At 39.4% G+C, this 144,179-nt stretch overlaps 3 protein-coding genes across 8 annotated transcripts; 2 read left to right on the forward strand and 1 right to left on the reverse strand.

The window, feature by feature from the left end:
- Positions 1-3,697: 3,697 nt before the first annotated feature.
- On the reverse strand, positions 3,698-31,280 carry LOC137138852 (spectrin beta chain, non-erythrocytic 1). Of its 5 annotated transcripts, none has more exons than XM_067525565.1 (34): positions 30,626-31,280; positions 30,181-30,270; positions 28,769-28,912; positions 25,875-26,021; positions 25,162-25,353; positions 24,423-24,506; positions 24,067-24,185; positions 23,852-23,966; positions 23,688-23,765; positions 23,470-23,585; positions 21,889-22,051; positions 17,930-18,066; positions 17,732-17,828; positions 17,079-17,228; positions 16,680-16,829; positions 15,965-16,221; positions 14,827-14,962; positions 14,129-14,323; positions 13,554-13,706; positions 12,465-12,682; positions 11,968-12,154; positions 11,708-11,863; positions 11,057-11,428; positions 10,699-10,818; positions 7,272-9,230; positions 6,421-6,555; positions 6,250-6,324; positions 6,070-6,156; positions 5,884-5,975; positions 5,710-5,795; positions 5,574-5,631; positions 5,226-5,443; positions 4,623-4,775; positions 3,698-4,508 (listed from the first exon to the last, which is right to left on the reverse strand). In XM_067525565.1, the coding sequence occupies exons 1-34, from the start codon at positions 31,115-31,117 to the stop codon at positions 4,249-4,251; spliced, it is 7,191 nt and encodes a 2,396-aa protein (XP_067381666.1). In that variant the 5' UTR covers positions 31,118-31,280; the 3' UTR covers positions 3,698-4,248. The 5 variants fall into 5 exon arrangements, with proteins under 5 accessions (XP_067381666.1, XP_067381667.1, XP_067381665.1 ...); XM_067525566.1 differs by having other exon boundaries at positions 21,889-22,006; positions 24,423-24,509; XM_067525564.1 differs by having other exon boundaries at positions 24,423-24,509.
- A 12,473-nt stretch (positions 31,281-43,753) lies between these two features.
- klhdc3 (kelch domain containing 3) lies at positions 43,754-70,152 on the forward strand. Of its 2 annotated transcripts, none has more exons than XM_067525571.1 (11): positions 43,754-43,892; positions 45,613-45,853; positions 47,418-47,594; positions 47,858-47,973; positions 48,061-48,132; positions 49,506-49,719; positions 50,209-50,295; positions 51,923-52,031; positions 63,524-63,597; positions 64,335-64,413; positions 66,896-70,152. In XM_067525571.1, the coding sequence occupies exons 2-11, from the start codon at positions 45,700-45,702 to the stop codon at positions 66,960-66,962; spliced, it is 1,149 nt and encodes a 382-aa protein (XP_067381672.1). In that variant the 5' UTR covers positions 43,754-43,892; positions 45,613-45,699; the 3' UTR covers positions 66,963-70,152. The 2 variants fall into 2 exon arrangements, with proteins under 2 accessions (XP_067381672.1, XP_067381673.1); XM_067525572.1 differs by having other exon boundaries at positions 43,809-43,892; positions 45,580-45,853.
- Positions 70,153-72,189: 2,037 nt separating this feature from the next.
- Positions 72,190-79,215, forward strand: npas4l (neuronal PAS domain protein 4 like). The gene is made up of 10 exons (XM_067525570.1): positions 72,190-73,158; positions 73,285-73,405; positions 75,093-75,256; positions 75,453-75,598; positions 75,725-75,824; positions 76,115-76,379; positions 76,465-76,574; positions 76,794-76,929; positions 77,042-78,306; positions 78,397-79,215. Exons 2-10 carry the CDS (start codon positions 73,305-73,307, stop codon positions 78,423-78,425), a joined length of 2,316 nt encoding a protein of 771 aa, XP_067381671.1. The 5' UTR covers positions 72,190-73,158; positions 73,285-73,304; the 3' UTR covers positions 78,426-79,215.
- The last annotated feature ends 64,964 nt before the right edge of the window (positions 79,216-144,179 follow it).

The raw sequence follows: 144,179 nt of genomic DNA on the forward strand, positions 1-144,179 counted from the left end.
CTCTGAATTGGCTCCAAAGCTGGTAAAGCAATGACCTTTTTTTTTTTCTTTCTTTTTTGGAAATAACATGTAAATATGACAATACACACAGACTTAACTGGCAGTTAGAGTCGATGGTATGGTTCATGGTAAAGCATGCTAAGCAGTATTACCGAGGAGGCTGGCTCTCCTGTTTGGACGCTGGTCCGGAGCACCCTGCTGAAGGTAGCAGATGTATTATGTAAGAGTGGCTAAGACCTTGCCAGTTTTACCAAGTAACAGCTGTGTCTGGATACATTTAGTGTGTTATGATGTAATTACACAGTATAGTCCATATTGTGATATTATGGACAAATGGATCTTTCACAACAGCAAATCCCAGGCAGGAGTGATTCTGCAGGTGCCAGACAGTATGGGAAAGGTTGTGTAGTTGCACAACTCGATCTTGAAAATGTGCTTTATTTATTTTCAGCATATGCTCAAACTGTCAGATTTTGCGTGAACACCATGTGGTGGGATTTTACCAACAAACCAGCAATATTTAGCTCAAATAAATGGATAGTAATTACCAGCTACTGTAGAACTAATAAATACACAATTACAATAACTAAAAGTAATGAATAACCAGTAATACATCACTATGGTATTTAATTTTAATTAAATTAAAATGTAAGGAATTTTTTTCTTCCACAGAAGAGAAACACTGTTCAAACTTCTACACATATTTTATTTTATTTTTTTAGTACTTTTATTCATCCTCATGCTTGCTATTTTACATCCTAAATATTACACAAAACTGTTGTGCTACTGTAACAATTGGATATTCTTTTCGGTACTTAAATGTATTTATGCGTCCAATATGGGAGGAGTGTTATATGAAAGGCCATACAGAATAGCTTAAATGGATATGAAGTGAATAAATATCCATATCGTAGAGGTGCATTCGCACCATATCTGGGGGGCAGATGTCTGTATGATACCCTTCACACTTTATCCCTCCACAAATGGAGGACACAGAAATGCAAGAAGCTTAACAACAATCCAGGACAAAGAGGGGCTTTCTGGTTAGAGGGAGGGGAGTGGGTGGAAGGGACTTTGATGAGGAAATTTATACTTTGTTGTACCAGCCCCAGAGGCACAGTACAGCTGGATGTGTGTGTGTGTGTGTGTTTGGGAAGGGGGATATTAGAATATATTGTCAGAGAAGCTGTTTGCCAAAGTGCCAAACACAACTGGTGAAAATCTGACATATCCTGACACATATTGTTCAAAGACCAAGTACAAGACACACAAAAGCCTGCTCCAGTCTTCCCAAAGCTGCACAATGTTTTATTATTTTTCCCCTTGATGATTGTATGATTTATTAATGTACAGCTAAAGCTTTTTAGCATCTGTAATGTCAAATTTCTCAGTGCCAAAGCCGACACATGGCAAGTGCTTAGCAATAATCAAGGTCACATCCCAGCATGAGACACAGTTTTGACCACCAGGCTTTGCACGGCCAACAAAGTATCACAGCCATACGTTGGGATTTCAAATATATTCCCATTTAAGCTATAAGTAAGTTATTATTTAGCTCATTGTGCTAACGGGCATAACTAATGTCTTGGTCTTAACAGGTGGACAATTAATGTCAGGTGGGATCCGATGGCTAAGGAAATGAAGCCATTTGATCTGGGTTCCTAACCACTATTCCACACGTCTGCCCACCACTGCTGATTCCTAAACCATTCTTCCCATTACATCACTTACAGGGGCTCCCCGGGCTGCTAAAGGCAGACAGTGTTGTGTTTCAAAGGCTGTGTCAGGGCCACTAGCACGCCCCACTGGAGGCCTACCATTTAAGGCTTCAAAGCTTGAAGACGCATGGGAATGAAAATAAAAGAGGAAACTCTGCAATGATTTCCACAATTCACAATCCAGTTCCTTTGCTAATTTAAAAACGAATGCTATATATTCTTTCCCAAATACACTAACACAACATAAATCCAGACTTTTTATCCAGTGGCTTTACTGTGATACCACAGGGAAACCACTAACACATTCTCTGTAGAAATCAGGGATGTGTAAAGAGTTGTGCATCCTTCCAGACGCACAAGGACCATTTTTTATCCACAGCAAGGGAGGGGTTAAGGCCTGAGGACATCCTTCTCCTGTTACACTACCTTGATGGTTCCTTGTGATCTCCAGACCTCCTCAAATGACTGTGGTAACCCGTGTGAGTCACTCTTTATTTGGACACGTAAACTGTGGACTTTACCTAACCTCTGGGAGGACATGTCACGTTGGCTGTTATTAGTGGTTTCAGAGAGGAAATGCAACAACCTAAGTGTGGAGAAGTGCGTGGGTGCTGTGTTTTGTTGTACACGTATCTTTTTCGCCACATAATCCCACACTCAGAAAGAAATACTCCTTGCGTTTACACTCATGCCGAGTGAGTGCATCACTACCTCTGCAGGGGAGGGTTGAAACCCCCCACAGCTGTGAAAGAAGCTGTGGGAGCTGTCAGCAGATGATGTGGAGGTCAGAGGGCACAGAAAGAACACACGGTGATCAATCGATTGGCCAGTGCTGCGTCCCTCAGGGCCGCAAAGGATGTGGCTGTCATTCCTAACTTGACAGAGAGGAAAAACACACAAAAACTGTCTTTATTGTGGAGGGAAAACCCCAAATGTTTGTAGTCCATGCATATCAAGAAAATAGATCCCATGTGTGCAAGCGGCAACTTTGGGTCATATCCTGTATGTCACTGCGGATCATTCATTTATAGGCTATTGCAGTGGCACATGAACATGACTTATATGGAGATTTTGTATATAAGCAGAACAAATGTAGGGTGTATTTTACAGTACAGGGGTTGAGTCATGCAGCATTCAGCTCTATAGACTTTTGGTAATGATTCACAGATTGCTGGGTTGCCATGATTAATGTCTCTGCTGGAGGATTTTGACAAATTTGCACCGCAAACACATGAAGTTCTCAAACTATTTCCATTTCATACGCTACCGTAGCAGCTGTGTGCATGTGTGCATGCATACATACATGCCAAGACCACACTGCGACTTTTGGCAGTGATCTGTCAGTGGAAAGGTTGCGTATTGGTTGTGCCAACACACAGTGCTCCTTCATGATGTCAATTCATTTACAATATATAGAGTGCTTTGTGTGGTGGTTAATGGAAGAAAGGCATGTTTTTCACAGCAGGTACATAGTGTCAGTGGATGTCTGTTGTTTTCTGTGCTACATGCTGTTCTTATTATTCTTTCTTTTGCTAGTTATTGTTATGTTTAAAATCATTTTAAAGAAATCTACAGTACATCCACCTTCTGAGCCTCTTTAATGTTTGTAGAAACGAATCTGTCCCTCAGACATATTGTCGGGAATCAGTATGAATATTTTGTAATGCTAAACAGTAACATATGACTCGTTATGCAGCCATAATGTCTGCAGAGAATGCTTAGTTCTTCAGCATAAATGCAATGTTGATTATGGATTTGTCTGAATTGTCTCCTTGAATGGTGGCAGGTTTTTAATATGCAAAAATAGGGCTAATGATGTGAAGATTTTCTGAGCCTGGCCTGGCCTTTAATCTCTCTATTCATCTAATCCCTCTTCTTTGCAAAGGCCCCCAGTAATAACAGCAACGCTTGAATAACAGACATTTTCACCACAATTGTAAGAAAATGAATCATTGATGAGTCATATTTGAGCAAATCAGTGGTTTTTAACATTTATTATGAATAGCCTTTGCTACAATTGGTATTAAAAAATCGTTCGTGTCAAACAAGTTTGAGCAGTATCAAACTGCTGCTTTTTGTTTTGGCTTTATGATCTGCCACAATAAGGATTGTAAGTTGTGGTCTGTAAATGGACATTTTGCTGCGTAAACTGACTGTTAACCCAGTAACACAACAATCAAAACCAAAGAAGTACAAAAGATATACAAAATAACACTGGCAGAAAATTGTGTTTTTCAATTCTTTTTTTTTTTCAAAACTACACCTAGGAATGGCACACGCACACAGTATTGTCTTTAACACAGTAAGTAAAGAAAAGCAATATAAACACTCATGAAAAGGACCTATTAAAAGGACTTTTCAGCCCTGTTAGTGATTTATATAAAACACCTCAAAAATAAAATCTTGGGAGGTCCTCTGATCATAAATATAGTCAGTAGTAGGAGATTTTTTTTCTTGTTTTGTTTTATATGCGCACTGCACATTAGTCGATATTAAATCCTTTATTAGTAAAATCTTTATTTAAAAAAAGTCAGAGGTCCCTTTTGCCAAAGAACTTTTGGAAAACAGACTTGTTGGGTGGCCGTGGCAGGCTGGTGTACTTCCTCACAACAGGGTCCGGCTGGGTGTCCTGCTGCCAGCCAGCCATGGCCAGCAGAGGAGGCTCAGAGCTTCTGCTTACAGACGAGCTGTCCGATGTCTTGTCTCCAACCACCAAAGTCACACAGTAGTTGGAGCCTCTTTCCAGGCCTCCAGATGTTTGCAAAACAGGCTTGATTCTCTGGTAAGTTGCTGAGAGCAATAGAGAATAGAGACCTCACAAATGCTACTAGGACACTAACAAACCAAAACAGATGCCGATGATTCACAGACTCACATCACTTAGTGTAATATCTGAAAACTAACCTGATGTGAAGGAGTGGGAGCGACGCTGGTTGCTGAGCCAGTCCTGACTGCTGGATGTTGGGGAGTGAGGGGAGGATGCGGTATTGTCTTTTGGTGCCTCACACAATCTGTGAGCCATTGTCCACTTTAAACTGCCTCCATCATCATTACCACCTAGTTAGGGAAAGAGAATATTAAAACCAGAAATAAACAACAGAAAAGCTGAGCAGCAAAAAAGTGAAACTTTACAGCAATAACAGAAGGGAGCAGCCTCTGTGGACTTCAGTGATGCTTCTATTGTGTAACATACAGTAAGACAATACCTTAGCTCCCCCTAGTGGTACATACTACACCTGTAACAGTTACACACTCATTTAAAAATTAGACCTCTTGTCATTTGCAGTCTGAAACAATACACAACTTAATCCTTACTGAACTAAAGAAAATCAATAACTTTCACCTGAGGGTGCATCTTCTAACCAAGGATGACACAATGATGCTGTTTAGTAGCCAGCAATGGAGGGTGGTGCCTCCATTGCTTCAGCTAAATTTGAATGCTGAGCAGATGCCCGTTCAGCCATCTCAGGCAAATACAACTTGTGTCAACACAGCAGAAAGCCATACCACAGCAGCCTCCGTCTGACAACGAGACGGTGGACTGGTCATCCAAACTCCTTAGGTGACTCTGTGACATGTGGTTGAACTCTCTGTTGAGGACAACGATTTCTTTGGTGTGGGCAGAGGCCGGCGGTTTGCGCCTGGGGAACGTGGAGGTGACATCATGTTGGGAGGAGCAGTGGCATTTGGTCAGACCGTGACAAGCAGAGCAGAGGGAGGCCGTTCTGGAAGAAGAGAGGGAGAGTTTTTTTTTTTTTTTTTTTTTTTAACATTGTTAAAAGAATCAGGAGCATTTCTCAGGAGCATCAACTGTGAAAATCCAAATTTGGAGGTAGATAAATCATCATTTCTTACAAGGAAATGGGGAGATGTTGATCCACTGCGACACTTGACATTAAGGACATGCTCTGACCTTTTAGGAAAACACAATTCATCAGTGCAATTTCAACTCTGTACTGGCATAAATGAGCTTTCGAATAATCATATTTACCTGTGTTTGCTTGTATTTTCATAACCCATTTTTTCATCATAAAGTGTGAGGAGGCATTGAGCAGATATTCAGACCCATCATGGAGCCTAAAGGACAGAAAACAATTATTGAAATCTCCAGATGTCACAGGGATGAAACATACAACTTACAATCTTACTATTAATAAAGTCTTACTGTAGTCGAAAGCAGTGGGGTTTCTTGGTATACTCTGGCGCAGGTGAACACTCAGCTCCAATGAGACTCAGCGGCAGACCACATGCAGAACTCTGCAGCACAGCACATGTTGATGATGACTGACTTCATATGATCCACTTCAGTTATTTAGCATATCTGTTCTGTTTCCTGTACTTTTCTGCTTACCCTCAGTGTATCCTTTCTATCATGGTAGAAGCACAAGGTGTGTCTATGTAGGATGGCGTAGTAGGAGCCCCAGCCTCTGGAAGATGCCTGTAAAAATAAGATAAGAGACTCTGCTATATGTGGGCTTTACATTTGCTGACCATGCAAGCTGACTTAAACATGGAAAGCAGCCTTTCTTACTTTCTTTCCTCCCAGCTGTAGTTTGTGCTTCCTCTCAAGTGTTCCTTCCATAGACTGCACCTCAGGCATTTTACTCTAAGGGGGTTTGAATGACCAATAACATTTAGACAAAAAGAAAACCCATTCCTCTCTGTGGTTAATTAGAACAGCCATGTTTGAAGTCAGTCTCACCAAGCTGAAACAGCGCCCTCCAGTGGCCATTAGCTCGTGCTGCCTGTCCAAAGTGTCCATGCTTTGCAAGGTCTCACTTTGCTGACAGGATCCATCTGAACCCATGTGAATGGACAGCAGACTCATTGACTGGTCCTTTTCAGAAAAAGACAATTTTACAGTCATGAAAAAAATATAAATTGTTCTTTCTGTTTTTTTAGTCTTTAATTTTGACACACAACAAGAAATAAAGCTGCCGACCCCAATCAAGTTTACAGGTAATGTTTTACAATATGCATTCATCATGTATGAAGTAGCTACTGGCAGGATTATTAATTGTGAGTAAACAGTGTTATTGAACAGTGTTAAAGTGTCACTTCACCCACATTTACATTTTCTCACTAACCTCTAGAAATGAAGATTTTTTTTTACTTTTATTTACTGTGAATTTAAAATGTTATAAAGCAAATTAATCAAATGTGAAGGGTTCCTGTGGGGATATTTGGAAATACATTTTATAGTTGTCAAATATATACAATTGGTTTTAATTTGATTTTTTATCTTTTAGAACAATAAAGCTGTATCCTCCTTATTCCTTTGCCTTCCCTTAGGAACAGTTTACAGTGAGATGTGTGGATTTTCCAGGATTTATCTAGAGAGCATGTTTATTTAAATGTGATGCTGTGAGCACCGCCAGGAAAAAAATCTTTTTATCTCCATTGTACTTTGGTGGAAACAGAAATAATAAATTAAATTAAATTAAAACAACCTGCAGGCTGTGAGTTTGTAATTTGGGTGATCTGACCCCTTTAAGGGAAGGGAAAAGTTTCTCACAGGTGTAGACATCACAGTATATCAAACGCTGACCTCACCTTTATGCAACCTGTGTGCTCCTCCACCTCCTTCCCCACCTTTGCCTCCACCCCCTCCTCCTCATCTTCTCTGTATTGATAAATGTATCTCTGATTGTCGCCTACGGTCGGCAGCTTCACTGGATCCGATGCTGTCTCGTTCACCTTCACTGAAGTCTTACTGTCTTGTTCCTTGTTGGAAAATGCTGCCCATGACCTCCTGTCTCCTATAGACAGTGGAGGTATGTGACCTTTAGGACTCTGCTCCTTATCGTAACCCAGCAAGCTCTGAATGTAGGACGGTAGTCTGAATTCTGCTACGAGGAGGTTGGGTGCAGATGCTGTGATCAGGTTCCTGTAGAGCACAGATGGTGTCTTTGGTGAGGGGGAGTGAGAATGAGGGTCTGTGGTTTGGTCTGAAGGTTCAGGCTCTTCCTTGCTTGGCTCATACATAATGTCTGAGCAAATGCTCTGTCTGTAGTTTGTAGACTGATTCCAAATGTCCTCCAGTTCTTCTTCTTCCTCCTCAAACTGCTGGTGGTTGAGGTGGACAGACTCTGTTACTTGCTCACCCAGGTCTGCAGACAGATCTGAGCATGTTCCACTGTCTTCTCCTGTTTTAGTGGAGTCTATACTTCCCACTTCAAGGGACATCAACCTTCCAACGACTCCCTTAGGGCGCTGGATATCTGGACACTGTGCGTCAGTGCAAACCTTGATGCTGCTTGAAGTGGAGATCCCAGAGTCTGTGGAGTCTTGACGAACACTCGCATTCACTGCTGACTTTAAATTAACTACCACGTGGGACAATTGGCTCAGGCACTGATGTCCAGCAATCTCTCCATGTACACAATGCGATTTTGCACCTCTATAATATTGGTGTCCATTTAGATCTCGAATTCGTGTGTGCACACTAGGGCACTCGTGTTTATGTGCAGTGCTGCTTTGGGCTTGGTTCACATAAACTGCAGGCTGGCATGTCCTGTGCCTTTCTACTGCACTTTTTTTAACCTCGGATGACGTTTTGTTCCACTCCTGCTCTACATTTCCGTGCAGAGTAAACTGGGTTTTAGATAGATCATTACTAGTTACAATTTGATCCCCATGTTCTTCCAAGGAAAGAGGAGGTGGTGGCTGGAAACTCTTGTTCACATGTGGGAGATGTTTTGCTGCAACTGTTATAGCCTGTGTTTCAGCAGAGCTGATATCTGCAAAATTGTGTGCGACAGCAGGAGTGGGTCGAGTCTGTTTGAAAGAGCTCAGGGCTGTGTTTCTCTGAGAGTGGGGGTCTGGATCAGTCCCTGTGCCTTTTTTGGACTCACGGGGAGCAATGGTAATGATGTCCTGAATGCTGGGGATGAGGGTCATGTCCTTAGGTAGGTCAAAGCTCAGCACAGAGCCCAAAGAGAGGAATCTGCAGTGGCTTCTCACCTGACTTGTTGAAGGTAGAGAGGATGGCCCCTGGGATATAGCATATGGAGTAATGGTGTATTCTCCTGAACACTCTGTATCAACATCCCTTATGAGGGGATTCTTCATATTGGCTACAGCTTCTACTCCATCACCCCTGCCTGGGCTAATTGGTGAACTCTTCTTCCTCCTTCCTTCCTTCAGCGGCCAAGTACGTGTGTCATATGTAGCTGCCTCACAGGCATAACGTGGCATCGTCTCTGTTTGTTCATCGACTCCCACGATCTTCTGGATAGTGTGTCTGCGAGCATCTTGTTTCCTCTTTCTCTTTTTGCTCATTCTCTTAAGGCTGCTAAAGATGGAGCTGCTGCTGTTCCCTGTCAATGGCTGGAAGGTTACGTTGGTTGTCTGAGGTGCAGGCAGGGAGGACGTTGGTGAGGAGGAAGAGGACAGCAGGAAAGTAGGTGAGGCTGAGGCTGCAGAGCGTATGATTTGGCGGGGCAGGGTGATACTCTCATACACAGGGGTCACAGCCAAGTTGTTATCCTTGACATGCAAGTAGGTACTTACCTATTAAAAAGAGAGGAAAGGGAATTAGGCATGTAAGTGTGAGCTTCTATTTCACTGAAGCTGTAATGCATTATCACGAATGGTTAGCTCCAGTCAGAGTATTGCGTGCTGCAGACCTTCTGCAAGAACAAGAGCTCTCTCATGTGTTACAGATAACATGAGAGCAAAAAGTAAGACAATAAGCAACTTTTCAGAGACAACCAACTGTTTTTTTTTTTCCACATCCGCCACATCCAAGAAAACAGTGGATTTAGGAATGTATGAGCCTCACACACATATGCAAATTATAAAAAAACACAAAAGGCAAATAATGAGATGAAAGGACAAAAGAACATGGACATGACTGCACTTGCTGGACTTAATCAAAATCATGTGTGGCTGTACATGCCGTCATAGCCAGCTGTAATGGTTTGACCTTTCAACTCTGTGACTAATCTCTTGTTTCTGTGGAACCCCCAGACTATAAATCATTGTGTGCAGTCTAGGGGCCCTTCTTTAAAAGTTCAGCACCAGTTCTCTGTCTAATGACTGTGCCTGTATTGGTGCACTTCTGCTCGGAGCCATTTTGGAGCACAAGTTTCATAGGAAGCGAGGGTGAGGTCACTTATTTTACACAATTGTGGTACAAGCATGGAAAGCCAAAGCCTGGGCTTATGTGACTGAAAGAGAAGAGAAAGTCTCTGTCAACAGTCCCAGCAAACAGAAGAGTCTGTGTGCTTGTCCTACTCATTAGCTTCATTCTGTCTCAGTCATCAGTGCTTTCTAGTTTTAACTGCTGGCTTATTGAACAGGTTGAGGTCCAACAAAAAGTTGAAATGTCTGAGGGGAGCTGGGTTGTGAACACACATTTTCACTGTTTGATTTTCTTTTGGGAATCTAAAATTCACATTCATATACACAGATTTTCAGTGCTGTTGGCCAAGTTATCATACATTTAGTTATTTGTATTAAACAGGCAACTAATATATACATACAATATTTTTCTTCCAGGTCGGATTTTGTTCACTTTTTGTGAAGATTAGATCCCTACATTATATTCGTTGTGTTTATATTTTTACAAATAGACACCTCTCTGTTCCCAATACATGAAATATCGTGACGCAATGTACATCATAGAAAAATTGAATTTGGATTTGCATTAATGACTGGGGTTGGGTAGGAAATTGTGAGTTCTGACAGTAAATTAATTTGTTGTCATTTCTCACTTTTCTAGTGTTAACTGTAAACTTTCCAACCACAGTGTCATTGGAGATGGTGTGAGTACAAATATGGTAGCACTTTGGCATGACTTATTTCCCTTTACTCATGGCTAACAGGCAGGGCATCAACATGGGGATGCTGCAGACAGACTGTGCCTTGTTATAAAGGTTAGTAGAGCATGCTGCCCCTTGAAAACATACCCACAGCATGCATCCCCAGCACACTTCGAGACGCAGCATGCGATGCCAGTTCACACTGCACGATTTACCTCAGTTGCACTCTGCTGATAAATCTTTCTCTTTCTCTTTAAACTACCCAAAGTATTTTCCAAAAGCCCTTGGCAGCACCTCCAAAAGTTTTTATAGGCAGAAGATTGAGGCACAGTGGGCTAAGGGAGAAAAAGGGGGAAAAAAAGGAAGATGAAGAGCAAAGGAGAGTGAGGAATGAACAGCAGCAGATAGTCAAAGAGGGAGGTCCCATGCAGCATCATTACACAGAATGAAAGGTACTACATTGTCCTTGTGTAGCAGCAATGGAATCTGTGATTTATTTTAGAGCTTTTGGGAAAGAGGTTTATGTAGTTAGGTATAGTGCCAGCAGTGTGAAGTAATGAGTGTGATTCTCACCCTGTGGACAGGCTCAGAGGTCTCCTCCACTACCTCATCTGTCCTAGCAGGTGGGTCAAGCACCTGAATCTGGTGGCCCCCTTTGTTGCCAAAGCTAAGGATGAGGTTGACAGTGTCCCCGAGAGCAGGACTGTTGGGCTCTTTCAGGACCACAACAGAGGGTTTTGGAGACTCTGGGGAAGAAACCTCACCACCTGGTGGTCCGATACTGTTCATGATCTCATACCCATCCTCCGGCTGCTGCTCCTGCTGTTGATCAGCTTGTCTGGGCAGCAGAGATGAGAGCTGGCTGGCTCCTGCTTCCGTTAATTTGACTTTGGCGCTGACTGGGGACTGATGGTACTGATAGGCCTCCTGCTCAGGAGATGAACTCTATGTGGGAAGCCATGGAAGGAAAGATGAAAAAATATTCACACATGGCCGCAACCATCCTGCATGTTAACCTATGTGTTCTCTACTCTTCAACAAAAACCAATTGATTTTGCTCTGGATGATTGCAACCATAATTGAGTTTTGTGTTTCTAATGATTATACCAATTATTATAATTTAATGTTTTGTTTGTTTATTTCATGCAGAAATAAAACAAACGATATTTAGTATTTTCCTCTGCTACTGTCTGCATGGTGCTTGTTGCCTCTCTGCTCATTCACCTCTGTTAATGAGGAGCACATTGTGGCCTCAGAATAAATATTGTCTTGCGAAGGCTCCAGTCTGCTCTTCTTGTGATGCCACTGTAGTTTCTGAGCCCTCCAGTGCACCAAGATCCACCCAAGCATACTCCTCAGCTCCTCCATGCGCTCTCTTACCTGAAGGACATTACTCAATGTTTGTAAATGCAAAAAATAAATAAAAAATCCATGAAATATTTAATTCAATAGTAAGACATTTTGAATGGTGTAACCTTGCTTACCATCTGCGTGAGGTGGTGGTGTTCTTCGTCAAAAAGGTTCCTTCCTTTTGCAGCCAGCTCATCAAACTCCTCAAACTTTTGCTCAATCTGCATGTCCATCTCGGTAGCCAGTGGCTTCTGGCCATCTTTTCCAAGATACAAGGCGGTGTCAGAAAAGATGCATGACCTGGTGTCTTCTGTCCATGAGCTACTCAGTGGAGTGGGGGTGGGGTAAGAGGTATAAAACCAGACAAGGAACAGGGCTGTGAGACAAGCCATATGTTTGAAAAATATGAGAATGACCAGACTCTCCCTGATAAGACAAACATTCATCTCCTTGTCACACAACCTTTTCTGCACATCTTAAATTAGACATTTCACTGGGGACCTGTTCTTGACAATGAGAACATCTTGTTCTTTCCCTGAAAAGATATTGTAATGGGAAATAGTCTCACGAGGAAGATTACGGAAAAATGTTGACTCAGACGGGGGCCACAACATCCCCGGTCCTTGCTTACATCATTGCGAGGTAACTCCTGAAGAAATCCTGGAGATGCACAAACTCTCGCAGACGTAATTTGTTCTCCGTCACAGTCTTTCCCAGCTCGGTCCAAGCCTGCAGCGTAGCCTGGATCTTTGCCCCGAATAGATGCACCCTCTCTGGGCACAGCTCCTCCAACCGAGAAACCTGGTTCTCCATCTCTTTTAACTCCTCGCTAATGGCCCAATAGTCAGTCTGGGGAGAATCACAGTAAATATCAATCATCTCCTATCAAACCTGCTAAACCTGCTCAGACCGTCTGTACTAGTTGTGTCTCAATATAACTATGACCTCATCCCCATAGCATTATGCATATTATTCCGCTAGATATGTGGACCATATGTAGATCATATGGTCCACATATAGGCTGCCACACTATAACAAGCTTGCATGCTTTTTCCTCCTTTTGACGAGGCAGTAATTAATAGTGTCGAGGGTTCTCTGGGAGTAATACTTCATAATTTTTCTGAGCTACAGTAAGCCTGAAGAACACTGAGTTGCGGATGTTTGGCTGCTGACGGCACAGTTATTTCAGTTTAGGAGATTAGGTCATTTCTGCTCTTCAGTGGTATCAAGTCCACACAGCTGTGTGTGTGATAAACCTAACACTGCCCAAAAATGACTCACACAGAACTTTACCATGCCCAGCCTCACATCTCCATCCCTGTGATCCCCAGATGCACATACACACCTCACCAGATTTACTCACAAACACACACACACACACACACAATATGAGAGCCAACAGAACAGTGACTCACACAAGCATAAATAAATATCCTGTGTGAATAATAAACTTTTGCACGCTCTTTGTGTGTATGTGTATGTGATTGCACAGGGCTGTTTATATAATAGATGAAACACAGCACAAACTGGGGTGGGCTGGCCTTTTTGGAAGATGTGAGAAAATCTGGCACAACAGGAAACAGACTGTGGAACAATGTGTTAGAGGTGAATGTGAGAAAGAGAGGGTCAGTGCAATGGAATACTGGACCATATTAGCACAAGTGAATCATTTTAAATGTTTACACCATAATCACAACATGTGGCGGCACCTTCTTCTCACCTCCAGGTGGTCCTGTTTCTCCTGCAGAGCTTCTACGCCGCAGCGGTCTGGCTTACACTGGATGGCCATGTCTTTCTCCTCCTCTTGGATATCAAGGCTGAGCTCCTTGCTGCAGCACAAGCACTCCTCCACGCGCACTGCCAGGCTGGCATGCTGGGAAGGCACAAAGTCACAAAGAGTACTCATAGGATGGGATTAAATAATTATACTTCACTGTACACTATTGGTTTTCCAATGAGAGCCACATTGGAAATTAGTGTTTAAAATGGTGTCATGGAGCTACTTCTGGGCGTATGTGTACTTTTTTTTAAACTAAGAATAAATCAAATTAACACAATAACACTTGTGAAGAGGTGCGCTGGCTCATTTGCAGCATAGCCATAGACCAAGAAAACCAGATGTTGCTTTATTAGTTTGTGCATTTGCAACAAAAGTGAAGGGACTAAAACCATTTAGAAAACCATCCAAGATTACTACCTACCTCATAAAATAAAACAACGGCTCCCCATCACAGACACTATATAGAGTTAAACTACACTATAAAGTTCAAAATAAGCTGACTCCCAACTCCTTACCTCACTCAGCAGCTCCTGGATGGCCTGATCGTGGCTCTGCGATCGGCCCCTTTCTCTAACTGTGTCGTTCAGCATCTCCACAGCCTCTCGTAGCTCCTCCACAGGGTCCCCCATGCTTTCTATCATTGGCTCACCAACACTGCTGTCTTGGAGTTCCAGCAATGTAGGAGCTGAGGAAATCTCACTGTCGAGAGGCTGTTAGGTGCAATTAGAGAGGGCTGCTATTGATTTGTGTAGTACTCAAATTGTAGTTGAGCCAATATTATAAAAAGCACATGTCCTCACAAATGTGGAACTTATTCATGCAGACAGTTTAGATTTTTGTATTCAGTTTTTATTCATATTCGTATATTTCCAATGTCACAGGGAAAGTGAAACAAAATTTTCTCGTGAAGAATTAAACAGCAGCATTGTGACTGTTGCTGTAACATGCACTGAGTTTTTTTGAGAATAATGTCTCTAGTAGAAATTAGACCCATGGAAACCATTGCGATCTGGTAGTTAGAATATTGTTTCTAGAAAGGCACACTGCTTTTGAAGATTTGATTTGGATTTTTTTATGCTCTGAGCATCATGGTAGAAAGGTAAAAATTAAGGTAGAAATCACTGACATGATCTCAAAGTTATGTGTATTGTTACACAAATTATGGTTTTATTATATTTTGGGCAATTACACTCTCTTGTAAGACATTTCTCACCTGGCCAAGGCTGTACTGACTACCACTGATGTCCTGGCTCTCTTCCAACTCCACACGCTCCAGGAACTCGGCCAGCATTCGTGTGTCCTGCAGCTCAGAGCTCTGCTGGGTCAGGGCACATTGAACACGATGGTACCTGGGAAGAACGCACCAGCAGGAATGCTGTGATAGCCAGCCACACCTTAACTCTAATCCACATCCACAAATACAGTACAAGTCTACATCCTTCAGCTGAACCACATTACAGAGACTGCGAGCATCATGTCACCGTGCTTGAGCACTGTTTATGTATTCATACATCCTGTGTCACATAAACATGTCCTGTATTCAGAGCTTGAAGGTGGCCTGACCTTGCAGAGTTTATATTTGAGATGGTCAGCCTGAGCAGCTTGCATGGGTGTTTTTTCTGGAGTAAATGAGCCTTAAGTTGAGTGTGTATAATGTTAAGTAATGATATCATCCCAACTGTCTTACAGCTGCTGAGGGAGAGCCTCTACCTGCATCAATGGTCCCTCAGACCGCACAAGTGCCCATCCCTGCCCCATCTAACACCCCCACCCTGGAAACACTTAAACTGAGCTTTTTCCGTTTCATTATTTTCTTTGGTCAGCTCTGTGTCATTTACAGGGTCTGAACTTGTGTTTATGGACATAGGTATGTCCAGTCAACCAGCCAAAATCCCAAGGTTTTTCCTGAGAGTCCATGGCAACAGTCTGTCTTCGAGGGCCGACCGGAGAAAAATCTGCCATCTTGCAAACATGGAATGGGTGACTTTGACACTCACTGACAAGCTGTGGGTGAAATACTTGTCAGGACTGTGTTTAAGAACTTGCTAAGTGCAGCATCAATCACAAATGAGTAAACTGTTCTACATCTGAGATCTATTGATATATGTTTTTGTGGTTTATGGGCTGAAAACTGTCTTAAACAAGAAAAGGGAATTTTATGAATAAAGTCTTCCATGTTGGATGAAACACACGACAAACCTTTGACCTCTTGGAAAAGCTGACAAAATTCTTAACTTAGTTTCCTGACCACAATGACAAGTGAAACTTCAAGACTGATTGTTCAGACGCAAGGGTCTTCCAGGAAGACAGGCATCCCCTGGCTATTACCTCTCTTTCTCTCAATAACTTACTTTCTTTCCACCTCCTCCATGCGTGCTGCTAGACCGCTCGTGTGTAGGTGACTGTGGTGGAGGAGGCGGTCCACTTCCTGTCTCAGAGCACTGAGCTCCAGGCCGCGTGCTGCCACTTCTTTCTCCAGCTGACAGCTCTCCTGCTCAGCCATGCTCATTGTCTCAGGATCACCGGCTAGTGCAGATTCTTTCATGGAAAGCTCCACGGACGCCAGCCAGGCCTCCAGGCTGCTCAGGGCCTGAAGTACTTTTACAACCTGTACAGCAGAAAAAAACAAAAGGCTTAAATTATAGTTTTTTTATTTGTGTTTTTTTATTCGAATGTGATTTAGTGCATGCAACCAGAAAACAACCAGGGGTAGAATTTAAAGAAGACAATAATAGGTATAGGTCTTTTGTAATAAGAGACTCATGCTTTCCAATAAAAAAAGCCATTAATTAAGGTGGATTTGCAGCTTCTTTCCATCCCATAATTGAGTTGTGTGAAAATTGTATCCCTCAGATTAGCCTTCATAGAGTGTTACATATGCTGCCAGTTAAGGTGGATATGCGTAAAGTTCAGGCTCTAGGCCAGAATAATGCTTCTCATAATAGGAAGGCTGATCCAAAATCATCCATCATAACTATAAATTCCCCCTGGAACTTCTGAGGTAAGTACCTTGCCTCAGTATGATTTAAGATGAGTGCCTGTTGTGATATATCTCATGAAGTTTACCCTAAAACCCAGCTCCTCTGAGGCCTGAAGAAACACAGCATTCCTCTGGTGCCTCCTCCGCAGCTCTTCCCACAGGACCTCCAGCTGGCCGAGGAACTCCTCGATCTTGGCGCTGCCTGGGTGCTGTGCACGGACGAGCCCGCGACCCTCCTGAGGAGAGGTTGTAAAACCTATGACATCATGTGACGACCAGGGACTGGGATTGATGTTTTAAAAATACAAACCTAATCTTAAGCATTGGGTAATTAAAGCTGTCTCATACATATCATATGTCTCATATGTCAATACACAAAACGGGGCTGTCAAGGCATCTAATTCACAAAACATTGGGAATATTTTCATTTAAAGCATTCATCTAGTGCTATGACATTGTAGAAGTGGCGCTATGCCTTGACCTACCCTTTTGACCACCTCTATCCTGGCTCTGTTGGTTACAATTTCTTGTTCAAGAGCATGTTGACATCTCCTAGCTGCCTCCAGCCCATCAAAGCTGGCTATTGAACACACTTGTGTGGCCATGGACACATTGTTTTTTAGCCAGGACAAAGTCTGAAATGGAGGGAAGAGAAAAGGGGGAAGTGAAAAAAAGGATCATCTGGTTGCAGAACAATGACATGACATCTAGCTGCCAAGAACAACAGCGAGTAGGACCTAACTGATGTCCAATCCCGAGCTTTTAATGTAGCCAGCATTTAATAATTTAATAAAAAAAACTCAAAAAAACAAACAACACTACTTCTACTAAAAACGAGAAAAGAATAGCACACCAGTTAGTAGGGTCACATTTGAACACAGGGCTACTCAGTCCTGTGTTTAAATGTGACATAATGTCTGTGGCTGGTTACAAGAAATGGTTTAGTAATTAATGAGAACAACTGCAAAGCTGACTGGACAATTCAATTCAAAGTAATTAATTCTGAGGTTAAATTAACAGATTTTGACACAAGATGGACCATTGTCCTGTCAAGATACTGTATCTTCCGTAAAGACATTCAAAAGGTGATTTCTGGTGTAATGGGAATTCCAAGTGTGCCTAGCAGGGGTCAAGCTACCTTGTCAGCAGACACAGTGAACTTCTGAAGTTGGATGTGAAGCTGTGGGTGGCCCCGCTGGGCGGTGGTAAGCTTGGACTCGGTTCTGGGCTTTTTGCTGCAAAGAAAACACAGACATGTGACTCCAATTATGACTTACATAAAGACCTCTCATTATGTAAGTCACAGAAGGAGAGAGAAGCCAGACTGAAATGTCACCTTTCCTCCTTCAATTGATGTCTGACGATGACATCATCTGCACAGGCAGAGCTGTCTCCCGTGGGTGAAGAGGTGTGGTTTACTGATTGCTGCTCCTGAGTTTGGCTGCTTAGTGTACTTCTGCATCTAACAGTACTCTGTGGACAAAGGAGTAAAAGTCTGTGTGTCTGTAAAAATCAAAAAGATCAGCAACATGACATGTGAGTAATGTTTAACTTTTTCTGTCTGCCACAATGAATAAATGTTGACTGGATGTATAAACATCTCAGATGGAGAACTTAGTGCTGTGAGCAGTCACTAGACAATGAGGCGTTGATGTAGCTCACTGTTAACGTGAAGTGTTCCAAGGTGGCTAGCGGCTGGACAGCATGGACAGCTGCCCGGTGTTTAGTATAATCCCTCCTGTAGATGACGCAGTGCATACTTTCATACAAAGGCTGGCTATTCACAGAGAAAAATCCCAGACTACGCTAAAGATACACTTTTCTGTTTGATGGCATCCAAGTTTGCATTAAAACTACTAAAGGTAAATTCAAACTGCTCTATGAATAAACTCATTAAGGCCAAAATAAAAAAATAGCAACACGTGCTGCAACGCTCTGTTGAATGAAAATAGCAACTGCAATTGGAAATATACAAAAAATACACAGCACTGGCAGCAGCTATATGCATCTATCTCCATACCTATGCTGCAGAGCATCGTGTGATCTGACACCTGTCACTCTTGAGGAAAAATCCGACTGAGAGCCCACAGTACCAAGACCACTTCACACCTCCACAGCTCATTTCCCCAGAGCCTAGCAAACGTCAACAGGGAAACAAAAAAACTGTAACACACTCTACACAGCTTCTTTTTCCGCTGTCCATACATCCTTGCAGTCAGCCTCAGGTACTGTCCACACTGACTCTGTTTTAGCAAGGTCAGGGTTGGAGCTATAGACCTTGTATATGTGCAGAAATATATTTGAGATGTCAACAGCCACTAAGCCACTTTTACAGTCACCTGAGTATCCATTAACCATCATCTTTAAAAGTTGGCCAAAGGAATCTGCAGCTGGGTTTCCAATGAAATCTACATGTATCTAGACTATTACAGAAACTTGTGGGATTTCCTGATAGTCAGTCTCTTACCAGCTGCAGTCCACAGCAAAAGAAGGTCGAAAACTCCACTGCAACAGCATCCAGCAAAACAAATACAGGAAAGTGTGTATGTAGAACCATTACATATAAAAATGTTGTTGGCATGTAACTTACGCTCTTTGTATTGGTTTGTTACACTTTGCAACCAAGGAAAATACACTTGTTAATTCAGTAAAACGTTGCCAACGTTTCTCTGTCTAAGTACATGAATCATGCTGACCCTGATGGTTAATTGTTCTATATAACATAATGTCTTTTTCATATATCTGTAAAAGTAATGCTAGCAGAAAAAGGTGTCTTCAACAATCAGCGAGGCAAATGTGCTTTTCTTGTGAAAACAATCTGAATCGCTGAATTTACACCACAGCCAAAAAGCACAAAAGAGACATTAATAATGGTGTTTTATTGAGCAGAATTAATTTAACCCTGCTATTTTCTGACTGGGCTTATAGAAAAAGTGAGTCAGAGGGCTAGAGAAATGTGTCGCCTCCCAAATTATGCGAGTGATGTAGTAAAATAAAGGGTCTAACATCATTTACTAACATGCCAGTCATTTTATAGGCAAGGCTGAGTTTCACTAAGGCACATTATTGGCACATTAATGTGTTAAAGCTAAAAAACGAATACTCTTTTGCTTCGTTTGAGCTGATAACATTTGCCGACTTCTACTCCCCAGATATGTTTGTCGATCCTTCAGCCTTCGCTGTAGAGCCCACTGTAAACATATCCCGTGGTGCACTCAATGTCCCACTCCCCATAAGCAAACAAATTATGTCAGCAACTGTAAAAATAGACATTTAATGATTTGCTTTGTCATATTCCCTGGTATTCAGAGGCCTCGTCCCATCCTGTCCTATTTTAGCATATGTCTCCTTCTTTGGATACTGTTGATTCTTATCTGTTTTCTACTGATCTTCTCTTCCCTCGTGTGTCCTTCTGCAATGTGCTACGAAGATGATGTCAGCTAAGAGCTATTACTTTGCACCAAACCCATCTGGTCTGCAGCCTCAGCATCTGGCTACAATTACCCAGAGAAACAGACGATAGCCATGTTTACCCCAAGAAACAAGAGGCCATACTACTGCTAACACAGACTGTGATTTTGAGATTATTTTATATGTACTCATACAAATACAGACACTAAAACCTATGCAGCTACCTTTCGGTATCATGACAAAAAAATGTGCGTATGTCTGCAGATTGACTTGAGGTGCTGCCCACCAGCACATGTGTAGATGTCTTCCAACCAGCCTACAGACCTGTGCAGCTGCATCTTGCACCCTTAAAACAGTATAATCAATTCAGTGCAGGAGCTGAAGCTGGAGTTAAAACCCTGGGAAAGTATGTGACAAATTACTTTAAGTGTTCATCTTGTGGATGTCCCTGGCATTGTGTTTGGCCTTTGGGCTTCATGGTTTTGTTTGCAGTGTCTTATTAATCCCTCCATAAAAAGTAACAAGTGTGGCTCCCACACTTTCAGTCACCACTAAGTGCAGTGAAAGCACTCAGAATGACCATGCCATTGAACTGATCTCTTCTTGAGAGAAACAACTTATCAGTGGTTGGTGGTTTGATGGATGGCACAGGTGGAGAGGCCTAAGGGCCAGAAAGAGCCTGAAAACACCAGCAAGGAAATAAATGGAACCAGAAACATATGGAGAATGGAAATAGTGTTTTTTCTTCTTAAGCATCTGGGCACTTTTTTAATGGGCAATATGAGGCCACAGGCTCAGGAGGGACTTCATAATACTCGGGGTCATCAAGAGGAGTGGAGCTTTGTATTATGGGATACATGTACCTCTGGGCTGAACACATACAGTACCTGTTAAGCTACTGTACATTCACTTACAAATTGTAAAGAGATTTAATTTAACATACCACACAGTTAAGTGTCTCAATATCTCCACTTTCAAGAAACCCCAGCACCATTTTATGGTTGGTTTATGGACAGTCGGCTTACTTTAGAGCACTCACATGTTCAATAAAGTGCTGGTAGGTCTCCAAGATTTCAAATGCTGAGTCAGAGCAATGCTCTGTGGATTATCCACTCAACCTGGGCAAACCCATAGACCATCTACTAATATACTATTAATCAGATGAGTGTGTTCGGTTGTTAGTGTGGTTGAAAGCCAAGATGTTATTTTACCAGAAAGTGAAATTTTCGGTCAGAGGGAAACGCTTATTTGCTCTGGCCCACCTTTCAACCATGCTGTGTAGTCATGGCTTGACATTTTTCATGGAAACTTATGGGATTCTTTCGCCAGAGTAAATAACACATAAAAGCTCTTCCTGTGACTCCTACATTGCAATGTTCATAACATTTGCAGGCAGGTGTTCATGTCAGGAGATAGAAGAGCCAAACAGCGAAACAGAGCAAATCATTATATCAGTACATAGTATCGTTATTTTAGTTTCAACAGCATTGCTCTTTGGAGTTTTAGAGCCAAGCTGATATTTGACTGAACTATCTTACAACAGGAACATCAGGTGATGGTATTAAATTAAACTAACTAACTGGAGGGATGCCAATAGCTAAACCCAAACCATGGCATGTTCAGTGCCAAGACTAGAAACCACGGCTCTCCAACACATCTCTCAGACTACAAAAATACTGTTATTTAGGAAAGACCTGTTTAAACTTTAAATCAGGCATTTTCCAAACCAAAGGACAAAGTGCGTCACTTTCTGCAGCCACAGATGCTGTAGCACTGGAAGAAGTTGAGCTCATCTTTCACCAGCTCTGATGCTGTTGTTCTGTCCCAGCCCAGAGCCACAGTGTGGTTACTCCAGTAATAGAATGAAATACCAATGCTGCTTACCACACAGCCTTTTAGACGGTTCTGCTCCTCCTTCACCTCCTTTCCCATGATTCTTTGTGTCTCTGTTCCCACATTGTCTCGGGGCTCTCGAGTCAGTGTCATGGGGTCAGCCTCTTCCCTGGTGAAAGTGGAACCAGTGGGAGAGAGTTTGGTCCTGTCACTTCTGCAGAGTGAGCAGAGCAGGGGGTTATTGAAGTGCTGACAGCTGGGCCATGATGAACTCCAATTATGGCTCTGAAGTTTTCTACCAGTGTTTGTGTTATCTGGTTTAAATAGCTTTGAAATACAGCTGATAAGACAGATGAGATGATGTAATATTTGGATCTAAAGATAGTCTGCAGACATGAGAGGCTCTTTTTTGGAATTTTTGGAAAGCACGCAGTGTTGGAGATTGATGCCAGAGCTGTGGACCTGAGCTACATCTGACCATATTTAATATTAAGAACACACACATCTTTGTTGCTCAGGTAGACTATAAATATTCTAAAATTACCCACTGGCCAGGCCAAACACTTTGATCTAATTCAAGATAACATAAACACTAGTGGACAGACTGGTATGAAATTGGCATGAATATTATTGGCTCACTAAGCAAATGCATCCTAATGATTTAAATTGTTTTAAATTATAATTCAAATAGTTATAATCTTCATTTTTATAACAGATTTCAAAACAAATTACAACATTTTATGACCCCCTGGTCTTTTTTCCATCTACCTGGCAAGTGCCTTCAAATTCAATGATAGTTTCCAAAAGACTACCCACTAAAATATATTTTGGACATTATTTCACAGAATGCCACTTTGCACTGTGCATGCTGTGGGGATGAAAATAATCCCAGTAACTCACAGTAAACCACAGTGCACAATCCATGCGTCATTTCTAGCTCCTGGTTCAATGCCACACTTGTACAGTGACATACAGTACTTGTTAAATAGTACACATCTCTTCAGTCACTACGGTGATGTATAAGTCTGGATTCTTACTGGAGGCTATTAAAGTAACAATAACCTGGCAAATAAAATGGCAAAATATGCTTGTAAATGAGTTTTATCTATGTTTGAGCAGATTATGTAAGGTGACGACATGGCCTCAAGAGTAAGAAGAGAATGAACCATGTTGCCAACTTGACTCTGTATGCCAAGACATTATTCACTTAGTACAGTAAGCAAACACATTGTCATATTCTAAAGCAGTGAACAAAATGGAATATTATAAACAGAAAAGTAGGTGGTGAGTGATGCTCCATGTGTTAGTCGTTCTCCAGACATCCCCAAAGGCCGCTCCTTCACTCTGCTTATAATTTGTCACTGATTCAAACCCAAATTAAACATGGCTAATCAAGAGTTAGAGAAAATTCTTTATACAAAGCTCATTATTTTTGGAGAACTTGTTCGAGGCTTGGCTAGTGCATCGTTCTAATGTAGTGTACGAGTAGAGTAATAACCGAAAAACACCCCTTCGGTTCAGTGGAAAACTGAGACCAATTACCGAGTGTAATGATGCATGTATTTACATGCCCCCCAAAGTTGTAGTAGTAGCAGTAGTTGTAGTAGTAGTATCCTTGGCCTGCTGTCCTACCTGAAAACCTTCTGAAGAAGCGCCCAGCAGTCCTTCACCTCACTCTGCTTCTGTGTGACACTGGCAGCCAGGGCAGGATGGATATTAGACAGCTGGGACACACTCACATCTAGCATCTACCACACACAGGCCTGTAGGTTAGGTAGAGAAGGCTTCTGCAACACAATTTCACAATCAGACCAAGGTGGTGCTGCTTTATTTGAAAAGATGTTTCCTACCATGATTTGACTAGCAATGTCACGGATTTCTCTGTCTCCAAAGCTGCCCAGCTCTTTGGATGCCGATATGCTTTCCCTCTGAAAGATGAGATGTGTGTCAGAGTGTGATGTGTGAACCTTAACAGTGGGTAGAGAACAAACAAAAATCTGCCCAAGAATTGTACCATTTTGTTTATAGCAGACAGGGTATTATCAGCCTGCTGGTAGAATGAAGACACTTCTAGTGCCACCTGAAGATTTTTATGGTAGTTTTTCAGATGAGACTGGACCTTCAGCCAACTACATGGACAAGAGATAAAGGTACAAACAAGTTCAGTTTATTTTTAAAATGAAGCTATTTCAACATATGTTGCAGGTCAACTTAAAGGACAAAAAGTACATTTTATTGATGTGCTTCCTCCTGCTGGAGATGTTTCTGCCATCTATCTTCCCCTGTTTCTCCAGTTTAAGGGCCAAGTGGTTGATCTCCTCATGGAGGTTTCTGTATAGCTGCTCATCCTGCCGGGAAACAGAGGAACACAATCCAACTATGACCTCAGCTGTCTTTACCATGCACCCTGGGAGACAAATTACAGTCAGCCGTAGACAAATGACAAGGGACTGGCAAAATTGTAATATAAACCATTAGCATATGGGAATGTGTATATTTTAGCCTCAAGATTGTTGTTTAGTATTCATGTTTTTATTAGTGCTCTGTAAATTATTAGTTCTTCTTGTTCCTTTTACAACACTCACCTGTTTCAGATCTAAAATCTTCCTGGTCAGCTGCATTTTGTCAACATTTTCCCCTAGGACATTCACCAGAGACTGCTCCTCTTCCTGCTGGTGCACATACATGTGAAAGTCAGTGTTTATAGCCCCCATTTGTTAGGAACCCAACAATTATTTCTTTTCAGAGGCACCAGGATTAAACCACATTATCCCGGCTACCGAGGAAGATGCTAAACAGAAGTAGCTGTCAGCATTAGGAAGGGAACTTTGAACTTGATACTTTTACACAGAGGAAACGATGAGAGGAAGTAAATGGATAATACATCTCCTGTAGGGATGGATGTTTTATAGACTTCATAAGCAACATTCTCCATTACATTCCCACAGGCTCATTATCAATCATTAGCTCACTTGTGCCAGACATGGACTTGAACATGAGCTGAAAATGCTCTAGATGATTGCTTTTTGATAATGACAGGCAGATGTTTTGCACAAGTGAATATACAAAAATAAGAGATGTCCTCAGCGCTTAGCTACTCTCCTGTATGCGCAAGTCTGGATTTCTGTGGCAATTATATTGTTGTTAGAGCTATCTGTCCACTCATCTTTGCCTCTGGGAAAACAGTTTTCAATGTTTTTGTAGAAAAGTTAAATTGACTCTGACAACTTTTTTATTTCGATTCTGCACACGGTAAAAAAAGAAACAAGAAACATCAACAAGGTTACATAGATAGTTCTCAGTTAACACAACACTTTTTTTCACCTTTTCTTTGATCCACGCCTCCAGCTTGTCCACTTTTTTGTTGAACTCCTGCAGGTTCTTAGCTCCACCCAGGGCCCTTGTCTGATTTGCAGCCGTTTGTTTCAAGGTCTGCCACTGGTCTCTGAGCTGGCTAAGCTGCTTCTTCACCACATCAGACGTGGGGTTCAGCTTGCAGATCAATTGCTCACCCATCTTTTGAAAAAGAAAAATTAGTAAAAATATTGTTATTTTGCAGAGTAGCACAGACAAAGCAGCCAGACTAACTTAGAACAGTGGTAGAGTATATTTGACACCTGCAGTCTGTCAGAGTCATTGCTTATGTGCCAGCTGGCTCAACAGAATTTGGAAAACTGCCATCATCTCTTGGATCTACCTTCCAAAACTCTGCTTCTGCCCTTCCTGGCCTGACTGAGTGTCAGGGGAAGTTAATTATCACAAACATTTGCTCCTGAGGATGAAAGTATAAACAGACTCGACAGGGCCGTCACAAACATTACGGGTCTGATTTTTTCCTCTGGTGTACGAGACCATTTTGTTATGTGTTATGTGACCTGACAGACACTTTTACTACCAACTATATGAATAATGGTTCCATTCAGATCTCAATAACCAGGTAAAAAACTTTAAACAGTCATCTCATTTTGGATGTGGGCCTGTCCTGGTAACATATTAGTATTTTGATTGTGTTTGTTTGTGCTGATTAATTTTGTTACCTGGTTGAGTTGAATTAATGTGTTCTCAAAGTCTTTAAGGTCTCTCTGAAGCGTCTGTGATGCTTCCTCCCAGTCCTGCAGGGGGCAGCGCTGAATAGTACAGCCATCCCTCAGATCTTGCAGCTTGCCTTTGATCCATGCCTCTGCCTGCATCACAAACACAGAAAAATGTTTAAGATGGCTCTTTGAAATGTACACAGCACAGTTTGTGTGCTTAAAGGGCTGATCGATGATATATCTGTTTTATTTTAACATGTAATGTCAGAACCCATCAGCTTCATAGGCCTGATGTAATATGATGTAGCTGGACTTGCCTAAGGGAGCATGAACTTTTTATGAATGCTTTTCAAATCCACTGGGTCATTTATATAAGGATGTAAAATACCAAGTGCACTTTAGAGAAATGCATGGCTTCCTTATATTTCATTCTGTGATAAAATCTGAAGTGAAATTATGCCATAATTTGCATGTAAAAACACCTATGAATGTATGAATAATATAACACATTGCACATTTTTTTAATTAAATGTATATTCTTTCTTTTATGCACATCTGTGTTTTGCGACAATATACACTGGGAAACGTGGGAGTCACAGTCTCCTTTCTGCTGATGGCTAACCAGCCACATTTTCTACCATGATCTAAGTATTAGTAAGTAATATTTAGGCTCGGACACATCAAGAACAGCCCTTTGTTCCCCAGTGTCATGTTATGCTGAGCAGAACTTTCTCTTGGCAAGTGCCTGAAATCCATTGCATAAGGCTTTGTCTTGCAGAGCTGCCTTTTCTGGCAACACTTGTATGGAGTGAGAACTGCAGATCAGGAAGCCAAAGTCAGAAAGTGCAGTAAAGTACATGTTTGTTGTTTCTGTGAAGAATCCAGTGTGGGAAGTCAGTGACCCACCCAAGTCAAAATAATTGAGTGGATTAATAAATCAACTCAGGTTCTTTGACTTTTCCGAGTGATCCTTAGTGAGTCATGGAGCAGATAAAATCAGCAGAACTTCACTTTTCACTATTGTGCCTTTGTGTAGAATGTCAAATAATAATGAAGCATACAAGTAAGTCGTAATAACATTACATCACAGAATTATCTTCCAAGGAATTTAGTGTAGGGTTAAATAATAAGACTCTTCTCTAAGCCCTCTTTGCAATCAATAACACATCCAGGACACACATGACACTGCCACTAAACAACTCTTTGCTTGAGTTTAAAATCTGATGTCACTTCTCCTCAGAGAGGCAGTTCATTAACTTTACGAGGCCCTCGGGGCAACAGAGGTATTTCTGGGCTGAACAGAAGGAAAAGAGCTTGACAAAACAGGCCAGCCCCTATCTGCTCATTCTGACTCCCATGGCATTATAATGACCTCATACAGGAAGTCTATGATTCTCTTGTTTCCTCCTGTCCGTTCTGCACAACAATGGCCTGTTTATTGAAATGTACAGTTGGGCTTTAGTCTAACCACAAACATTAAAAAAGTTCATGCATGCAGTTCAGTCTATATAACAGTGATGTCTTCTCTGAAAATTCTTTGGCCACATAGGAAAACACCACTGCGGTCAACACAGAACAAAAATAAAAATAAACTCCACGTTAAAACTGCAAGCACTAACTTTTAGTTTTTTTAATTTTTACAACCAACAAAGAAAGCCAATATGAGCGTGTTTACTGAAAAGCAAGCAACTGCGTCTGCCCATCTCTACTTGTGTAAAGTTTTTACAAACAAGTAAAAAAATTTAAGGCTCTCTAGTAATGAAACTTGTCCCTGAAAAGCCTTTAGGAGTGGGAGTTTCTATCATGGAAATGAGATGGTGAAAGCCGAGATGTTTTGCAGAGCGGCCTTGGAGACAGATGGCTCTCAACGAAGCTGTGCTTCTCTATGTGGTGAGCTGCTTTACTCACCAAGCTTGAAACATTAGGGGTCTTTAAAAGTCTGTCCCTGGAAACCTCACTTCCATTTAAATAGCAACATAATACTGTAATAACACATTTTTTTTATCACGAATAGCAGTCAACCAAATCCCTGTAAAACAAGCAGGTCCCCAGGTACCAAAACCTCTGTGTATTTAAAGTCCACTTTCAAATAAAGTTCAAACACAAATGACAGTTTCCTCTAAAAGCAACAGAAATGAAAGCTCCACTTCAGAGCGAAGGGGCTGCTTAGCTTGTTAACATTAACAACGTGCTACAGAGCTGTTTTCAATACATACGTACATCGTATGTTTCCTTCTACTGACACATCCGAAATTAATTTCTTATTTACTGGAAGTAAACGACCTATCACTTTTGATGATTTCTCAACAGTGGTCTGATGACAAAGGCAACTGCAGGACAAAATGTCCCTCAGCCGAACCCTGAGAGCTAAAATGAGAAAAGTCCTTGTAGGCCGGGGTGGATGCAGTGATGAGATAACACTACCAGTTGTGCTGCTTGGCTGAGTCTCTCTGGGCCATAGGCGTGAAGAGATGGAGCCAAACAATGATTTCATCCCTAAATAATTGCTTCACTTGTGGCGGTTTCCCCTCCCTCTCTTCCCTCAGTCGAACACAGCTCATACAGTTCTCAGGACAAAATAAGAACCAGTACATATTTTGTTCTCCTTCAAGGGTCATGCAACAGACAGTCCTCTGATTTTATCCAAGCAGCATAACTTGTTGTTTTGGAAATAAACTTCCACCAGCCTCCTTTTATTTAACATTTGTGGATCAGATTAGAGAATATTGTAAAGAATATTTTAAAATGATGTATGACATCCCCAAAAGCAAAATATGCATAATCTGCGGTATACCATAACCATAAGTGGGAGTGCACCACTAGCTTTTCTGGAACAGGGATTCAAACTCCACACAGGATGTACTGGATTTATTTTTAGTAAGCGTGTTTCATTTTACCTGCAGTGCTTCCTTATTGAAAAGCGAGTTACGCTGAGTGAAGTAATCCGTCTGGGCTGAAACGGCTGCTGATGCTTCATTCTGTGTGTGTAGATGACTTTCTTTCCTTGGAAGCTCTTTATTCTGTGTTTCAGGCAGTGAAATCTGTGTACACACAACAAAGAATATTATATACGGTGTCATTTTTTACAATATTTGGTAAAACACCAAGCTGATGCTGGGTTCTGATAGAGCTTACTGTACAGTGTAAGGTTCTAAAGCTACGATCACGGATGATGTTCAAATGTCTGAGTGGATTACACTGTTTTCAATGAAGCAGAGACATTACAAACATGTTTCAGACTGGCCCCGAGGTCCCTTTCGACAAAAACATACTGTCAGCACTTTGCGATGTGAGATGAACACGACTGGCACAACTGCACATATGGACAAGCATTCCTGCTGCTCTCCAGTCAGGAAACATCTGGGCACATGAAGGAAGCAGGAACGGACAGGTCCCCGGCTGTCTGACGTATTCTACTGTCAGCCTCACATGTAAACATATCACTTTTAAAGGACTTTGGTAAATCATGTTCTTTACTTCCTACCTGAACAGGTAAAGACACCACCATCTTTTGACGTGTCATGATTCTAATGCATTTTCGGCCATTTTCATGGATAATATTTACGGTACGAGTGGGTGAAAGCAAAGTATTGTTGTGGTTACAGCGTATGAGCTGATGTGAATGATGACTGTAGTTTTTGTCCTAATAGGGGAAATAATGTTAATGCTGCGTCATTATGTTATTATAAGCAGCTTCTAAGGACTTCACCGAGCCTTTTTCTTTTGTTAACATCTTCCCTGACCTCATGTTTTCCAGTGAGCCCTGCCTCTGCAGGGTCTGCTGTAACGCAGCACCTCATCCACAAAACACACTGATGAACAGACCAAATCCAACAGCCCAGTAACTTTCAACAATGTCCTACAATATACCTATACCATGTCTTTTTCTGTGGACTGTTAATAAATTAAAAACAAACAAAGGGAAACAACAAGTTATTTGTGAGGCGTTCTAAGACACGTTGCTCCCATAACTCATTTTCCACTCCTGCGTAACTATGTTCCAAATGTTTAATATAAAAAACCGTTTAAGTTTGGCGAACAGACCACATGACTTCACTTCCTAAACTCCAAGAGATTCATCAAGTCCAGTGCTGGCTACATAGATCACACTGCCTCACAACAACAAAAAAACAAAAAAAAACCAAGAAACTAAGTTAACAGCACAATAGCAAAAAATTATTCTAGGCTTAATTTGATTGTATTTATACACAAAGCATCAAATTAATGACAAGAGGCTTTTTTCTACCAACATTTAGTTACCTATTTGTCACTTTTAACTTCCTAGTTAACTAGTTTTGCTTCAACTTACCTGTTGGACAGATCTCTCTCCATTCAATTTCATTGTTGTGTGTCTGTTTGCAGGATGTAATTCATCACTGGTGTTTTTTCTGAGCAAAACCTAAAACATGTATAAAAAAAATGAGCAACCGGTGCTATAGATAAGTCACAAATGAAGCTGGACAGGACGGCTAATTCTCTGTGTAATTAGCAAAGTGTAATTCGCAATTTCTAGAGCATCCCAAAGTCTACTTTTAGTGCTGACTTTGAATTTAATTATTATCTATTTTTTACATTAGCAGAATGTTTGTTACACAATTAAAAATAAATGACTTATATAATATTCAAAATTAAAACATTTCCAATAGTTTTTATTTTATTTTATATAATGCAGCATTAAAATAAATAAATATGTGGGTGATATTTCTTTGGTTCTTTGGTTGATTTTCATTAGACTACTAAAATGTTCACTGTACCTTAAATTGAGAATTGGGCTTATTCTCGCAACTCACTCCCACAATCCTGGGCAGATGTGGATCTGATGTGCTGGTAATGTTATTGTTGTTATTGTTGTTTTCAGTTGTAGACCTTGTGATTAAACGCTGTCCTGGTCCCACTGCTACCTTGTTCTCTGATCTTTCTTTACTTGCAGAGATTGTAATCTTCTTGATGGATCTGGATACAGAGGCAACGTTCTGGTTCAGGTGGTCCTCTGCTGCCATGTGCTCTTGGTTGCATTTCACGGGTACTACCTGCTTGACGATGGGTGAGACGAGACAGGGGCCATGTGCACAGACCTGGGATTGACTGAGGTAGAGCGAGTTCAAGTTGTGCTGTAATGTGCAGTTATCCAGACTCTGGCTCTGCAGATAACTCTGTGTAAATTCCTGGCATTTTGGCACCGTGGGGGCTGACAGTCTCGTCCCAATGGTGAAAGGCTGTACCTTCCTCACAATGCTTTCAGACATGACTAGTGATCCAATAAAAAAAAATAATAATAAATTGAAGTCCAAATGAGCATTGAAAAAAGTCTCTCACATCCCTCTGGACACTCTCCTCAGTCAACAGTTGTCCAGTCTCTGTTCACCAGGCAAGTGGAGAGTTGAACTGAAAGTGAAGTGAGAGCTCAGTTCTCCACCTTCTTGTGCATGTTGAGAATGCACAGCACACAGCCCAGGATGGCTTCCTTGGACTCCTGGGATCGAACACAATCCCAAACGTGGCGCAGCGCCGTGCCGAGATGGGCAATGCCTGTAGAAAGGCTTCTCCTGAGGAACTGTGCCACTGAGCCTGCCAGTCTGCTACTGAGGAGCCTGATAACCAGGGACCGCAGCAAGATGAAAACTGCTGGCATGCTGCCTGACTGTGGTGCGCAAAAAAAAAAAAAAAAAAGGAATGAAAGAAAGAAAGAAAGAAAAAAGGAAAGCTCGAAAAAGGAGGGGGGAGGACTGGTTAAGAGAGGGGGATGAGGTCACCACCTCTCCACTCTCTCTCTTTCTCTCCGTCAGGAGCGACAAAGCAGCAGCAGGGGCTGTAAAGCCTGGCTGTCAAAACTTCCCCTCCGAACCCCAACAGAAAATCTGCCCAGATAAGAGGCGAGGAGTAATGGAGTAAGAGGGAGAGACCTCTGTCAGACCTCTTCAATCACAGCTTATCCTCTATGAGGTAATATCCTCATCTGAAACACATTCACACACACCCACACGGACTCTGCCTTACCTCCACTTTGAAGTGCAGAGGAACAGATTCAGCCCTGAGGTGTTCAGCTCTGTTCCAGCGCAAAAATTACAAGACAATAAAAGTCAGAGGCAGATAAAAATATATTTTTTAAATCCAGCATAGTCTCAATCTCAAGAGAGTATGAGCTTCAGGGGCTGTTAGCGCTGCCTGTCCCAGAGTGAGAGTGCTTTCCTCAGCCACGAATTTTGTCTTTTCCCCATCAGTGAGGAGCAACTGTCACACAAGTTACAGCTGAATGGAACCGAACAATCCAGTCGCACTGCTCCTTAAACCTCAGAGCTGCTGTGATGACAAGTGTTGGGGGCCAAATAACAGTCAAGCAGATGATGACCCCTACCCCTCCTTGGTGATGGCTTGGGTTCAGGGGAGCATGTGTTAGACTGACTGATTGGAATGGCAGGGGTGGCGTGCAGATGTCAGGGGAGCAGGGATTTATTGAGAAGGGGAGACAGCAGAGAAAATATTTGCAGGGAGCAGAAGAGAGAATCTGCTTTCACTCGTGAAAGCCTTTCCCAAAAAAGGAGCTCTCACTCTTCATTCTGCTGCCCTCTTTTGTGACCCCTGCACCTGGTCCTGAGGCTCTCAGGAGCAGTTCAGCCACTGAACAAAACCCAGTCAATACAAGGAAACTCATTGTAATATGCCCTATTTTACTATACTTTCAGAATTCGGGTTCACAAACTATTGACCACTTTAGAAGAAATTCTATTTAAAGATGTTCATTCATATACTTTAATGTTTTCATTTTGATGTTTTATTGAGAAGGGTTAAAACAGCCAACGGGGGAGCTGCAGTCACTCAGCAGGGCTCCATATGACAGAGGTAGCCCTGGAGTCGACATGGTTAATTATGCTTTTAAAACAGCTCTGGTTTCATGATGAAGTCATCTAAGGAAGAGTTAATGTGTTGCAGCTTGAAATGAGAGATAAATTCTGCACAGGCTGGGTGGTGTTCATGGAAGGCTAGATGGGTGGAGTTCAAGGGGTTTGTCCAACATTAAAATGCCTTTTCCTCATATTGCTGGGTGACTGGCTCTAAAAGTGTGTGATTCATGTTTACTGTGTGACTATAATGCTGATGTGGGCCCAAATGTTGCTTGTGTTCAGTTGGGACATTTGGAAATGTGGGAGATTATTTTTAATTTTGGATCCGTTTTTTTGTCGGGAAAGAAATTTATAAAACACTTTTTAATAAGTCATGCTGCATAAACTCTAAACTAGCAAGGCCCAAAAATTAACTAGTGACTGTAAACCTTAAAGCATACGGATCTTGCAAAAACATGAGATGGATTATCGGCCTGCAGCCATGTTAAATTATGAGTGTTGTTAGAGAACAAGATTTTTGCTTGTTATGTTATTCAATTATTAGTTTAGCATTTTGCATCTAGAATCTTATAAAGTAGCACTTTCACATTTCCAAATGGGAGAAATATTACAGCAATCATTCATTTTAGCTACACAGGGCTTAACATTTAACAGAAGCCTCAGTAGCTTATCTCCACTAAGACACGCTTACATTTAGCAGTCTGTTACTGTGTTACCCTGTAACACAGTAATGTCGTGGCAAACACAGCACAGAGATTTTTCCAGGCATCTAAACTATCAAGTATGTCCACTGGTTCCAAAGAAATACTTTGACATTTTTTGACATGCACTTAAAATACTGAATAAGTTCTGTGCAAGAAGCAGAGGGTGACTAGCTAAACATGGCCTGAAGATTGTAGGTGGAGGGAAATGGTCAGGCGGGTTGTTTTGAGAAGGACACTTTCCAGCTCCTCTAAATCGACACTTTGCATGTGCTTTAGGTGTTTTCTCACTTTCAGGGTCTTAAAGCTGAACTAAGCTAATCACACTTAATGCTAAACAATTTAAACCATGTTGTCATCAAACTGTTGGCAATAAAACAAATAGGAGTTAAACTACTGCTTTAAACAATAATTTTATGAAGACGAAAAAGGGCTGTCGATTGTAGACTTTAATGGGTACTTTTAGCATCCTTGCCCTCATTTCTACTCCTAAATGTGGAAACTTTCTACCAGCTTTCCTCTGAATGACTCTGACTGAAGAACAATTTTTTTCTTGAGTAGTGAAAGATTTTGAACAAAGAAGTTGAGTGGACATGACCTAACTTCCAAATGAACTCACCTGGATGACTGAGAATCTTTACAGACGTTGTTTTTAATGAGATTGTTGTATATTGTTGCATCACATTTTATCTCCCAAGTGAAAGCTTAGCCTGTTTAGTTTGTTTCTTTATCTCCTGCGTTAGTCTGTAAACATTTATAAAGGGTGAGAAGTTGTTTCCCCACAGACTCACTGTCAGACTAGATTTGAACCAGGTGTCACACCTCTGCAAACCAAGTAAGATTAAGCTACTGTAACACCTTCCTTATGTTGTTTACCCTGGGAGACGACTCTCCCTCTCCACAGCTTTCCTTCGCGTGTGCGTAACGTTTAACTGTGTCCACATCCGATACAAATAATTCTAACCTCAACCTGATCTAAAAGCTTTTAATATGTGCCATCCTCCTTTTTTTCTTTTTTGTTTTGCATCTTTGAGGATGGATGGTAGAGAGAAACTGGTTCTGGCTCGATGACTGATATCATTGCCTCCCAAGATGATAATTAAAACCTGGCGCTTTCTTGCCACAGGCCCTCGCTTTGCTTGATATCTTCTATTTTATGAGAGTCAGTAAATACAAGTCAGAAGACCTGTTTAAGTGGTGATGTCACTGAGGCTTCCCGCATGAAAGGAGAATGATAGCTGCATAGGAGGAGAGAATTTGCATGGAAGCTAGAGGGGGTCTGTACTTTTCCACTCGCCACGTGTCATCACAAAGGCATGATCGGCCTGCTGGTCAAGTTTCAGTGCAGATAAGATCACGTTTTTGTATTGAATCATGCTCAGAAAAGTAAAGATTCGATATTAATAAAAACTGCTAGATATGGAGCGATAGAAAAATGAAGATACCGACTTGACACTTTATACCAGGTGTGTTTAGTCTGACACTCAAACTTCTTTGATGGAAAATGTAAGTCTGTGTTTATTACTTTTTTAGCTAAATTAAAGTTGGATGCCAGGCCTGTCCTGGCATCCAACAGTTACCATTTACCATTCTTCTGTGTCACAAAACCCGTTTTCTTATTTTTCTTTTTTTAAATAAGACAGACAAAGCCCAAACAACGAAGAAAAAGTCTTTGGCAGAGTTCTGAAGCAAATTTAAAGCATATTTATACCATTCGGCCACAATTTTTTTTACCTTATTTAAATGGAAAGAACAAAAGGAGATTGTTTTCTTTCTCAAGTCTGTGAATGACAATGAAACACACAATCTAAAAGACTGGAGGGCAAAGGGCTAATGAAATTGTGAAGTCATTCATTTGTAAGAATGTTTATCTGTTGATTGAAACAGCTTGAGATTCTTTTGTTCTTAGCTCACAACTTTGAATCTACATCTTGACAATAACCTAGCCTGTTTCAGATGAGTCGCCTGTGGGCTTTTGTACTTCATCCATTGTATCTAATGCACATCATTAACAATGAAATGATTTGTGCTTGAATAGAACAACATGACAGCTGCAAATCATTGACAAAGGAAAGTACAACCACATTACGAAATCCACATTTTCATTTACTACATTATGTCCTCACGAGTTTGGCTCATCCCAAACCTCTTTGGCCTGAGTGAAGATTGGTTTGCCCCATAATGAATAACATTTTCCATCAAGACCTCATAAAAACTTAAACAGTGCATCCTTGAATGCTAAAATACTGCTGAAATCACTTACATCAAAACCGACTATTGTCACACCCAGTCTTGATGTTCCCCTGAGGCCATTTTTGAACTAATAAGACTGAATGCTTATCAGCTGATGTCCTCACACACCCTCTGATACTTCTTCCTGGGAGTCCTGTTTCCCCTGAACATGTCCATTCTTATCACAACCATGAGAAGCCCAAGCAGCCTTAAGTGGTGGATGACATCACAAGGGTGAGACGCATTGTTAGTTATAATTTCTTTGTAAAAAGACAGTGCCAAATTTGTTACGCACCAGAAGAAGACATGCAGAGACAATGAAACTTAACTGTCTCCAATTATGCATGTATTTATGAAATTTTAACTAAAAAAAAAAATAATGGTACAGAAGGTTGCAGGTTAGGGCATGGCATTATGCCAGATGAGCTTAATGCAAGGGCAGCTGACCTGAGCTTGAAACCTGGCTAAGATGGACACATCAAGAATACTGGTTACCAAGAATAAGTGAAGTACCTTCTGAAAGTCTACTAGACGATTTGAACGCAGCACTACGACCATCACTGAGACCAACAAGCTGATATGTCCCATGGCAACTATGATCCTTGAGAAGCTTATGTATTAGATTAACATAAGCCATAAGGTGCAGTATCCTCCATGGAAACAGAGGTTGGAGGCTAAGATCAAGGATACAAGAGATTTTAGCCAAGCATCCAAACTGCAGAAAGGCATGATGATAAAGTACAACTTACCTAGGAAGTACAACAGACTGTCCAAACCTGAGGCCTTGAGACTGCCAAGCAAGTCAAGCATTAGTAGCAGCAAGAGCAGCATTCTCTTCCAACTCTCTCTTTTCTGCCCTAAGCTTAGTTTCATGTTCCTCCAGAGTGTATTTTTGCCTTAATGCTTAAGCCTTAGTTAATAAAGCTGCCATTTTTAGTTCAGCCTTAAAGGCATACCTTTGTAGCTGAGGATGCTACAGAGCACTCAGAACTAGCTTCGGATTTTCTGGATCTCCTAGAGGACACCGACACAGACTCACTGTCTCCAGGACTTACGTCGTCACTTGCCTTATTTGCTTCCTTTATGCGCCTCTTTAATCCAACAGGCAACATCACCACAAAATGTTCTGAATAAATTTGCACTTGGCTCAGACCAGATGATTGATGATCACTATTCATTTCCTCTTCAGATTTAAGCGTGTGGAGAAGCTCTTTAACTGAGATATTTATATCACAAAACTCATCAAACAGTTGGTTGAACTCTGTCACCAGTTGCGTTTTTACCAGATCCACGCAGCAATAATCATCCATTAAACATTTTATCTTGTCCTTTTTTTCTGCCAGCAGGACTAACTTGGCCTTTCTTTATCTGACTTTGCAAAGAATTCTCCAAGATTTTGCTTTGATCAATTTCCCCTTCCATTATTCACAGAATGTTAATCCACATGTTTAGTCCATGTAGAGACGGTTTATATATGTAGTATAATGTTTTTGTTTTTGTTTTTTTCCTTTGTTTCCTGTGCTTGGTCGCATTTATTGGTGGTAATCAACATGGAGAGGTGACAAAAGTAACTTCTGCACTGACATCAATAATACCTTGATCTCTGGCCTCCTCTTACAACATTTGTTCATGCAAACTTACAACCTGTAATATTTGTTCTCTTCAGCCTTCAACTTTGGCAGCAATTTGGTATTGTAATAAAAAAAAAAACAGAAATCTGTGCTAGTCAGTATTTTAAAATATGAAGGCAGGAGTCAGAATTGGCCTAGGTACAAGAAAGCCTTTCTTTGACTTAGATCTGCTTAATATAAATGGATTTCTAATACTACCATAACACTTGGCTTTGACATTAGTCAAATAGATCAGGCAGTAGAGTTGGGAAATAGTGATTTTGGCAAAGGTACAAAAGCTTCAAACAAAAAGAGGCTTTCACTGGCTCTTAGAAAAGTTGATATTTCAAAGTAAACATTCAGGTTTGTTCATCAAGAAGATGTTTGAAAGGAAAATTGTGGATGATCAAATAAGCCCATTTTTACAGTTAGTTTGTGTTTCTACTCCTGAAATGAGTTTTTAATAGATAGGCATCAGTGGGATGTACTGTCCGCTACAAGAGACATTTTTTCTTTTGCCTGTGTTAAAATTAGTTTAAATAGCCTTAAAAGTATATACACTTGCATTATACCTCTAGTGATGCCAGTGTTTGTATGCGGGTCTGTCCACCATTCGGGACTAAAATATCCCCATAAATGTTATAGGAATTTAAATATTTACATTTAGAAATCTCACTGATTTTGGTCCCATCACCTGTCTTCTAAAGACTTTTCTTTCTTTCTAAAGAAATTATGTCCCTCTCAAGAGATGAACTTTTAAAAGCTCAACGTTTTTTAAATCTACATTTAAAATGGAGTTTAATAAAACCAAGCTGTACAGAAAGCAGGTCATCTTCTCCATGCACCAAAGTGACAAGCACCGTGGGGATACATTGTGTCATAGAGGCTGTTGTTTTACTTTGCCCTGAGTGCAACTTGAAGCCACCCTCAGGTGGTGGTCAAACTGATGGGATGAGGTCACTCCATGACGTGACATCATAGGTTCACATTGCAACCATGCTCTGCCAACTGGAAACAATTTTCCAATATCAAAGGGTGAAAAACAGAAACAAAGCTGTGCCTTATTTTTGCACTCTCCAAAAGTATCAATCAACTTGAGAGCAAGGCTAAGCAGGTTGGGTGCTTTTATGGTTATATTTGGAAGCTCTGTTGACCCGATGGTGTGATTTATTAATCACATACAGGAACTTTAGTCATGTGCTGCAGCTTACATGAAGTACATTGCTTGCTTGACATCTGTTGCCGAGCAGAGAGGCTTGTTATTTTTAATACAAAAGCCAAGAATCAAGAAAGTGTTGTACCTACATATTTACAATTAAACATACACATGTCCAGAATATTGAAAGACCTGCCCTGTAATTGGGATGTCCTTCAAGACTTCTCAAGAGCAACAGCAGAAGGAAAAGAAAACTGTTTCATTTGAGTGCTTTAGGCAAATGGAAAAACATAAGCAATCCAAAGTGCAGCTTGAGTCGTTTTGAACACCGCTATTGCGTTGTAGATTAGTTTAATGTTTTGGTTGAGGTCATTCTCTGTCATTTACTAATAGGAAGTAAATAAGAGTATACCAATAAATATACACTTGCAAATATTTTCACAGATGCTCTTTAACCTTTATGAAAAGCAGTGGGGGTGGATGCTCTATCTCACCAAGAAGAAGTCATTATTCTCAACCTCAAACAGCCTGGATTTAATGCAGGGCATATTTAATACAGGACAGACTATTTCTGCTTTGACGTACAAGGTGGCCTCGAAGGCTTTATATAACAAGCTGGACCTACCTGAAAGTTCTGCATTATTGTTTGCTTCACTCATGTCACCTCCTGTTAGAGGAATGGATGAGCTCATTGCCGACACCAGTCTGAGCTATGTGTGGTTTTATGATGCTACAATCCAGCTGAAATTGTTACAAACACAGCAACAGCATTTATATAATTTTACAACTGAAAGCAAGCAACAAAACATTTGTGTTCTTAGTCGAATGGCAACATGCAAATACAGTAAAAACCGAACAGGGATGGATTTCCAAACTTGTGTGAACATGAATTCTGTGGTGCCATTATAAACAAAACCCGAATGCACAATTTGTGGTTTCTTCAAATTCTTATGGACATTTTACTTTAAAATGACCTTCATGTTGCTGCAGGACTACCAGTGACAAAGTAGAAACTGTTCACCGTGCTGACTCGCACTTTGTACAAAGTCCTATTCACTAGTAGAATAACTCAGACTCGTGTCTCTTTTGGCAGACACTATTGCACAGTCGACACCGTAAAAAGCTCATAATTTTTATTTTGTTCACACAAACCAAAATACACAACATTGCTTTATTCTAGTGTCACATGAGGCTGAAAAGAACAGGTGCAAGAGCCTTTGGACAGGGTGTGTAATAACAATTTGGTTTGGAACAGGTGCTGTGCAATCTATGAAACAACTGTCCCAAAGGATGAGCGAGGAGGGGCTCACTTGATGCAAAAATAGAAAGCCACATAATTAAAGTGGTTGTCATGAAAACGCATGTTGCTGCCAGTTGTCGCTCCTGTTGCAATGAATTTTAAAGATCCAGTAGAACAGTAACATATATAATGATTATCACTATCGCTATCATGCAAACAGATTATTCTGGGTCAATAACACAATATCGCTGAATGAATCACGAAAAAACTGTAGAGTGAGAATGGAGTGTAATGATACAGATGGCAACAACTTTTAGGCTTTTTAGTGTGATATTACTTGGATTGTGGTGGCTTGTCACAAGTTCTCTGTTTAGCACAGCTGATTAAAACCAGAAACTCTTTCCTGTCCTTTGGATTTATCAAGGACGTGACAAATAAACCAACAGACAAACAAAATTTGCTCCACTCGAATTTGTCTGATGAAGTCATGGAACTGCTGTTTAATGAAGCTTAGCCAATTCCTAAAGTTTGATTTCCCTTAAAGCATCAAACTAAACTAATCTAATAATATTTGTCATTTATGCAATTTAATCATTAATGGAACTTCAAAAAGAAATTCTGTATTCTGTTTCTCGACCTTTACTGGATTTTATGTTCGGATGTCATCTACAAGACTATCACAAAGGGCAAAACTGCTCTCACCAGCACCAACTGCTGCATCAGAAGGCCTGAATGTGGAAATGACAATGCTTAATACTAAAATAACTCATCTGTTTAGGATTTTTTGCACAGTCCAATTAACGGCCTCCCCGCACGGCCACATGATTTTGACCATAAACTAAGGCTTGTTGGGTAATTGGTAATTAGAAACACAGTCTAAGCAGTAAAAAGCTGCTACAAAGTACTAATTTCACTCCTATCTCAAAGCAATTCAAATTAACCATAAGCAAGAAAATGACCTAAGGTGCATACAATTTGCCTTCTTTAGAAACTCAGAGAGAAGAGCTCTGTTCATTTAATAACCCTTAAATGAAAGGAAAATGTATGATCCAATCATTTGGCCACAGAGTTAGATCATGCTCTATGACATCATTCTGGACTGCTTAATGTTGTTGACCTAATCCAGCTATAGCGGAAGTCAAATCAGCACGTCAACATCCGGGGAATATCTCTGCACACTCTGTAGTAAAACAGTGACCTTAGCTGGTAGTTTTGTGCAGAAGGCCTTTTATTTTATTAGAGTACATACAAAGTATCACTATTTTTTAAGGTCACTACCATGACTATGCAGGAGTGTCTTGTTTTTGTTTTGGGTCCACACAAATGAAATTCATAGTGACATTCATAGACTTTCATAGACTATGGGACCAACCTTTAGAGTATATTCTAGCATCCATTATAGCGTAAAACATTTTCAAGCATGTTCCATACAATAATTGTTTGCAGGCGGAAATAATACTGCTAAATTATACAAAATGTTTATAGTACTTGTTTTATGTCAACACCAACAAACAGCTCTTTCCTTTCCCTTTCATTTATTGGCTTATTTAGCATCAGGTTAGTTTTACTGTGCCTATTAACAGCGCACTTAGGAATTTTATGTGCCATGATAAAGAAAAGGGTTAACCAAACGAGCCATTTTTAAGTAAAAGCAGTGTTTTTCTCTGCCACAAAGTATTGCAAAGTTCTTCCATCACTGGGCCTTTCCAAGAATATCGAACAACAGTTGGTTATAGCAGTTGTTGTTGACTCGATGAGCTATGCATCAGTTGGGCAACTCCTGTTCGCCATGTCAAGACATAACAACAGACAGAACCACATGTGCTGGCTATAAAGTTTGTAAACCACACCACCAAGCAAAAATGTCAAAGAGTGGCTCAGCAGGACAAATGGATGACGCAATGTGTGCAAATGCTGACAGGTGGGATGGCAGGCCTGGCTGGGTGTAGCTGCATGAGGTTACAAAGTCTTTCACTAGGCTCTGCTAGATTCACTGTTTCTGTGGGATGAGAAACTAGCTCTTTTGCAATTACTACATCCAAAGGCAAGAGAGAAATTTCTAAGTGTTTATGTCATTATCATCTACTGGAATAACCAGATACTGGCAGCTCTACATGTAATTTTCAGGAATAAATGAACCAGCACTCCTCCTTTTCTCTTTGTTGGTGAATAGGCAGTGTATTTCCAAAATTGCATTGAGGCTAAGCCCAATAATAGTGGAAGGCATTTACACGTGTTTATATATTATGTAAATGTCATAGCATTATACAATGTGTGGTTTGCATGTACTAGATCCAAAACAAAACAATTACTCCAGACATGTGATCATTCAAACAAACTGATCTGAGCAATTTCCAGAAATTCCTGGGCACACTTCCAGGTGATAATATCATCTAACTTCAATTGTGGAATGTGAACACAGTATGAGAAGGGACTGCTGTGTAGACTTCTTTTGGCATCCACATATCAGAATGTCAAAACTTATTAAAGAATTTTTCATGTTCATCTAACAGACATTTCTGAGAAGTAGATTTTATCTAAGTATTTAGATAGTGGTTCTAAAATGGCAACAAACTGCAGAGCCCTGTAGCATTAATGTTTTTGAGTGATAATAATTTTAGAATGTACTGAAATCTCCTTTTCAGTATTTCAGTCTGTCTGTGTTCTCTAAACAACCATCAGAGTTTCAAGGCGCGAGCAGCTGTCCGTTGGGCTGCCCCAGGCACAATCTCACCATTGTGTGTGATGTGCAGCTGGCATGTACTGGAATGCATACACACAATGAGTTAATCAAAGTCACTCCTAAGTGGATCAGACCTGGGCAGTTATACAGGCAGATCTATGACAGCTGTAACATGGCTCCTTGGTGCCATGATCTTTTTACAAGGCCCTAATTCCACTTCAGTCTGACCATTTAGGAACCAAGCTAAGCAACCCAAAGCTATCCCTTTGTGATTTGATGCTAAAAACTAGGAAGCAAAAACAAATTGAATTAAGCGTCATATTTTCATTTGTTATGTGTGAAGCAGGCTGTTTAATGGGATCCATTAACATAAGCCATATGGGACAGGCTTCACCTATGCCCTCACCTGGACTTCCATTACACTAGGATGAGGTCAGTCATGCCAATATTAACATCAGATGAAAATGATTGTGTTCTCCATGGTAGGCAAGCTGCCAAAAAAAGCACATTCTTATTCACTGACAGCACTGAGCTGGAAGATGAATACCTTTTCCTAATATTAAATAAATTTTACAGGTAAGAATTTACCAATCTTACAATAGAAAGGGTGGAGATTTGTTAGGCTTATTCAGTAGTTGAATACTCTGGTCTTGCGCCATCCTGCGTCAGTATGCCTGTGCCATGCTGAAGTGTTTTTAACTTCAAACTAAAAAGCTGAGAGTTCCATGGATGCTGCTTGGTAAATGACCATCCTCTGTTAGTGCTAGGAGACAGCTCAGAGTAAGTGATTATTAACTGTATCATGTGATTGCATTGATTCACTATAATACTAGGAAAGAGATCATATTCTATCATTTGGGCTGGGAGTTGGTATATGTTGGGCTGTGGCAGCCTCTTGACCTGATCAATCCAAAAGGTGTATGACAGTGCCATCTACTGCTGAAATGATGGTATTTTGTGTATTACAAAGAGTAACATGGGTGGCTACAGTAGTGATAGTGGTATCTTCAGATTGATAATCTTCCCTAACCAACATGCTCAGTGGCTCCATATCTATGTGTCCTACTACCCTTTAACATGGGTATAACAGCCTTAAAGCTGATATGTTATTTGCAGAGTAACCACATAATGTGTCCTTCAGAGATGGTCTGAAATCTAAAAATGGTTGATTTTACCAAACATCAGTTTGGTAATGACTTTTCTCAGCATTCAAAAATCACAGGAGAAGACCTGATATAATAATGATAGCTTAATGCTAAAAGTCTCAATAAGCCACGGCAGCATATAACTTGTTACAGAAAAGTGTATAAAGGTTAATATTAACCTGTGCCTCAGTGATAACTATTGATAGTATGTGGGTTGGTTCAAGTTGACTAGTTCCCTCTCCAGGGTTTTTTAGTGACAAAATTGAAGGTTTTATTCAAAATGAGAGCAGCCGACAGGTGGCGCGAGCGGCCGCCTCTTCTCCCAACACGTCACGAGGGAGTCGGTAGTGACTCCCAGTGGATAGCACTGCCTGCCTAAGCGCCAGTTAGCTACAAACATCTCGACTCGAAGGTAATTCAGCCATATTTCTCTGTTGACATTATTGTCTGTTAACGAATTAGTCCTTGGGGTTGGAAATAAACGCCACTGTGCGAACTCTCGCCGATTGTTTTTATTCACTTCACGTAGCTAACGTTAGCAACAGCTAAGGTAGCTTCTGCAGATTAGCTTTCACGTTAGCCCACCTAGCAACAGCTTCTGCTCCTGGACAGGTATCGAACAGCTGGATACCGCAGCGTTTTTATCGGTACACGTGTCGTTATAAAGTTGGTGTTGAGAGATGGCTTAAGAGACCCTGGTGGTTAACGTAGTCCCTATTTCTGACAGGGATTTATTAATTCTGCATGATGGCTAACAACGACTAGCTAGTGTATGTGGTGTTAAACTGGACTGTAGTTACTGTGTTACAGCTCAATGTCACCGGGTCTAGATTAGCATTATCACTTATTATCTGAGCGTCCCCGGTGTGCGGGGTCAATCGAGACCAGTGCATTAGGATATATTGATTTTCTTGTCTGTTGACCGTCTGTTGAGTTCTGTTTTTTCTGCTCTGTGTTGAGCTCCTGTCTTTTGAACTTGTCAGTGCCATGGCTAGTCATTTAATATCAACAATATCCTGTTCAGTGGGTCAGTAGGATATAGAAGTTTCTCTCTGCCCATTTCCACTGTTTTATAAATCTTGCTACATGAGAAAAACGGAATAATAATTGCTAAAATTTTTGTTTGACACGTGCAAGGAAAACCCCTTAAAACGTGTTTACAGCAGCAAAGATAAGGTAGCATTCCCTAAACATTTATTTAAACTGTTAGTATTTCGTAATTTTCTCCCATATGGAGTTATGTGTTTATACAAAAACCCGTGGCAAACAACAGTGTCTCTTGTAAAGCTTAGACCTATTTGGCTGTTGTCTTGATCTGGTCTCTGTTGCTTCTCAGAGATGTGCGGGCTTGAAATAGAAATGTCTGTGCCAAATGGTCTTCTGGGGGGTTATTTTTAAAAGCAAACAAAGGTTGGAGGTCAGTGAGAAAGTGAGTCATTGAGATAGAATAAGCTGGGGCACATGGGATAGTTTTTTTTTTTAAACAATTTGCATGCATTTCTTTAAGAAATAAAAACGTGATTGTGTTTGTTTGCTATTTAGTTTTGTAAATTGACTTAAAGGCAAGCTGTAATTAAAACTGAGAGCTACAGACACTGTTTTTAAATAGGTTGTTTCCTTACATGTCTTTTTTGTTTTTGATTTGGTTTGCCATCCAGTCATGCAAAGCCAACTGCCGAGACAGGCAAATTCAATTCCTCATAGTTCTCTATTCAATAGATTAGAAACACACACTTTGTAACACCTCAGCAACCCAGCAAGATTTCAGTGTTCACTCAGTCAGTTTGTGTACAGTAATTTTGATACAGCATTTTTTTTGCCCAAAAGTAGCGCATGGGTATTTATGTGCTTCTATATATTAAAAACGATTTTAGTGCAGTGGAAAGTACAGCGATAAGAGTAAAGAGAGAAAAAATATGAGGTGGTAGGTGTGGGTCTAATCACCTCTTAAAATACTCTCCCAGCTTAGATAATACATGCACTTGCGAGCCTGTCAGCAACAGCAGAGCTGAGCAACTCTTTGCCCATGGGGACTAACACAGATTCCCTTTGTGTTCTCCTCAAATGCCCCTCCCAATTTACCCCACTGTTCTCATAAGCTAAGGGCCAGGCCTCGTGTCTTGTGATCACAGGTTTGATGATGTTGGCTTGATGGGGTCCAAGTGGGCAAAAAAGTGATGGTCTAAGGACTCACAGTCACAGAGGTGCTTGCGCGTGGAATGTTGCGCTGGTCGGTGCACCTAGAAGGAGGGCCGCGGAGAGTCAACCATGCTGCTGTGGCGGTGGGGCACAAGGTTTACTCTTTTGGAGGCTACTGCTCTGGGGAGGACTATGAGACACTTCGTCAGATCGATGTGCATGTCTTCAACACAGGTATGTGGGGAAAATACTATTACACATTGTCTGTGGAGTTGCTCAAAAATGTGAGAATTTCGACATAGTAATTCTTGGTTTCAGCAGTTTTTGTTGACATTGAGTGTAGCCATTGTGGGACTTTATTGTGATTGTACAAATACAGTGGAATGTAATCCTTAAAGGGAATGAATGAATACACGAATAAATGGATTAAAAGCAAATTAAACCCATACTACACACAAAACATTTCCACAATCTATAGGTATTGTACAGTGAATATTTTATAAATATTCCAAGTTTTTACAGTGTTTAAAGCTGTTATGGCATAAAAACTTTTTTTTTCTTAACCACCAGCGTGAGGGCAGCAGTTTAAAGAGATTTATGTTTTTCCTGTTTAATCCCCTGGAAAACAGCATAAGTAATACGAAAATAAAAATCGACATGCACTGTTTTCAGGTTCAGGAATATTCTGACATGTTGAAAATCATTGGAATTGAGACTTCACTAACCCCAGTATCAATTCATACTTCTCTTTTGTAGATTCTTGTTTCTACTCAAATTATTTGTTTTTTTTAAGTAAGTAAAAAACAAAATCTTTCTCCTGTTAAGCCTTATGTGCGGTCTAAAACACATGTTTGTTTTTCAAATTAGAGAATGAAGGTAACCGTGTGTTTTAGAGGCTGTTGAACCTTCACTGCATTTAACAGTTACTCTTTGCAGCTGGCTTTCCATTGTGGTTTGCGAGAATTTCTCATTTGTTTTTTCATTGCTATCTCACTTACAAAAGTGTTAACACACTTTTACTTTGTGGTCAGCCACCTGCTATAGCAGTTCAGCACTTCTAAAAGAAATTCAAGCTTACCTGCTACTGCAGTGAACCTTGATACAAATGGGTTTCGCTGATTGAAACAGGACCACTTTAGCTCCCTGCTATGCCTGCTTAACACCTGATATTACTTGTAAATTCCTTTGTTTTCTGCCCTGTTCTTTACTTGTCTGTCTCATTCTTTACATTCTCATTTTCAGGCTTTCAAATGTATGTGTGCAATAAGTAACATGAACTTGAAAATTGGCAGGTGGGATGTTATTTAGTTGTTCCACACTGTTTTTAACTACATACAGAAGATACTAACAAACAAATGCAGGTTATGTTAAATGGCTGTAATTTTTGAATTGTCAGTGCTGACCTTTATTTTAAATTGCACCATTTTGAGTCGGAGTTTAACCCTTTGCATTTTTATTTCCCAGTTGTTTTGTTCGTTGTTTTTTCTGCTCTTTAATTTTTAATTAGCTTTAAAATATTTTGAAGGCTTCTTCCGTTAAAGGGAGGTTTTCCCCTCCACTGTTGCCTAGGACTTGCTCAAGGGGGAATTGTTGGGTGTTCTCTATACGTCTTTATAGTCTTGACTTTATTCTGTAAAGTGCCTTGAGAGGACTTTGTTGTGAATTGGCGCTATATAAATAAAGTTCAATTGAATTGAATGGAATAAAGTTGTTACATAAAATAAAGTAAAACAAAATTGAATAAAGAAGTTATTTTTTTAAATGTATGCATTGACTTCTTCGACTCTTTCTACTTTAGTGTCTTTGCGCTGGATGAAGTTGCCACCGGTGAGGACAGGAGGACATGAGCGTGCCCGTGAAGTGCCATATATGCGTTATGGCCACACAGCTGTGCTGCTGGATGATATTATCTACCTCTGGGGTGGGCGTAACGACACAGAGGGGGCCTGTAATGTACTTTATGCCTTTGATGTCAGTAAGTAGACCTCCATCTGCCTCATGCTGTTAAGTTATAGTTTCAAGTTGTATTTCCATTGTGATGCACCTGTTTGGTGTAAGGGTTGCGATAGCAAAAGGAAGAGAAAATTGTTTTTATCTCAGGAAAGTGTAACACCTGCCTATATGTGTAATGCTATTCCATTGCACATAACTCAAGTGTCATGTCAGTGCTGTAAAATGAGAGTTTGGGATCCTAGCAAGAGGGGATTGCAGTTAATATAAACAATTCTTGTTTCACAGATACCCACATATGGTTCACACCCAAGATTTCGGGGACTATTCCAGGGGCAAGGGATGGCCACTCTGCCTGCGTCCTGGGAAAGGCAATGTATATATTTGGAGGATATGAGCAGCTGGTAAATCTCCATCACTCTTCACTATACGACCTGCCCCCTGAAGAATAAACATGATTTAGTTTGTGTACTATGATGTTATTTTTTTAGGCAGACTGCTTCTCCAATGACATCCACAAGCTGGACACCACCACCATGGTTTGGTCATTAATTAATGCCAGGGTGAGTTAAAACCACAAACCACATGTTCATTCTTATATAAATTATAAAATAAATGGTTTAGTTCTTTCTATACAGCGAATTTCCTGTATTTAATATACACGTCCAAATGAATAGAAATAGAAACAAACCATCCATTCAGTGAAACACAAATTTAGAATGGACTGGCACCATGTTCAGTTACATGCAAAGCACTGTTGGAAATCAGCAAACCACTGGTTATTAGTGTGCTTGGCAGTACTGCTATACTAGTGCCCAGTGGTCAGATTGGCTGGATACAAAGGCACTGCAATGTAATGCAACTCCATGGCAGGTGGCCAAGTACAAGAAGCTTCACAGAGGATTACCTACACTCCTCTTTTGGGAAATACCATTTGTGTATGTGTTCAGCTTTCTCATTTGAGAAACTCTTGCTGAGTATATTTTAGACATAGACACCAGCGGCTAAGGTGAACCCAAGTGGATGTAGAACTTCACCATTCCATGTTTATGATTCCAAACAAATGAAATTTGTTTATCAAGGAGATTACAGTGTTATGCTTAAAGATTTAGTTGCACATGTGATGGAATAATGTTTTTTCTTGTGTATTCGATCAGGAAAACAAAAATCCCTACTGTTCTTTCAATGTTTTGTCTTGAAGTTGAACTTATTTTGAATTTATTTTGTTGTTGTTAGACCCCTTTTAAGTTTTTACCAAGCCTGCTATTCTATCAAGTCTTGTTTTTCTGTGTATTCACCACGGTAATTTCTATTTTATTCTATTTTATTTAACTTTTATTTTTATTTGACATGTAATTTTCTTATTTCTATATCCGTACATTTAGACAGCCCATCTGTTTTACATAATTAAAGTTTCTGTCTCTGTTGTTTATGATAAAAGGGCCTGTTGCTTTGCATAACATTTGTGGTATTCAATCACCTCACATTTTGGAAAGGAAGATGTGTGAAAGGCCTTACTATAACTGTAGATCAGCTGAATGCAAAGAAGGTAGAGGTTTACCTTTGTTGGGCAGTTTAGTGGAAACAATTTCTCACTATTTTCATGTGGGTCTTTGAGTAACAGACAGTTTTAGCTGCATTAATTTTTCTCTAACACAAGATTCAACTAAACTCTCGACAATGTCAAATTCATTTGTGTTACTTTTATTAGGCAGAAATTTATTTTGGTTTACTGTGTATTTGTAGTTTTCAATTTAGTCCACTAGGTGGTGATGCCGACATGAAGTTGAAACTTAAGTAGCCTCATCTTTGCCTGTGTGAAAATGAAGCTTTTATACCCAGCGTTATGATGAGCAACAGAGTATTAAGACACTAAAGAGTTTGGATTATAAATGTATAATGGTTACAGCATCATCTGCTGGTCTTTTCTCTACAGGGCACTCCAGCCCGCTGGAGAGATTTCCACTCAGCCACCATCATAGGGACGAAGATGTTTGTGTTTGGGGGGCGAGCTGACCGCTTTGGCCCCTTTCACTCCAACAACGAGATCTACTGCAACAAAATCAAAGTGTTCGACACAGAGACCAACTGCTGGCTCACCACTCCTTCAACACAGCCGTTGCCAGAAGGACGCAGGAGTCATTCAGCCTGTAAGATGCCCGCAGCATGCAGCAAATAAAATCACAATAATGAAGAAATTCATAATAAAGGCTTTGAAACAATGACTTTCATTAAGATAAGGTTTAATCCAAGTCACAGTACCTCAATATAAGAAGTTTGTCACAGTGCGACTGTAAGAATATTTTTTACTGGGGAGGTAGGAAAGGTATACATTTCCCACTAAACTTTATGTGTTATCAAATTTAACTGAAGGAGCCAAATAAACTAATATTTGTCAACCAACAACATTCTTATATTTTGAAAGAAATTTTCAATAGGAAGTGAACTTAATGAATATTTTTCTTACTGTGATAATTAATGCAGAAAGTTCACATTTGTATACAAACTTTAGTCATTCTCCAATAACCAGTAACCACCGTTTTATCCTGAAAAATGGTTTGTGTGTAGGAGTATAAAAAAGGTATGTTTAATTATTTGTACACAATTGCATATTTGTCATTTGGTTTCCTTTCTCAAAGTTTCCTACAACGGGGAGCTGTACATATTTGGTGGATACAATGCCCGCCTGGACAGACATTTCAACGACCTCTGGAAGTTCAATCCAGGTTATTTACTATGTATTTATGTACCATTGGGGTAAAACATGTATCATGTTGCTACATTCCTGGGTGTTTCTTTGCTTGGTGCTTAGCTTATCTTCCTGCATTGATGCCTATTGATCTTAACTGATGTTGACCCACTCCCCTCCTCATTCTTCTGTCTTCTTGTACCCTATTGCACCATGTCAGTCTAATCATAGTGACTGGCTGCACATTTTCCATTATGATACCATGTGCTTTTTACAGAAACACAAGGATGAAAAATAGATTATCAGTCTTTGAAGCATTTGTCTGCTTTTACAGATGTTTCAAAATTGATTATGAAATCAGTACCTTGAGTACACTTTTTTTCCAAAAATAAGCCCTGTTGCCATAACGAATGGAACACACAGGGGTATATTCATTACCAATATAATGTGCTGTTTTTTTATAATGTAATGTCCAAATCATACTAATAATATTAAATTTTATTATATAAGGGGGGTGAATATTATATTTTTATATCATATTTCAAGGCTGTTAATACACTGAGGTCATGTTGAAAGTGTGCATACACAGAATGTGCATTATAACATCACCCTTAACTGTACTGATCTTTAACCATTCCAGCTTACAGAACATCACAGCATATTTATAAAAAAAAAACCTCTTATGATTATTTGTGTCCAGCTGAAGAGGCTTGTGCTTGGTCAATCTGACATCTGCTGTTTACCTTTTAAACCCCTGATTTGCAGTCCACTAGATGGCAGTACCTCAATTATTGTTCTAATTGTCCACCAAGGTCTGAATGGTCTGTTGCTATAGAAATGCAGTGATGCTGGTGGCTCAGAGAGTGTGAAGCTTCACAGTCCATCCTTATATGGAACAACGTAGAGAGAGTCATTATCATCACTCATACTGCACTTCAGCAGAGCTAAAGAAAGAACTTTCTATTACTAAAATTACTACAAGTATTTAAACCAAGGTTAGGTTTTATTTTTTGTTTTCATTGTTTTTTTTTTTCATTCCCTTATCTGTGGGCTAAATATAGCAGAATGCTGAATAAACTCCAGGCATAATGGAAAACACCAGTAGGTTTACGTAACTTTAAGCAGCTGCTGCGAGTTTGTATAGCCACTATAATGAGCTCACACAGATTAAAATAAGTTGTGCCAAAAGTGCCTTTGTTCAGTTATTTATTATAAGAAATGAATGAGTCCTCTGCCCACGGACCACAGGGTCAGTGGTTCGATCCCCTGCCCTAGCTATATATGCTATATGTGCCCATTCCGCTCCCCAGCTGTGCAGTGCCGGTCCAAGCCTGGTAGAATTTGGGGGGGGTTGCGTCAGGAAGGGCATCCAGCGTAAAAACTGTGCCAAATCAACATGCGGACAATGATGAACTCACGGGATAAAGCCGAAAGGACAAAAAATAAATAAATGAGTCCTTCAGTCTTGAGTCGTCCACTTTGAAAGATGACACCTAGGTTTGTGTCTGTGTGTGTGTGTGTGTGTGTGTGTGTGTGTATATATATATATATATATATATATATATATATATATAATTTTTATTATTTTTTTTTATCTTTTTGATAATATATAAAGATACTGTTATCTCAACTTAATTTTCTTCTGTCTTCTGTACACACTACAGAAGCCTTTTCCTGGAAGAAGGTGGAACCAAAGGGGAAAGGCCCATGTCCAAGGAGACGGCAGTGCTGTTGTATGGTTGGAGATCGAATCATTCTCTTTGGAGGAACTAGGTCAGATATTATAACTGATTGTTCTCTTCACTGTAAAACAGATGTAATTGTGCCTCTTAACGTTCTTTTTTCAAACAAGCTCTTATATTTTTTATATTTTGTTATTTCAAATAATATTTAAAATATGTATAAAATAATATATAAATATCTAAAAATGCATATTTTTCACGGACTGGTGCTCAGATGTGCGCTGGCTTGTGCAACCTCAGCAGCTGGGGTTGGGCAGTTTTTTTGGGGCCAATCCATCAATTGAGCCACTGCCACCCCACATAAACACCAAAGAATACTGCACTATATTCATATTCATATGCACAAATTCTATCTTCATGCGCATATGTACGTGTTTTTATTCAAGCCTAATAAATTATAGGGTATATGATTTTAAATGAAAATTAATTTGAGTGCAGAGCCCCAAGTTGAATTTTTTAGAATTCAATTATCCATTTGTTTTTTGTTTCTTTCACTCTGCTGACAACACATGATGCTAAACCCACCATCTGCCTGCTGAACCATTGTTTACGTACACAGAGAACACTGCCACACAGCTAAATGTAGAATGCAGTCAGCTTTATTTGTGTGTCATCAGCTTTCAGCTTCTTGTTTGTGCAAGAAAATCTTTTCTATATTTTAAAGCAAAAGGTTTTGGTGAGCACATAGATCCACAGCCATGGTTTTAGACTGACAAATGTGTCATGCTGCAGACAATATTGGTTTCCTTTAATTTCAGTGTGGTATTACAGTTAAAAACAGGGACTGTATTAAAAGCTTTCACTTGTTGAGGTGTCAAGGTGCCGTTCTTCACAAATTTATCATTATTAAAACCTAATGTATGCTTTAGGAAAATATACAAACAGGTTTATCATGTGAATTTATCTATCTTTGGGTCTGTTTTTATTTTCAAAAGTCAAGCACAAAAGTTAACAGTAACTCACTTTAAGCAAAGCTGCAATAAGCTGCTTAAATTAGGGAAATTCTTAGGGCTGTATCCAACTTCAAGGGTGATGTGCATTACACTGGTTAACAGTGGAAGATGAAGTACTCCTAAATATACTCTAGTAAAAGTATAGGTACCCACTGACTAAGTAAATACATGATTTATATTTTAAGTGTTCAAACAAAACGTACTTGACTATATTTTTCTCCCTGTCCCTTTCTGTGGACCAGTGCTTTTTTGAGTAAGACCATAGAAGGAGGAACTGACACCAAGTCTGCCTGTGCTGGTTTAGTGAAGCCATTCCAATCTTGTTAGTGACTAATTTTCATAAAAATATAGGAAAAGCATTATATTATGAAATGTGTGAAGTAATGTGATTGTAACGTAACTTTAATTAGAAATGGACGGCAGTAAAAAGTATAGATAATTCCTCTTAGATGATGTGGTGTAAATGTCAAAGTAGGCGTTATTAAGTCTACTTACGTAAGTAAATTACAGATATGTGAAAAATGCACCTAAGTAATTATACGTTGTTACTTTCCACAAATGCCTGTTAAGTGGTTTTGTTGTGCCAACATCTCTGGTCACAAAAATACACTAATATATTATATTAATATTAATTTTTTTTTTTCACGCTCTTACTATTTAGTTAAGAATGCCAAATTCTGAGAAATATGAAAGTGAAAAAGTCAATTTATTTTAGATTACTAATTAAATTACTAATTTAATTTAGAAAAAACCCTTTAGATTTTCGTTTAAACATGCAAATCTAAAGGGTTATTTCTACAACCCACAAAATCACCAAACAGAAATACCCTTGGTTTAAGTACTGTATGGCCTACAAATAAAATATAAGTCCCAAGGTTGGCTGGACTCTGGGAATGTTACAGACTTCTTAAACATTTAGATTTTTATATTTTGGATGCTCTTAATTTTTTGTTTTTATAATCTTTTGAAGCAGAACCTGTGAAAACAAATAGCATTCTATGTTTTTGAGCAGTTTGGGGAAAAATATGCCAAACAGAAGGTCAGGCTTCTGTAGGCAGCAGTCTGTGATGATTCCCTCATTTGTCGTAAGTCAGTAGTTAATGTTGGGGGTTTGTAGCTGTGGAGATGTCACTGGGCTGGGGACGAACTTGTGATAGGCCAGTACCCAGTAGAGTAATGAGGTAGCTAACAGTGTTGGCATCATACAGAGTAGTCCGGGATCTGGCCTACTGTTATCAGCAAGACTATGTTATCAGGTAAACCCCACTGAGAGAACCTGATAGTGGTGATCGGGAGGCTGTGAATAAGAGACATCTTAGCTCCACTACGTCTACTGGCCCTCAAATCCTCAAACCTTCTGGCTGCTAGTGAATTTGTTTTCCACTGCTTCAGTGACCCCCATATCATGTTGAGCAACACACTCTAATACACAAGTATAATCTTGATTTGTCCATTATGCTGCAATATAGCCATTATTAAAATTATAGTTTTTTTAACTGTTAGCATCTATAATGATAATTGGGCAAAATCCACATCTTTTTACCATTAAAACATTTCATATTCAGATTTATATTTGAAAGGAATAAAATCTGTATTAAAATAAATTAAAGTCAGTTATTGATATAGTACTGACTATCAGGAAAAAAACATAAAAGGTGAAGAGCTTTAGGCTATGCTTGTTATGTGTTGTTTAGTTTCTCGCCGGGATTAGAATGGGTTTTTAGGAGTCATGATTTCCTGTTGTGAGCAGATAGGTCTGGGGTTGGAAAAGGGAGTGTTTTAGGGGCAACTAGGATGATGGAGGATCCTGGTTGAGCAACGGAAGAAATCAAACACCACACAATATCTACAACATCCTGTGTGAAGGCAGATTTTTTTAAAGGAAACTTTTCACCCCGAGTGTTTTTATAAGGGAAGAATGTTTTGTTATTATTGTTGTTGGTGATTTTTGTGGCACATCAGTAGCTCTGCTGCTTTAAGTCTGCCAAAATGTATTTTCTTGTTTCTGTAAAAATGGGATCATGATCCCTGCAGTCTCCAAGCAAGTTGGCCACACAGGTTTTCTTGACCAGCATTGTACGTTGGTTGTTTACATAACCACATGTAAGCCTCTTACACACAGGAACTCTCAAAAGCATGTGCACACACATACTGAGACAGACAGACACCCAGTGTCTTCATGTCAGACTTGTATGCTTTATTATTTTTACAAAGAACAATTTCCATTTAAAGTTAATTTGGTGTTCTAAATTCTACCAGATTCCGGCTGATTTACTATTGTTAGGATTAAACAGGGCAAGTGTTTTTTCATTCTCTACTAATAATTTATTGTGACATTACCTTTAAAACCAGCCATCACTGTGTCTCCTGTGTTTATTTTTGCATGACCTAACAACATGAGGGCAGTTAACAGGACTAAAAACTTATTGGTGTCTGTCTCAATGCAGCTGACAAATGTTTGCACAGACCATCATGAATTATTTGTTGGACAACGTGCTTGTGTTCTTTGTGGAGCTCTACTCATTGTGGCAAGTGTGCCAAGGAAATTGTGTTTAGATTTATGGTCCACATCTTGTTTTCCTGAGTTGGTTGTCCTTTCAAATTGATCCTAAACAGAACCCCTCTGTTGATATTTATTTTTAGTTTATGTTATTTATTTTACCAGCAGGAATTTGTTCAAGAATAATTTACTTTGGTGCAGGACAAATAAAATGTACACTTTGGACTGGACATAACACTAATGTGTTGTAATGAAAATGTATAAAACAAACACCCACACGATAACAAGTATAAGTAAGTATATAGCACAAGTGTAGCTGTTGAAGTTGGCATGGGCTCAGTACCTTATCTTTGGATTTAGGCTGAATGAGCCATGTTCACATCACATTTCTCTGTATTTGGTGATGTTAATTTGGTTCTTGTAAAGATTGATCTAGTGCAGGATAACCATTATTTTGCATGTTTTGGTCCACACTTGTTCTTCTTTGAGGGTAAATGAACAGAGTGTGTGTGAGTGACAGACTTGGAATTAGTGGCAGTCTATGGAGTGCCACTTACGTCAGTGTAAACAGGCCTGGTGAGCTGCAGAAAGGCTTGAAATTCTGCTCCATCTCTGATTTATGACCTTAGGGAGCAGGCTTTCTCACAGGGTGCAATTTGATATACCCTCAGAGCCTCTGCTACACTCATTTGCTGAGACCTGCTCACTGCCCCACGAAGGACGACCCGTGCATGACTAACTCCACCTGCACTGACCTTCACCTAAGCACACAATGACCAGAATACTCTAATAATCCTTGTACATTGCTAACTTCTTTCTTCACCTTCCAAGGAATTGAACACTGTTTAAGTTCAGTTGCACATGAAGATGGTTTCCCATAGATCATGGATCTCCTGCTGAGCTTATGTTGTCATTGTTGGCATTCATCACATTCTGTGTATGATAGTTTATTAAAGCCCAGGTTGGGCTAAATTGGGAAGAATCCTGTGCTTGGGAACAGGGCATCCTATGAGGGGCAGGATGTGAACAAGCACATAACAGATTGGCATGCTGGGACCAGACAGCTTGGAATCTGTGAAGGGGAATCTGGCACTGGCCCTTGAACTACTTGGACATGACAAGGCATAATTATTCCATTACTGCATTGGAAGATTGTTGTTTTTTTTTTGTTACAGTGACTAGTAACTATGACTTCCTGAATACTGTCTTGAATCATCAGTGTGTTCATGTTATTGTGTGACGGAATACTTTCTTTTTTGTCTTTAGTAAATGCAAAGATCTAAAGAACAACAGCTGTCTGTAGAATTTAGAAGTCTTTTTATTCCCTTAATATGTTTATTAGGACTGCGGATAAGCATTCATAGAGTTTGAATTGTCTTTTGACCAGTGACTGTCAGTTTTCTAAAAATGCCAAAGTGGCCTGTAGCCCATGGATGAGTGTCTTTAGCACCTTTCACACATGCACTGGAATTTTCCATTAACCATAAATAAACCATAAAAAAAAGCATAATAAAGTCCAGAGACTTTTTAAAAGAAAAACATTAGCTCATTTTGAATTTGATGGCAGAAACACATATCAAAAAAGTTGGAATAGACTGATGTTTACCATTATGTGGCATCCGCTCTTCTTTTAACTGTCTGTAAATGTCTGGGAAGTGAGGTGGAGGAATGTTGTCCCATTCTTGTCTGATGCAGGATTCTAGCTGCTCAACAGACCTGGGCTTTTTTGCTGGATTTTTTGTTTCATGATGTGCCAGATGGTTTCTATTGGTGAAAGGTCTGGGCAACAGTCAGGCCAGTTCAGCACCCGGACTCATCTCCTGCAAAGCCATGCTGTTGTGATGGATGCAGCATGTGGTTGCTGAAATATGTAAGGGCTTCCCTGAAAGAGACGTTGTCTGGATGGGAGCATATGTTGCTCTAAAACTGCTAGCATTGATGATGCCTTTCCAGATGTGTAAGCTGCCCTAGGCACTAATGCACCCCCATACTATCAGAGATGATTACAAGCTGGATGGTCCCTCTCCTCTTTAGTCTGCAGGAGATGGCATCCATGGTTTCCAAAAAGAATTTCAAATTTTGATCATCTGACCACAGAAGAGTTTTCCATTTTGCCTCAGAACATTTTAAACGAGCTTTGACCCTGAGAACACAGGGGCATTTCTGGATTGTGTTACCTTATGGCTTCGTCCTTGTATGATACAGCTTTAACTTACATTTGTAGATTGTATGGGGAACTGTGTTCCCAGACAGTGATTTCTGGAAGTGGCTGAGCCCATACAGTGATGTCGAGTAGAGAATCATGACTGTTTATAATGTAGTGCTGCCTGAGATCCTGAAGATCACATACATCCAGTTTTGACCTTTGGCCTTGTACTATGCGCACAGAGATTCGTCCTGATTCAGTGAATCTTTTTATGATATTATATACTGTAGATGGTGGGATCTTCAAAGTCTTGGCAATTTTATGTTGAAGACTTTTCTGATATTAATCCAAAATTTATTGGTGCAGTTTGTCACAAATTCCATCTTTAAATTGGGTGGGCTCTGCCTCTTTGAAATTCTCCTTGTTACTGACATGTTGCCAATTAACCTAATTAGTTGTCAAATGCTCCTCCATTTGTTTTTGATTTGTGGCAGTTACTTTTCCAGCCTTTTGTTGCCCCTCTTCCAACTTTTATGAGATGTGTTGGTGCAATCACATTTAAAATGAGCTAATATTTTCCATGAAATGGTAATATTTCTCTGTTTCAACATTGGATATGTTGTTCATGTTCTATTGTCAGGTATTGTAAATATTGGCTGATTGGATTTGCAAATCATTGTATTCTGTTTTTTTAAATTTTCACTGTTTCCAAACTTTTTTGGAATTGGGGTTGTAATTTAGTTTCCCTGCAACTAGTAGGACACTCAGTTCCATTCCATCTTCTCACTCTCTTTTTGGTGCAGTTTGTCTTTTGTGTGTGTTTGCATGTGTCTGTATACACATGAGTGTAGTGACTCACATCTCCTCTTGTTGAGCTGACGTCAGAGTGCACGTACATGCACATGCTAACTTTGCTTTGCCAGACTTAACGCATGTATTCTACTTGGAATTATGCAGATCTGCTTTGTTGACATCATTCCAAACAGTAAATGCAGACAAATCTAGGCTCGCTGCCCTTTAATACAAAATGCTAAATGTAGGTGTTAAAATAGATGTCTTGTAAGCTCCAGTCTATTTTAATTTTAATTTTGAAATTCACCCAGACTCAATTTGTCATTTTTTTGCCATCATTGCTTTTTTTTTTAGGTAAGCAGAGTGTGTGGCTGCTTTATACTTTGAGTAAGAGGGAGACCCCATAGCAGGTAATCTCACTGGTAGCCAAAACATTCCAGTCCAAAACCTCTTGGTAAATCCACCAAAATCTACCCATGTTATTTTATCTGTGTGGAATTTAACTAGTCATTTCCTAACAGCAAGGTGCTGATCCAGAGGGTTTCTGCGAGATTTTGTTTTGTTGCTCAAGAAGGTCAAAACCCTGGTGCCTGTATATCACCTACAAGGCCATTTGCAACTTATCAATGGCAAGAATGGCTGCTGTTGTGATAAACCCTTTGGTTTAAGTGTGGCTGGTTATCACTGTTGAACCTGAGAGTTCAAATGTTAGACTAAACACAAGGAACCAGGACAAATTAAATTCTAAACCATTTTATTGAATTTTTAGATATTGCCTTAAAACCCTGCTTTCTGTTTAGATTTTTCTGTATTGTTAAATCCAAATATCAGCCTTTATTATGCACTCACTGCAGCCCATAATATCTTGAAAGCTGTACTTGTCTCCATGGGATGTTGGCTCCATGGAAACATGCCTATCAACACACCAAAGATTTTGAAACCACACACATGTTGTTGCTTGGCCTTCAGTGTCAAAGGGTAGGGTGCAGAAGTTTCCTTTATTAATTGTCTGTGTGCATGTGTGTGTGTTTAGTATATCTGAGATAAACCTGTCAAACAGTGAAGGTGACCCCGACAGGATATGGGGCATCCCGCACGTGGCAGTACAAGACCTTGGGGCAGCACAGCAACACTGTGATTTACTCTTCAAAGACAAGCTCATGATAGTATTTCATCTGCATCTTAACCCTCCTTAACCCACTAACAGGCTGTATACATTAAGGTGTCATAAGGTTGAGTGTTACACAGCAGCTCAAATAAACAGTCTTGCATATGTGATGCTGTTGTCCACATAAACAGACATATCTAAAACATCTCCTGTCTAGTACAATGTCATGCTATGCAGACAAGAAATACATTATAAGTAAAGCAGACCTGCCAAGCGATTTAACGGATCGTGTAGCTATTTGTTCATAATAAACAAGTAATGTTTAACCAACATAGCTTATTAGTGAATTGCACCTTTCTGAAACATTGCAACTCTCTTGTTAGTGAAAGAGAATGATCTCACTGAGTCAAGAGGAAATACCTGTAGTAGGCTAAGAATAGTGCAGTATATGTACTGGTTTTGGAAAAGTAGCTAATTTATTATTGAGCTTATATACAGTAATAGAAGTCATGTTTTATGACCATATATACACTAAAACTGTGGTCTGTAGCTGCTGTATGTTTGTCTTCTGACACATGCAGGTGGCTGGCCTTGAGTTCCAGTCTTAAGGTCTGCATTTAAAGATTGGAGATGTAGAGGAAGTAACTTATGTTTCCCAAAATGAATCAGGTATAGAGTAGCATTTGACAACTTCCTTGGTATAATAACCAGCTGTGCTCAAGACTGTGACGCATTATTTAATGTTCTGTTCCTCATTTTACAGACCTATCCTGTAATAATGCTAGGAACTAAATTGGTCCTTGTAAAAGAGACTACATTTGTATTTGCATTGGATTTGTATGCTCAGTTTTCCCATCCAATATATTACCAAGTCCAACTACATTTTGTCCACAGGGGTTGCAATCTGAGATGCATACTTCACTATTGGCTTGGAGGTCTTCTGCCTAATCTTAAGTCAAGCGTCTCTTTTGGGGAGCCAGTGGCAGTTTGTCTCTCACCCTCTGCATGGGGCTTAGGTCTGGGCAGCTACAGGTTTTAATCCACTGTCCAGCCACTGCCCAGGAGGAGGCACAGATAGCTTGGTAAGACTAGGTGAGACAGTAAAGATTAAGGAAAAAGAAATGGATGAGAGTCTATCAATCTGTGATAACTGTCTGTTGGATTTGTTTGAAAAGGTTGAGCTCCAAACCTTTGTTGTTCATGGAGGGAAAAGGTTTTGTTTTATGCATAAAATTAAAGTAGAGGGCAAAATAATTGTTGTTATTGTTGTTATTAACAAATAATTGGGGAGCCCTGCAGTAAATTACTCATTTAAAAAAAAAACTTTGAAGTAACCTTTGAAGGGGGAAATTCATGTCTAATGATTCTATATACTTGTGTATCCAGTCCTTGTGGTGCATATTAATGTAGAAATAATTTATGGGTTCCTACATTTTCTGCGTGTTGTACCACTATCTCTTCCCAACATTTTTATGTGTTTTCACTTAATTCCAAAGTACTACTGAAATAAACATGTCTGCGCACTAAGATGGCCATTCTGATAAAGTTTGCTGCCGGAAGTTGTAGTGTGTGATGAGTTCCTGTAAGGTAGATGGTTCTGAAGGACCAAAGTTCAATAGGAAGTGGACAAAGGAAAGGATGCAGATTATATCACTCTAAAGAATGAGGATATGGCCAATGAAGCCAGTGAAAACATGCATACGACAGGACAGGTTCCACTGATGCTGTTTACACCAGTGTTTGTGTTTAGGGCAAAAAGGTGTTACATATGGAGTTTCTGAGTCATTTGTGGGCAGTTAAACCCCGAAACACTTCAGACAATTTCCCAGGCTTTGTTTTCCTCATTAGTTTTAGGACAGTAGTTCAACTCTTTCTTCTACCATTTTGAGACCTTGGTTTGGAAGATAATGAGGTGGAACAGGCAGTGCATTGCTAGCAAAGACAGGCAATTGGGTGATTAGACACCCTCATTGAGTGTTGTTTGAAATAGCAACCAGTGTTGTTTTTGTGGGGGGAGCAGCATCACTCAGGCCTCATTCAAACTGGGAACTAATGCTGCTGTAGGGGGAGGAGCACTTTCACACATAGTGATACTTTGCTGATCGAGTAACAAAGTGACCCATCAAACACCAGGACGCCACATAAAGTCATGCACTGTGGTTTTCCTGCTTCCAACTACTGCCAGTCTATCAGACACCTCCTACTACCCCCTTTTACTTCCCATGTCTCTGTGATCCCCTTTAGTCCGTTTCTTTTTGTGGTGACCAATAAAGCATTACCATTCCCTAATGTTGTGCCAAATTTCACGCCTAGGCTGACTTTATCCATGAGCATGCGAGAAAGCCTTATGTCCCCAGGCATGTGATCTTCATTTCTCTTGTTGGTCCTGTTAAAGCATCCTCTTATCTGCACCCTTTAACTCGTCAGCATCCCAAGCTAATACTCTCCTGCACAGTAGTCGACAGCTACTGCAGTGTGCTCTTCAGATAGAGATGATACATTTCATTACTTCTGTAATAAAACAGATGATTGTTGTTATGTTTGTTTCATTTCAACGCATACAGTATCTCATATGCAAATTTAGTAGGTACACTCTTCCCTTTTCAACAAGCTGAAATAGTGTCGACCAGTTGATAAAGACCAACTAGAGCTTAACATTTGAGTGGCTGAGCATACAAAAAATAAATCAGGCCTATATTAAGTGCATGTGTGCACTCTATGTAAAAGACTGTTAACATTTTATTAAATGCATATTTCATCCAACAATTACCAGACTCTTGGACCTGCAAAGGGGGGGCTCGGGTGGTTAAGGGTATTCTGATAAAAGCACATGCTATAAGCTTGGGTAGATCCCCTCCTGGGGGGCAGGGTGCGTAATGACTTCTACAGCTGGTCCCCTGGGACGACTGTGCTCGTGCTCTGCACCTCTCGTGGCCACTTTAAGACACCACCATGTTTGTTTAGGGAAGATTAGCAACGTAAAACCCTTACAACATCCTGAACACGCAGCGAAAGGAGACGCAATGGAGAAGACAGCAGGAAAGGGGAATAGAAATGAAAGGGAAAGAATGATGGAGAGTATGTTGTGCTCTGCAAAAAGATAATTCAGAAATAGATTTAAATAGAAATAAATTTTAAGCAATTTAAAATGAGTACTGTAGTGCAACCTGTCGGATCCATGCCAGTGTCTGGCCAGTACATGATTAGCAGAAAGCATCTTGTAAAGTTGCTTTAGCAGACCCAACCAATCTGGAAAATCTTTGTTATTCTCCATGATGGATATTCGTAGGCACTGAGGTTATTGGTGAATGCTGAAACAGTCCTCTGGGTAGTTTAAAACTGCAAAGGCACTTTTATCTGCTAAGCTGGACAGGTCTCTTAGTGCACTTTTTTAATGTGATGCATTTATGCCCATTGACTATATTTACAAGAACGTTTGTATTTCCTTGTTGAAATAAATGTTCCTCAAAATATTTATATTGCTCTCAAAAGCTGTAGCTGGTTACTTTTATCTGCATATTTATATAGTACTAATCCAGTTAGCTGTGAAGAGATTTTTTATGCAACTATATTCCTCAGCCGTGGTGCACCAGGTGTCACAGGTGTGTGTTCTTAGCTCTGGCAGGAAACAGATGTGCAGTGATAACAATGGCTGCACCGGTCTGGGAGACTATCAGCATCGACCAGCCTGCCGTCTCACTGCAGTGCTTGACTTCCTGTGGACTTAAATCATGCCAGCCATTGATAAGGAGAGCAGATCACTGTGTGGCCAGCACTGCTCTTTTTTTTTAAAACAATCTGTGGCTCACTGATTATGAACCTTGGTGATCAAGGATCGACTACATGGTTAATGTTTGTAACCTATTGTTGGGAATTCTGCTCTAGTTGCATGCACACCCTCTTGAAAAAAAAGTTTTAGAGTTTACTGCTAACTACATTAACAGTTTGACCACTTGCAAGTATTCTTTCAATGTATTTTTCTTCGCAGCTTTTTTCTTACAAAAGCATAATTTTCTCCTTACAGTCCCTGTCCAGAACAAGGAATGGGGGATGAATTTAACCTCATGGATCATTCAGACCTGTATATCTTAGACTTCAGTAAGTATTAACGTCCTTTTTGTCAGTTGAAGAAGATGTCAATCTTTGAAATTACTGTTTGAAACTCCCAATTCTTAATTGCCCTTATGTGGTCAATCTGGTGGTCTTCTCAGTTCATTTTATAGTACTAATACCATCCTTAAATCACTCTCACCACTGTCCTCTAGCCTAGTATGACACACCTTAGCCCTGCTTCATTATTCTTTATTACATGAGGCACTTCCGTCTCATGGACTACCAAATATAGCCAAATCCTGCCTGCACTGGGGTAGCCTGTAATGCTGTCAGGTCACAGTTAGGGTTTGTGTAGGTGGGCTTACACAGAGACACAGGGACCGTATGGGACTGGCAGTACCCAGTGGCTTCCCCTGTGGCATGCGCCTTCACGTGCCAGTCTCGTGTGCCTTCACACTGTTTATCTGTGAACATATGGTGAAGCAACCGTGATAGTGATTCCAATTGAGGGGAAGTTTGTAATTAGTATTAGAAAGAAGATTCATAATATGATGATGACTTCTTTTACGAAGATGATTTAACACTCACAGCATCATGCTGTTGTTTGTCACAGCTGTTTTGTGGGATACAGAAAAACATGCTGAATGTTTACATAATGGGTTCTTAAATCTGACCTGAAAGTCTTATTTTAAATTCCCACAGCTAAAATAGATATTTTTAGCTTGAACATGATTAGATTGTATGATCAGTCTATGACTCATTACACTTTCTCTTCTTTTCAGGCCCTAATTTGAAGACGTTATGCAAAATAGCTGTTATCCAGTACAGCCTGGAGCAGTCAGGACTCCCACATGATATCAGGTCAGACAAGCATTCTCTTATCAAACATTAATGCTCATTTATCATAGAAGTGACACATTGTTGTTAATGCTGTTTACATTATGCTTTCCATTGTTGCCAGCACTCTGTCTCTCTAATTAACAAGGTAGTTTTTCAAAAATGCAAATTATGACCAATTATCCTCCTTAAAGTCAGACTTTTGTTTGACATTACTTTAACTCCCTACAATTTGTTAATTACTATGTCATTCTCCAAAAAACAGCATTGGGAGTTGTGAATAAAAATATCAGAAAGTCATGTTGATGGAACAATAAGACTATTGTCTTATTACTATGTGATGATTATTGCCTGTTTATAGTCTGAAACCAAGTACAGTTTGAGTAAAATGTTCTGCAATGAGATGGAGGGAAAAAAAGAGACCAAAATAGGAAGACAACTGTCTCGTTCTACTTGGGATGAAAGCATTATGAAGCATTATACTATGGAGTCTAAATGTTGTTCAGTTAGATGATACCTATACAAAGTCACAATGACAAAGACTAGAGATGGCCTGAAACTTCCCAAAGCTAGAGACAGACACACACAAGCCATTTTTGAATGTTTAGTCCTGTATAACATGTTTCACAAACCACCAGAATTTAAATGTTAAATGTTAAAAAGATAAAATGTCATCACTAAACACAGTGCAGCTGACAAAAACGTTTTACTTTACTCTATATATCTTATCATCAACCTCACCCTGGCCAAGCACGACCTGAATATGGCTATTGACTGGTTTTTCCTCATCAGACAATTTCAAGTTGAACTCTTTTTAGCTATTTAATAATATTCTTTAAAATTATTCAGAATTTTATTTATTTTTCACATTATTCTTAGTATAAAAGTAAATACATAATAATTACAGCTTTACATTTCCAGACCAAGACATTGTTGCTTAATTGTTAAAACATATTGGATAAGATTCTACATTGGACAGCTTGTTGCTGAATTATCGATTACCTTTGTCTTGCAGAGTTTAGTTCATGACACTAATGGTTCTGTTTCTTCACAGCTAGGCAGGATGTACCAGCATCTATCACTGTCTCAGTAGCTTACTCTTAGAAAGTGCCAGCATTTGTGTCATCTTTACTTATCACTTCCTCTCATTTGCTGCTTGAGCTGCTAGTGTGCCGATGCAGACATGCACATACACACAAATGAAAAAGCTGGATATGTGTGTTTGTGTGTGTGTGTGTGTGTGTATGTATATATATGTATATATGTATATATATATATATATATATATATATATATATATATATATATATATATATATATATATATATATATATATATATATATATATATATATATATATATATAAAAATATGAATTTTATTTGTTTTTGCTCCTGCTTCAAATAATAAATGCACACATACATCCACAAAACAAGTTGCATTCTATGAAGACAGGGAAATGCAGTGACACAGTTTAGAATAGGTAGGAAATGTACATGTAGCTGGCAGCTTTTAGGATTTTTAAACATATTGTAAGCATAAGTCAGTTTTCAGGAATTTGGGGTTTTTGTAACCTAATTAAACCAAATATTTATTAACAAAATGATTTTAACTCCTAACTTCCAGTTTTAAAAAAGTGTATATCAGCAACTTCTCATTTAACTTTTACTTTAAGGACTAGACTTAAACAAGCTGGCATAATTCGTAATAATTCGGTAATTATGTCTACGATGAATGGGTGGCTTTTTCTTTTTCTTTTTTTTAAATACATGAACCATGCAGCACCTAATAGTAATTACTCCTATTGGCCTGTCATTTTTCTTGCACCATCACTGCCACCTTGCATGCTGAACCACTTCAGTGTAGGCATTTGTGTTTCTAACACTTATAGGGTTTTTTCAGTGGGGTCACAGGGCTCTGGTTAACTCCCTTTGCCCCTCATTGGCATCTCCAGCTCCAGTGCCAATCTTGCTTCTTAAACACAAACTTGCACAACAAAATTAACGAACAAAGCAATTGAGAAGGAGTGAGTGTGAAACCAGAGCCAGTGATAACAATCTGGAGCTCAACCTCTGACCTGTCATCAGGTCAGCACTATACCCTGTTGTCAGCCCCTGCTCCTGATTCTCATGTTACAGTGGGGCCTCGCCTCATCCTTGTCCACATCATAGGCCATCATGCAGACAAGGGGGTGTACAGGGTGAGAGCAAATGTCACAGAATTGCTTTTTAGCTTTTTTTTAAACGTTTTTTTACCATTCTCTTTTTGCCTGTTTGTTGTGTAATCAGTAAGAAAAATTTAATTGTAGCTTTCGGCAAAGACATAAATTTTACCCCAAATCTATATGCCAGCCATATGTTCAAAACAAACAAGATTTGCTTTCTAGATTTCTTTATCCAAAAGCAATTTGACATTTATAAAGAAAAAAAATTGAGTACACTGGGATATTCTGTCTACCTGTGTATATAAAGGTTTTAAATGCAAACTTTGAATGTTGTTTATTCCAGGTGGGAACTGGCAGCAATGACCACAAATAGCAACATCAGCAGGCCCATCTTCTCCTCCCATGGCTGATTCCAAGAAATGCAAAGCAGAACCAGAACTGTTGCAGCATGGTGGGCTTTTATCTTTCTAATCAACTGACCTCCGAGGGACTGTTTAAATTGAGTTTGGAACTATATCTCAATTAATTTTCTGCATTCTTCAAGTGAAAATAGTCATTATTGACCAAAATGTCCCACATATGACTTCCTTGGATTCTCCTGTTTCATGTTGATGGATTTTTGTAACCCCAGACACACGGGTTATGCGAGACAGAAAAAAAAATTCTGTTCGCTTTTTTCCTCTTGTTTCTAGTCTCTCTAGGAATTCAATCAGCCTATGATAATCATAGACTTCTAATCATAAGCACATGAAGAGACAAGAACTTCAGCTATTTTCTTGAGAGCTTGTTGATTATGTCATCCTGACATCACACTCAGCAGATCTCCCTGAAGAAACACTTTGAACCTTGTGGTCCAGATATAATGAGACTTGGATGGTAATGAGTTTGTGTATCTTGCAGCTCTAACTTGATCCATAAAAAAGTCAGTTTGCCATAAATGAAATTCTTGTAGATCTTGTTTGAAGTGGACAAGGCTAACTTATGACTTTAAGTGCAAGTAGACAGAACATTCACTCAATGTTGGGGTGTGATGCTTGTTAAAGGTTCTGTTTGACTGGTTGGTTTTCAGTACTTAGCTTTAACACTACTTTATCATAATCTGGCTAGCACCCCGCTGGTCAAAAAGTGATTTTCAAGGTTCTCAAGACAAGTTGTCTGCCTTGTAAAGTCCATCTACCTCCCTCAGTAACATGAATCTTTGAGTCTTTATACGGAGGAAAATTCTCATTACTTATTAAACCAATTGCAGGAAAGTTTGTATTTGTGGTCTTGTATTCTTCCAAGAAAAGATGTAGTGTCACTGGAAGAGTGCAACTCACCTGCCACTTCAACCCCATTGTTTTTCAGTGCCAAATGTGGAAGGGAATTATGATGCAAATGTTCACTGTGTGTAAAGCACGTGGTCCTGTTAAATCGTAACCCAACCTGCTTCAGTTTGCCTCTCATTGTGTTGGGAAATTCCTCTATTCATCTTGTAGACAATCCTATTGAATCAAACAGCATTCAAGACTCTTTGTGACCTTTGTATTTACAATAAGGTGAAAAAATCAATTTATGTACAACTCTGCATAAAGCTGAACATAATAGTTGCATAAGGGCTGTTACTAAATAACTCATTGCACAGCTTAACAATTTCTTGGAATAGTTCAAATTGGGAAGGAATATCCAGGAATATTTTTATCTTATTAACACTGACAAATTTTATAACAAAATTGTAACAAAAAACATAGGAGTGGTGGTGGCATTTTGATGTTTTCTCTATACACTTTAATCAAGGAATAATGTTGGTAATTTGAAAGTTATTAACAAATCACATCAATAGACCTAAACATACAGTGTTAGGCTGTTGCTGAATAGTCCACTTCAACTAATTTATTTTATTTTTATGAAGACTGTGCATGTGTTATTGGAAAACATGGAAAGTCCTCAGAGACTGATACCAGGCTTTGGATTCAAAGTCAAGGTGTTTAGAGAGGTAATCAATACTTTTGATTGACAGCAATAAAAATAAAATATCACCAAATTTTGAATCTTATAAGACTAATAAGGAATATGACATGAGTTTGATATGCATGACTAGGTTAGAATGAACATAAAGACAGAGGAGTTATTAATACCGCTTTTGTATTTTAACATTTTCACCATGACTTGTAGCCTCATCTGGTCCTTAACAGTACAAATCCCCAACTTTTTGAAAGCGTAGGTTGTGAATAGGAACTGTTTTGTGACACACTTGTAGGCTGCATCACTGCTTTTCAGTGCTGGTCTTTGGGACCAAGTATGCTTTCTGTCCTGCTGTCTATCAGTCAGGGTGATCCGCTGGTTAGAATTAAACCCTGTAGCGCTCGAGCTCCCAAACATCAGGACTGACTAACACTGACCTTCCTAATGTTTACAGATCTGTGTGTTTGATGTAAAGCAGTGTAAAACAATCTGAAATGCAGGTTGGAGTCACCAGATAACTGCACTAAAGCCAATCGTGGCATGTCAAGCCTTACAGAGAGGAGACGCTGATGCTGCTTTTTGTCTAAGTTCAGTCGAATCCAGAGATTGAGATGTTTGTCTGCCCCAACCGAGTGTGAATTTTACTTACAGACCGGTGGTGCCAATGTGACTCAGCGAATCTTACGCCCTCTGCGCTGCACATGGACATATCACACACTTGAAATTCTCCAGTACCACAGTTACTTGGACTACACAACAACTAATGCATTGAAACCACTGGGAAGCTGAACTTGTGTTCACACATAAGAACTTCAGGTGAACCAAACTGTTTGACACACCAAATGGCCATCTTCACATCTGGTATTTGTTTATTTCCTTTTTCATAATGTGTGGTGTGGAAGTCAAATTTATTTCTGCATTTTGGGCCTTTTATTGTTGCGTGTGAAGATTATGGGTGATGGTTTTTTTCAGTACATACCTTTTTAGGAACATGAGATGAAGTAAATATTAAGTAAATGAAAATGTAGTCTCTATGGTCAAAAATAAAATACCTGCACAACAAACTTCCTCAGTGATGGTCACTCACTCACCTTCATTTAGACAATGCTATTGTGAAGTGTTATTCATTTAACCTACATTTTTAATGGTAAAGATGTAAAATCCCATAAAAGATCGGACCTCTGTGACTTATTTAACTGTAATACGAGACTTTGGGAGATGTTTGATCAAGGATGAATTTCTCAAAAGAATCAGTTGCCATTTTTACCAATGAAAAAAATGCATTATTAGTTTATAGTGCATGATCATTTTTAAGTTATTAGTGTAAAGAGTAATTATTTGGCAGCCAGAATACGTGACTGGACAGATTTCATGCCAAGAATTCTATTCTATCTTTAGGCTTATAATATGTAGGCGAATAATGGATGAACAACAAAGAACGCTTTTTTGGGGGGGGTGGATGAACAAAGTATGAAATGTATTTGGTTTCATTTTACAACAGTGCAGGCTCCTCATGCTTAAGGTTTTTATTTTATATTTTATACATTTTGTATTGCGGGGGGCTCTGCATCTGTCGAGGTTGGTCTGGACTTCCTGTGCAATATCCTTTATAAATGTATCAATAATAAATCTGAGACCATATGAGGTGTTACCATTTATTTCCTTTTTTATTTGTTTTACACCTACTTGAGTTCATGCTACATCTGTGATTAATTGCTGCCTGTTTTGTGTTGTTTTATATTGTTGTATATTTTCCCATGTTTTACCGATTCTTTGAGCTAATGGTTAAGAAAGCCAGAGGCTTCCAGTTTGGAACTCTTTTATCTGTGGAATGAAGTCTCTTCTTGGAGCTACTGTATATTGCACTTAATAGTTACCAGGTCTTTGAACCCTGTTGTTACCCCGTCGCTGCTTCCTGCTGAAAACCAGCCGCATCTACCCCAGCCGTCCTGTCTGATAGCCCCGACTGTCTACTTTACTGGGTACTCTGAGGCCATGGTGCCACCCGGCCCCCCAATTGTCGCCGCACTACCTAATGGGATGCGTGCGGCTGCTTTGGGGGGGGTCCCATCAGTGTTTCACCCTGAACCCCAGCTCCAATCTTTGCTACCAGTAGCGGCCTGGCAGTTTGTTCCTGTCTTTCACCAGTCCTGTGCTATAAAGCCAGTGTTATCTGCAGTGTTAAGTGCAGGCCACAGACGGAGGGTCAGCTTAAAGTGAGGCAGCAGAGACACCCTGTCCCGCCTGTACCCGCCGCACACAGGAAGCAAGGCTGCACTCGGGCCCTCCTGTCTGTCTGGCCCCGGAGCCTGCTTCGGACAGCAACGCAGGCGCTAATGCATGGAGACACTCAGCCAAATTACTCTCTAATTTCCCTTCAGGACTTGGACAATCCCACTGGCCCTTGAGAATCAGACTGAGGATTTGTTCGAAGTGATTTGTTTTGTCTTGTCCCCCCCCCCATCCCTGTCCAATTACCTCACTCAAGTTCGAGTTCTCTGCTCCCAGCGTTGTTGAGGCCAGTAAATTGGGGATTTGAGAAAAGGGGCATTAAGGGAGCATGAACCCTTGGAGGATTGAAGCTGTAGGTGTATAACTTATCAAAACACAAGTCCCCTTTTCATAACACTGAAAAAAAAAGAAACAATGTTCAATGTTAAGTTTTGGGTGGAGTATCATGTTTGCTTTAAAAAAATCAAATGGAAGGTTTCTAGTATGTCTTAGTCGTGTTTTTTTTTTTTTTATGCTTATAACCTATTCATCTGCTAAAAGAACTCATTTTGTGAAAGTAGCCAAGCCTGTCTGCCTCAGTACGTCACATTTACAGCCCTGTAGCTTAATTCCCTTCCAGCAGGGGTTTAATTGAGTTACTAATGCACATGCAGTTTAAGCCTTTTGAAGACAAACTGCCATAGCTGACTGCCTCAGAAGTCTGTTCAGAAATTAAACAGTGATGCATCATGCTGGTTTGCTGCTGTGACTTGAATGATAATGACAGTGTAGTTTAACTATGAAGCTGGACTCCAGCTATTGTTTTTTTAGGTTTAAGTTTTGTCTAACTAACTAACTAACTAATTAACTAAATAAATCAATAAAATCAAAAAGATAACAGACATCAGTCTGAAAAAAGGAACCCCAACACTGCAGTTTTCTATTAATTAGTAGCACCTACCCAGGTGTTGCACCTCACATTGTAGGGCAGGTTGTTTTCACTGGGACAGCACCTTTAATGTGATTACAGAAAAGTGCCAACACTTTCTTAAATATTTATTTTGTCACAGAAGTTTTTCCTTTTTCTTGTAGGTCAGCTGCAGTATTATAAGGGACATTATATCTCTTAAATAAAGGAGACAACATTCATAACTTAAAATGTCTTTGTGGTGTAAAGAACCAGTCCGTAGTCAGTACAGAGGATCTGCTCAGCACAAACCTTTTTGAAACACACTTAACCGTTTTATTAATCCATTTAGAATAAGTTGGTTTTGTCATTTTAATTTTTTACACATAAGCTACAGCAACACTGGTGGAATTTGATTGTTTCCTTGTACAGTAGCCATTAAGAGTTTACATTTAGAAAATACATAGACTATTTAGATATGACTTTTTACATATTCTAATTGTAATGAAACCAGAAACCAATCTGTAGACATGGCTCCATATTATGTCTAAGTGCTAAACTTATTAGCTATTACAACAGGTGCATTTTTTTAAACAAAACTCAAATTAAGGTATTAAAATAAATCATTATAAGGTATTTCACAGAAACATCAAGGATGCCCGTGAAGTAAACATGTCTTTCAAAAGTTAAGTTTTCTTTTTGTCTCTCATTTATCACTTCTTCACCCCTCAGATTTATCTTGTGACCCTCTGTAGGACCCTGGCCCTTATCTAGTGAACCACTTAAGTAACCTACTTAACTGTACACTGTATAAAGTAGTTAAATCTAGATCATTTGTGTAGCTATGAAAAGCTACTAACACATTAATGCATCAGTATTAATAATGTAATTTATTAGAAGTATATTACTTACTTCTCCTCTCAGCAGGGACACTGCAGGGAAGCACAAAAGGGAATTTCATACAAAAAAAACTAACTATGTAAACTAGATTTCAAGCAATTAAGAAATTACGAAATCCACTTTGCACATTCCTCAGAATGTGTTTGCTGTCCACTAACTTTTTAATCCCAGCTGTTGCAGCTCGAATTAATGAAACACTTTTAGCTTCCTCTTAATTATCTTTGGAGTTGATGTGGAAAACTCAAATGTTACTGATACCGCAAATATTTATATAGGGAACACGAAATGATTATTGTATGAATATTTAATGAACACAATATTTATACACCTTACAAAGCAATGATTGCAAATTACCGCCACGAATCCCCAAGTACGCACGTCTCTCTCACATCTTTCCCACTTTAAGTCGCCTGATCATATTCTTGGTTTAATCTACCGAGTTATTTTTAGGGCTCACTTCACCAAATATAACCCGCCTCGATCATTTGTCATTGCGTCACAACAAGTAACATTATCCCATTTTTCTTTTTTTTTTTTCTTGCCCACCGACTGTGCTAGATGAGAGGGGTCGGGTTTTAGGGTATAAAAGGAGGGACACACGCACAAAGTCTTGACACTCATCACCCAGACTAGACCCTGCAAAGGTAAGAGACGAACGATGTTCGGCAAAGATCGTTTCTCCTCACGGGGATTTTTCAACCCCCCCACCCCAATTATTCTAGGTCAAATTAGTTTTAAGTAAATGATAATAAGGGTTTTTTTGACCGCAGGTGGCCGCTTCAGCGTCAAAATGACTCTGTGGTGCAACTCGTGCAGATGCCATGTAAGCGCTCCGTGCACCTCACATCACCAGCCCCGAGATCACCGCCGCTCCTCCCTCAGAAGGAGCAGGTAAGTGAGACTCCCATTACTCTCTGCTCCACTTCCTCTAGTGGCTGAAACGACAAATGGCTGTCGAAAAAATGTAGACCCAAACTCTGCTGGGTGCAGCGCCACAGGGAGCACTTAATCCCGTTTTCTCTCGTCTGGAGCCTGGTACATTATGTGATACATACTAATCCAGCGACACTGTTGCAGTTGATGCCCTAAAGGGCAACTTCACCAATTTCCAACTTGCTCCCCATGGCTTTAGTTTGGGGTGTAAAAAAAAAATATGTATTTTTTACATTTTTTCTTCCTTTCGGCTTGTCCCGTGAGTTCAGGGTCGCCACAGCGGATCATTGTCCGCAGGTTGATTTAGCGCAGTTTTTAGGCCGGATGCCCTTCCTGACGCAACCCTCCCCAATCTCTACCGGGCTTGCACCGGCACTGCACAGCTGGGGATGGGAATGGGCTGTAAGTGGTTCAGTGTCCTGCCAGAGACACTAAGACATATAGCCGGACCGGGGACTGACCCTGTGGTCTGTGGACAACTGCCTTACCAACTGAGCTACAGCCGCCATAATGTTTTTAAATTTCTTTCTTACGTCCCTGTATTAAAATATCTCTCTTTTTCTGGCTGAAAATGCCTCCAGATGACATCACTTGGAGGAACCTTAAGTTCAGACTGTGTCATCTCATTGCTCTTACTGTGGAGGTTGGATCGTGGTCAACCTGCTTTTTCAAAGCTTCCCCAGATGATATTATCTGAACTCCTAATGATGTAAATCTCCTCCAGGTTGTCTGGAGGCATTTTTTTTAGCCAGAAGAAGAGAAATATTTTAAAACAAGGAAGTCAGAGATAGGTTTAAAATATGTGAATTGTATATTCACACACTAAACTAAAGCCATGGGGAGCAAGTTGCTTTAAAATAATTATCAAGCTGCTTCAGACTTGACACTGTCAAGTTGCTCTGAGGCAGAAAAAGCCTGCAAAAACATCACTGGTCTTTAAAAATCACTTTTAATTTATACTACAGTATTAGTACTAGTAATTATACATTGTATTGAATTTAAAGTGGTGCAGCCTTCATGTTATACTCACACACAGATGTAAAATCCTGAGAATCTCACATATTTATTCTGCATTTAAATGTCATGTTAACACACTGGGATTTGAACTGATATAATTCTCCTTTTGTGGCACTTTGTGTGTCCTTGTGACGTGGGGCGCCCCACTCCATAGACACCCACTTTATAAGGCAATGAAAGGAGCAGGCTAAGCCCAGCCTCCCCTTTGTGTGTGACGCCCACGCTGAAGCCCTGGCAGCTATAAAAGCCCCCGGCTCTGTGTGGATGGACCCAGACTGATACTGATCACACAGACAGTGTCTACTGAGAGCCCTCATTTCTGCTGCAGACACGACAGCCTCTCATATCAGCAGTTTCCATAGGAACCCTTGATATTCAAAGTCTGCCTGAGCTCATGGGGAAGAGACATCAGGCTGACTTGTGAAAAAGAGACTAGATCATTTCAGGCCAATTACTCTTCTTGTCTTGATTTGATTTTTTTTCTCTCACACTCTGCACATGGAGGAGAATCACTTCAGGCAGATTTTTTGAATTAAAAGTGTGACAGTAGAGACAACTTTTGCTCCCCAGATTTAGCCTCATCGGTTTTCTTCTAATCTCTGACCTCGGTCACCATGGTCTCTCACAGATCCACTAAAGGAGCATCCAAAGCCCGGCGGGACCACATCAATCATGAGATCAGGAATATGCGTGCTCTGTTGCCCATCACCCAGGAGGAGCAGGAGCGTCTCTCCTACCTGCACTCCATGGCTGCCATCTGCACCTACATCAGAAAATCTGTTCTCTTCCAGGGTGAGTCTCCAAACTTTAGATACTGTTACTTTTTAATGTCTTTGAACTTCTAGTCTACATTCTACATGTGTCTTTATCAAACAAAATGGGTCTAAGCTTGCAGAACCTTCTGGGATATATCAAAGATTACAGATCTGAAAACCTGCAGACATGCATAAAGTGTAACCAATGCTGAACCCACTCTTCCCTCTCTAAGGACTAACAGCTGGGGAAAGTTCACACTGTCCTCTGCCATACGAGGCCTTTCTTCAAACCCTGCATGGTTTTATCCTGGTCACTACCACCCATGGGAGGCTGGTCTACGTGTCTGAAAACGTAAATGAATATCTTGGTATTTTAATGGTGAGTCAGTTGCTTCTTAATTCAAATGTTGGAGCACTTTTTAATTGGAGAATCTTTATGGACCTTTTTATTTTGCATGCTGGGCAATAATCATCATCTGACTGTAAAAACCTGTGACTGTTCCAGGTCGATGTGCTTCAGGGAGACACTTTCTATGACATGGTGGAACCCTCTGATGTTAATATTGTTAAATCAAACTTGGATGTCGAAAGCAGCTCATCATCAGGTACCAATAAAGATCTGACTTTGAAATGTGTTAGACGTAACATATTACCATTAAGGCTGGCAAAATCATAATGTAAAATAACATACTGAAGAAGCTGGTAAGCACAAAGTTAGGGTTTACAGGAATCACAGTGCTGTTTTACAATGACAATGGCAGGATTTAAGAATGTACTGCATATACTAAGAAAAAGTATCTAAGAATGCTACTAAAAATACATTCAAGACTTTTAAAATATTTTATTCACAGCAGCATTTCATGAATTTGTTCTTCTATTCTCTTTACTTACTCAGAAAGGAGCTTTATCTGTTGTATGCAAACCTCCAAAGCCTTCAAGCTGCAACACGGCAGCTGCTGCTCCATGCTGGTCAGAGGGAGCTTCCTGTCCTTCCCTCAGCCCTGTGCATCCTTCACTGCAGCCTGTTCCACCACCGAGCCTCTGTTCGTGGCCCTGTGTACCCCCACTGTAAATCGTCTGAGAAGCTCTGACTCCCACTTCTGTCACAACTTTAACAGTATCCACAGATTGGATATGACCTTTACTCACCTGTCAGACAGGTACATTTACAATTTCCCTTTTAAATGGATATGAGCATAAGTTTCATAGGCAGCTTTTCTACATTTCTACATCTTTCCTTTGCAGTGTTTTATATTTTTTGGGGTACTCAGTGGATGAAATGATGGGTCGATCATGGTATAGTCTCGTCCACCCCGAAGACCTTTCATCGAGTGCAGATTCTCATAGAAGTTTAGGTAAGTGTGGTGGAGCTGCAAATCTTTAGGATTAATTTCTGCAGAGGTTTAAAGCAGCGCCTGCTGCTTGGCAGAGGAGTTGAACAAACTTTAAAAAAGTAAATTCAATGTTGTGTCGGGCTTAATTTTATGCTTGGTTTGACTATATATTTTATAGTGTGTTATGTTTGTCAGTGTGCGCTTTAGTAACCGTAAACATTTCTTTCCTGCTGGTTTCAGTGAAGGCAGATGAGGGCTTGGAGGTAGAGATGGTGCTGAGACTTCAGTGCAAGGATCTGTCATGGACTTGGAGCTACATTCGAGCTAAAAAGGACTCTGAGTGTCAGGCCATCAGCTGCACTAACTACATCATCAGGTATGACAAACTTCACTTTTCCTGCAGACTTGAGCTGACGGTGTACAAAACGATTCAGTGCTTTTATCCACATATAAACACTGACGTATAACTCAATGTTCTGCTTTTGTAGTGAAACAGAGGCCAGGTTTCTGCAGAAGAAAATGAATAGTGATGCCTTAAGGCCGTCCTCTTCCTGCCAAGACACAGCTCAACAGGCACCACAGAATAATTGCTACAACAACACTAAGTGTTTGAAAAGGCACAGGGCATCTAACAGCCAAAGCGAGGAGCCAGTTGCCAGAGGTAGGAGGGAGTCACAGGAAGACAAATACTATGTCTCGTGCGGCTCCTCCCAAGGCGATAGCTCACCTGTTCCCTTTGGTCACAGCCCCGCTCTCTTCACCCCTCCCTACAGCCAGGGCTCCTCCAGCTCCCCCCTGCACGAGGAGATCAGCCATGAACTCCTGATGGATGTGCATGGATACACAGATCAGCTGCTGTCCTCCCCCGAGGGCTCTCCTTCCTATTACTCCTACCCAGAAGCAGGGCTCACCTGTCACCATTCACCCTCTGACTCCATCCCTGTTGAAGCTGAACAAACCTTTGAGCAGGCAGCCTTTGGCACACTCCCTGCCCGCTCTCCACTCTCCTCTTCATCTCCAGACGATGATTTCCAGGCCTGTACATCTGATGCTCGATTAGTTCCAGACTTCCTGTTTGTGTCCGACATGTGCGAGAGCCCATTGGACTGTGCTCTGCATCAAGATGATTCTAGCCCTCTTGAGCAGCCACAGGGGGGCAGCATCATCCAATTCCATCATGTTCCCCTGCCTGCGTTGCCCATACATTCAAGTCTTCTTACCCCCAGCCAGTCTCCCACATCCACAGAGTCTAACCAGTACAATGAGATGGAGCAGGCCGAGATCAGTATTCTGGCTCAGCAGATCTCCTCTCTGGCCAATAACTTTGACATGTACCATACTCTGATCCCGCTTAAAAATGCATCCCAACCTGCAGCTACTAGCACCCTGCATGCAGCCTGCGATTGGCCGTGCCACCCCCCTATCCCCTCAGGCCTTCCTCTTAAGCATGACCATCTCCTCGATGATGGCGTGATTGGTAGTATCGTAAAAGAACTGGACATAGTCACAAGAAAGATCAGCACATCAGGCTCCGGCTTTGCATCATATAGCTACGAGCAAGGCTTAGTGTGCAGCAGGGCTGGGTCATATCAGCAGGAGCAGGAGCACCTTCCTCTCCCCATGGAGACCCCAGAAGACTCGCTTCCTGCAGAGTTCACTGCCATGGATCCCTTCGGCTTGCAGTTGGAACACCATGACCAAAACACTGGGTTGCATCAACTCAACCACTTTGTGCAGAGTAGCCTTCAGCAAGGTAAATTTCAAAACAGTGCACAGGTTCTAAAGTAATAATATTCTATTTTTTTAAAATATATAAACTAATATAACTTCTGTCTCCTTTCAGATGAACTTGCTGAAGAAAATCTGTATTGAAATAAGTCTGTGACTTACTGCGATGCCACTTGTATGACATATTGTCAGGGCAATCGTCCTTCACTGGATTAAAGAAGAATGTGAGGAAATTCCTTAAAGGACATCTTTGCTAAGACAATTCTCCCAAATGACTTATTTCTGAATGTACTAAAGAATCTAAAGTAGATTCTGTACTTCACAAAACTATAGCTCTGCCTTCATTTCTCTAGACTGCTGTAAACTGTGTTTTGTGTTTTGCGGACATTTTATGAAAAAAAGTACTTTATAAAACCGCTTACCTCCTGAAATGGAGGTCTATTTTTCTTCTGATACTGAGTGACCACAGTTTTTTATTGAGCACTTTATCAATGTTATTACCAAGGTACTTGGATGAGCTTTAACACATTTGTAAATACCTTTGTATGTGCCTTAAAACATGTGGGTATTGTTGTTATTGTCTAATTTCCTCAGCGTGATATTAAAATTTTCACGCTGTTATGAATAAAGCAAATAACCTCAGTTAACTAGCAGTGGGATAACGATGATTGTAAATTCAACGCCTACCTCAGTGGTATATCTATAAATACATTCCAAGTATGAATTTCATTAATTATTTATTTGGTTTTCACACTGGCTTAAATGTGCTTACTTAATAGTGATAAAATATTAGACTTAACAGAAATGTGAATCTTAAACTTATGTTGAATCATTCCAGATGTTGTTGGTACTAGAGCTGTAAATGTTCATTGTTACTGTGTTATTGCTGCAATTTGCCACAAATCTCATAAATAAAGATAATACATGAAGAACATGTAGGGATTGTGATCTCATAATTGCTATTAACTTAAACAGTAAATTAATAGCATTGAATACAGTCCAATTCTGTAAATACAACATCTGACTCTCATTCAATGCAAGTTTTGTATTTTCTAAAAAAAAATAAACTATATTTCTGGCTGCTTGAGGCAGTGCTGCTAACAACACAACATTGCCTTGTGGTGAAAACAAATGAGTGTGAAACTTTACACCAAAAGGTAAAGGCCATAAGGCCAAAACAGTGAACTGTCTGTAGAGCTAAGGCAGGTAATATCTCTACATTTTTCATATTACATTTAATAACATGAGCCAGTGAATTTTGACTCATTTAAAATTCCCTTTTTGGGGGGAACAGTAATCACAAATGGGCCTACAATGTAGGGGTAAACAGCCCGAGCAGAACGTCGGCAGGGCTTTTTAGTGCTCTATTGATTTTTGCATATTGTTGCTGGTCAGGCCAGCAACAGCATATAGACTGTACACTGAGGAATCAATTACATGTTTGGACAGATGTGCAGAGTCGATGCATAAATGAATACTTAGACAAAGAAGTGAATTGACTGCACAATAAAGTGACTGATGGATCACTGCAGTTGATCAGTAATGGAGCTCCAAAGAACCTCTGGGTCCATGTGCATAAATGTGGAAGAAAAAGCTTACAGGCGGCACTACAGTCATGCTGCTGGTGCATTGTGTGCAATGCAGAACCCCCTTGGTTTCTACGTGCAAATGAAAACAGCCACTAGATGGAGTGATAACTCCAACCGCCTCACAACACCACTGATAACTGCATGTTGTTAGTGTAATATTACTGAAACAAGCTTGAAGTAATGTGGAGGAGGATGAGAACACAAAAGGACATCATTCACCTAATTCATGAGCAAACAGTCCAGATGTCTAGTCTTTTCCATGGAGACCTAATTAGGAATGATGTCTGTTGAAGGGTACAATGACAAATAAAGTCAGTACCAATTCCTGCTCTGCTCCAGTCGTGCTGCATCACTACGTTACGTGGAACAATAATGATTTTCCCGAGGCAAAGTGACACTAAGTCCATGTCATTGACATGTTCGTTCTCACCCAAGAGAGAGAAGAATCCACCTTTCCACTTCATTGTCACATCCACAGTGAATACTCCTAACACACAACTGTCTCGACAGATTCCACAAGAGTAATGGTAATTTCTCTCTTTTCAGTAGCTGTGCTGAATTAGTACAGGTAGTACATGAAATGTGTCACATAGAGCAAACAGAACGTGCAAGACAGTTTCAAGACAGTCATACACGAATGAAGATAGAAAAGGTAAAAAATGCATACTTTATCTTGATAACTTGGGTTAACGTATCACTCAGTTCCACAGGTGGCCTTTATTTCTCGCTGATATTAATTAGGAATACAGTTTTTCGATTAGATTAAAGCCTTATTAATCAAGAGACCCCTTGACATTAGAACATCTTTTGCACAGATGAGCTGAGTACATAGAAACTCTAATAACACACTGTACCCATCACACACACACACATAGATACTTAGTGTCACTAGAAACAGTTGCAAGTAAAATTTAAAAATCTTTCAAGAGGTTCCAGCACCAAGCTGCACTGCATATTGTTCAATTAATGAGGTACATAAGAGTTTCAAACTTCTTAGAGTTGCTGTGAGGATGTTTTGCAGGCAAATCCCTGTGAATCAAAGCATGTTAAATGCCTCTGTAGCTTCCATAGAAAGATACAGGTATGCTGGCGCCTTCTTTAAGTCAGGGATGACCGTCTGACCTTTTCATAAGTCACAATAGTGAATGTGACACAGAAGCTGCCCTGTGTGATAAATTGGATAACGCTGTGGCAAGCAGCATCCAGTGCAGTAACGAAAGCATGAGCATACACAGGGTAATGCCAATAATCCAGTTTGGACAATTTGACAGATTGTACCACATATTTGACTGTTTTCAAAGCAGTGTCAAATTCTGTTTTGTAAGATACTCTTCTTCCTGTGTTTTCCCAAGTATTCATGATGCTGTACTGTAATTATATCTCGATTCACAACATGGATTGGATTTGATACATCAGTACTTTGTGTTTCTTTTGAATTACACACTTTTTGGAGTGTAAAACATACTTTGAATTCAATGGGAAGCTCAGCAGGTCATTGAAAGCCGCCTGTAACCTGGAGAAGGAGCTGAAACCAAAGACGAGGATACCATAAATGTGCACTAAAGTGCTGAGTTGGACAAGAATTATTATCAATATAGAAAGTAATGCAATGGGCTAAATAAAAATCCCAGTACTGATGATTTAAAACCATCAGCAGCAACAGTCTGTGCTCCACTAAAGACACAAATTGAACCAGGTGTGAGCAGAAACGTCAAGAACCCACAGGAAGCAGTTTTTTCTCTTAAAAATACTGTGATCGATGGCATCAGATGCCTTAGACAAAGCTCAAAGAGTGCAGCACAGTGTTACTTTTTTTGAGTTGACAATTTCCGTATCAATGTCGCCAGCAGGGCCTGCAGTTACTGTGCTATGATCATGTCAAAGGACTTTATGCTGTGGCTGAAGGACAACGTTGTCCTCCAAAAGGACACATGGTTGCAAGATCACAAAAGATTCTAGGATTCTGGGAAGACAACTGTGGGACCAAACTGCAGGCCCCTGGATTGGTGTAAGACATTTTACATTCTGATCCACGGCTGCCCCGGGTGAGAACAGCTGGTGCAGCACTAACAAGAGCACAGAGGTGAAGGAGCCATAGGTTGAAGTTCTCCTTAGCCACAGACTTTGTTACAGTATGTTTAACTTTCCCAGTGCAATTTATAGCTACCTGTGAATGTGTGACAGGTCTGACAAAAAGTTTGCTATAACGTAACAAGACAGGGCTAAAGGGGGAAGAATTTATTTTTGAATTGTAGGAGTCTGCCAGTGGAGGAGGAAGATGAAATATGTTTGGATGATGCTATGATCCGTATCTGATCTCTGAAAGTGGCAGTGGGGCTGAAGGTGATACCACACAGTAGGAGAGACAAAAGAGAAACGCAGGCAAAACTGTCATCTGCCCTACTTCAGTAGCTCCTGAAGTGCTTTCTCAGGTGGATGGCTGGAGGGTGGATGCTGAGGGGGAAACGCATTGGCTCAGTGTAACATGGATATGATTGTTTTCAGAGTTGTGCCTCTGACTAGCTAGGCTTTTATATCCTGCCTCATTGGTGGCTTCTCACAAATGATAACCTCATTTATTTGCAAAGAAAAAATTCTCTAAATTGAAACGATCTGATTTTAGATATCAGGGCCTCAGGTGGTGCTGCAGTGTCTTCGTTTATTTACCGACTTTATGCTTTTCTTGTTACTGCGGCCCGGCTTGAGGGCTCCACTGACAGCTTATCTTAGGGTATACATTTATTTTGTAATAGATGACGATGTGAAAAGCCATCCAGCTAAAATGTGATTTGCTCTGGGATTGTTGGAAGCCCTGACACCGTTGATAGCTGCCAAGGTCATAGAGAGGTGTCACACACATCATGAGGGAGACCTGAGCTGTTATTGCATGTTAACCTGAACCTGCCTTTTCATTCTACACAATCCACAAGAAGCTCCTTCTCACTGTGTAATCCATTTTCTCCCTGTCTCAGTGTATAAAACTACCAGACATTGTTTTGGCTGCATCACATTTCCATGTCTCTATCGCTGTCGTCCCACTTCTGGAAGGAGGCACATCACCTGGTTCTGGCTCAGTTAGCGCACACTGACACTGTAATTGGGTTAAACAAAAGACCCAAAATAGACGGCAGCCGGTTCCTTCAGGACCCCTCCTGCTCCTCCTGTTACCGTGCCTGAAACCACAACGTAGATTCAACACTGGATCCCAGTCATGCAGAGTCAACACATCCTGGTGATATTCATGAGAGTAAAGCCAGCCAACCAGGGAGAGGAATGCAAATGGCAGCCTAACAGCAGAGCCCACTTGCATATAAATATTTGATTTATTTTGTAGGGCTCTCTCTCCCTCTCTCTCAGGGAGGATTTGCTGCCTCGAGCAAGGCACCTGTCCACAGAGGAGACATGAGCATCCCATTGTGGTATAATATAATAAACATGTTGTCCTCTGTTGGTTCTTAATAATGCTGATCTACTAATTAGCGCCACATTAGCTGCAATGCTAATCTTGGAATTGCCACATTTCTGACACTTAAACTAACTTTTATAGCTAACTTCATCTTTTTTTATATTAGATGTGGTGAATATCTGTTTGGGGCGGTCAATTTATTTTTGTGCTAATTTGTGCAGTACTGTGGCTTTGTGAGGTAACTTATAAAAATGGCCGTAGTTCCCAGTGATTCCTCACGTGTTTGTCCAGTTAGAGGACTGCACATGCATACTGTGCAGTATACATATCATAAATATGTTTATCTCTGCATTTCTGCAGAATACCATGGGGAAACACAAATAAAGATGAAGGGCTGTGTTCTATGTAGAGTATAAGAGGCTTGAAAATTACCAGGATTAAATGAACTGAAATGCAATGAGAGAATAATGAATGTACAACTAAATTACAAATGATTATTACATATAACACCTCATTAACACCAAATTAAATAGTAGAATTTGCAAATCAATTTGATGACCCAGTTTTTAAGCTAAATATAATAACAAACAGCTAAATTTAAACTATATAACAGTCACATTTTCCCAAAGGTATGAAATAAAAAGGGGTTTTTCTGTTTTTAGAATGTATTTACTGACTGTTGCTCTAACCCCTTTAAGCCCAATTACCCTTACTTCCCTTTGTCATTGAAAACTGTGACAGATTCAACTTGAAATTCTTAGCAATTTTTGAAAATATTGGTCTTCAATTTCAGACAAAACCTGGCATCTTATTTCAGGGCACCAACAGCTTATTTTCTGGCTGCACTGGTAGATTGGTATTGCTAGATTTCTATCCGTTACAATAATTAATTTCAGTCAGTGGTTGGTTGAAAATGCTGTCTGGTCTGGCTTTATGTGCACATAGATTGTGGCTAAAGCTGCACATTCCAGACAAAAAGCCATTTCCAGTTGAAAAAAAACCTGTTGTTGTATTACAGCAAAGCCCTTGGTGAGAAAGGGACACGTAAGAACAGGTTGTTCATTTGTTCTATATAAATGCGTTTGGCTTACAGCTTGTTTTTATTTTGAACAAAACTCTGAGTTACAGGTGGCTACATGTTTGGCTTTAACACAGTTGTGAATATGGTGTCTTTGGTATTATATCACTTTTAAGTCAGTAAAGGGTGCCATTACACCTGCTGTGGATCCACAATAGGGATGATACTCAATAATAAATGAGCACTGACTTTGGTCAGACATCATTTCTGTCTCCGCTTCATTGATCCACAGCGCTTCCTGGCATATATATTGCATGTCGCACATACAGATGTTCGGAGCAGGTAACAGTGATGAACAGCTAGAGTTGCAAGCACACTGAAATATAAGGAAAATGGCCGAAAAATATTTATCAACAGTACATTTTTTTGTTACCAGAACATATTAATTGCTGTAGCCGATAAGCGGACGGTTAAATTGATTCGTTAGATTTTAAACATTTTTTATCACAGCTCCAATCTTTTTTTTTTTTTTTGTGAGAACAATGATAACAATAAGGATTCCTTTGCATTGTTCAACCTATTAGCAATAATCTTTTAAATTATTGATTAGCTGTCTGGTCCATTTATCACGTTGGTCCAATCACCAGTACTACACTCAATAATGATTTGAATCATGACTTTTGCACTTGCTGTGAGGCTGTGGCTCATTTATTTCTTCTGTTTTTGTCATTGGTTTGTGTTTTAATGCACATTTAGCAGTCATTTAGTCGTTTTTACTGGATTTAATTTGACGTAACTGAAGTGTATAATAATATTAAATTTTTTTCTTTTTCAGTGGGACAGCAGATGTGTGGGGCAGTGGATGGTCCTTTAAAATTCATCACAAATCATCAGACCCTTTCAACGCTCAGTTAGCCTGGGTTTAGCCCTCATTAATAATTCTAACCATGTAGCTCACTCAAAGGGCACAAGGCCTCAGCTCATGCATAACAGAAACAATATTCAAGTTAAGAGTTCCACTCCATTCTTCTTGTTTTAAAAGGAATTTTTCTGCAAATTGTTCATTAACAAAGAGTCCTCTCGATCTTGTTCTTTTTTTTTTTTTTTGTCTCTGCATATCGTTTGATCTACACATTCAGATTTTCTGTGTGGTTAATAATCTCCTACAATCTTTCACGCCACTCAACAGTTTTATTCATTACTTAAGTTACAGTCAAGTGAGGAAGATTTCAGTAGATTTCTGTATTATTGAATAATATACTATCCAAAGGATACTTGGAAGTTGTTGAGCTCTGTGTTGTGTAGATATTAATATTTCTGATTAATGTCATACAGTGATGATGAAATGGACTGACAGTTAACACAGCAGACACACAAATATTTTTGCTACAGTAGGAACTTCCCTATCTCTGAGGTACTTCAAAACAACCATAAGCAACATTTTGGGTTATGCTAGGGACAAGATCAAGCTCTCTCCAAAATAAACTCAACCCGGCAGGGGCCAGTGTGTGGCTGATCTGAGAAACTGTTTGAAGAAAGAGGAGACAAAGCGAACAACATGGAGAAGCAAGAGAGCAGCAAACGTAAAAATACCTACATTTAGAATAAAATTACAACAAAGCCTTCTAATATATTATTTAAGGAGTATCAGCTGTTGCTATCTAATTGTAGATTTCCACAAAGTAGACTGAACAGATTAACACAGCTCCCTTGCACTTCAGTCAGTCAAACTCCTAAACCAGAATTGGGGTTCTAAGTAGGCCTCTTTGATTAAACATCAAAGATTGCTCTGAAGCTACATGTCTGTAAGGTCACACACAAGAAATGTGGGCTTTGACATAGTCTAGAGGAGTTGGAGATTGAATACGTGAATCTGTGCTTAGTGTAGAACCTGCTCCACCTCCTGATCCACAGCCGCTCCTTCAACAACAAAGGGACATGGAAAGCGTCTCTCTACATTACGGAACACAGTACTTTATTACATCCATTTGTTATTGAGATGGGTTTTAACTTGGTTTGTGTGCAAATGCATACTGGGTAGTGACAACTCTAAGTGCCTTTGTAAATATACAAAGTGTTCCAAATACAAAGATCATTGTGCTACAAGAGCTATTCATATGTGGTATTTCATCTTCATATTGCACTCACAAGTGTTCCTGTGTTCAAAGACAACGAATACTGAAGAATATTACCATGGAAACAGTACAGTGCACAGATCACTATAGGTAATGGTAAATAGACTAAAGCTCTGCATCCTCAAGTTTTTTATTATTATTTACAGTGTAAAAAAGACATGTTTTATTAAAGTAACAAACCTGTGCACAGGGCTGAGCTGAATATATTCTACATACTGTAATACAACGCAACAACTGGCTGTCCACCTTGATGGGAGAAACTTCCATTATTCTTCGTGCTTTCGTATAATCAAGGTCATCGTTTGACTTATCATTAGCGCGGAATTGATGTGAATTATAGAAAAGAATTTTTAATAAAATGTACAAACATGAGAGGTTTCTCTCACAGTGAATAGTTGTTTCATCAGACTTGTAAACCCTAGCACCTTCCATTCAGGTTCTATCTTGTATCATTAATCTATTATGTTCACATGTAAAACACATTTTTAAAGACCTATCTCTTACATGCTCATCTCTACTACACTCATTCCAGCCGAGCCTAATGAGAATAGTGGAGGTGGGATTTTACACTCGGATTAATGTGCTGACTGCGACCTCTGGTCTGCAGGGAGCTCAGTCAGGTGCTCAGGGCACACACACCTCCTCCTACAGGCCATGCTGTTGGAACAACTGCACAAGAATCTATGTGGAAAAAATAAAATGACTGCTAATGCAGCTTGGGCTGAGAGCCAAATGGAAAACAAAGATGTAATTAGAAAGTAAAATGAACATAGATTTGCTACTGTACACATATTTTATTTTGCATTCCCAGAGCGACCACAGCCACATTACTCACAAATGCAAATAGCTTTGTGTTCCGACAAACAACAATCAATAACACTTTCACACAGCTAATCAAGCATGATCTTTTTGGATTTTGGACAGGGAAGCAGTTGATTCCAAATGAATAAGTGTTAAAGCAGACACTTTGTCCTCTCAGCAAGCTCAGTTTTATTAAATAGATCTGAGCTTTTCAAGGGTTCTTTTAAACACTCTTAGAGTCAGCGCCAGATACTATGGAGCCTACTAAACCTTTTTCATCTGCTGCCCTGTCTTTTAGCTCCTCTGTGAGACACTATGTGTGTTTTGCTGCCACGCGACGCTCCTGTGCTCTTTGTCTAATCCAAGGTTTATGACTTGGGCTGTACACAGGTTTGGGTGTCTAATGGGAGTTCACATTGACACCAGGATGATTTATAGTACAGTAGTCATCAGAGGTGAGCTGTGCCTGTGACACGCAGGGAGATGCCTTCCATCACATCTGATTTGCATTCACTCGATTTCTGCACCAACAATGACTCACACCACTAATGAAGCACCCATAGGACAGGAGAGCACTCACTTCACTGTTGCACCGTTGTTTTATCCTTTACTGCAAACGTGTACGCAGCTCTTCACCACAGTCTGCACGTGCAGGGAAGCTGTGTTTGATGTGTCAGGATTTATGGTAGCAGTTAGACATGTTCCTTTTTACTGAAGGTCACCTGAAAAGAAAAGAAATTGTGCGAAAGCAGTTAAAGCTGTACAGTACAACAAATTAATTTGACAGGGATTATATATGGTGGATCCAAATGTTGCGTCACTTTCACCAGAAATAATACAGCATTTGTAAATACCCCAAATGTCATATTTTGATGTTCCACTGTACGCTGCACTGTATATCAACACATCACATATAACCATGGTAAGAATTTGAGTAAAAACATTTTAGCTCTGACACATTTCACATTGCAGTTTACTCCATTGTGAAATTCCTTGGGTGCACAAAACCAGCACAAACCTGTTCCAATAGAAAGACTGCAGATTTTTTCAAAGTTGCATTACATTATTTTTTTCTGCAGATATTTTTGTTCAAAGCTTCATGTAAACAATTAGATAAGATTGTGTGTATAAAAAGGTTCAAATGTTCCTACTATAATGCTTCAATATTTAATGAAATAGACTTTATGTACATTTGTAAATCTTTTCCTGTTTTGTGTTGTTATACACACATTTGACAATACAGCACTATTGGTATCTAATTTAACAGTGGGAGGTAAAGAACCGTCTTGAGGTTGAATCACTCAAACCTTTAGTGTGGATTATTTTCATCCTTCTTTCTTTCTCTCTACCTATCTCCTGCTCTCTCTCAATAAATCTGCCCTAATAATAAACCTGCTCAGTGCTATAAAAAAATCTTTGCGAAGTAAAAATGATTGTGTAAATTGAAATTTATGAGTCTAATAACAATGCACAACATTATTTGAATCATCTCCTTCTCATATCCTCTTTAGTTGGAAGCCTCAGGTCTTTCTTAACAGGGAAGTAATTGTTTTATTTTTTTTCCTTTAACTATAAACACCAAAGGCAAGAAGGCATTAAAAACTTTTCGGCAGAATTGAAATGTTGAGCAAGTCTAACACGTTTTTGGCAATAAAGTAATTAACTTTATTTTAATATTGATATTTTTCTACACTATAGAAGCTTGTGACATGATTCCATGTCTGTATAAGGCGTTTTTTCTCAGTAGAGGTTTTCTGGCCAACAACTTATTACTTTCATTCACTGTCACTCATCTCGTTAGTGTTGTTTCCAGATACACAGATACTCAGTAACAAGGAGCCTTTTTCAGTGAGCAGTAAAAATGGGCTACAGTAAATGCTACAGTGGTAAAATTAGCAACTAGCCTCAAAAACAATTTAGCCTCTTAATTGAAAAAAAGTGTTGTAGCATTTGAGGTTTAGCACAGCATTTGATTTTAATTTTACCATTATGGGAAAGAACTGAGTTTTCAAGTTTTCAACATCATTTTAGATTTAAAGAGTCTATCTCAGAATTCTTTGTCATCTACATGTAACTTTAGTTGGTCTGTGACCCTAATTTAGACATCACATACTGTATCTAAACGGAGCTGTGCTCTCCTGCAGAGTGTGGCCTTTCAGTCACAGTGCAATTACTGTGGGAGAGCAGGCTGTGACTGACAGCTTTACTGGGTGGTAAGGATGTGTGTGTTCGGCTAAGCAAGAAGTGTAGCATTCCTCACCACTCTGTGCCTTTTTGCCTCCTATCGATCAGAAGCAGATAGACCATATCTGTCCATATGAAAGGTCACAGGCTCTATTTACGTCTCTAGTGTCACCATGTAGACACACTAGTTGTTGCTTACATACATTTAGGCCTTTCGGGAGGCATGTAATGCTCTGGTTGTTCAACAGCAATACTTTGTAGGCCTCCTTGGGCATTGAGTGGAAAGGCTGTAAATGACTTCACATGTCCCTACTGACACAGACTTAAAAAGTGTGAATTGCTCCAATGAGGAAGTAAATCCAGACTTAATTTTACCCCGACTTGTACTAAAGCTGATGAAATTACTCTGTCCCCTTCACTTGGCAGCAACAATCAAGTATTAATTACAGTTAATCAAACTTTGCAGATTATGCAAGAGTGTAGAAAGGGTAAAAAATTGGACGGGTGCATTTAAAATCCTGAGCAGCCTTTTGCTGAGGTTGAAATTTCAGAGTATTACCAAGTTATTAACTTCCCCTAATAGGAAAATCCTGCTCCTGGAATGCAAACGAGGTGAGAAAGCAGTTAGGTGACAATGAGTGCATCGCTCAGCTGCTCATGGGATAATAATGGTGGGTTCATTCATGCCCAGGGTGAAATGGCCTCTGTGTCCTTAAGTGTTGATCTAACACAGACATGTCAAAAGTCCTACCACAGTTTTCTTTAAGCATCTTGTCAGGAAATTGAATGCCACGGGCCGTAAAGAGCAGGCTTTTATTGGAAAGCCACCAGGGGATTCCCCTGGCTGTAATGTGAGCTTCACTTGATGAGGATGGCAGTTTAATGATCATTGCTGGCTCATCACGATTGGTTCATCTTTATTCATATCTTTATTGATTTTACGGGGAGGATTTTGTAATTATGAAAACATGCAACATCAGGTGCATAAATCACTTTTGTTTATGCCAAGAATGGCTCTGGTAATCATGTTGCACACAACAATAAACAAAAAGTCACACTAAAAGGAACTGTACTTCTCTACAAGCTACCTGGCAGAGCTGGGTTCTTCTTGTACAGGTTTAATGCATATGCAGTGTAAACGTATGGTTTTTGTCAGTGCTAGCAGCATGGTGAACATTATGTCTGCTTAACATCAGCATGTTGCACACACTGTGACTGTGGGACTGTGTGCTGATGCCAGCGTTCACAGAGCCACCAGTGTGGCTGCAGACTCAACTTGTTTTTCTTACATGGACATTTCTTTCTGAGTAAACACTGGTTATTTTATTAGTCAAAGTAATTCTCTTGATATATACTGCAGTAATTACGTTTATTTAGTCAGGCTTATTGCAGGTTTATTATACAGCATGTGTGCAATCACAGCAGCTGATGACAAATGTGGAGATACAATCCAAAACTATGACCTCGCTTTATTGAAACCAATCAGCAGATCCACAATGCTAAACTAAATCAATTAAGCAATTTAAGCGGCCGCTGCAATCTTGCCAAATTTGGCTGCGCAGCAGAGAAAAGCAGGGATGGTAATTAAGTTGAGTAATACACATTGTTCTAACTGGATGATGTGTCAATAAATGTCCCTTTTACATTCTACTTCAAGTGTTCAGTAAATTAGGTGTGTGACAGCGACAAAGTGTGTGAGGTGTGAAGTAAACTCATACACAGACACACACACTACAGATGAAAAGAGGGGTGGCATCAATTAGCACATGGGCTCCACTGGGTGTGTTGTCGTGTTTTCCATCCTGTGCTGGAGCACTCATCATGCATCACCAGTCCCCATTACAAAAACCTCTTAGAAATGTCATTAGAATCAGTGACCTTTTAAACAATGACCAGCATGCTCAAACACAATACTTCAAAGACTTGTAAACTCAGTCCACAACACATCAGCTGCATTGTGTGCATGTTTTTCACCTTTATGTTCTGCTTTGTTGCAATAGAAGTCTTGCCACCGCCAGTTTGGATTTGACAATCAAGGCTGTAGAAAACGCTGTTACAATTTGTCTTGATCTTCTCCCCTAGACCAAACTCTACACTGACTCTGATTTAAAGAGGCTGTTAATTGTTTCAGCTTTTGCACGGTCTCATCCATTAATTTCCACTGGATCAGTTCATGATCTCTTTATACAGCTGAACCTCGCCCTGCATAACATTGAACTGCCCCCTCTGCTCTTCACCCCATCACTGCTACTGGAACTGTTTCTCTCCTAATTTAGCAAAATGAGTAACATTTATTACCCTATTTAAACTAGTCAAGAAGAGCACTGATTGATAACTAATTAGAAGCATACAGAGACATACTATGTCAGAGAGTGGCAAACCGCCTGAGGCTTTATAATTACATTTTCTCATCCTTCAAGTTATGAAAAACTGCAGCTGTTCATGTATATACTGTAGTAAGTTCTGCACAATCTGGTTACGGTTTCATTAGGCCTATAATGAAGGAAATACAAGACACCAGGACAAGGCATTATCCAAATACAGGGTGCTGTGGAATATTGTCCAGATATCTGTAAAAGCTCCAAAACTGATCTATTCATCCATTATCTGAACTCCTGTCACTGGGCAAGAAGTAGGATGGCCCTAGATGTAGGTCGTCATCACAGGGCCACATATAGAGACAGACAATTACAATATGTACAACAATTTAGAGTCGCCAGTAACCTGAATGTGTGTCTATGGACTGGGAGAAAAACCAAAGTACCTGAAGAAAACCACACAGCAGAAAACATGAAATCTCCAGAGAGATAGACCACAGCAGACAGATGGATTTGAACCAAGCTGTGAGACAGCCAAATCCAAAGTAGGGAATATCCGTTAACTCAATTAACACTGTCAAAAAACCAACTACTATGCCATTATAGAAGCTCCAAAAGAACCAGGAAAAATAAAGGAAGAACTCAGCACCACGGTTTATTTTGTTGTCCTGTACTACACCCTGATCTAAGATGGTACAGTGTGATCTGGCTCCTCATTGACCTAACACACCCGATCAGGCAATGAGCAGAGAACAAAGGGTGAATACCACCATCTCAGATGGCACTATGTTGAAGGGGAGATGCCCTCTGCCCCCCTTGAATCCTGTATGTTTACCACCCAATTATTTTGTAGTTCTTCTACTGAATAAACTTGTCACTGAACATAATCCAGACAGTACATTTTCTTAAAAATACCTCTTTTCCATCTCCAGGAATACTGCCGCGTTAGCTCTGTCCAAATATTTCACACATGAACATCTTGGAATCGGCCGAGAGCAAACACATGAAAATCTCCAAGACATCCTGCTAATTATGTCCTCCCAGGTAATTCCACCTCATGCTCCTGCCAATTTGAATGCAGAAACACTCTCTGGCCTCCTGTGTCCAAATCAATCATCTCTTTCCAAAGTTTCTCATCTGGCACTAATTTATTCAATGGTTTCGTCCCACAGCACACATGATTCCCCATTTAGCATTACTACATGTGCAGAATACTTTCACTTGTGCGGCCCACAGCTACATGAGGAGCTCAAAGGAAACTGGCACTGTGTAGTTCAGTGTTTCTATCTTTAATATGCTACTTTTCTCTTACTGAATTTGCCAAAAGTAGATAAAGAGATAATGATTGTCTGTCATTGTGTTAACAGCACATTTCACCCATGGATCAATTGATAGATTGGCTTGTAATTTCCCCTCTTAGCATGAGAAAGAAAGTATGAAACAGAGGGGAGAGCGTTCTAATTTGCTCTGGCTGACTCCCTCCGGTGGCTCAGACATCACTGAAGTGTCTCTAATTGATTTTCATGGCATCCTTGAATGAGCAGCAGGAGAAGAGCAGCAAAAGTACACAGTGAGTTGCACATGTGTAGGTTTCCACCAACAATGATTAGGGACTTGTTCATAGGTTTTCCTCTATTCTCCTTCACATCTAATCAAGTTAAAGTAAGTATAAATCTTAATTTATTAATAAGAAGTAAATTAAACTATCCACTAATATTTGAATTAGACAAAATAAATCAAGTGCCGACTGATTTATTAGAAAGTTTTCTGCTTTTGTTTTTCTTATAAAATGCTTGCTATAATAAAGTCAGGACAAAACTGCTTTTTTTCAGCTTCATTTGACAAGACACTGGAACTCTTTTCTCCAGCCAGAGGGCGGAAAACCAAACCCCTGGGTGGATCTGAGTTGTCTTTTCCTCTTCTACTCCTAACAGTGTCATGCTCACTGGATTTATGTTTGTGTAGTGAAATGGATGGTAAAAGATTTAGGAGGGCTACTCCCAATCCATCATCTTGCCAGAATCTCTGATCGAACTGCGTTGCCTTTGGATTCTTACTGATATTAATGAACAGGGTGGATATTGTGATGTTCATCATATAACACAATGAAGGAAATGCACAGGCAGTAAAGATGTTGTATAAGCTTGAAACCTGGACTCTGCATGTTTGCAGGTTAGTAGAAGAAGTAGCACCAACTTCTTTATGATGAAATGGAAGTAAGGATTAATCTCTTACAGATATTGTATCATCTGGTTATATCTAATCGTTATACTTACTTTGCTACATCAATAAACACATTAGTATGTTGCTGCCAATGGATGACTGCAGACAGGCAAATCTTTTGGCTACAGCCGCTGTAGCTCGGGGGCTCACTGGAGTCTCACTGCAAATTAAACCTCTGAACTCCTCACCCTGCATTTAGCACTGACCCAACATTTATAAAACATTCATAACTGCAAAGCTATTTGCATCAGCACAAAGACCCACAATCAATGTGAGGCTTTTGAGAAAGGTTTACCAACTGGAGGGCTGCCAATAACTATTTAAGTTTCACTGTCGATTTCCCATACATGAATTGATCCAAGTCTGCTGCAGGATAGACTAATGATATCTGATGATGTATTTCTCTGCTCAGGGCTTAGTCTGATTTGCCACTGACCTGTGGTCGCAGATTTGTCACAGTCACACAACAGCTAGTTATTTATTTGCTTAGTATTTACCATGAGCCCCATATGCACACTTGCATATACATGGCGACAGTAGCCTCCCAGGCTTTAGTCACTGAATGTGTAAATGTATTTAGCAGTAATTAATTTCTTAGATCTGATTTTATTGCCACCCTTTCTGGCTCTCATTACAAACCCACATATTTATATTCCTGTTGTGTTTTCACGGCCCCTGTGCAAAATTCATCATGATCGGCTTATATAAATACACAATATGACACATTACTGAGTGTTTCATTACCTTTCAGTGGCTGTTACAGATAAATGGAGCTATTGAAAACTGAATGCACACCGCTTCAACACAAATACCGACTTTCTACTAAATGTGTGTCCACCTGACTTTTAACTCTGTCATCTTTTGGCAAACGTAAAGAGTCACTGTATAGTTCAGAGAGGCCTGTTGAGTCAAAAGTGACATTCCTGATGACACCCATTGTTCTGAGTGGTCCATCAAAGGCAGCACTCAGAACAAAGTGAGCGGTCCATGGTGACAAAAATGTGAGAGACTCTTCAAGAGTGGTTTGTGGTTTCATCTGAAAAATAACAAAAGTCACTGAAGCAAATGATACAAAGATGTGTAGTGCTGACTTCAAAACTATGCTGGATAGAAGCTAAATTATTGTAAACTACACGTCATTACTGCACACATTCATTCATCCAGACGACTAACGAGGAACATACATAATAACATACTGTATGCATGGGTGTATGTATGTATATGCATGACAGTGTGTATGTAAGCCCAAGAGCTTAGCACTAATGTATGCATATATGCAAGAGGAGAATTCTGTTTTTGCCTATGGGCCTACAGAATATGAAACATACATAAGTAACCAGAAACGTTGTGTATTCTGCCAGTGTGCTGTCAGCCAGGACTATGCCATGCACGAAGAAGCATAGAAGTCAGGTCTGATTATCTGAATACTTATGTTACAGTTCGATGTACAGCCTAGCTCAGTCCCTCAGTAGAGATCTGGAGCTCGAACCAAAATCAACTTTTTGTATATTAGTGTTTGAACTTTTTAAGCAAGTGTCGGATTCTGATTTAATTGAAGTTCAGCTGGTTGATAGGCAATCATGTTAAATTCATGTAGTTCGTGTTGGAACCTGCAGTGAAAATCTAATATATCTTTTTGTTCTTGTCGGCGGGTCACAATTATACAGGGAAATGTGTAAAGGATTCATTTCCTTGGAGATCAAATATAACAAGGCACATTGTGTTGAGTCCAGATTTTAATTAGTAGAAGGGGGTCAGTCTGGCTTTCGAGAATAACTCCCTTCGATAAGCCCTCAACCAAGGCTGTGTCATTATCCCGTGTAAGTTCCTACCTTCCTCTGCTGGAATACTGCCAACAGAAACACAGCTGCTGTGGTTTTTTTGGGGGGGATCAGTATCAGTACATAGGGATTTAGATAAAAGATACAGAGAGAGGTATCCTAGTCATCACCTTTGCAGTGCAGTGCATATTTCCAGCTCATGCTCTCTATTAATTTTATGCTGCCTGTATTTGAGAAGCTCTATAAATATGCAAGACAGCAAGATGATAAAATTCCTATCTCAGGAAGTGCAGGGTAAGAGGAACCATTGAATCAAATTGAAATGAAGACAAATCCTGATGGCTTTCCCAATTGACCACAGGAGAATGGCCTGGGAAGCACCTCTAGCATTGCAGCTCCAGCCAGGGGGGTGGGGGGTTGGGGGGTGGGGATAACCAGCTTATACAGTGTTAGTGTTATAGCAGAGGACATGGACTACCTCAACAGCAGCGTGAGACACTCATCCATACTACGCTGTCTCCAGTGTTTAAGATAGGAAGGCCATGTTGCATACAAATGTTCTCTTTTCTTTCTTTTAATATTCAATGTATAAGATTCTTTTTGATGCCTCTGTACTTTACAGAACAGCACTTATAGAAACACAAAGCATTAATTTCAAGAAGTCACAAATCCCTTAAGGAGGAGTACACCCAATACATGACACATTTCTCCTGTTTGAACAGAAACGTTTTATATAATGTTGTGACTAATAATGTGAAAAAAATTATCCTCTACAACTCATGTATAAATTAAATCAATGGACTTTGATTTGACCTCTTTTTTCCCAGACACTTTTGTTTTATTCATGAGCTTTTCTAAGATAAAGAGACATCCACCTTTTCTTGCTCCTGGGCAGATTCTTCTCAAGGCTATGTATTAGGTTTCTTTGGTCGTTTACGCATAAATTAATTAACACTGACACTCATTTCAGCAGCATTGCAGCGAATCCTCCTAAGGCGGGCACCTCTCTTTCCATCTAGTCAGCGGAAAGCACATTAGCGTTCCTTCCCAGGCTCAACTTCACAGCGGAGGCGCCTCTTATGTCGGATAAAAACAGCAGCTATATGAAAAACTGTAAATGAAGCTTGTATGTTCAAATCAAGCTGTATGGGAGTTGTGTGAACATAAAGGGTCTCAAACCATCAGCAGTCATGATACTTTTCATGTCATCAGTTCTCCTTTTCTTGACACTCTCAGAGGGACGGCCTCTGTATGCCGCTTAGCGTCGCTGAAGGGATTAATATGGAGCCTAACATGGGCATTGCAGCAGTGAATTAATACAAAGACTGCTCCATAAGCTTCCTTATACATGGTGCAGGTATACTAATCTCCTGGCATACGCTGTGACATGAAGCACTGTGATCTGTGCTTTGAATTCGCCTGTGTGACTCATTGTGGTTCTCATGAAATTTTATATCACACTCAAGAGGGTTGTGTAACATGCCTGGCGTCAGTGTGTGAAACCATACTGTAGTGTTGTCACAGCGCCTTTATCTATTATCTATTATGTTGGGTTTCATAAGGGTTTATTTTCATACGATATCCTCTGAGAAATTAATTATCATTCTCACTCACATTTTACTCACCAGTGCATTTGACTTGAACTTCAGAAACTCATGGACAGCTCACACTGCAATAACAAGATGTACACTTTTGAACATTAATTATTCTCTCAATCCTCAGCTCTCTGTTCTTTAGTAACATCACTTTTAATGAAACAGCATAATGCAGGCGTTTCCATTTATTAGAGCACAATACAAGTTTCAGGAGTCCCTGTTTCAGTTTGCTGAAAACACTGAGGGCACAGTGTAACCCAGAAAACTGCTTAGTCTTGTTCTGCCTATTAGGCGTGTGCTGCGCTTTTGTTTTTGACTCTCACCCAGCTTCACGCAGATGATAGTGAGTGCAACAAAGAACACGTCTATTAAAAATTGAATTCATGAAGCTTTAATTCACAGTTTCCCTCAAATGCAATTCAAACGTTTCCTTTACTCCGGAGCTACAACACACAACGCTGGAAAAGCCTTTAAAATGCACTTGTTTTTAGACAGCTACTGCAAGAAACACAAGTACTGAAAAGTAAATATTTCTGGTAATGCTGTGGGGCCTGAAACCCGTTCAGCAGTAAGGAATTCTCCTATTAAAGACTAGATGTGGACTTCACACTGAGGATGTTTGTGCCACAATGGAGAAAATACTTTCTCTGTGCTCTTTTAAGCTAAATGTCCTTCACTTCTTCCATGCTGATGAATAATGTTCATTTACAAATGGATGTCTTTTGATTTTACTTCATTCAGCTTAGCATGTCTAACTTTACTCTAATTGCTCATCACCATATGGTTTGATCAAGGTCCTTGGCTAGAAAGAGAGGCAGGTATGAGAATTCACAGACACCTGCCTTCTCTAATAGGGAGGTCTATTGACAGCTTCAAGGATTTTAATAGTAAACAATGACCATCTGCAATATTACACCAATGCAGGGAACACTGTCATTGCATCTGAGTTGAATTATTGCCAGCAAGTTTTGCTGTCATTTTACATTCTGTCTGTTATATTGCTGCAGATAAAGACAGGAGAGGAAACTGTGTTTGTAAACCATCTCATTTTTCAGCATTAGATGTGCACATTTGCTTGATATGACAGGCCAGTCATTGTAAAATATGATTCCACAAACTGTCATTTTTTGCTCCTGGATTTAGGAATCAAAAGTCACATACATTTTAAAGCAGTTTGAAAAGAACACAAAACAACCCATTATCGTTCTTATTATAGTTTTTACCCATCTTTGACAAAAGTGAACAGATTTCACACGGGATCTGAAAGGAGGAACTATATACCATATATATATATATATATATATATATATATATATATATATATATATATATATATATATATATATATATATATATATATATATATATCATCATCATTTTAAACCTGCTAGAAAGCGAAGTTATACACAACCACTGCAGAGGAAGTGAGCAGAAAAGAATATCTTAAGATAAAGAAGCAATGCTGACTTGAATCCTTGAAACAAGGAAGAGACTTTACTAGACTCTCTATCAATTCACCACCTCCAAAAAAATACTGTGGCCATGCATCTCCATGGTCTGGATCTGGGTAATTCTAGAATAATTTTTTTAATTCTTATTATTAATAAGTAAAGCTGTAAAGCTTCATTACAGTGTCTTTCTTGTCTAGTGCCGCTGAGATCCTGTCCCACAGTATGAGACATTGTCTGAACTATAGTAGACAGGCACAGTGGGAAGTGGGCAAATCGATTTAGACCAAGCTGGGACATTTCTCATCGGTCTCTGCCTGAAAGAACTTGTAAACCAAGTTATTTCAGAAACATTCATGTGGCATTAACCTTGAAAATAACACACTGTCATACATTTAGAAAAGGCAAAATAATTGCTAAATTAGATGCAAAAAACTAAATAAAAAGCTAAATAAACAAATATACTGCATACTATAAAGAAAAGCAGGTATAAAGATTATTAATCCATCAGTCCCATGTCTATGGCTCTGATACCAACACAAAAAGACCATTACATTTTGTGAAGAATGCAGGTGTTGCAGGTGAAAGCAGATTTTTCTGCTTGATGTTTTAGAGAGAGAGGTATAAATTTAGAGAGCTCACAATTTCTAATGTGACTGGTAACAGAGAAAGAAATTCTTAATAACAATAGTTCTATGTTCATCATTATGGGCTGCCCTACATGTCCAAATCTTCTTTAGTTTCTCCTCCTGAACACAGTAACACAACTACTGTACACACTAATTTAAATATGACATCATTTTTCTCTTTACACCAAATAAGCATTAAGACAGACTAATTAGTATCCTCTCAGAGCGGGATTTAACCCCTTTATTATGTAAAACCTTAAAAGAAAGAGACAAGATGTGACCCAAGTGAATACAGATGCAGTGGTTTAAGCTCTAACTGTGGTCCTATTTACCCAAAGACATTTTGGACAGGTCACACATGGCGAGTCAGGCAAATCCTCACACATCAGCCTAGCAAGTTGTTGCTGTGTGATACAGCAGCTAATTGGAAAACTTTGGATGGTGACTCAAGATGCTCTAAAGCTTTAACAGAAAGTTCAAACCCTTAAAAAATGATGTTAAAAACACTAAAATGACAGACTCCTTTAACCTAACATGTTGGTTGCAGAGTCACAGGGTGGTCTGATTTCAGCACTGGTGCTTCTTTTAAGGCCAGTCACAGGCTCACTCACAGCTGTAAAATATGCAGTGACTGCATAAGTAAAGATACATTTTCCCATAATTAACACGTACGTACAACAGCTGCAATGAACTGTGCTTTGCTTGTTTGCTGCCAGATTTTTTTGGATGCACTCTGCAACTGTGTTTGTATGCTCTGAAAAACAATACATTTATTTCAGTTCCAGTGGATGAAACCAGCATTGCAGGTAGACACACACCTCAGAGGACAGCGCAGTTTAAAGCGCTGGAGCATCAGTACTTAAGTGACAACATCTCACATTAGTCTGAGCAAAGGAGAAAATTGGCAACAGGTCGCAAACCAATATATCAGTAAAATTAATTCACCAGAGAAGAAGATCATAAGTGCCCCTTGATACTCTTTTAGATATGATGGCAATTTTAAAAAAGCAGAATTTAAATTGTCTAGAGTTCAGCCACACAGAAAGGTAAGAAAGGAGACTCGAACTGTCAAAACAGTAATTTGGTAAAATAATAAATGTTCTGCACTTATACAGCACTTCTCTACCTTACTGGCACCCAAAGTGCTTTACAGTTGCTTTTGATTCATTTATTCACACACACAGACACAGACACAGACACACACACACACACACACACACACACACACACACACACACACACACACACACAAAGACTGAATGACAGCGGCTGCCATGTGAGGTGCTGGCCTGACCCAGACAAAATGATCTTTTCATATTGTTCTTCTTATTAATTATTGCAGTAACTGTGAACAACATTAAAGAAATTCAAAACTAAACAACAGTAGAACCTGTGTAAGAGCAGACAGGCTCTGTAAATTCTTAGGGGCTGATGTTCAGACTCATTCTTTCCTTTTCTGAACAAAACGTCATTATCTCTAGAATGGTGGATGAAATTGGGTCTGTTGACTGTAACCAGGCAGCAGAGCATTTTTATCTGCAGCCTGTCTTGGGTTGGCTCATTAACAGAAAACGCAGCAGAAGTTCTTATCTTGGCTCTCTGGTTTGTTTGTTTGTTTGCTTGCTTGCTTGTGTTCATTGATTTAATCCTGAGAGCAGATAGCAAAGAGCCTGTGTGAATGCTCATGGCCTGGATTATTTTCCCGATCTGAACTCTTTAACATATTCATTGTTACCTCTGCACAGAAAATTCAAACTCCTCAGAGAAAAAACTGGGAATCAAAGAGTCTTCACTCATCTTATCAGATGAATGGCAGTTTTAATCATGTACTGAATGTGTAGCGGTGTCTATTCAGGAATCCCATAAGATTTTTATGAATTCTTTATACATGCTTTATTTGTTGCAGCGTGTGTATGTGTGTTTGTGGGTGGGGTTTGGTGGGGTTGAACTGTCACATCGTGTTTAGAATAATGTCTTCACCCTGAAAATTGGGAAGTGACTTTACTATACACACAGGAGGTGTGTTTAATCACAGATTCTACCTATAATCAGTGTTGTGAAACCTGAAATTTGAAAATATGACGATACAGGGAAAGGTTTGAAAGTGTATGATTTCAACACTTCTGTCTATATATTGGAAATCTTTGCAGGTCACAAAGGGGGAGAAAATTCAAGGCGCCTCTCCCATCACTGATTATGGACAACATGAGGTCTCCGGAGAAGAGAGGTGGAGGAATTGACTGCACTGGCGAGAAGGGAAAATATCTTTTGAGAGTGTAGTGTAATGTGTTTCATGGCTGCAGGACAGTATGCCCGACACGTGCATCAGCATTGACGGCTTCAGCACAGTGCAGGCGGAGAAGGAAGCAGAAAGAGGAAAGGAGGGCACCTGGTTGTGTACATCATACTGAACATCAAACATCAAACTGGTGGCAGCGGGTCTCCATCCATACGATATGCCCAGAGAGTTCTAACACGGCATATTGATCACCGGCTATATTTCTTCCTCCGCAGACGGCGCATGTGATGTAACACACTTGGTCACAGCCATATTCCAGACCCGACATCCTGACGCTTTTTTTATGATCTCCCGCTATTTCAAACATGCATCTGTCACCGAGACCCACTCCACCTTCGCACAGTATGTGGATTGTCACACCAGGGGAAGACACTGAACCTGATCCATTCAAATGTTCAAGAGACCCACAGCACTTCTGCCCTGTCCTGGGCAGGTCAGACCACAACATGGTCCACCTCCTGCCACCTCCTGCCTGGGTATAAACCTCTGGTTCAGTAAAAATGTGGTCTGAGGGGGCCACAAATGCCCTGCAGGGATGTTTTGAGGCCACGTATTGGAAGACACTGTGTGAGACACATTGTGAGGACATTTATAACTGATGGGCTGCATTACAGACTACATCATCTTCTTGACATCTGCATACCAACATCTGCAGCACCATGGTGTGGATGTCCGTGGTAGCGAGTTTTATCTTCAATATCCAGGGTTTGCTCGGGCAGCAATATGAAGGTGGTAGACAGTAAAAGACTGGCTCTGATCTAGGGGAGGAGCTGGACCCTCTGCATGTTGTAGCTGAGAGGAGAACGTTGCCCAAACTCCTCTCAGTTCTAGACAATCCCTCCCACCCACTCCACTGTGTGCTGGTTGCACAAAGGAGCACTTTCAGCCAGAGACTGATCACAGTCAAGTGTACCCGAGAACGCCACAGGAGATCCTTTCTCCCAGGGGCCATTAAACTGTTCAACTCATCCCCCTTCTGTAAAAAGGAGGAGGACTGACAGGTCTAAATGGACAATTTATTTCCTTTATTTGCTTTTATTTTTAAATATAAATTATTATTTACTTCATCTATCTCTTTGTGTTTAGTTGTATTTGTTGATTTGTCTATGTGGTTTCTCCTTGGTTTGGTTGAGGTGCTTCTCCTTTTCTTCTACTTTTCTTGCGGAGAGCAGCTGTAACAGGGCAATGCAATTTCTCTATGGGATCAATGGGATCAAAGTTTTTTGAATCTTGAATCTTGAATCTTGAATGTTGAAGGTAACTGAGCAGATACTGTAATCACTGGCTGATTGTGGCTCCACGTTTAGCAGACATAAGGATGGTGTCAAACTTCTCATTGAATTCTCGGCAAAAGAGCAGACTGTTATCCAAGTGACTAATAGGTTACCTCACCCACTTTGAATGTTATCACACTGTAATGCCTGTTATCAGTTGCTATCTGAATCCCAGATGGATTATAGAGGCTCCACCTAGTAGTCTGCTATCACATGCTGGACCTTTCTTGTCATGATTAAAAACATGGAGCTACCAGAGTTAAGCATAAAAAAATAGTTCAGGGAAAGATTGTGGTTTGGGTCAAAATGAATGAAAGACTAAAGCAACAACACTATTCCATTGAAAGAGGAGACAAACAGCTGTCCCCCTTTTTAATCCTGTGTCATGCCAAATACTTAGTAAAGGCTGCCTTGTATCCATCACTTTGCCTACTACTACTGTAGATGCAGTTTGCCCCTATGGAGGGTTAATTATGGGTGGGATAGCAACTGATAGCGGCTGTTTAACAAGGTATTAACATTGCAAAAAAGGTATCTTACTGTGCAAAATGACTGACAGGAGGGGCACACAGCCATTCTGGCTTCGGGCGAGTATGTCAAAAAAATCCATTAGCACCTTAAAATTGTACTTTTGTTTCATGCATTAAAGGCACAGCATGCCATGTATATTGTCACATCTTTCAGACATTTTTTTTCTCTATTCTCACGTTTTTACCAACAAACAAAAGGGTGCTGCCACTGTCCGGAGCTGCACATTTCTGGAATGTTTATGAGATGTCAGAGGGCAAACAGAAAGCATGAATTGGATGCTCTTCCAAGCATCCTTCCATTCAGGTGTACTAACCTGATTTGGATACATGCCAGCATGTCATGTTTAGTGTTTAGGTCTAGTTTTCTGTTTCAAAGGTAGAAATGTGAGAATGAATTTAACAATCCAAATTATGTTGTCTCCTATTAATGATCTACTAAACAACATGTATTCAACAAGAATACAAAGCACTTGTACTGCTGTTTTCAAACAAATAAATCCCAAACCCCCTGTGGAAATGACATATACTGTACGATTGTTGAGGTCAAAATTTACAGTCAAACAGTTTTTGAGGAACCTGCAGGAAACTTGATTCTTGTTTGCTCGAGCACAGAACGGAGGATTGACAAAAGTATCAACAGTGAAGAGTAAATGGGGAAATGTCAGGTTAGTAATTTTTGTTTCAAATTTTAATAGCATCCTCTGTCTCAGTACAAATGAAAAGTGTCAGGATGCCAGGCCTTTATTGACCACTTGACATTTAAACCATTAGAGGATTCCCTGCCTTATCCAATCATCTTCAAACAAATGTTGCCATGCATTTGTCAAAACAGACTTCTCGTTCCCTCTTCTCGCTGCTCTGTCAGTCTTACCAAATAGAAAGTGTTGCCCCTGCATTCACACGCTCTCAAGGGCAAGGACAAAAATTTGAATAAGGACGCTTCACCCTAAATGCTGCAGGGCTTCAGGGGCATGAAACCCAGGGACACAACACTTCAAAGCACTGTGTGGAAAAACTCATTTTTGACAAGACACTTGGATTTTTAGTTAAAATTCAAGATCATACTGAATTCACCAAAGATGAAATTGAACATGGCCGATACAGACGGAAAAGGAATTACACACAGGAGAAGTTTCTAATCTCTTAATCTTGGCCTGCCTTTGTAGTCTGCAGGGTTTTTTTCAGTAATATATATATTTACAAACATATGTTTAGGTTCTCTACGTTTAAAGAAGGACATAATGAAAAAAAAAATCTCTACTTTCCTCCCTCAGTAAAACCCTAAAGGGAGACATTTAATCTGTATAATCCTCACATGCAGGCAACAGACAACAATAATATATATCATGAGAGCAAAAGCATTTATGACTGTCAGACTGACTGACAGACCTATTAATACGACATCTGACGGTGTGTGACAGCTAATCATGTATTTTAAATCTACTTAACAGCTGTAAAACCTTTCTGTCTATATTGTTTGAATTTCCCCTCTGGACAAAAACCCTTTTACTGCATAAGAAATTACAAAAAAAAAAACAAACAAACACACAGACAAAAGGCATTTTTATCCCTCTAAGCTGAAATAGCAAGCAAGAAAACAATATTTTTTTTTTAAGGTCATACAAAATATTGACTCCAGCCGTCCCAAATTGGACCCCCTCTGGCAGCATTTTGGGCAAACTGAAATGAACCCTTTAAATAACCACTTTGTGTTTTTTAATTGACAAAAAAGAAAAAAAAAAGCATTCACTCTGGAAAATCCAGGCACCAGCGGATGCATTAAAAGTGCAGAGAAAAGTGCTGCGTATGATAATAATCTCCAAATCAATGAATAAATAAATGAATAAATACCATATTGTTTATAAATGAATTATATGAAATGTACGTAGAGCATGCACAACTCAAGTTCTGCCTATGAATAACAATGAAGAGGCCAATAAATAATGCAGCACTAAAATACATGTAAAAATATGTGCAAGATAATGCTACCAAACGGGATCATTCAAATCTTTCACTGCTCTAAAATATATATATATATTTTTTACACATCAGCAGTTGATTATCATCAGGTCCTGATAAGTGGCTTACATCTAGAGGCTGAAAATGTAAAACGTCCCAGCAAATAGTATTGGGGTAATTTAAACTATCCTCCAACGTTACAATTATTAATAATAAATTCAAACACTTAGAGGCCTAATTTGTCCCTGGTAGACACTGTGAACACACTGCTGTTTTTTTCCTGCAGATAAAATCTTACTGCATCTCTGCCTGATTGGCAATGTTTCTGTCACAAAAGAAAATGCTTGCACTAGAGTAGGATAAAAGGCGTAGCTATTAATATGTGTATGCTGTTTATTTGTAGAAAGAAATTAGTCTACACAGGTCCAGTTCGCAAACAACTTCACACAGCTTGATAATGAATTATAGAATCAGTGCTGTTGCTGGTCAGTGGATTACACAGTATGTAAGTATAAAGTTATTTTAAGTAAAAACTGCCATACAGTACAAACTGACTGTCACATAATGTTTAGTTGGAGCCTATGTGATACTGTTTAAAACATTAAACTTTAAAGTTGTCATTAGATCAATTGTAATAGAAAATTGTTAATTACAGCATAATCAAGCTAACACCAAGACAATGTTGTTGCTAATGCTTTTGTAACTAGCTTCATTCAGAGAGAGCATATTAACTAATTTGGCAGTTTATTAGGTAGAACTGAAGCAACTAAAGCAACAAGATTCTAAAAAAGGATTGTTATTGTCTTAGTAAAGAGATGATAAACTTTTGTGTTAGATTTAACTTTGTGCATCCAATAAACTTCCAAATGTACTTTTCTTCACCAGCCAGTTGACCTATTCCATGGTTAAATATGGATGGATTTCCACTCCACTCTTTCAGTGGTGGTTTCAATGAGAAATATAATTCTCAGAAAAGCGAAATACAAAATTAGAATATTTCCCCTTAATCTGACAACCTTCTTGAGCGAGAGGAGAGTCAGTTGAAGATGAAAATGCAAAGAGTACTTCTTTTGCCATTTAAACTGTGCTGCAGCTTGAGCACAGAGTTTCTGCAATGTGATAGCAGCTAATGATCCACTGGCAATGCCGAGATGAAACTGGGCCACTGTCTGTTGACATGTTCTGGCAGCTCCATTATGAAGCAGATGATTTGAGTTTGTTGAGGGATTATACTCTATGTATCCTGCAGCACCAAATGCTGCACAGTGAAGATATCACTAACATGCAGCAGGCTTCAAGTTGGACTTCATACACAGAAATGTCTCTTTTACACTCTTTAGAAACTCAGAGTATCTACTCCAGCTACAGTCATTACAGAGTAACTGTCCTCTGCACTGTAGACACAATTTAGCACAGAGAGAAAATAGGTGTATTTCGTTCTATCAAACAGCTGTGTTGAGTCCTGGTTATGACATTTTCTGACCCGACACTGCAACTGAGCAATTCCCAGTCAGCATGCTGAATACCAGGGTCAGGCGCAGACAGTTTCCAAATTTTTATGATAATACAACTCTCCAAAGTTCACTTACTCCAAAGGCAAGCAAGGCTTATACCTGCTTTAAAGCCTCCCCAGGTACGGATGACAGGCTGTGTGAAATATCATGTCAAGCCATATAAAATGTTTCCCTCAGATGAAACATTGTCACTCTTTGAATCGTTGTTTCATGATGATGTGAGATCTGCACACAGTTCCTGTATGAATCCCAGACTGAGGAGGGCAGAGTCTGGGATTCATATATGAACTCTGAAAAATGGAGAAATCAGTTGTGGACATTGTTCAAGGCTGTGTTTCACTCATGTAACACACAGCAGAAGATCGTCCGAGTGAGGTTTGATTTCAGCCGCGCACAGAAGGCACAACATTATAGAAAGCTCCACACGGGCTCACACACATGATACGGACGGTGTACTACTAGGCTAAAATCCAGATAATGTTGAGAGTGCCTCACTCCATCATTTGCATTCTCACATACAGGATTCTAATGTATGTGTGAAAGATCTTATGTAACAGTAATGGTAATTGTCATATTGATCAGTTTTACCATTCAAAAAAACTTGCACGTTAGCACAAGGGCTTGCTTAATAAATTGATTAAAATGAGCTGCATTACATGGGTAAGTGGCCAGCGAACAAGCTGAATGTAAACTGTGGTTCCTGCTCCATTTATCTGCAGTATTTATAAGCCAAGCAATAACACAACGCACATAACCCCTGAGCACTCAGCTTAACAAGTGGTGCTCTACAGTAATGTAAGGACAAGTAAATAGCCTGCAAAAAGTCACTTCCAAGGCCAAAAATGTTAAAAAAAAGCCATACATTTAGTTGAAGGCATAAAAAACTAAATTATGACATTACTGTGGTCATTATGTTTTACAAAGCTCAGATAAAAAAGAGGTTTTTCCTTCTAGTGTTTTTAAATGTTTTAAGCATTAAAAACCACTTAGATTAAGCTCAGACTAGAACATAAAAAGGTACAGCACTTGCAGGCAACCATTTAGTAATTCACACATTCTCCAGGCACATACAGTGCCCCAGAATAATATGTCTTTTGTTTTTAACACCCATGGAGTTATGTTTCACGGCAGGATCTTCAGGTGTCTGTTTGTAATGTGCGTGTGGGCGGGTGAGGGAGGCCTAGGTCACAGCAGCACTTAAACTCTGTGATGTATGAAGCATCAGCAGTGAGTCAGTTATTTGCAGCACCATTTGAGAAGTGCAGGTGCCTTTACTGACTTCACTGCACTCCCAGACATATTGCGTGCATCATTGTTAGATTAATATACTGAGTTTGTCCTTTTGTCACAGTAAGATTTTAAGAATTTGTTTGCAAAGTGCTCTTTAATCTTATCCCTACAGGTAAAAGGTTGGGACACTTGGAAAAGTAATTATTCTTTTTGTAATTTGTGTGTTGTTTGTTTAGGTAAAGTAGTAATTTGAAAAGAATACTTTTGTCTACTTGCTTTGTTGCAAGAGTTAGATGAGAAAATTGATAGCACTCTTACATTTGTGTGGGAAATATACAGGCAGCAGCCAATTAGCCTGGTGCAAAGACTGGAAACTTCAGCAGATGCATGGCAATTTCTGCCAAGAAATAGATAGAAAAATACTTTTTTTTTCAGTGAGCTTTAGAGGAAGGTGAGTTTTGCTACTGTTGACTGAGCCAGTCTTCCTGTTCCTCCTTGTTTCCAGTGTTTATGCTAAGCTAAGTTAAACCCCTGTTCATCTTCTCGTTTTCCTCTCCACAGGGAAAATGAATACTGCAGCACAAGTGGTGGAATTATCCCAAAATGCTGAACTAGTCCTTTGTTGCATTTCATTTTTCCGTCCGATTTTGAAAATATTAATTTAGACCTAATATGAATCTATAATTTTAGATATTAATCAAACTGTAGTCAAGGGGCAGCCCATAAAGCATTTGCTGCTCTGAGATATGCATATAGGCAATGCATCAGTGTGTGTTTTCACATTAACATAATGTCAAAGGCTGATTAATGGCATTGCAGTTAAACTACGAGTGGATGACTCATCAAACCTGTGAGGAATCACTGGTTTGGACACTGTTGAAGGTGGATATCATAACCTATAGCAATGTCTTTCATAGAAAGTATATGTACACACGTTAAATTAGTAGAGGAAATGCATTTTTTTGTGTCTTCTAGAGAGCAGCTCTTTTTGGCAACATGTTCAACTCCACCTACACAGGAAAACACCAGCCTTGTCTGATAATTATTGTGCATAGATAATATGAAATTTGCAACTAGACATACCAATCAGTATCATCTAATTTCTATTTCCGTTTCCCAAACAAAAACCAGCATTGGCCAGTCTGTGCCTGACACAAATATCAATGTAGTGCTGTGGTTGTAATGACGGGTTAGTGGGAGCCACAGTAAGTAATGGGAGGTGGTTACAGTGCAGTGAGTGTATAGGGACATAATGGACTGTTACAGCATGGCTCAAGGCCTCACTCTGCCTCCAGAGGATTTGCTATATCTCCCACTGTATATTCACACCAGTGCTACATGGTTAGTACCGTGAGACCATTAGGTGAAAAAAAGTGTGATTGAGTCCTGCTGGCAGTTGCTACAGGTGGCAGCTCATTGTATAGTGAGGAATCTGCCACAGAAACACAGTTTGTGATAGGTGAGTGTCGACCACTACTGTTGTCTGCTTGCTGAAATGTTCTCTGGTTTCCAGCAACAGCCGGAAATCAAGACAGCTGCATTCTGGAAAAACATAGGCCTTGTGCTGACTCTCCTCCCTCATCCAAACTGCGTTTGGTACTCTAGGCTGTGAATACCAAATCTAAAACCTGAAATTGACTGTGCTACTTGGCCAACCAGGTTTGCATTAAGATGTATCACAAGCTGTACTTGCTCACTGCAGTTTTTAGGCTCCTGGTGTCCCCAACCGAGTCCCAAAGCTGGTACCGACAAGAATAATTTACCCAGGACTGCCAGGGAGCATTTAGACATTTCAGACAGCTGCACTCTTCACCGTAAACCAACAGCTTCACTATTATTTGTTATAGTTCAACAGCAAGGTGTCAAAGAAAAAATGCCTTTAAAGCATTCGCTGTCTATTCTGTGGAAAAGTGTGAGTCGATCTCAACAAGATAAATTATATTTAGCCAAAGATGGCTGTTTGCTTAGTTATTTACTTGATGTTGTTGGAATGTGTGAAATGTCACAGTAAGCACAGCACCAGCACAGACTGATGAGCAGCATCACTATGTGCACAAACAGTAAGAGGACATGGTACATGGACATCCTGCTGATGTCTTGATTGCATAAAATGTACCTTAACCCACCCAGCAGGGATGTATTAGGGTGAAGGTGTTGCAAGAGTATTGAAGCAAGATAGTCTCTCAATTTTGACCCTACTTGCAACAGCATAAGTAAAGTAGAATTCAGATTGTTTGTTGTTTCTTTTTCATTACTGTTAGTTCTACAATACATGACATGTTTTACTGTTAGCTATTCGTTTTCATTTATTTCAGTCTTTTTTACTTGTACTTTTCCTACAGTAACATTACAAAATCCCATAGCACATGCATGAGAAGAGTTTGGACAGTTAGCACTGGTTCTGATTAGCCACTGATGCAACACACCTGAGAGATGCAAAGAGACCAGCAGTGAAAATGCGGAGCTCTGCCAAGCTTCAGACAATTCTGTAGGGATACGTTGTTTGATTTATTGTTTTGCACTGTGTGGAAATTTGGGATGTTTCCATCCACTTTTTTAAGCTGAAAAAACAGAACTGTCTTAATTAGACAGAAAGTGGGACAGATGAAGCCTACAAGACAAAAGGCTACTCTCACTGTGGACCTCATAGGAAGACTTTTTCATGAAAGAAATTCAGAGTGGTTGTTGATGTTATTGGTGACACCTGTGCTTTTAAGTAAGAGCCCCTTCCACTGTACTTGTCTTTTCCAGTATTTCCTATCCACACAAACTACATGTGACTTAATATACAATGTATCTACAGTATGACATGATCAAAGATCTGATTGTAGTCTGTCTTGGTTTTTCCAGAGCACATGCACTTAAGGTTCAGCCCTGTTCCAATACAGGAAGAGGTGGTAGAGCACCACAGGCTGTTTGGTACTTGCAGAATGCCGGAAGAAACTTTTGACCCTCCCCAGTTTAGTCAAAATATTTAACAGCCAGTAATTCAAAACTTACCATTAACAAAAAACAAACAAACATATGAGTGAATTGTGATTCATGGATTATGAGTGCGACAAAGGTTTCATGCTGCTTCCTACACACCTATACAGATCCAAGCTGTCTCTCACCCATGAACGTAATTCAATGGTCAAAGGGATCCAGGATCACAAAGGCTACAAAGACTTGTTGTCTCTACTGTATGACCATACTGACTTCCACTATCTTAAGTGACAAAAATATTTGCTGATAATTCTGCAAAGTGGTCAAAGCTCTGCCAACAGGCCATTGAAACCTGCTTAAAACACACAAGGTGAAAGGCAATTTCTTTTGTTAAAGTCCTTGGAAAAAAACATTACTTTAAAATAGTATGTTTGCCGAGCAGCTTTAAATTTGAAACCAATTTCATTGTCGTGGCAGCTGAATTATCACGGCCCACTAGTTAAGTAACAACTGTAATGAGGTAAACAACAGTATAGCAATGTGAACTATGCGAATAAATTATGCAGTGAAGCTGTTATAATTCTGAGGGTTTATTTCATTACTAGATCAACATTCATTACTGCCTCATAACACTTCATCAGATTAGTATCGATAATTGAAAAAAAGAGAGATTTTGCTTAACTGTGCTAGCTTATGTAAGATTTAATAGTCAATTTCTTCCCAGATATCATTGGAAAAGACTTGCAAGTTGGCACAGGCAGATTAACACAAAAAATAATTAACACAAGGGCAGAAATAATAGACAGTTTGAGGTGTTGTTCCTCACTGGGAGCATCTGAGGCTTTATTGTGTGTTTGCAGCTCTTTACACTGCCCACCTTGCAGTAAATGTATCTATACGCCACGTTGTTGTTTATTCCTTGGATCTTCCACAGCTCAGTTTAGTGTAGTTTTGGTGTGAAGCTGTCGTGTTTAATCAAAAGGCCCAGTACGCTGATCTTTCATCTTACAAACTAAACCTGGGTTGAATTTTCCTTCACCCTCTGGTTTTGTGAGGATGTTATTTATGTTCAAGAGCATCACTGAAATAACCTGTAATACCTGCTTTAAAGCCCATTTTCTGCCACTGTAATTCAAGCCTGATTACTGGAAACACGCTATGACTTAAACACCTACAAGCTTGACATTTGTTTTAGCAGTAACCGTGGTACAAGATGCATGTGCCAATATGAATACAAGCTTCAGCAGCCAGTCTTGACTGGTTTAATTCTTTCTTCCCTGAGGCTTTACTGTTGCTGTCCTTCACAAGTAATTTGGCAAACATGATACAGAGCCCATGTCTTACTCTCTACAGTGATAAATAAAATACACCACTATAAACAGAAAGGCTACAAAGAAACAAGGTGTAAAGAGAGAAGAACATTAGATTTAGTGTTTAGGACAAATGGCTTGAGATTTATAGGACCTGGGTGAACTTGCGCTTTTGTTTTTACTTCTGTTAAACAACAAGAGAAAATAGACCAAAGGCATTTCAGTATGCTCTCCTGAAATTTGGAAAATTGAGCACAGTCTTAAATGTTTAACGCATCAAAAGTTAGAAAAACCCATTTTCGTACCACTTAAAAAGTCAAAACAATTTACTGTCTGAGTGTGAACTAATAGAGGTTTGTAGGAACGAGTCCTAAAACCTAAATATCATTTAACATTTTTGCATTTTTGGTTCCCTTGTCTCGAAGTATACATGTTTTTTTAATAGGGTTTTTGAAACGGGGTCTGTATTGTACTGTACACAATACAATTAGATTTTCACGTTATTTTTGAGCTTTCACATGTATTAAAAAAAAAAATTTTTTTAACACATCTACAGAGGTTTTCAGGGTCATTAATTTTCATCACACTGAACGCAGAGACTCATCTACTCATGAGTTCGTCTTTTCATCCTTGTTAAGGTTAGAACTCTTTATCAGGTCACCACAAGGACAAAGAGGTTAAATGTTCTAAGTCTAATTACAAAGTGAAAGATTAGTGGAGTTGTTGAATCATGTAACCATGGTATAGTTCATTTATAGCCTAATAATAGCTGATTACTTCTTGTGATTGTGTTCATGCTTGGAAAATCATTATATATAAGTTCTGTTTGTCACAGAGCTCGTTTTCTGCAATAATCTAAATAACAGTGGAAAAATTCTAACCTCCAGGTTGGACTAACAAAAAACATCGACTGTATGTACGGCAAACTGTTCAGAGTGCTGAGATACACCCACCCAGACCAGACAGGGCCTGCTCTAAGCAGTATTTTCACTTCAAATATAATGAGCAAACAAAGCTTGTTGGCCATCAGGCTGGGCGCTGTCTCATGCTTTAACCTTTTTAAAACAGCAACGCTTACGATTGTTACTTTTTACAGCTAATCTGATTGATGCCTGGATGGAAACTGTTATTACGTAACATTGCATTAGTACCAGAGAAAGCAAACAGGAACTGAGTGCCTCACATCAAAGTAATTCAATTAAACACTAATTTGATAGATTTAAAGCAATATTGTCAGTGCACATAATTACAAAGATAACATTGGGAATCTTTCTAATCCCATCTACCCCATATAAACCAAATTACTGCATGTTCACAATAGTATCTTGTAGCATTGTAGAAGCTGAAAATCCATGTCTTAGGTTAATGTTGTTCTCTTCTGTCTTTCTCCTTCCCTTAGATTAGACTCTTTAGCTAGAGATGGATACTGAGCCTTGAAGCTGCTGGGTTTGAAACAACAATGCTGGATGCTTGGTGCGTACATCTACTCCTTGCAGCAACCAGCCATATCAAAATGACTCCGGACACTAGTCAATAGATTTAGCCTCAGGTGCAAAGTTAGAAGTGTTAAGTACGAGAAAGAATGCACTTTGTATTCGAAGCTTGTCTCTTTTATATCTTTCCTTTTTGTAAGGTTAAATTGGCTCCAGGAACTAATGCTCTCATCAGTCATGTATGTTTTGTGTTCAGCTTCTCATTGACATACAACATTCGTATCTGTTTTCGTATCTGGGGCGTCATTGTGGACCATGTTTTCAGACAGCAGTGCAGCCACAGTGGACTTTATCTGGAAACATAGAATGCCAACTTTGATTAAATGATTCATTCACATCCACCTTTTGGTTGTTGGCCCCTGTCACTCACTGAAATGGTCTACAATGTACTATTATTGATTTCTAGGTTGTCATGCCCAGGGGAAAGCAGATAAGCCAGTCAAATGCAGCCTTTGCCTCCAATGTGGATAAACACAATATCTCTCTGCTGAGTCTTTTTGCTGCTTCACTGTTGTAGAAAAGCCCTCAGGTACAGTAAATCTCATCAAATTCCTTCAGTTGTTCTTAACTGTTTATTCGTTTGCATTTATAATAGGATGCCTAACAATTTTTGATTAAATGATAATCTTCAAACCTAATTAATAAATTCATCTTTTAGAAATGTGGATTCTTGTAGTGAGGAATCCTAAAAGGCAGCTGGGGTGTTTATGCTATAAATATATATGAAAAGTATACCATAAACTTTAGAGATGTCTTTTAGGACACTTCTGGGTTTGAGGCAGTTTCACATGCACTTTCAACAGGATATATATGGTATGAAAAATATGAAATTCCCCCATTAAACAGTTTAGTAATAGACAATAAAAATTACCTCTCTAGTGGTGAAGAGATTTTGTTTCTCTTCTCTCAATTATTCACCTTCAGGCTAAAATCAGAAGGAGGGAAGTAGAAAATGAAAACTGAAAAGCCTTTAAAGTTCTGAGAAACGTTCTGGTTGCTCTGCAGTTTCGTGAGCACAGGCAACAGTCCACCTTAGAGGATAGGTTCATCATTTTTCATGTCTGTCATAAAACAATGTTCAGGTATAATAACTGCTATAACTGGTTCTCGTGTTGACCTCGACCAAACACCCCTTCCTATGGGGTATTTTTATTATAAATAATAAGGGAATAAAATACAAAGTCCTCAATTGGAGGAACACTTTAGGAGGTTGTTGCACATATGAAGCTTTTAGGGCAAGTTTAGGTTGGAAGTCAACTGTCAGCCATCTCTTCTTGTTATTACACTAAAGCTCTTCTTCTCTGCCTTGCACAACAACTACTATCATCATCCTAACAATCAAACAATCGTACCCATGTTTGTCTCTTGATGCTTTCACTGTCGTCTATGCTGCGTCACAGTTTCAGCCCACCATCACTAGTGTCAAGCCTGTGGGAGATTTCACTTCAGGCTGCACCTTATAGGGCTCCATCCCCATTCTAATCGACGGGGTCAACACTAAAGACTCTATTAAACTCAGTTTGTGCATGTCAAACTGTATCTTCCCTGACTGGAATACTGTGTGGGCCAAATAACATGTTGGAGGAGTGTGCAGAGGCATATTAGAGGATTTCGAGATTGTCCAATACCTGGCTTTGTGACTTGCCCAGCAGACATTATCATCATCCTCAGCTGTATGTAGTGCTTGGTAGTGGTTAGCAAATATGTTAGCAAACATTAAACAAAGATGGTGATTATACAGGCTGAACATGATCATGTTTAACGGGACTTGTTTATTCTTGTGTTGGTATTTAACTACCTATGACTATATAGCCATAGTCCACAGAGGAGCTGGACATGGGCTCATAGATAAGCAGAAAGCTTGTATTTATTCATTCTCTGGCTCAGTTGAGGCTCTAGAAAACAAACTGCAGTAAGATACAGATTCTTTGGTTATTTAAAAATCAATAAAGATATAGCCAGCTTTTGTCACTGGCCTCAAGTTTCTGTCCAATGACAAAAAATAAATTGTTGTTGGATGCCCTCATTGTTCCTCGCCCACCACATGTCAATGCCATTCTCTTTGTACAAAACCCATTTTCCTTTTAGCAACACTGACGATCACTTCTAAATAGAAGATTGAAGGATTTATTTATTTTATTATATATATATATATATATATTTTTTACTGTCTTTTGTTTTAGAAAATAAACACATAAAAATAGACAATAAACCGAAGATCAGAACTGAACCTAAAGTCAAGAATTTAATGGTCTACATATACACCCAAAACTAATTACATTCAAACTAATTACACACAACTAATTACATCTGGTGTGGATTTTAAGGTGAAGCTCAATAAGTTTCTTTCCAACAATCTTGGGTTTTTAGTTTTTTTTTGTTTCCCTTTAGTTAATTTTCTAATACACATAATTTTCTCTAAATTGCTAGTTTAACATCTTATAGATATTTTTAACAATGTGTAGTCTATATGCTGGTTCAGTCTCAACCCCCCTCTTTCACTTTCTTCCTGTTAGATTTGACCACAGATGGATAATGAGAAACAGCGGTTCAGGCGAGTTCACCTGCTCAGCTGCCTCTTGCTTATTGGGAATTTTAAAGATGAGCTGCAGTCCTGGTCCTCCCCACTGGCCATCAGGTGTTTGTCCAGGAAACAAATCGAGACTGTCCCTTTTGTAAAATATGATTTAGGTTTTTTGTACAAGTAGGAAAAAACAACCAGCATTAACGTATTATTGCGGAGCGACATTTAGCAGCTGTAGTGAACATAACACTATCAGTGATTAGATCCATTTTACCAGCAGCTGGTTTGGGTGAAGGCAGGCGTACAAAGCAGAGTACCTGTCTGTTCCTACAGAAGACTGGATTTCAAGTCTGGCATAAAACAACTGCATGTTGCTTTGCTGTAACAAAGTAAAAGTGTAACATTGTAATGACACCTGTTTATTTAACCCAACATAACCACGATCTCTTTGTGTCATAACCAAGCCAAGCCATTATGTTTGCACAATTTTAATCTTTAGGATGTGAAAGTGGCTTTCATTGTGCTACCATTATGAGCCACTTCGGTGCCTGGTTCAAAAAACAAGTGAATTTTTTTAGAATTTTTCTGCCTTCCTACATGGGGACAGTATTTCAACAAACAATCCTGACAGCTGGTGGGGCAGGGACAAACGACATGTGGACAATAAGGTTTGAGGATTTGTTGTTCAAATTCCCCAAAAAATTTTCTTGATCTCTGAAGAACCGAAGAGGAAAGAATTGTTGGTCATTGCATAACCATAAGAGGAAACAAAATGCTAATATATGCAGAGTGGGTCAGTTTGTTGCAGTCATGAATGTAGAGGCCAATAGGGACAAAGCACATCATACACATGTACTTTAATTGCTTCCTGTCAGAGTCACAGCCCACACATACACATGAGAGACACTTGAGGGTCATCTTCATTTAAAATGTCACATACTTTGGTTCAAAGACCCTCAACTGTGCTCAGTTAATCACTAAACTGCTGCATTAAACTATCATAGCTGACAGCTGTAGGAACATGATTGAGGTGGATATATATATATATATATATATATATATATATATATATATATATATACAGTAGTCCAAGATGTCAGAAGATGGAATCACTTTAATAACTTGGTTCAAAGATTCCCAGCAGTTTCAGAATCAGCAGAGGTGAGGAGATGAAGAATAATCCGCAGGACCAGACGATACAGAGAAAGAAACACTTAGAGAATGCTTCTTAACAAATCGTCACAATCTCTTTTTTGTCCTTATGTGGAGTGAAAACTGATGATTCACACTTGAGTGCATTACCACATAACGGGATTAGAGGGGCGGATGTGAGTGGTGGACAAATAATTGATTATCATAACAGAGGTGCTCGCATGAATTCAGCTGAGGCTTATTTATGTCTACAGTCACAGCACTGCTGGTGCACCAACAAAGTAGCCGCATTGTTGGATTTGAAGCTGAATCGTTTGTCAACGTTTTAATTGGATTGGTTACATATGTTACTGTAGATATTATTCCACCACATAGTCAACAACAAGATCTTAAATTAAAATTGCAAATAATAAACAGAACAATCATAAATGAATAACTCAGATTAACTTATAAAATCTAGAAATGCTTTGAATACCTTAAAGCACCTAAAATCTGAATAAAAAACTTTCTGTTTCTGATACTTAAGCTGGGTTTTAACATAATATTAATATTTATCCTGTCTTTCAATAATTTAAATCATGTATAAAAACATTTCATTTAAATGAAAATGTAATATTTTCTGGTGATTTTTCACAGATAAAAGTGCCTCCCCAGTTTGACCAAATTATTCTGTCTTTCAGCTTCTGTGGAGCCTGGCTTGTAAACTAGTTAACATTTTTCTGTGGCATTCCAAAAGGTCACCATGAACTCCCCACGACAATGTGTTTGCAAGAGAAATATGGAAAAGAAAAATGAAAAGGTCACATTCAGCTATATCACTAATTAACTTTTCTGATTAGCGTGTTGGAGAAGGGTTTTCAAATGTAGCACATTAAACTGAATTATTTGAGATGCTAAAATGGCCTATTTGTCATATTGTTTTGTTTCAACGAGTAAGATATAAAACCACAGTATTATGGAGAAAGTCCCTCTTCACTACTGTATGCAGGAAGGAATTTGAGTATTTTGTATCAGCTTATGATATTGTCTAATAGTATTATTGTTGTGCCACTATGTGCTGCTGACCTGAGTGCTGATCCTCACTGACACACTACCTCCACCTGCTCATTTGTGTCCGCTGCAATGTGGCTACATAGACTTTCTTACACACATCTATCTGCATATGTCACCCGCACTCGTATTTGAAAACTAACTGTTTGTCCTTTGTGTTTTTGGCAAAATGTCACCTTTCTTACAGCAAATTATTTATATTTTATGATTTTATACAGTACATGTTAGATATTAACACGATATCACACTGGAAACATCTTCATCACTTTTTAATGAATGCTGCATGTCTGACATCCACACCATTCTAAAAAAAAACTTTGACCCAGATGTAGTTTAAAGGAGATGAATTAATGTGACTTTAAATCAAAGCATTTCTAATATTATCTTTGATATTAATAATGAATTGCTATCTTAAATCTGATTCGTGGTCATATTTCAAATCACAGATGATGTCCCTGGCAGATTAAGCTGGGGCTTTCATGTTACATGCTCTTGCAAACGTCTAAAATAGCTCTGTCAAATGAGGTTTATAAAGTATATTCATCACTTATTTGGTCTTGTGTTACTATACATCCAGATACCATGTGGAAAAATACTGTTAAGAGAGTGCTGCAATGCAAACAACTGTTATACTGATACATTGTAAATTTACAATATTTGTTGTTAATTATTAAAGGAGAGAAAATGCAGCTTGAATTAAAACAAAACAGTGCGGTAAAATATATTGGGGGCTACTGTAGCTCAGTTGGTAAGGCAGTCCACCATGAACCGCAAGGTCAGTGGTTTGATCCCCGGTCCCGGCCATATGTCAAAGTGTCTCTGGGCAAGACACTGAACCCCTAACAGCCCATTCCCATCCCCAGCTGTGCAGTGCCAGACCAAGCCTGGTAGAAAGTGGGGAAGGTTGCATCAGGAAGGGCAAAAATAGCCAAAATTGCAGAAAGATAAGCACATCAAACTATGGCCACCCTCTTCTAGCTCCTGGGAACCTGTTTAATCTGCCTTTTTATATGTATGGAAAGCCGACTGGCAACTCAACTGGCACTATGAAGTTTTTCTTTGCTTTGTTTTGTGGATTTTTTGCTTGTGGAAGAAGAAATAAAAATAAAAACAAGTGGGAAAAAAAAATCACACTTCACTTGATATTGATGGTTTGATATAGTCTAGACAGCCAGTCACTGTTTGCCTCTGGCCCCAATTCAACATGCTGAATCGGCTCAGCAGGCACTGATAAGGGATGACTTGAGCCAAATGCGACACAAAAATAAATACAAAACAAAAACTCCCCCACCCAGGATACTCTGACGGTGTTACGTATTATCAATTTGCAACCACAACTGCATCTCAAAAGTAATTTTGTGAAGAGGCATAGTAATTATTTGTATTTTTAATGAACCCACTTTCCCTCCACCTGCCCCGTCCATTCCTATTCATTTGGAGATTTCCTTTCCCAGCATGCCTCTGGACAATTTGCAGGGAATTGAAGTAACCCTAATCAATTTACAGCAGCTGTGATTGAAGTACCAGTGAAGGTTGTTGGATTTTAAACGATTGTATAGCAGAACATTTTTATAAAAGTGCCAGTTACACTAAGAGTCATAATGCTACATACATGGATGGTGCCAATTTACTGTCAAACGTAAAAGTATTATACTGTATGCAATTCATTGTTCACCCAAGGCATCATTGGAAATAGTGCCTGGTTTTTACTTTCAAAATATAAAAATAAGGATAAAATCTGAAAGATCTAAAATAATGACAAGAACAATTTTTCTCCCTACCTGCTCGTATAATCCACAGCTGCGTGCCGCAAGCTCCAGCTGTTCTCAGAGCCGTGATAAGGCAAAAGCAGTAATAAGCCACTAACAAGCCAAATCAGCCAGGTTGAGAGTACATTTGTATATAAAAAGTAAAGTTTAAAACAAAAGGACTCCTTGAAACACTGCCTGACTGGAGATAATTAATTGCATTTCTCTTAACAACTGTTGCCAAAGAATGAACCAATCTAACTGAAGCCTTTATATTCATGAAAATATATTGTACAGAATTTCACTTTTTAATTAATGAAAGAATCAAGAACTGTATGACTGAGTAAACAAATACTGGATGCTGAATTTGGTGCTCTTCTATGGTTGTCCAAATGTTATTGAGATAATCTGTTTACAGCCAGCCTGACTCATCTGAACATGTGTCCTGCTCCATTAATTTGTACCTGTTTTATTGTATGTAGGAAGACCTTCAGTGTTAAGGTATATTCCACCAATCTCGAGTCAAGCTAGCATGAAATAAGAGCCCAGTGGTGGGGAAATTAAATTATCCTATAAGAAAATATTCACATGGCATAACAATATTTGGTACAATTGAGTTGGTAATGGCTGACATATCTGTCTGTGCAAGAACAAATAGAAATTTTGAAATTGGAAAGGTTATCACAACGTTGTTTGGAGTGAAATGATGAAATTCAAGTGAATGATTGCACTTGTGAGCCAAACAAAGAGATTCTTTTAACAAAGAGTGCACTGTTTGAAACTATTATTTGCACCCTGGTACATCTTCCTCTGATATAGGCTCCACACTCAAAGGATAGACCATAACGGGGGATTTCAAACAATGAATGGCAGACTAATGAAGACTGAACAGAAGGTGATGAAGTCCCTTTGGACTTAATTTTTATTGGTGTTACTGGTTCCAAGTGAATTCTCAATGAGAATCTGTGCATCATTAACCTACATTGATCAACAATCTGCAAATACCCTCACCATGTTCTCGACTGAATGAATGACTCAAGATGAAAGAACAACAAATATATAGTGTGTGACATTTACCAACATGACTCAGCTGTGCATAAGTAAAGGTTTGATATTTATTATTTTCATATCTTCATAAATATAGAAAGATGAGAAAATCTTACCGTCATAGACACAATGTTCACAACAATCAAACTGTTAGAAGCTCAGAATAAAGAGAGAACATAATACAAAAGTAGTATATCTAATTTAACCTGAGATATCGACAAGGACCTGGAGGAGGCAATTAGCTCAGAGGAAAGACTGGGAGCCTTGGAAACAACCAGCCTGGCTCTGGCAAAAGTTAAACATTTCTCTAAAGTTCACTCATCTCTCATTTCTCAGTATCGCATTGTTTAATCTGTGCAACTCATGCATTTGTAGATGCAGGCAGAGTTATGAGGTGAAACTATTTTTTGATGAGCAACATTTAAAACACTAATCAAATCTTCAAGGAATGGACAAAGCACACTCTTCTACCTTATAATAAATGAGGTTTAGACGTGTGGGTAGACAGAATGTGAATAAGGGAATATTATCCAGAAATGATAAATTATTCAACGGTTGAATCGTTTGAAATTTCCTGCTAAAATGCATATTTGGTGTTCATTCTCATGCTTTATCCTGCAGTTTGAATGGTCATTAAACATCTCCATGTAAAGTTGAAGTAGAATATACAAAAATCAATAAAATTGTAGTGTGTTTACAATAATAAATAGCAATTTACACAACCAGTAAACTGGACATTATACAATGTGCATACACTGTGTCTAACTCCTCGTAAACACATGCTAAATACAATTCCTCAGCACCGCTTAAGTCTTATCCTTCTCACTGTAGAAAGATTCTCCCCTTTCTTCCCTCGCCGTCTTGCTTTTGTTGTTTTCCCTTCTCTCTGACTCACATTTTATTTACGTCTCTCTACAAAGCTCCTTCAACATCTCTCTCTTTCTCGCAGTGGCAAAATGGCTTCATTTTCTGGACCACGGAAACCAACGGGAATCGATTTTGTTAGTCAGAATCTCTTTCAGGCGCAAATCACACACACGACTTAAGGTCCCTAATTTAATCAAAAGGACAGCGTGATTTTGTTATGCGTGAAACGTCGTGGTTTAGCTGCCCTGAGATATTCATGGGCCTACAGTGTGTGTGTGCTCTGCCCACTGTGCTGTGACCAGGGGTCCTAAATAACTCATTTTCTTTTGTGTCTATATTCCTGAATGTTACTCTTTAGTGGTGGCACCCAGGCAATTTCAGCTATGACCTTTAAGCCTTACCTTGTCAGTTTCAGAGTCATTTTAGGTAGATTTAATCCACTGAAAGCAGGGCTACGCTATAAAATGAATTTGGGTGAGATCTACAGAAGGCCGCACATATATTACTTACATTTTACATGTGACAGTATGATACCATTTAGTGCTTGTGGTGTCCAGTGGCTAAATGCAATTAAATGCAAAGTCATGTGTGCTCTGTGGTCCAGTTATTAATCACATTAGCCTTGGAGCTGTATCATTTACGCACAAATAATTCAATTTGAGTTTCTCAGTCATGGATTTTATTCCAAAATTAATCAAGGTCTAAGCTTTCACCTAGTGACTCTCTAAATTGCCTGTGTTTAATCGGTTAATGGCCCTTCCAGCACATGCCGATTTAAAAATCAGCACAGGGGGTGTGAAAATAAATGAAAATTAATCATGAATTTTTCTGGATCATCTTGAATCGGGCGTGCCCTGCTCCATTACCACTGATTGTGTTGAGAAATGTTTAAGATAGCTGAGGAAATGATTTGAATTAGCTGATTGACATTGACCTCCCAAGGTGCTTCTTTGCCATCATTGTGACGGCAAGAAAAAACAACTATTAAGATCAGCACAGACTGAATAATTAACCCCACATGTATTGAATTCTTAAAGATCCCGACACACAAAGGGCAAACGGAGGGCAACAGTGAATGAGGGCAGCAATGAATCTCAGCTACGATGGGAGTGTGCCTGCCAGCTCTGCTTTGAGGTTCTATTAATAAATATCAATTTTGTATTCTTAATTTATGATGTCCAAATAGCTACTGGCAATTCTTGCCAGGCACCAGGACTTTAAATGGCCTAATGGGTTTGAAAAAAGCAACGTCAAGAGTGGCATTTTAAAGTGCCAAACACTGCAACAGTCAGAACTGCTTCCTTGTGGAAAGATTAGATTCCTGAAATACACTGGAGGCCTCTGAAGGTGTATCTCACTGATGCAGCTGACTTGAATGGATTTGTTTAAAAAACTGTTCCTCAGGTTTCTTTATAGAGAACAGTGTTGCAATGTTACCACTGTAGCTTTCTTAAGCATATTTTCCTCTGTCTCCAACATTGATGGTTTGCAGCAGTTTTTTAGTTTTATTAAATTAATTTTTCCATAAGTATCTCATGACCCACCTGCAATTTGTCTGCAGTATGCATGCTGCCACAAGTTGTTGTTTGAATTCGATGTAAGCACCATGTCAAACAAGCTGTGATAGTCATCGTGCCTTGAAATACTCATCCAAACTATTTTAAAATTAAATGGTTTCTTTTAGAATCACTTTATTCAACAGTCACTATATAACTATATCCATGTGTGTAAATGTGCGGTTCACAACATGCAACTATAGAGTCCACACTCGCTTAAGGAACACGAGTAGAAAGTGGACAATGCATCTCAAAGGATAACACGCAAAATGGCTCTGCTCTTCATAAAGACCACAATATGCTTCAGAGATACACGAAGGGATAAACTGGGATTTTCCAGGAGAGCATGGATTATGAAAAGGTGACCAATGCTGAAAATTGACTTTGAGCAATTGGATCCATTGTAACTCAGCTGGGCCTCCAAATAGACCTCATAATGTCATACATCCCAGCAGGACACAATCATCTGGCAACACATTGATTGATAGCAGCAGGCAGCACTCCAGCGCATCAGCTCAGGCAGATTTATCCATCATTGGAATTTGGATTTGATAAGCTCGTTGATATGAGAAAATACCATTAGAGTGGGCAGTGGATGCAGCTGGGTGGGCCGCCAGAGAGACGGCTTAAATGAGAGCCGATGAGAAATCCAGAATTGGTTTATTAAGAATGGCTGATATTGATGAATATCTAGAGGGAAAAGGACAAATAAACACAAGAGTAGCCTGGAATGGACAGGGTGTGTGTGGAGGCTGGGGACATGTCATCTACAATGTGCAGTCTATTCTGTAGATTTCACCTTTGTCACACGTGTATAATCTCTCACTCACATCAAGCGGCATTATTGCATATGAATAGAAAAAGTGTTCAGTGTGCAGAAATCTGCTGAGGCTGTTTGCTGTAGAGGGTGACAACTTAAATGGCTGATATAAAACCTGACACAACTAATCTATCATACATGCCCGGCCTGTCTGCTTGAAATTCCTCTTTTTAAAGGATGGTTTATTGTACAGCCATAAGTCATGGTGTACAACACTGCTGGCTGCAGCCTTGTGTGTTTTTTTGTGTGACTGCAGTTTTAGGACTGTTTGTGTGTGTTAGGACTGTTTTACTGTCGCCTGGATTTGGAATATCCTGAAACACGGACATAATCCTGAAACATGGACATATCAGATCCGTTTTTGACATACAATCTAGAAGTTTTCCAGTGGAAGGGGAAACACCTTAGTTAGGTTTATCTCCTCTAGTGATCGAAATGCCTATTTCTTGGTAAGTGAATGATTAATTAAATCAACAACAAAGCACAAAAGGCATTTTCGTAAGAAGGTTTATTAACTATTAACAATTAATGGCTCTACTGAAAATGGTCTTTTCTGTACCTATTTAAAAAGCCTGCTGTCATTAGTTTTTAAGGCAGCAGTGACATTAATAATCCTTTCACATCAATTAGGAGGGCATAAGAAACTCTATTCTGTTTAACAGCGTATTGGCAGTTTGAATAAAGAAAGTGAAGCCTTGTAGTAAATCAGTACAATAATATCAAAGACAGTAGCTTATCTGTGAAAACCCCCCCAAATTGTCTTTTGTTTAATGGAAGCAATAATTGACTCCCTGCAACCCTAATGATACTTCAGGCTGGTTGTTTTCTTTTCTTTTTCCCCTACTGCCTTTTACAAACTCATTAAAACAAGTTAATCATCCATTTTTATTGCCCAAAACATCAATTAATCATGTCCATCTCTTCTTTAAGCTCTTTTCAAACCCCATTAAACTATAAATATCATTCACGAGAACACTTTCAGGGCAGCCAGCAGACTTCAGCAAAAAGCTGAAAATAGGAGAAATGCTGATTTAAAATGAGTCTAGGTCATGACCCAGCTTCATACATTAAGAGTAAGTGGCTGTTAGTCTTTTGTAAACATATCAAATCTTTCAACTCTACTCCCAAATTTGACTTAAATTGAACGTTATGTAATACTTCATTGTTTGCAAGTCTCAGCAGTGCTTATCCACTTACTGTAAACCACATACAGTTCTAGATCATTAAACTAGATTGACAAGCTCTAATCACACATCTGTTTTGACTTTATGCATTGGTGCAGTCACACTTCTCAGCATGCCTCAGAATTTACATAACTGTCTGTGCTGCAGAAATGCACCTGCACAACAAACAACTCTGTCTTATAAAGGCATCAGGCAACAACCTCTAGTCACTGTCACTATTCCCCAATTCTCCTATCAGCAGAACGTTGAACTCTCTTGTCTGCATAATGCAACATCCACCGCCCTGTCAAACACAACTAACCTTGTCAGGTGAGGGACATTACCATAGTTACAGTGGTTTAGCTCTGCTTGTGCGTCTCTGGTCCATGCATGCAGTAGAGGAAACCTTTGTTGAAACATCGATTAACATTTTTGATGTCCTTTTTTCACCATCTAATGATTCAACTCATCAGTCCACTTTTAAATGACACTTGTTAAAGTTCACTTTGACACATAGTCTCACTCTGCTTTTTAATTCCCTTTTGGTATATGCACCACATGATGTGTCCGATCAATCATTTGAGGTTTAATTGGAAAACTAAGATGACTACACAGTCTGTCTCTTCAGGGGTTTGATCAATCTCTCACATTAAAATCATTGTCCTAACATTGCTCCATATTTCTAAATAATCAATGAGTATGGAGATTCAAAAAATGATGCAAAAACTTTTACTTGACTTTTTGTGCTAATGTTGGCTAACGTTCCTAGTAAATGTTACCTGACATGTTATTCCAGCAACAGTTGAATCATTTACATTACATTTAAATTTACAGTGAGACTTATTGTACGGATTGTTGTTAGCAATACTCCAAACACAAGTAAATCAGTTCTGTCTGTACAACAGGAACTGAAGTGATATTATGAACTCCCTTTATTCCCAACCCATAGCCACTGTAGCCCAATAATCAAGTGGAAAATGCTTGACATTCCTTCTCTTTTTGGTAATTACAAGTGTCAAAAACTAGTTGAAGCTTCGTTTTTTTCCCTAAAAAAAACAAATAATATCTGAGGTAATATATTGGGATGTCATCGATTTGTGCTGGAGCCAAAGCATGGCGGGGCATTTGATGAATCTCTGTAGCCCAGCACAGACTCAGTTGAACTGCCAGCATGTGAGCTTCTTCAATCTATCAGTACTCAGGTCAAATACATCTCACAGTTTCTCCCTGTTGTCACTGTCATTCATTTCTCGCTGAAACTCATATGTTTCTTTTTCCCTGTTGCTTTTTTAACTTTTCAAAGTACAGGCTTCGTTTTGAAAGGAAATTTCACACAGAACTAAAAACTAGTGTCTTGGCAACATTAACACATCTTTTTCATCAAGACAATCTGTTTTTAAAATCGAGTCCATTTATTTATTCTGTGTTACTAAAACGCAACATTTACCCTGCGCAATTACCAATTGAACTATAATGAGGTGTGTGATCAGCAAATGAAATTCTAATGACGACAATGCTCACAGGAAATGGGGCTTTGAACAACATGAAAAAAAGAATAAAAAATTTGCTTTTCAAATCATTAGAGTATTGCAATTGATTAAAGATGTGTAATTCATTTTTTTAAAGCATGAAAAGAATATCAAATAAGGCTTTTCATCCAACGGCAGAATATTTATTTCTCAAACTTTTTACTTAAATGAAAATCCTGTCTATTTAAATGATTATTAAGGCTAATTCATTTCAAGAACCCAATCTAGAATATATATTTTTAATAAAATTGTTAAATAATTCATAAGGATTCATGCGTTTTTTCCTGTCAAAAGCTTCATTTGCTTCCATTTTTGCCTTTGCTTAGGTTTACAAAAGGAAATTTAAAAAACAGGATTAGAAAACAGAAATACTTTTTTTCTCTGTTGGACAGACTGGATTTGGCTGTCCCCCTGCCAGGAATGGCAAGGTTGGGAGTTCGATCCCCAGCTTCTTCAAATTGCACTTGGAAAAGACACTGAACATCCAAGTTAAGTGGTTTGGAAGGTAATTTCCCCACAGGATCAATAAAGTGACTATATACTGCAGGTCACTGATCCAGACCCTCTGATATGAACCATAGCAGCATCTCCTCCACTAGCAGAGCTGCACCTGCAACAGGTTTGTTGGGGTCACAGTAAAAATGTGCTTAAAGTTATAGAATGACAACGGCTTTGCGAAGTTTTGGAAAAGGTGGCGGTTTGGGTTAAAATTAAAATTAGGTCATTTGTTAGGATTAGAGGACCGTCCTGTTCATGATCGCAGTAATAAGTATGCAGTTACGGTGATAGAACACACAACAACATGATGGATGTGTGCAGTCTCTGGTGTCTGTACCAGTAAAAAACACATGCAGAAAATCAATACGAGCATCAGTCCAGATTGGGGCTTTCACTTCATTCATTTGATTTAGCTGCAGGCTTTCAAATAAGGCTGGTTTGAGTATTTCCATGCCTGAGGTGTCTGAACTTCCAGAAAACACATATAATTCTTTCAATAAGTACCTATGCTTTTACCTCATATACAGTATCATATGTGCCTTTACCAAACTCAAACCCAACTATCTGACAGTTTTTGCAGATGATGAAAGACTAATATTTCTGCAGGCAGTCGAGGACTCACTTTATTTTCCTGAGCTGCAGACTCCTGTTGATTTTTCGCATCTCCTGACAGTTCACAGCTTCCTCAAATTGATAACCCATAGAGTAAGCACACACATACGACAGACATTAGAAAACATTACTGCACATGGTGTGTAGCAATCACTGTAGACACAACTACAGCAGCTTCTTCTTCTTCTCCAGTATATGGAGATGTTACATAGTCCACAAATATTTGGATATTGACTCAGATTGTTTGGCTTCTTTTTACATAATTGCTGAATACATTGTGAAATGTATTTGTTTGTATATAAAGTTTGCCACTGTAAATAATTTAGTAAGCAGAAAAATTACATTAAACGCCAAAGAACACAGTGCATACTCTCTCACAAAGTCACACATACTACAATGACTGTCAACATGTCGTATAACTCTGTGAGCTGTGTCTAATCCTGCATTCCTGCACAACAATTGGCTTTGAAATTTACATGTAAGAATATTTATTTTTATTCATCCTTCAGCTGATGTGCATCCTCTAATAAGCCACTTGAGTTTGTGAATGTTTACAGTACATTACCTTATCGTTATTCTTACAACACTTTGGCCTCGGAGCAAACTTTGAGCACTCTGAGTAAAGAGCACGAGTGGGGAGCACCGTTGTGAGTCATGGCCTCGGCTTGGCTCGCAGCGCAGATTCAGAACTTGGCACCGGACCTGTGCACAAACTTATCAATAAGAGGCTACAGATTGCCAGCTCAGAACTTTCCTTCCCAGCTGAGTTTTTATATCAATTATTCAGGTAAGGCTTGCAAATCCACTAAACCTCAAGCTGCTGAATTAAAAAAAAAAAAAAAAAGGCCAACTGGGGTAATGAGTAAGAAGCTTGGCAGTAGGCACTCAGTTAAAACAACTTATTACTTATTCTGCCCCATGACCATCAGCAGTGCAGCTTCATTTTCTTTTCAATTTACCTGTATTGCCCACGTGGTTAGTCATAGAAATGTGGCAGGATTAGTAATCCCATGGTAGCAACACATGCTTTACCATTTGTCATTGTGTTTGTATTTTCCAGTCACTATGTCTCAGGGACGTGTAGCATTGACCCAAAAGGACAGAAATAAAACCTCAGAGGAAATGCCCTTTTTTGACAGAGAGAGAGCTAAGGCTGGAGCGGGAAGAAGCACGGTGAGAAATGTGTGGTGGTTTGCAGACATGTAGGAAGCCACAATACAGCAAACCAAGCTAAATCTCCACACTACTTTGTATGCGTGCCTTCATTCGACGGCTACGCATCATGCAGGAGGAAGGCAGAATTTGTCACCCGGCTCAGGAAATGATTCTGCATTAGTCAGACATGTTTGATTTCCTGGGATGAAACTGTCATTTATATAATTTATTTACATGTAGGATTTGAAAGGAAGAGAGAGAAAAATAAACCTGATAGGTTTGTTCATTGTCAGTGAGAAAACTGTGTAGCTCTTTAAAATTTCAAAGTTAATCATTTACTTCCCCCTCTTCTTGGTGTGTATACAGTGCATGCATTAAATACAGTACAAGTATGACAGAAATAAGATTATAGAAACAACTTGTTGTTAAATGAAAGTTTGTTCTACATACTTATCACGAAGATCTGGTTTCAGGACACATGTTGCTTGTACACGGTCCATAATCTCATTATTTTCTGCAAATGCATTCATTAATGTCTATAAATGATCCATGTATTTGATGTATATTCATGATACAAGAGCAATTTGCATGATTGCAATGTCAACACTGAGGTCCATTCGGCGCTTATGAATATTTATGTGTATGTGTACAATGCATAATTGTCAAAGTAAGCTCTCAGGCATGGTTTGCATATCTAACCTGAGTAGCAGCCTCAAATGCGAGACTCTGCTTCCTTTCAGAGGTTCAGTTAAAAGATAACTGAGTAAAAGATGCAGGGGGTTGCTACAAATAAAGCAATGGAGGGTTGAGGGTAGAGCTGAAGCCCATCTTCAATTATTTATTGGTCAATAACATCATATAATGAAAAAGGTTATTGTTATCAAGAAAAAGATCAAACGTTAACCCCCTGTAATCTCACTTGCTGGATGAAACATGGAGATAAAATGTGGGTGGAAGCGGTCTGGGAGGAGAGCAGTGGAACTTTGTCTGTGCTATTCTGCCTGTTTATTTTTAAGCCTTATGAAGCACATTTTCTCTAAATTCTTTGGGGTTATTTTTCAAAGTGAAAATATGTCTCAGAACTCACATGATAGAGCAATCCTCTTGGACAATGGTGCAGACCTGACAGTCTGTGAAACCATCAAAAGGAACATACGGCGCTCTTCAACAGATAATGGGAGACCAAGGGCAGCACCCAGGGTGAATTTCTGGTGATAACCACACATTTTCTGCTTCAGAGCTGTTATCATTATGGAGGTAAATATAAAAATAAATGTGGATGGGAAAGCTCAAGGAAACATTAATGTTTTCTTTTTTTTACCGGAACTGCGGCAGAACTTTCACTTACCACTTTGTTACTGTACAACACAGATTAGTGTTGTGGTCTCAGAGATAATGCAGAGAATTTGCTCATATTGTCACGTTTGTATACCACAGCTCTATGTACTGTGCATCTGTTTGAAATCTGAGCTTTTCAATTGTGTCTGTACATGAAGTTTGTATAATTCTTAACTTTGGAGGCCACTGACAGTGTGAGCTTGTTGGTTAGTCGGTCCACCACTTTCCACACTGAAAAAAGCCAACAATGATTAAACAGATCGCTGTGACATTGTATTATTGTTCGCCACAAGATGAATTGCTGACTCTCTTTGATCATTCTTTAATAATGGTGTGTATGCAGACAGCATCTGACCTTCAAGTTGCCCAGTCAGTGTACATGTGCTTTTGTATGCTGCAGTTGAGGGACGCCACATCCAGACGGGTTTTACACATGTGCCACCGGAAAACAAAACCTGACAACAGTGAGAAAAGCTCCTTTGTTTAACATGAATCAGTCGACAGGACCAAGGACGCGATCGTGGTGCATGATACCACCTACTGTAACAGTTTACTTTTGTCTAGCATATGAACTTTTAGAGTGTACTAAGAAGAAAACATTTCTATCTCACTGACAGTATACTGTCAGTCTAATTTTACTATATTGCATTAATAATACAAGCCATAGTTTGGTACTGAATCAAGTAGTGTAAATGATGTGTCCCAATCAAAGAAATAAAGAAACTGTCCTCACTTGTCTTCTAAACAAATACAAATATTTGAATTTACTGTGAAGTAGCAGCGTACCAAATTCTGCAGTGAAACATCCTTTTTAAAGTACCTGTTAAAGATGGGATTATGGCAGCATTTGGCTACACACTGTTCTGCATAAAATGTACTAAAATGTGTGTTGGGGACCATCATTTTTCTGCAAATGGGGATAGTAAAATCGTTTGGTTCTTGCTGGTGTGTCGTTTGTGTAAAAAAGGGAACAGTGACTTGAGTTTCGGGGGGCAAAGGGTTGTGTTGATTTGATGATTTCTGTGCCAGTCACCACTGAAACAAAGAGTGGTCTAATGTGTCAAAGTCCTGTATGTGGCTGGTCCACCAGTCCACCCCAATCTCCTCCTTACAGTATGCAGACTTCATGCGAATGGCAGAAAGGCTCATCTTTATTGGTTAAAGACAATTTAGTTTGACTAGTTGCCTAAAAGGTTCTTCTCTCTGAGAATTACTTTATTTACCAAATGTACAGTTTGCACAGAAATGTAAAATATGCTAAAGGCTAATAATTTGATTTCAAAAACAACCTTGGAGTCCAAACAGACAGTGTAGCGAAGCTGTGTGCTTACAGATCTGTGATAATAAAAGTTTCTTGACTGACGTAAGTGATTATTTATACATTGTACAGGATTCCAATCGTAAAAGCATTGGCCTTACAGAACAAGATGATGGAGTTTTTTCTGTTCCGCTAACAGCTCCAGTACTTCATTTACTCTCAAATGATACACAATTTGTTCGAAAATAAAGTGATGCATTTCTTTTAAAACTGATGGTTATTTAGTTTCCCTTGGAAAACAGCAGATACAACTTTTATCCCTCATGAGAGCTTAAAGCTTATTGGTCCCTGCATGACTTTATAAACTGACATTAAAACTCTACATGCTACTGCTATTTGTTATACAGTATTATGGCTTTTGCAGTTTTTTTCTAAGAATTACATTATAACCATTTTATATGATGTTAAATCAAATGGATATTTTTTTGGAATGTAATGTTCTATGTAAAATTAATAACTTACATCCTTTGAGGGACTGTTTCCATGTTTGTTATGGACAAACATCATTGTTAGACAAAGCAAGGGAAGCTAAAAAAAATTCACTTTTTAATATTTGGCACACACCAAAACACCCCCCCCCCCCCTCCCTTGCGTCTCCTTACCAAAAACAACCCCCAGCATAGCCTCATGCATTTTCCTAATGCTCAATTTGGCTACAAAATCTCAACTATAATTACACAGGAAGTGCTGACAAATGTGTTACTATGCCCTGTTGAATTGACCAGTGTTTACTTTAGTCTGGCTCCTAAAATATTTACAGCCAATGAATATGAAAGCAGAAGACTTGTCTCGTGAAGGCTCACAGTAATGTAAACTGTATCAGTAAAGGGAGAAAACAAAGCAAGGTTATGGCAAATGTAAAGAGGCTCAGGGCACTTAATGTTGGCACATTAGTCTCTGTCAGACCTTGGTTAGAGCTAAGTTGTGAGCAAGGCTGTGCTATCTGGAGAGGATCCAGCTATGTCAGCAGGGTCAGAAGAGGCTCATTTACCTCCATTCAGCTGCCGCCTCAAATCACAGGATCTCAATTAACGTCCTGCAGGCGTTGACGATTATAGATCTGCCAGTTAGCTGGTTTTGATCACACATACGGTGGAATAAACACACACGTGAAAACAAAAAAATCTGAATCGTTTTATATTCATACAGGATCAAGCAGTGGGGCAGCCAAAGCAGAACTTGTTTGCCTTTACTGAAAGATCTGTAAAAGAAAGATTAGAACAGCACCAAGAATTCCTTCATGTTGCATCAAACACACACACACTCACACACACACAGTCAGATAATGCTCTGAATTTATTTTCTGTTCGAACAAAATGTTTTATTCATGATATGGCTGTCACTTGTCTGCCAGAGTTTACCTCCTTGAGACAGATTTGAGTGCAACAGTGCTAGCGTGTTGCTTCGAGGGACTCCACTGTTCTCACTCAAAAAATAAGTCATGGTGTCACGCATTTACATCGACTGGAGGCCATAAACTGATTAGTCCTGTGCTTCACACCTCAGGTGACTCAGCGTCATTCATCACAACCAATTGAGCTGTACTTTCTTTATTTATTTAACCTTAATTGAGCCATGTTAAAGGCAGGTTAGCATTAAAATGTCTTGTTGAAGACATCCGTGGGAGAGAAAACAGAATCAACACTCAAATAAGTAATATGGTTATAGATTCTAATAGTCAGTGTGATCAAACTAGTGGAAATTACTTTCTTAATTAGTTTTGACATCAGCATCAATAGCTCCAAACTTGTAAGATGAGAGACATGTCCGCTCACTGATTTAATAAATTGGGTGCTTATGCATGTATGAGTTTACTTACTGAATGTAATTTTAACTTCAGTCCATCAACTGCATCTTTATCCTAACACATCATAAGATGACAATTTGTCAGACATGTTTTATAAAATGGAGAAGACAGAGCCATTCAGGCAGTCAAATTGAAATTTCTGCCTCCTAACACTTCACAGTTTGTATGTTTGGTGCTGGACCACGCAATTATTCTAGCATTTGCTTTGCAAAAATTGTCACTGACAACAGTCTGTGAATCTCATTTTGCAAACTAATTGTGTCTATAGAGTGGGAGAGGTTTCGCTTTAGAAAGTGGCTGAGACGACGGAGGCAAGTTGCCCAATTACTACAATTCTTCTGTGATAATGGTGAGTTTATTCTTAAGTGGCCATATTCATATTCTCCTTGTGGCTTGCAGGTTTATCTGGCCACCTCCGTCTATTTAGTATGTATGCAAATGATTAGAATATGATATTATAATATTTTGCTGAAATGGTGCTTAAATTATTTTCCCTAAACAGTAGCACACTGAGTTTCACTCTTCTAATTAATGCTGTTGTTTCATTGTTAGCAAATAAATTAATTACGACAGAGCTCCTGGGGGACTGAGATTCCCTTTTTTCCATTGGAACCTTTTAAATGTACAGTAATGTTTTCCTGAGAACCACAGTCAAGTACTGTGGAAATCTGCATTTTAATGGCACATCGTTATTACTTTGACTAGTGTTTTATGAAAAGCTTCCTTGTTTTATCAAAGCCTTCACATAGTCACAAGAAAAAATGACAACAATGAGTAGAGGGCATTTAATGCTAAAACTGGTTTTAATGCATCTTCAGGTTGAGGGTCCAACTTTCTTTATGAAGGCATTTAAAGTGCAGCTAAATTTATTCGACTTCATATTGTGGGTTATGGTTAACCTTTATTTCTGCTAAGATACTGGTCAATAACTTAGGCTGCTGCAATCAAACCTTTTTAATTAGTAGCTAACCAAAGCACTAGGTATATGTACATTAAATTACTTTTTGATTATTTCATAGTTAATTATCAACCGAAGCTGCAGTTGCTGTCCGCTGTCTGTTTTGTCTCAATAGTTTAATTTTCAGCCACACCAAGCACTTGTTATGACTAAACGTGCTGTAAACCTAATGCACAGATCCTGCCCATGCTGATGACTAGCTGACAGGAATTAGCAACAAAATGTCCCAAAAGTCAAACTCACAATCACTGTAGGTGGAAAAATGGGCTGGATTGGTGACATATTGATTTTATCCTTAAGAGACCAAAAAAAACAACTAGGTCAAAAAAATTGTGTTTTGCTATTATGAACCTTATAACCATAAAAAAATAAACTTAGAAGGATAATTTCTGGTTCTCCACTGTATTTCTTTCTGTGTGGGATTATAATTAAAAACTATCAGGTGTTTCAGTACGACATCAAGAGATCCAGCACACGGTCAAACTAACACATTTACTCATCCTGAGCCCAGCAAATGTTGTGTAAATAATGAAATCATAATTACACCATTTTCAGATACTTGTTTTTGGAGGTTGGGGACATTTTCCACTGTTCTTTGCAGCTTAATTAAATTTCAATGAAATGTGACCGACTGATGTTGTAGTAGCTGGCATCTTATTGGTTGACATATAGCACAATCAGGCTTCCACACAGGAGAAGCAACTCAGCAGTTTTTCAAAGGTTATTGCATATTGTATTGTCCTTGTCCCTGACACTGATGATACAGGGTGTTGCATTTGGCCTAGGCCATGTATGGGCGCGTATGATCACCACGGAATAAAGATGCTCCTGGAATATGTTTTTGGATTTCCTCTCATGACCTAAAAAGGTTCAGCAACCTGTTCTTTTTAAAACCGCACCTAGCGATGAATTGTTGATTTGTAATTAATTATCTGACATATTTGTGTTAATGCTCTCCTTGCTGTTAACAGCTGTCACATTGTGGCCACTAGCTAAATTTAAAATTTTAGTTTACTATTTAGCAGGTTGCCTGGACTGGAAGAAGGACTTCCATATTGTAAGAAGGGTATTTTATGTTTTGCATAGATTCAAATACTTTGCATACTTGTTCCTTTGAAGTGCCTGTGATACCAAAGATGAACTTACAGAGGTAAATTTCAGAAGATCAAGCAAGCTTATATCCCCCAAAACAATTTAGAAGACAAGCTGAGAGCAATTTTAGCATCCCACTGCAGATGATTTGCAGTACTGTAGTAACTCCATCTCAATCCCATCTGAATAAATCTATAACAGACCATTCATGAAAATGGGAAGCCCTCTATTAAAGCCATTTGATAAAGTGGATGCATGCCTGAATTCATTAATGCCACAGGCTGTTCCTTAAGAATACTGATGAACTCTGTTTAATGTTTGCACTTAAAACCACAGTTATATTTTCTATCTGAATTAAGAAAATTCATCACCAACAACCTACAAACCCAATCGTGTTTATCATAAATACGACTTTCTGCATCAGTTAAACACTATGGTTGTTATGTGCATTGATCAACACTGTAACTGTTAATTGTTCACAACTCAGGAGGCTTATTAAAGCTTTTAAAGTACTACTATTATTATTTTTTTATTCCTGACTTTGAGGGTATTGAACACCTGCTCTGTGCGGTGGCCCCAGTTGAGTTAATTGCTTTCAAACATCTTTTATATCTCTGTGAGCTGTCAGAAATGCACGTGGCCTTCATAGTATGTTTCTTTCCTGGGTGCTCGTGCGACTCCCTCTACAGAGCAGTCAATTAATCTCTTGGTAGTGAATCATCGTGTTGCCCTCACCCTGGCATTGGTTCATTCTAATATCTAGTTCAACATAGGTGGGCTGACAGCAGGAGATATGCTAATTCAACGGCCTTTTTACACATCATAAATAAAAGTTTTTTCCAAGCTTGGAAAGTTTACAGATAGTTATTTTGATTTTGCATCAACCTCAAATACTGCTTCAACATTTCTAAATTAAGTGTGAAGGACACTGTGTGACACCCTGCATACACATAACCACAGATGACTAACCATGCCAAACCTTAATCTTATCAGGCTGGACCAAACCGTATTTTCAGTGTCTCTTATGATGGATGTCAGATTTCTGCTCATCTACTTAATAAATGAAAGCCTAAGAAAGAGAGTTGCGGAGGATGATTATTTTGGGGCGCCTTTATAGCTCTCCCCCCTTCGCTCTGCCTGCGTGGTGTGATTTGTAGAGAGATTGAAATGAGGCTGGCTGGTCGAGCAGAGACCCGCTCTTGATTTACACATACTGTTAAATCACACAGACAGCTGGCTGCCGGCGCTGCCCACCACCCCGCCTCAGACACAGATCTATCTCCATGCAGGAGCTCCTCTAGAATCCGAACCTTATGACAGTTATAACATACAGCCCCCCACCCCCCTCCAGCTCCAGCCTGCTGTTGACAATAGTGGATGCTGTGCAACAACTGCCAGTAAATGATTTCCAGCCCAGAACTGAGGATTGCTCAAGAGGATGCTGGCCCAACCTCAGAAAGAGAGGGAGAACTGGTGACAGAGAAAAGCGAGACGTCCAGAAGGAGTTGTTGGTCAGGTGGTCATTGTTTGTGGTGCGATAAATGTCCATGAATGAAAGCACAAACACTCTCTGTAGTCCCATCTCTCCAGGTATATGGATGCTTCTCTTTTAGTCTTTTAGTGTGGGAATACAATGATTTGTTTGAGGGAGCCTTTTCTTTGTGTCTGTGTGTGCATGTGTATTTGAATGGACAAAGCAGTCTGGTCCCAGTAGAAAATGTCAGAACGGTAGATTTTTGCATAAAACGAAGACACCACCTTTAACAATTTGCTAGTATTATTACAGACTCGGACAGTGTTTACTTATCTGGGAGTATTTCCACTTGTGTGGACATTGTTGAATCTACGGAGACAATTTTAATGCAGAATGTAAGTAAGCAGATAAAAGAGTTTGGGGACACTTTGAAGAATCAGAACACTGCATGAGACGATACTCTAGTGGTTAACAAGCACATCAATAACAGTGATAGTAACTTGCACAAACAAAACAGTCAGGGTGAGTTCACTCGTTAAATTGCAATTTGGCAAACTGTAGAACACACAACCCATTACTGCAAAGACTGCCAAAGTCTGTTATTTTTATTTTATTCAGATTGGAAAACCCGGTACATTCAGATGCCAAATCACTTACTTCACACCTTCTACTCAAATCCAGCAGATCCAGAAAGAGATTTTCAGAATTTATCAGACTAATCTTGCCCTTTGAATCTTTCAAAAGTCATCCATTGCTAACTTTCTTGGCTCTCACATACAATTGACCATTACAGTCAGAATTATCATAAGTCTTCACTATAAAAACCACATTGCATTTTTCAGGTTTTTAAAACTCTTAATCTTTCCAATGTAGCCTTATTTGTACTGTGTAAATATTGTCATTTAATCTACGTGCCTTCAAAGGAAAATGTAATGCAGTTTTGCATGAGATGCATGTTAGGATTGAAACTATCAATATTTATTTTATTTTACTCATATTTTTGTTTTCTAATTAATATATTAATAACATAAACTCACTGGCTATTATGTACACCTATACAATTTAATGCAATCCAATACAGCAGCTCTGCCATGAATTTTACTTTTACAATGTGATATTTCTACTCTGTTTATTATTGAGATCATAGTGGGTGGTGCAGGGTTATTGGAGTGAATTATATTAAGAGATGGTTCTAATGTTTTGCACACTATTTAAAATAAATGAAGGGGGCAAAACTTTAGAACCACCTCGTCTTGGTTTGCATTAGATTATATAGGTGTATATAGTGGCCAGTGAGTGTATAATAATTAGTTTCTTTTTTCTTCTTTTTTTGTCTTATGTTTATTCTTACTGTAAAAATCACTATGGTGTTGGTGTGTGTATGGTGTGTGATGATGACTGAATAAACTACGACTAACACTTCTACTACTGCTACTGTAGGAAATGTAATTGCTAAAACTTTAGTTTGAGCAGATCTAATCCTCCTGCTATCCTTAAATGCTGAATGCTGATTTCATCCCTAAACCGGGTCAGGGATCACAACCTTCTTGTGAAATTCAACTGTAAACACAATTGTCACTGTTCAACTCTTTGGACTCAAATGAAGCACTGTCCATGTAGTTAGTTAGAGGAGAGAATGGCCACGGAGATTTTGCTGTGGAACCCCTACCCCAGGATAAAGTGGCACAGGTCACATCATCCTACATTGGAACAGGAACAGGCTGGGTTTCAGCCAGACTGTGGACCAGAACAGGCCTGGAGGCATTGTCCAAGCTGTGGACAATTGTGGCTAAGGAGTCTCAAAGAGTAATGATGGATTCAAAGAGAACAGAACGAAACAACAGAAGAACATCAAAGTCCTGGTCTGGGGGAGTGATGAAAGAATCGACTACCTGACTGACTGTAGCACAGTTATGTTAACAGGAGCTCTGCCAGTGGCAGGCAGACCCAGTTATTTCAACCTGGCCATGGCAGTGATCCTTAATTCTGCGAAGTCTGGACCCCTGATCAGGCTGGCCTTAGCCAGAAAAAACTATTCCACAGTTTTACAGATGGTATGAGAATATTGGTGGAGTCTGCCAGTTCACGACTTCCAACAAATTATTTAACCAGAAATTCATTTTCCTATAGCTGCCCAAAAAAAGTCCGGGTTCGAAAAAATCTGGCAAATAGAAGTTCAACATGACTAAACTATATTTCCTTCAGCAGTCTGCTAGGTCAATTTCTTGGCTGGGATATAATGCCACAATTGGACTCTTTGGACTCAAGCGCAAAGTCCAAAGTGCTTAGAACAGATGTTTATTTGCAAATTGACATTAGCAAAAAACTTAACTGCTCTTAAACAAGCAAACAAGTAAACAAAAAACAACACAAGCAAGGTAACTTGGTGAGCATGAAAATGATGACGGAAACTTGGGTCTAACACTAGATAAGTGTATATATTGAGCAAGGTAGCTTGACAAGTACTAAGATGAGCTTGGTAGCATAAGTACTAACATTACTAACAACAACAAACAAACTTTAGCTTGGAGCTGCCAGTCAAAGAGGAATAACAGGAAAAACTAAGACCCAAAAGTAAAGCTGCAACATGAGACAGCATTGAAAAAGTCAACGACAGTACCAAAAGCACGGAGGACCCGAAAGTAAAACGGGAAGAATATTACAGGGTAGATGATTAGCTAAGCTGCAGTAAAGAAGGGAGAATTAGCGTAGAGGTTTGTGACATGGAGATACACGTAAGACTGAGCAGGCATGAAAAATCGACATCCCAGCAAAAGGTCACTGCAAACAAGCAGAAGTAGTAGTGAGGTAAGTCAATGTAAAACAAATGTGCCAGGATGAAGGAGGGAAAGTGAACAACGAAGGGGGTGAAATAAGAGAAGTGAGTGTGAGTCAGTGTGTGTGCGTGTGTGTGTGTGTGTGTGTGTATGTGTGTGTAAACCAGATGAGAGGGCAGAGGAGGCCAAGGAACAACACAAAAACAAAGTCCAAGACGTGGGTCATGACACTTGTTTTCTTGCCAGCACTGCTTACTAACTCTGTCATCGCTGTAACAACACAGCCTCCCTACCACTTTACAGAGCTGTGAAAAAGGCCATATTTAACAGATACCATACTGAGATCAGACAGAACTCACTTTATGCACATAATCACTAGCTGAGCACTGATCCAATGTTTACATCCAAACATAGTGCTGCATCTCTGCTGCCAAGAGAATCATTCACAGTTTATCACGAGTATTCTGCCCTTTGACATGGACTGAAAAATTATATTTGCCATGAGTCTCAATCTTTGTCACATCCAGGCTCAGTTTAAATATCTGAAATGTTGCAGCCAGTTTTTTTTAATATAAGCTTGGTGTCATGCTGGCTTATTATTTCTGCACGGTTGGCATGAGTTATACCTGTTGGAAGCTGAACTGAGGCTGCTGCTGGGGACACTTGTGTGCTTAATCTTATTAGTGTGAAATTATTCTTTTCTTGAGGCTACAATATGTTTCTTAAATAATTACATGTCACCCTTGAATGACAGTGTAATGCTCAATATATTCTTCTCACAGCATAAGGTAGCTGCATGAGTACAGCAAATAGCACACGAACAACATTTGCTCTTAAGTCTTCGATGTGTGAAGTCTCTTTACGTGTACCTTTCCATCCTTAAGTGTTTCAGCAAAGAGGGTTGTGCTTCACAATTATATAATTGCACAAAATCGGAATATTATCTTTACTTTGTGTGTTTGCATAAATTATGAAGCTTGAGAGATGCAGGTAACCAGATTTGACCACTGGCCAGCTGTATCAACCTGTTTCCAGACACGAAACAAACAGAAACCTTCCAATAAAAAGTGAACAAGTGTGTTTCAGAAAGTTTTGAACTATCCCTTTAAATACATGAGTAATGTGGCCCTGAGAGCTCACGGCACTGCGAACCCAGAAAACACGTGCAAATAGACAAAACACAAGAAATCTTAAAATATAACTTCATCAATTTGACAACACATGCACAGCATTAAGAAATGTGCTGCAAAAAGCTACAACACAACAACAAAAAAAATACATGTCTGTCACTTTTTAGTGTCGTAGAAATATTTCCTGAGGAGACTAAACAGTGACAGATATTTAGGTTTGTAAATGTATTTTTAGTTGCTCTCAGAGCCACTTCCATTGTGTTGTAGTTGTTTGCAGAGCGTTTTGTCATTTGGTCGTGTTGTGGCTTTTGCAGCCTGTTTCTTAATGCTGCATCCGTGTTGTCAAATTGACAATCTTGTCTTTTTAATTTGTTTTTGTTTTGTCTATTTGCATGTGTTTTCTTGATTTGCAGTGCCCTGAGATCTCAGGGCCGCTGTACATTTGTTTATATTCCAATCTGCAAACTGACGATGAGTCTACCTTTCACCTTGTAAATCCATCGTTAGGCAATAACCATCACTCTGCTAGAATGACACACTGAAACACAGGAATGAATTATTGTAAAATCAGAAGTCCTCTGCATAAAATCGTTTCATTTACTGTGCCCATTCATCTGACACTTTATCTTTACATATTACCTCTGAGGAGGTCATTATTTCTGACTTTATCACATGTCCATTTACCCTGCTTCATCTACTTTCCTGTCACTAATTACAGTGGGTCACATGAAAATAGGTTTATCAAGAGGACAACAATTAAAGCTTACAAGGTCACTTAGGTGTCAAAGCTGTAAGTTAATAGTTTGTGGATTCAACACAATTCAACATTATATGGTACTGTACTCTATGTAAGACTTCTTCTACACAGCCTGCTGTGAGCTGGAATATAATGCTCATCAAAGCATGAGGTGCATGATTGCCTCCTTCTATCTACACTATTTCATCAGCCTGGCAACTTGGCAGCATTATATATGCCTCCTACTCATTGTCCAACACGGTCTCAGAATTTACGGTTTAATAAGCTTATGAATAATCCCCCATGTGTCCACAGATACAGAGAAGGTCAGGAACGTCACCACACGGCCATCGACACTGAGATGGGTTTGACGGCAGCAGGCAAATAGCTCCTGCCCCTTGACTATTTTGGCTACACAGTTTCTCAGGAGACATCTCTGCAACAGGGGTCATTCCTGTTTGGGGAGTTTGTGAGTCATCCTCCTTCTGTTCCCGCTGTCCGGGTGGCCACAGTAAAGCTCAGCTCGATGCTTCCATCTATAAAAGCTCTTTGGTCTGCCTTCTGTGAACACCAGCAACCCCCACACCTTCTCCTCCTCACATCCCTCACTGAGTTCCAAGCTGCTCCGTCTTCCTCTATCTCTCCCCAAGCTGTCCCAGCTTTCTCTAGAGGGCACTTTATCTATACTGCCCTGGCAGTCTGGCTATATATATTATAGCCATTTACAACCAGCTGATACACCTTTGACCGACTCACTTCACATTAATAAGGTTGCTCTAATGATCAGCAGCCTCCTGCCACACTTTTTTAACTAGGGTCAAAAAGTGTCTGCATCATCAGAAGGCCTTGTTCTCTGAGTCTGTTTATAGTTCTCAGATGTTTTCACTACGACAAACTACTTTGCTGCCAGCAGAGGTTATACGTTTTATAGCTATTGTTTGCATCGCCTTCAATGGATTCTTCTGTGATACTGAGATCTCTATTGCTCTAAGATGTTTCTGCCGTAAGTAGTTTTTATTTTTTATTAGTCTTTCTTCGTTTTTCCCTCTTAAACCTGTTTAACAAAGAAAACAACAGCATTGCTAAACACTTCATAACCCTTTGGTAAGATTTTTATTCATTCTAATTACACTTTGCAATAGTGCGTGTAATTCCTATTATTTCTATTTTGTGCATCACAATCTCTTAAAATGCAAGAAGGAAAATAAGTGAAAAGCTTGAATTAACAGATGGTAGATTTATTTACTTATGGTTGCTTTTGCTTATCTCTTGCTGTTGGCTTCTGGGATTCAAATCAAGGGTCATCTCAAAGACACGCCAGCAGAAATTGAATCTTGATGACTTGTTGGATCCCTTGTGTCCCTTACCTAGTCTCACAAATTAGACAAAGTAAAAAGAAAAGGTGTGATACTTCAGTAATCTAAGTAAAATTTATTTATTTATTTATTTATTTTTTATGACAAGAGTCTTCAAAAGTAGAGTTTGCTTAGATCTCACTGTGAGTAACATGAATGTTTACAAAAAAATTGCACGTGTAACACAAGTCAACAGAATGTTTTGCGTTCTTTCTTTACTAACAAAGCTAAAAAATTCACAGACAAAGCAGTACACTGTTGTTAGCATCTTGCTGTCTTGCGTCTCGTCTCAGCGTTATATGACAGTGGGTTGGTGCTGCCTGTAAACTGCTGACTTTACATATTTAACACATAATAGTAGCAAAAGAATTCATTTTGGCACAAAAATAAAAACTCTACATCTCTACAGCACTACTGCAACATCAGTCCTCCAACTTGACATCTCTACATGCAAGGCCATTCAGCCATATTCCAATCAAATGTACAGCCACAGGGTCCAAAAACTAATGGCCAAGTTAGCTTAGCTGCTGC

Source organism: Channa argus, chromosome 1, assembly GCF_033026475.1.
Source record: "Channa argus isolate prfri chromosome 1, Channa argus male v1.0, whole genome shotgun sequence".
Lineage (NCBI taxonomy): Eukaryota > Metazoa > Chordata > Actinopteri > Anabantiformes > Channidae > Channa > Channa argus.

Bases quoted from the DNA above. Each gene is read 5' to 3' on its own strand.
- npas4l (XM_067525570.1), top strand. From the start codon at position 73,305: ATGACTCTGTGGTGCAACTCGTGCAGATGCCATGTAAGCGCTCCGTGC. The intron at 73,406-75,092 runs GTAAGTGAGACT...GGTCTCTCACAG, and splicing joins TCCTCCCTCAGAAGGAGCAG to ATCCACTAAAGGAGCATCCA. The intron at 76,380-76,464 runs GTACATTTACAA...TTTCCTTTGCAG, and splicing joins TTTACTCACCTGTCAGACAG to TGTTTTATATTTTTTGGGGT.
- LOC137138852 (XM_067525564.1), bottom strand. From the start codon at position 31,117: ATGTCTGAAAGCATTGTGAGGAAGGTACAGCCTTTCACCATTGGGACG. The intron at 16,222-16,679 runs GTAAACTTCATG...TCTGCTGTACAG, and splicing joins CAGAGGAGCTGGGTTTTAGG to GTTGTAAAAGTACTTCAGGC. The intron at 5,632-5,709 runs GTAAATATGATT...TTTTCCTAAAAG, and splicing joins GAAAATACAAGCAAACACAG to GTCAGAGCATGTCCTTAATG.
- klhdc3 (XM_067525571.1), top strand. From the start codon at position 45,700: ATGTTGCGCTGGTCGGTGCACCTAGAAGGAGGGCCGCGGAGAGTCAAC. The intron at 47,974-48,060 runs GTAAATCTCCAT...TTATTTTTTTAG, and splicing joins TTGGAGGATATGAGCAGCTG to GCAGACTGCTTCTCCAATGA. The intron at 63,598-64,334 runs GTAAGTATTAAC...TCTTCTTTTCAG, and splicing joins CCTGTATATCTTAGACTTCA to GCCCTAATTTGAAGACGTTA.